The sequence below is a fragment of the Eubalaena glacialis genome, chromosome 3, assembly GCF_028564815.1.
Source record: "Eubalaena glacialis isolate mEubGla1 chromosome 3, mEubGla1.1.hap2.+ XY, whole genome shotgun sequence".
NCBI lineage: Eukaryota > Metazoa > Chordata > Mammalia > Artiodactyla > Balaenidae > Eubalaena > Eubalaena glacialis.
The window spans coordinates 92,615,465-92,720,627 of NC_083718.1; the positions used below are offsets into that span (position 1 = coordinate 92,615,465).

General features: G+C 43.3%; 1 protein-coding gene across 1 annotated transcript; it reads left to right on the top strand.

Moving 5' to 3' along the window:
* The first annotated feature begins 26,824 nt into the window (after positions 1-26,824).
* Positions 26,825-87,926, top strand: CASQ2 (calsequestrin 2). Its single transcript, XM_061186126.1, has 11 exons — positions 26,825-27,129; positions 48,017-48,101; positions 51,107-51,207; positions 52,677-52,788; positions 59,529-59,602; positions 65,752-65,882; positions 67,284-67,329; positions 73,634-73,688; positions 84,135-84,235; positions 86,657-86,731; positions 87,714-87,926. The coding sequence occupies exons 1-11, from the start codon at positions 26,896-26,898 to the stop codon at positions 87,924-87,926; spliced, it is 1,227 nt and encodes a 408-aa protein (XP_061042109.1). The 5' UTR covers positions 26,825-26,895.
* Positions 87,927-105,163: the final 17,237 nt, after the last annotated feature.

Below are 105,163 nucleotides of genomic sequence, written 5' to 3' on the forward strand. Positions count from 1 at the left end.
TGAGGCACGTGGCATCCTTTCAATTCTCCAGGAACTGGCAACCGTATCACAGCCTCTTTTATGAAGTGTCTTAACAGAAATCCTTTCCATATTTCTGAATGTTTGCCATCAGGTTTGCCCAACATCTTCAAGTCTGACTCTTTTAGTGTTGCTTCAGCTGCCCTGGGGTCAGGAAGACAGAGCTGAACAGCGGGACTTCATAGACGTAGTGGTTTAGGATGTGGGTTCTGAAGCCACATTGCTTGGGTTTAAATCCCAATTTTGCTATTTACCAGCTGTGTAATGTTGAAATTACTTAGCCTCTCTATGCCTCAGTTTCCTGCATATAAAGTGGGGATGATAATGACTTCTACCTCACAGTTTTGTTGTGAGGATTAGATGAGGTAATATACGTAAAGGTCTCAGAACAGTGCCTGGAACAGAGCAAGGGTTCATTAATGTTATTTATTTTTACCTACGCAAGTACTTACTATGTTCCAACACCAATTCTCTGACACCAACTTGGTGTCCTATAGTTCAATTCAATTCTGATACTAACTACCCAGAGTAAGCACAGACCCCACAAGTTAAGGACACTGAAGTTAGTGTCAGATCCCACAAGATAAGGGGCAAGGTTCCCAAGACTGCCCTTACTTCAGACGCCAGTTGCAAGTGGTTTTCTCAGGATACCTGCACTTCTGTCTGACTTGGCTACAAATTAGCGCGTTTCCATGACCATCCTTCAGGTTTGATAATTCACTAGAGTGACTAAAGGCTACAACTCAGGAACTGCCTAATAGAAGAGACACATAGGGCAAACTCTTGGGGAGAAAGGCACAGAGATTCCTTGCCTTCTCTGGTGTGTCACCCTCCCAGCACATCAATCTGTTCACCAACCAGGAAGCTCTCCTGATTGCTGGGTTTCATTATATGGGCATGACTGATTAAATCATTGGCCATGTGGATAAAGAAGATGTGGTATATACAATATATATACAATGGGATATTACTCAGCCATTAAAAAGAATGAAATAATGCCATTTGCAGCAACATGGATGGAATTAGAAATTATCATACTAAGCCAAGTAAGTCAGGAAGAGAAAGACGAACACCATATGATATCACTTATGTGTGGAATCTAAAATATGACACAACTGAACATATCTACAAACCAAAAACAGACTCACAGACATAGAGAACAGACTTTTCGTTGCCAAGGGAGGGGTTAGGGGAGGGAAGGACTGGGAGTTTGGGATTAGCAGATGCAAACTATTATATATAGGATAAACAACAAGGTCCTACTGTATAGCACAGGGAACTGTATTCAGTATCCTGTAATAAACCATAATGGAAAAGTCATATATATATATATATATAATGACTGAGTCACTTTGCTGTACAGCAGAAATTAAACACAACATGGTAAATCAACTATACTTCAATAAAATTAAAAAAAAAATCATTGGCCACATGACTGAACTCAATCTATAGCTCCCCTCCTCTTCCCAGAGATCAGGGGTGGGGTTGACAGTTCTAACCCTCTCATTATAATCACATGGTTGGTTTTTCTTACATGACCAGTCTCTGCCTTTAAACTATTTAAGGTCGCATCAAAAGTCACCTCATTAGCATAAACTCAGGTATGGTCAAAAGGGGCTCTTATGCTAATAAAATACATTACTATCACTCAGGAAATTCCAAGAAGTTTCGCAACTCTGTGCCAGGAACCAAAAATAAAGGCCAGCTGTATTCTTTATTATATTGTACTCAACAGATATTCTGAGCACTTATGTTAGGCCAGATACTATGCTAGGCATTGGGGAATAATCTATATATTCAATGGTTTTCATTAAACCACAAGCCCGGAAGACAGTGCCATATCCAGACCATTAATCAGGACCACTACCTTTGCTTCTCCATCATGACCACCACACAGAACCATATCTCAGGGGTTTTGAGAATCACAAACTTTCTGAGGTGCAGGGCACCTACTGGAACAACTCTACCCCTTTTAGATGAGGAAACCAAGAGTTAGTTGGCCAAAGATTATATTCACCAGTGACTGACTACGTCATGACTGCCAGTCTGGAGCTATTTCCATTCACCATGAGCCCATGGGATCGGACACATTGGTACCTGTGTCAAAGGTGGGAGGTAGATATTTACTGTCCTTTGGATTAAGGGCCTAGTCATCTTCCTCACTTACTATTATGGCCCTCCCAGTTGGCTTGGAAGATGAACAGAACATGCTAGGGAGAGCTGTTGGTGTGAGGAATAGCATGCTTTTTCTCCCTTCCCCTCCTCCTAAGTCAGTCAGCTCTCCTACCACCACCTTCCACCCCTGGAGGAAAGGTTCTAATACTTTGGCAAGTCCATTCCATTCAATATTTGGGGAAGGGGGTACCCACTAGGTACAAAGCATCCTGCTAGCTGCTGAGTATACAGAGCTGAGTAGGTCTTATATGACATCTACATACATAACTTGAATGCGAAAAAAAATGTGGGAAATGTGGTACAAAAGGCATAATATACTATCAAAATATAGAGGAACAAGATGAATTAAGGTGAAGAGTCCTAGTGTAACACTGCTTTTACAAGGTATTTACCCATCTGCTAATCTGAAGGCCAATGAGGAAGGATCGAGAAACTAAAATATGTTGAGTGCCTGCCATGATATACAAACACAGGTTGTTTTATTTACCTTCAACCTCTTAAATTAGAGGTTTTCAAACAATTTTGATTATGTAGATTCTATATCCAAAGACAAAGAAGAAACCACAAAGAGAGGGTAGGAGGGGAGCACTCGCAATATAATCAAATCCCATACCCTCTGGGGTGGGTGACCCACAAACTGGAGAATATTTATATCACAGAAGTTCTCCCACAGGAGAGTTCTGAGCCTCACATCAGACTACCCAGCCTGGCAGTTTGGCATCGGGAGGAGGATCTCCCAGGGCATTTGGCTTTGAAGGCCAGTGGGGCTTGATTGCAGGAGCCCCATAGGACTGGGGAAAATAGAGACTCCATTCTTGGATGGCACACACAAGTTGTCCTGCACTCCAAGACCCAGGACAAAAGTAACAAAAGGAGCCTGGGCCAGACCTACCTGCTGGTCTTGGAGGGTCTTCTGGGGAGGCAGGGGGCAGCTGTGGCTCTCTCTGGGGTCATAAATGCTGGTGGCATAAATATAGGGGAGTGTTCATGTACTTGAACTCTGGCTGGAGCAGACATCTTGCTTGGGTCCTTTGCACGGAGATCTGACCCCACCCAACAGCCAGTAGGGTCTAGTGCTGAGATGCCTCAGGTCAAACTACCAACAGGGTGGGAACACAGCCCCACCCATCAGTAGACAGGCTGTCTAAAGACTTCCCGAGCCTACAGCCACCTCTAGACATGCCCCTTGACATGGCCCTGCCCACCAGAGGGCCAAGACCCAGCCCCACCCACGAGTGGGCAGGCACCAGTCCCTCCCACCAAGAAGCCTGCACAAGCCTCTAGACCAGCCCCACTCACCAGGGGGCTGACACCAGAAGCAAGAAAACTACAGTCCTGCAGCCTGTAGAACTGAGTCTGCAAACATAGGTCAAACCTACCCTGGGTTAGCTTGTCCCTGGTCCGTGGGTGACAAGAGGGAAGCATACTGCTGGGACACATAGGACATCCCCTATAGAGGACCACTTCTCCAAGACCAAGAAATGAATGAAACTTCCACATACATAAAAATACAAATAAAAATTTAGACAAAAAGAGATGGCAGAGGAATATGTTCCAGATGAAGGAACAAGATAAAACCCCAGAAGAATAACTAGGTGATGTGGAGATAAGCAATCTACCTGAGAAAGAGTTCAGAGTAATGATTATAAAGATGATCCAAGAACTTGGGAAAAGTATGGGTACACAGAGTGAAAAGTTACAAGAAGTTTTTAATTTCGATTGTGTACCCTAATTTTTGAAACATTTTGATAATGTCATTCATATACATATTTAGTTATGGATAAAATGTGAACATGTACTGATATATTGTGCAAAATACATAAAATAGAGTAAGATAATAAAGATGATAAATTTGGAAGATTGTATTTTCCAAAAAAGGCATATCAACATGATCTACACTTTTTGCAACATGACATTGACACTCCTTGATTGAAGAGTGATGTCTATATTCCCTGCCCTGGGACCTGGGCAGAATTTCATGACCACCCAGCTAGACTAGGTCATAAGAGGAGATACTGCTTTGCTTGGCTCTTTTTCCTCGTGGGATGTGTGCCTTGGGGGCCCTGAGCCGATATATAAGAGTAGTTGGCCCACGTGGAAAGGAGCTGACAGTCAGCCCCACTTGGCCAGTTTGATTAATTAACTTCCTGACTTCAAATGATTCAGGTCCCAGCCTTAGAACTGACCCAGGTGACGCCATGTGGAGCAGAGAAAAGTTTTCCCTGCTGAGCTGTGCCCAAATTGTGAAACAGTAAGCAAAATCGGTATTGTTGTGCTAAGCCACAAAGTTTTGGGATGATTTGTTCTAGAAAATGAGAAAGATGAAGTGAAAAATATTTCTAAAATTATTTTACTTTATTAACGGTACAAAAACCTCTTAGAGTCTTTTCATGTTATAATTCATAATATTTTTAGTGAGAGCAATATAGTTGGATACACGTTGTTAAAAATCAAACAAGCAAACTTGGTTTAACATTTTACAATGCAGTGATTCAAAACGTGGTTCTATGCCCAGTTTATTTTCCCACTAGATTTTTTTAATTGAGATATAGTTGACATATAACAGTATATTAGTTTCAGGTGTACAACATAATAATTTGATATTTGTATATGTTGCAAAATGATCACCACAATAAGTCTAGTTAACATCCATCACCACACACAGTTACAATATTTTTTCTCTTGTGATGAGACATTTTAAGATCTATTCTCTTAGCAACTTTCAAGTATACAATACAGTATTATTAACTATAGTCACCATGCAGTACATCACATCCCCAGGACTGACTTATTCTATAACTGGAAGTTCATACCTTTTGACTTCCCTCTAGATTTTCATGGCAGACATGGCTGAAACGACACCTCACTTTTTGAACAGACAATATACACCATAATTGTACCCTGTGGTTAGTGTTACAAAGTTGCTCTTTCAAGAGTCTTGATAATTTCTAATTTGGGGGCTTTTTGTCAGAGCTAATTATGTTGTTTTTGTTTTTACCCCATAATGTGGCTGACAGAAAGTTCAAGAGTAGAGGAGTGACCTTGCCCTTCTCCTGTCTGCTTTGGTCTGCTGTTTCTATGCAGGAATCTCTGAATGCCACTCATTCATCTAGTGACGAAGAGTTTGGTTAAATCAGATACAGACTATAATCACTACTGTCGCAGTGATCCGCTCTGGTCCTCCCTGTTTACCACCTCCAGCGCCTCCTCGTCACCCTCAGGATAAATCTCCAAGCCCCAAACCTGGCAGACCACACCCTCCACTCCCGCACATGCACCTGGGTACCAGCCTTTCCAAATCACCTGCAGCCTCTGTTCAGTCTCTCACAATGAACGATTATGGAATGTATTGATACACGGGCATTTAAGTCAAATGGTCAGAAGACAGCAACTCTTTCAAACGTATATACATCTTGCCAATGATGGCAGAGAGAAGGGATCCAATTTACTTGTATGACTACCTTCTTACACAAAACAATGGCAAAAACCAACAAAACGTTCCTTAAAGGTGTCTGAAATTTTATGGTTGGGAGCTGGGGCAGGGGATCTCTTGTCATAACTACCATAGTATACTTGTCTCTTGTGACTTAGTAGGGACAGTATAATGATAGTCACCCAACAATTAGCCTTGATCAACTTTCCTTTAAATGCATGATATTTAACAGCTTTATTATCTTTTAAGTATGGTTTCTATTATCCCCCAGAGCAAGGCTTTTCATCTGATGCAGAACTTTGGTTTTCAGATAGAAAACCATGGCAAAACAGAATTCTGTTCACCCAAAATTTACATTTGTAGCCAAGCCTTTAAGAACTCATCTATTCTGTAAAGTAGGTATAATTATATTCCTCTTTTCCTTTAGGGATGGAGGAGGGAGATGGAGTAGGCAAATGCATTCCGCTCACCAGTTATTAATGTTGTGGATTACATTCTCTGTGGATTATAAGGGGTGTGTTTTTTATTCTGGGCCAACACTGACCGAGGTACTTAGGGAATAAAAACTCATTTTAAAATTAGCCCAAGTGAAAATAAATAATGAGGAAAGAAAATGCATTGTAAAAAAGAACAATATGATGCATGTGAAAGCCAGATAATACAGTTTTGATCAATCACCACTCTGGACTGTGTTTTCCCTGCTTTCCTTTCTATTTACATGAATAATTGAATGTTGACTACGTGATGAAAAGGAACACTTATGAGAAAATATTGCTACCAAGATGATCAAGATTTGTAAAACTTGTGCCTTACTAAACTTCAAGGCTCCCCTCTCAGGCAATTTCTCTTGTTTTCAGAATCTGTGCCTCCTTAGATTTTAGGTCTGATTTGCCTTTCACGCTGATGGACCTTCTAGGGGGTGAAGTAGCTCTCCACACCTCTGTGTGTCCTAGGGATCTCTAATAGCATTTCCTTACGAAGTTTCCTCAGACATTCACAATTCCCAGGAGATTCTAAAATGACATTTCTTAACACTCACATTTTCTTTTTAATTTCCACTTCCTTTCTCTTTTTCATCCTTTGGAAAATAGTTTGAAGATGTGGTCTCCTTTCTTTCTTAAATATATAGTGACCTAAACAGCCTTGGTGATCTCTGTGACTCTCTCCCTCCGTTTCTTATTTTCCTTGTCACAGGGGTGAAAGCATCAGAGTTCACTCAAGAGGAGAAGACAGACTTCACTTTACACAGTTTCAAAAGAATGATCAGGCTGTCTGTACATGATGGCAACAAGGCTATTGTGATGAATCATTTATTAAAACATAAGATTTGTTATACCGATAAAAGAAAATTAATTGTTTGATGGCAAATTCACTTTCCCCACTGTGGTTAAGAACATCCAATAGCTCAGGCCTGGAGTTAGTGGAGTAATATCCAGTAAGTCTTTCTGATGTATCAGAGCATCAGGAAACCTTGTAGAATAATCCCTTGAGGATGTCCCATTGGTATTCAAGGAGCCATCTCTAGGAGCCAGTCAACCTCAATGAACTGTTCTGGGGAAAGTTCTTAGACCTTCCGGAGAGATGCTTTCCAGGCTTCTGTTGACAAGCTATTGATCTGAAGGGCAGAGGGCAATCTGTTTTCCTGTCCACCACTGGAAATTCCAATATTTTCATAGACTCTCTTTAGGAAGAGTGGGAAGTGCCTTCTTTTACTCCTTTTGTGATCCTATTAATTACTAGGACCTTGAACTTGATGCAAAGTAAGTGAAAACTGTTCTTCTACAACTCCCTACACAGGTGGGTTACTCAGCAGATTTCACTACAGCAAATTGCTTTTATCTCCTTACATGTTTTCAGTTTTTAATCTAGACTTACAAATGCAGTCATTGGGAAAAAAAACAAACACTAGCCTTTGGGCCTAATGTATTTTTTTTTAATAATGATTTTTTTTTAATGGAACCTACATTGGCCTGACTTCCTTTTGTCTGAATAAAAGCTCTAGCACAGTATAAAAGGGTTGCATGTGCTGAAATGTTGCCCAAGGATATGTGTTATTATTCCTCCCCCCTTGACCAGCAGGGTCTCAGTTCTCTTTCCCTTTCAGCCTTTTGTTTGAACAGATGGGATTGGGGAAGCGAGGGAAAGAAAGCCATTCTGTTCTCATTAACTCTCCCCATACACAAACACAAACCTGGCCTTCTGGGACTCAGAAACGGGACAGCTCCCACTCCATCGCCATTGAGACCTGATGTAGTGTAATACAAAGAAAGCCAGGCCGAGGACCACATCACCATTTCAATGAGACAGCTCACCAGTGAAATCACATTTATATATGTTTTTATAAATACATTTGCAAAAATATGTGCCTATGTAATATACAACACAAGCAAATATTGCGTGTGCAGAATAAATCAATTTACTATGTATGCTATATAGAATATATTATTTTCATAAATCCCTTTATCATGTATAATGACATCTTAAGAATACAAATAACATTTGTGATGATAGATAAAGGTATTCTGTGAGCTATAAAATTCTTTTCCCTTTTGTCATATCTTCTATCTATACAATAGAGTTAAAATACATTGAGAATAGGGGGGTTCTTACTATTTCATGCTGTTTGTTCAGTTGTAATGTAAAAAATATTATTAAGGTTTCCAGTTTGAATGGTTTTGTTCATTAAAGCACTCCTGGCCAAGAAAAATGTCACAAAAAATTTAAAAATATGGTCCAAATATTGAAGGCTCTCCCTTTTAGTCCTTATAAAACATAAGACATATATATATATATATATATATATGTATATATATATATATATATATATATATACATTTTACACACATATATATATAGAGAGAGAGAGAGAGGGAAAGTGAAAGGTATTACAGAACTAGAGGTTGTTTCCCCCTTGGTGAGCAAATTCTGAGAAGTGCTATCTTTTGTTCTGGATGCTGGATGAGGAAGTGGTCTGGCCTATTTGTTAGATCATATTTGCTTTTAAGTCTCCGTCCATCCTCATTACTATGATGAGGGTACTGAGGCAAAGATAAACAGAGCCTGAAAAGATGTCTTCTCATGGCCAGATGCTACCACCTGAGCTTTTGACTCCATAAGCGCCACGTCTCGGGAGGGCAAAGAAAAAAGAACTCTGTCCAGGAACAGATGAATTCAAATTTCATAGCACATTCATACACTCAGAATGCAGTCCCAGAGCAGTGAGATGCTACTTTTATTCTTCTAGGACTTCTAAAAGCGTGGTATATGCAGAATAAAAACGCAATGGATAAAACTATGGAGACTGTAAAAGGATAAGTGGGTGCTGGGGCATTAGGGGGAAGGACAGATGAATAGGCAGAGAACAGAGGATTTTTAGGGCAGTGAAACTATTCTGTGTGATATAATAATGGTGGATACATGTCATTATACATTTGTCAAAACCCATAGAAGGTACACCACCAAGAGTGAACCCTAATGTAGACTATGGAGTTTGGGTGGTAATGATGTGTCAATGTAGGTTCATGGATTGTAAGAAATGTACCTCTCTGGTGGGGGATGTTGATGGGGGGGGGTTTTGGGGGGGCAGAGGATACATGGGAAATCTCTGGACCTTCCACTCTATTTTGATGTGAATGTCAAACTGCTCTAAAAAATAAAGTCTATTTTTAAAAGAATTTTAAAAGTCTATTTAAAAAAAATAGATCTTAAGCTGGGACAAAGTGAGAGAGTGGCATGGACATATATACACTACCAAATGTAAAATAGATAGCTAGTGGGAAGCAGCTGCATAGCACAGGGAGATCAGCTCAGTGCTTTGTGACCACCTAGAGGAGTGGGTTAGGGAAGGTGGGAGGGAGGGAGATGCAAGAGGGAAGAGATATGGGGACATATGTATATGTATAACTGATTCAATTTGTTATAAAGCAGAAACTGACACACCATTGTAAAGCAATTATACTCTAATAAAAATGTTAAAAAAAGAAAATAAATAAATAAAAGCCATCACTTAAAAAAAAAAAAGATCACTATGGCATCTCTCTAGGTGGGATCCCCAAACATGGGGGAATATTTGTGTCAAAAGACAAAAGCATTTCTAGGTGGTAAACAATCCTTTGTAGGTCTATCAAATACTTCCTTGGAGTTTGTTATAAACACAAATTTGTCAGTTTTCTTTTTTTTAATACTGGAAAAAACTGGAGCATAAAATGGTCCAAGCCTGAGTGAGAAACTGAGTGAAACTTTTACTCTTTATTAGCAATTGTTAGCTCATGAACACAGGATTGCAAAGAACCTGTTGAAAATAAAACATTTCATCAACTCTCTAGATCACATCAAAATATGCTGATATTTAATATCTTGTTAGGAAAAAAAGGACTCTGTTATATACCATAATTATTTCCTGATGTATAGGAAAAAAACACAGATTTGGACTTTAACTACAAAATTTGGGGATATCTTTCAACATTTTTATTTTCAAAATCAGTTTAAATTGACTAGGCTGAGGACAGAGGGAGATGACTATAAATTGGCCAAACAACTGCAGGAAAAAAAGGCCAGTGATAAAAGGCAGCCAATCCCAAGGGGGGTTGTCTAGCAGGGCGCTGCAGGGGTCAGCACTGGGTTTAGTCCTGTTTAATATTTTTATTACCAACCTGAAGGGGGAGGGGAGACTGCATAAAAATGAAATCTGCAGATGGCTACTCATTACAGAGGATTTGCAGACCCCAGGAAGAGCAGGGATGAAATTCAGAGGTTCATTTGGAAAGGTGGTTAGAAAAGGACAAAGAAGGCGGGAAAGCAGTAAAACGGTGAATCCGAGGGCAGGAACTCCAATGCAGTAGGTGAAAGGCATCTCAGGCTGCAAGAATTCTGAAAGCGTCCTGGCAACGGTCGTTAACACAAGCAACCCCTGCATGTCAGGGAACACATCCATCATTTTAGGAGTTTGGACTGGCAAGGCAAAGGTCTATGAGATTGTCTTTAGAACGTTGAATTTAATCATAAGAAGACAAAGGGAATTTAAGTTAGGATCTCTGCCTTCTTAATTGCAGGTGCTCCTGTTGAGGGGTGTTTTAAGGCATATGGATGATCAAAAAGATCAGTATGCAATCAAGTCGGTGCCATTCTTTGATGTGCACAGACAGCCCCTTGTCCTCAGAGCCTGTCACTCTGTGCAGCTTGGCTCCTTAGAGGCACAGTTAGCATAGCACAAAGTCTTTCTTAGGAAGAGCCCTACCCACCAGTCTGGCTCCCCTTTCCAATGGCCCACTCATAGTTTGAACGGCTGCCCCTGAAACTTCTGCAAGTATTTATTCGGCCTTCCTTATTCACTAAACAGAGAAGTCATCATTCACTGATACGACTTCCCTATTGCTGCGAACCCTCTGTGGCTCCCCACTGCCTGGAGAAAATTGGCATTCATTGGCCTAGGATTCTGACTATCTCCCAAATAGTGTATAGGTTACCACACAACCCCTGGAATCAGACCGATTGGCTTCAAATTGCATGATTCAGAAATGCCCATTGTCTTAGGCACTTTCAGCTACCAAATGGGGATGGTAGTAATATCTGCCTTCTGGTGTTGTTCTGAGGTTTAAGTGAGGTAAACGCACATCAAGTGCGTACATCGTGCCTGGCACGGCATACGTGCTCAGTGATGCCAGGCCCAAATTTCCATTTGACAATTATTCTCAATCCAGCCTTAATCCCATTTTATAAAAGGATCTTTTAAAAGTTATCTTCCTTGGATAAAGAAGATGTAGTACCTATATACAATGGAATATTATTCAGCCATTAAAAAGAACAAAATAATGCCATTTGCAGCTACATGGATGGACCTAGAGATTGTCATACTGAGTGAAGTAAGCCAGACAGAAAGAGAAATACCATATGATATCACTTATATGTGGAATCTAAAATACAACACAAATGAACATATCTACGAAACAAAAACAGACTCACAGATACAGAGAACACACTTGTGGTTGCCAAGGGGGAGGGAGGTGGGGGAGGGGAGGATTGGGAGTTTGGGATTGGCAGATGCAAACTATTATATATAAGATGGATAAACAACAAGGTCCTACTGTGTAGCACAGGGAACTATATTGAGTATCCTGTGATCAACCATAATGGAAAAGAATATGAAAAAGAATATATATATGTATAACTGAGTCACTTCGCTATACAATAGAAATTAAACACAACATTGTAAGTCAACTATACTTCAATAAAATTATAAAAAAATTAAAAGTTTTCTTCCTTGGTTTATCTAAATCAACTATACTTCAGTAAAATTATAAAAAAATTAAAAGTTATCTTCCTTGGTTTATCTATGACATATACTTTATCTATCAGAAATTGATAGATCCAGGAGAAATATTTGATCTATCATATAAAAGTGATATTTTCTTATAGAAGCTTGATGATCTGCTGCATGTTCCAGCAGGTGCTGACGTTGGTGACTGCCTTCCTCACAGTGGACTAGCTTATCATATAACATCATTCACCTCTGATCCCAGCCCTATTTTCCAGCCGTATTTTCACCCTTCTCCTTCCCCAGGCCTCTCCTAGTGTGTCTTCCAGGCACATCTGATTGCTGCCCTTTCTCCACTCACCATGGTCGGGTTACCTACCCATGCTGTTTCCCCACCTCACACACCTCGAGTTTTCATGCCTCTGTGTTACTCACAATGTTCTCTCTGTCCTTCCATCACTTCCTTATTTGGAAAAAAAATCTCAGTTACTCTTTAAGGCCCAATCAAGATGGCACATCTTCCATGAAGCCTTCCCAGATCTACTCTGTTCTGTCGTTCTCTGAGAAAAGGAATCTCTTCTCCTGGGCTCCCACGACTACAACTCCCCACACTGCATATCTGTCTGCATTTCCACTGTGAGAGATCCTGGGGTCACCTTCACTTCCTTGCACAGAAGTCCTCAATCATCGTTTGTGAGTGTGGTCAAGCTTGTTAAATTCACGAATGGGAGGCTGTTCTCACGAGAGTTCGTAAGACACACACACACACACACACACACACACCCTGCCCCCCGCACCGGAAGTCCAAGGATTGCATAGGAAAGGGCAGATCTGAGGTCTGCAGAGAGAGGATAGCCTGGTCTAACCCACTAGGACCTCCTGCTGGAGAGAGAAAGCCAGCACAAGCAGCTCTGAAATTAACTGTGGAACCAGGGAGCCCTTTGTCCCCTGGAACGGGGTCTGAGTTAGCCCCAGAGAGGTGTTGGAAGTGAGACTCCAAGATGCAATTTCACAGGTGGAGCTGCCTCCATCCTCCAGCGCGGCCGCGGCACGTCTGTCCTGGGACAGGCACACAGACTGTGTAATCAGGCTCAGCTGGTAATCAAGGAGCTGCCAAACAGACGCGAGACGAAGTTACCTCCCTGTCCCAGACAAAGTGGCCTTCTTGATGAGGGCTAAAACCAGCGATGGTGGAAAAACAAAGGAAAGAAAGCGGCAGCTGCTACCAAACACCTGGCCAGTGGACGGCTCCCAATCCATCCCTACTCGCCTGCAGACCCTCTAAAGCCGGGGCTGCTTAACGAGGATAAGGCGTTTCAGACCAAAGGTATTTGGTGCCAAAGTCATCATTAGACGAGGAAAACAATGTATGACCATGGTGACGACAAAAGGGCAGAACCAATTTCCTGTCAACAGCTATAACACTTGCCAATGTTGGCCAAGTAAACTCACTGGGACAATGTGCCTCAGTTTCCCTCTTTATTAACTGAGAGGCAGGTGCCCTCACTTCCATGCAGATGATGAGACCTTTTTGTGAGAGAAGATTCCATTTCTGTTCCTGCATGTGTGACCTTGAGGGACCGGAAGGGACCTTGTAATTACGGTCAGAACCATACGAGTTCACGAGCTGTGGGATTAAGAAGTGCGAGAGAGGGGCTTCCCTGGTGGCCCAGTGGTTGAGAATCTGCCTGCTAATGCAAGGGACACGGGTTCGAGCCCTGGTCTGGGAGGATCCCACATGCCGCGGAGCAACTGGCCCTGTGAGCCACAACTACTGAGCCTGCGTGTCTGGAGCCTGTGCTCCACAACAAGAGATGCCGCGACAGTGAGAGGCCCGCGCACTGCGATGAAGAGTGGCCCCCGCTTGCCGCATCTAGAGAAAGCCCGCGCACGGAAACGAAGACCCAACACAGCCATAAATAAATAAATAAATAAATAAATAAATAAATAAATAAATAAATAAATAAATAAATTAAAAAAAAAAAAAAAAAGTGCGAGAGAAAGGAAAATAAGTCCAGGAAATCAAATAATTACCTAGGAAAGGGTCACTTCTGAGGGTTGGGAGAGACAAGAGCTTGCTCTATTCAATTGATATTTACTAAGGCTCTGCATGCCAGGTACATGCTGGGCACGGAGCATGCAGTGGTGAAAAGAAAACAACCAGAAGCCTACCCTTGGCTTCATGAAGCTTACAGTCTGGGGGGCAAATAGACATTAAACAAATCAAATGTGAAACTGCACCTCTAAGTGCTCTGAAGAAGCAAAGAGCTATGGGAGTGGCTAGTGGGGGACTTGACTCATTGGTGAAGGCCACTGAGAAAGTGGCAACTGAGTTGAGAGCTGAAAGACAAGTGGCATTAACTCCCTGAGGGAGGGAAGGATGAGCATTCCTGCTGGAGCAGCATGGGTCAAAAAAGCTTCTTCAATTGCAGGTATTCACTGCATCAATTATTGTCTGGTTCACACATTTTATGCTGTAGGTCTACGGTATACAACCAAGGCTGTCTGCAAGGCAAGGCTGCTTTCCACTGAGAAGTGAGGTGATGAGGCAGGGGTTCTTCCTGAGTAGGATGGTAAACTTCCCCCTCTGCAGGGGGCGGAAGGCAGGTCCTGTGTTTCACTCAGTTGTCTAACAGGACCAAGGTCAAGATGTCCTGATACAGCTCTCGGGTAGCAGACAGTACGATGCGCAGGACTTGCTCTAAGGGAGGGATTTCGACAGGGCCTGTGACATTGGATCGTCCATATCAGTCAGCTTTTGTCACGATGCTGCTGAAAAACAAGTCAGTCCAGCACTCAGTGAGTCACCACACCCGAATATATGCTTGTGCTCATGGTCTGCAGTTTTTCTGCAGTTCGGCTGGTCTAGAATGGGCTGCCTGAGAGGCTCTGCTGTGGGTCAGCTAGGCAGGGCTCCTGGCTTCAGGAGGGGTTCAGGTCTATTCCATGTGTCATCCTAGGGTCCAGGCTGAAGAGGCAATGCTACCCAAGGCATGTTCTTCTCGTGGCTGATCACTGGATGCAAAAATCAGCCATGCGATCACATTTAAGGTCTCTGCTCATGTTGCATCTATTAACATTTCAGTGGTCAAAGAAAACAACATGGCCAAGGTCCATATCAATGGGACAGGATGTATATTCCATCCACAGTAAGAGGGTATAGGGAATGAATATTTTCTGAACAATAATCCAAATTATCACCCCATCCTTAAGGCCAGTGTTTGGTTATCTTAGGATTAGAAAACTTGTGCTCTGGAAACTCGCTATTTGTATTGTCTGCTATTATTTCCTTTTTGTTCTCCCTTAGTATTTAGTTAAATTCTTTTTGAAAATGTCAGATTGTCTCAGCTGTGCTGTGAAGAACCAAGGGAAACAATTTTGTCCACCCTCGAGCCTGAGTTTAAATGGAAACTGATGTCCCCTGTGGTGAAAATCCCAAGCGAGAGGTAAAACTCAGGGGAACTGTTTCTGACAATTCTTGTTCACAGCCCCTCCCCCCAGCCTTCTTCTCTGCTCACCCCTTGGAGGGTTCTATGGTTTGATTTTATAAGAAACCAGATCCTAGCAGTATGCATGACGTGTCGGACTCCAGCATGCTGGATACAGTGTGTTTCCATCCTGGACCAAGATGCTTCCAGTTGACTTGCCATCAGCAAGGCAAGCCTCCATAAGTATCACTAGTCATTCTGACCACCAAGGCAGGGCTCTATGCACCAGGTTTCAGGCATGTCTTCATGCCCAGCCAGGCAAGTGAAGTTTACCAGTGTTACTTGGACAGAAGAGTAGAGTATGCTCTGTGGTGGGCAGAATCCACCGGAGCCACATGGCTGGGTCCAATGGAAGGCTGTTATGAGAAGAAGGGGCAAAGAGGAAGGGACAAGAAAAAGAGCAGACGTCCACTGCACTTGACATTCACAGCTTTGCTCAGTCTGGGTCCCATGTATGTTCACAGCATTATTGCTCATGAAGGCTGCACACAACCTTCACTCCAGCCAGAATGCCCCTTGGAATAACCTAGCGAAGAGTAAGGAGTCTGAAATATATACCTATAGATCATCTAGCTCATTAGTTGTGTCACCTCAGGAAAGTCACTTAATTTCTCCGAGTTTAAGGAGTAAGCGATAATATTAACTGAATGTGTAGGAATTTGTCGGGGCAGCAAACAGGTGGAGCAGATCATTCGTGGCCAGGGGGCCCCTCTGTCAAGTTGTACAACCTCACCAGTTTGGAAGCTGGTTTTAGTTATGAGTCAGAGGGAGGATTAGCCGTCCTTCTGCCCTTGGAAGGAGTGGCAAAGGAATGCTTCTGGGAGTCACAAACCCAGACCACCCATTGCCAGATAGAGTAGCTATTCCTGGAACATTGCTGACATGATGGTCTAGAGGGGATCATCCCTGCTATAAAGCCCCCATGTCTCAGGGTGTCACTGATCTGCCCCTGCCCCACTTTGGTCATATGTCCATGCCTCATTAGGCCTGAGAACTCTGCCACAGGACACAATCCCACAAGAGCTTGAGTACCTCCACTCCATCAGGCTGGTCATGTGCTGAGGATGGACGATCAGGGTGTTTCAGGCAGTGGGTAGCTACCATCACAGGACTCAGCAAACAGGACAGGCAGAAAGAGTAATCAGAGGACCATATTAAAGGATAACCCCGGGAAGACTAAAAGAATCACGTAGGCTGTGATGACTCATCTTGGAACAGCTAAGAATAGAGTGTCCTTCCCAATCGAAACCTATCCTGTGGCCCATGAGGCAAAGAGACAGAGCTGTAACGAGCAACAAGCTCTACAGCCTGGGCTAGAGATGCAGGCAAAGCCAGTGCTCCTGCACAAACAAGGAGTGTGTCGCCTCCTCTTCAGGTCCTGTGCGCAGGGTTAAGATCACTGCTACTCAAGTCACAAAGACCAAAACGCTAGGGAGGGTCCGCAGAGGAGACTGTCAACCAGCCCATCGTGATCTCTGTGTCAGGTTCCACCTCAACACTAGCGGCATTTGGGGATCAGACAATTCCTTGCTGTGAGGAACTGTCTCGTGCATTGAAAGTTCAGTGCACCGCTGGCTTCTGGCTACTAGGTACCAGTAACACCCCGAACCCCTCCGCCAGAGTAGTGACAACTGAAAATGTTTCCTGGCATTGCCAAATGTCTCCCGGGTCTTCAAATCATCTTTGGCTGAGAATCACTGATCGGGCCGTCTGGACTTAAGCCTCAGAAGAACTGCTAGCGCTTGCAATAATATTTCCTGAGACAAGAGCTTGGTGTGAAATACAGGGACCTCTTATGTTGGTTTACGTATAGCTGTGAAGCCAACAGCCATTATTTGTATAAAAATTTGCCCCAAGCACTTCACAGAGGCTTACAGTGTAGTGGTTAATTATACATACTCTACAGCAAGAATCCCAGCTTCTCCGATCCCAGCTTCACCACGTATTGTTGGCTGACATTGGGCAAGGGACTTTCATCGCTTTGTGCCTCAGTTGCTTTATCCGTAAACTGTGGATAACCACAGGGACAACCTCACAGGGTATCTGAGACTATATATCTGCAGTTACGTGTAAAGTGCTCCCATAGCACTTGGCATGTGGTGAGCCCTAGAGATGACCTATGCTAGCACTTCTCAGCTGGGGGCTATGACACTCTTCGAAGTGTTCGTGATATGATGGCATTAAGACTGCTTTTTCAATTTTGTTCTTTTAAGTATCTAAAATACTAACTTAAAATCTTGCCACATAAAATAAAACTGCTTGGGAGCCTCCAATTAAGTATCAGTGTACATGCCCTGTAGTGGGGTCAGATAAGCCAGCTCCTGACAGGCACTCAGAGTATCCCTCAGCTGCCACTGTGGTTTTGGCTATTGCAGAGCTTTCAATAATCTTTATTCTTAGTCATCACCTTCAAATTTGTGTCTACAATGCACTATTGTAAAAAGACAAGAAATACAAGGGACATTGGTGCTGAAACACACGTTAAGAGGAAGCATATAAGTATTCATTAATTCTGTGAATGCATCTGGAGGTGATCTATATATATAATTCCCCAATAATTTATCTGACCCAAATCCTAATTTACATATCTAGACATATCCAAAATTTCTAAAGTTGGAATCCAAAAAATACTATCATAATTATAATGAATTGGGGTTTTTATTTATTAGGAATAGACTACTCATACCTATGCTGTATTATTTGTTCCAAAGTACTTATAAATAGCCTGCTGCACACCCAGGTGGACACTGTGATTGCTTCCCCACATTCCTCTGACACTGAGTGTTGTTTGGGTATCCCACCCCTTCCTGGCAGCCCAGGGCTTTGAGGGAAGCTGACCCTACCAGAGTCCCAGTGATTCACTGTAAGTGAACCCCCTGGACTCTAGTCTTCAGAGGTGGGCATGTGACCTACTTTTAGCTCAGGAGACTAACGAAGATGGTTGCTGGTGGTTTCTGGGAAAAATACCCACACTGTCTTCCTGGAAGGGGAAGAGAAAGCATGAAGCCCAAGAGTGGTTTGCAGTCATCTATCAACAACCAGGCACAGCCAATAATATGATGAGGATTTAAGACAAGAGAAGGCAGAGCAGAGAGATGAAACCAGAAAAGATCCTGATGACACTGTCAAGCAGATGAATCAAACCAACCCTACAGCCTTCCCTGCCTCCAGTAATACAAGCTAAGCCAGCTCGCATGGGCTTTTTGTTACTTGCATCCTAGCATAATCTCACTGCTACACCTTTAGCTTTTCTAATTCTTTAGAAATAAACTAAAAAAATTATAAAAATTAATTTGTCGAGATAAGTGCAATCTACAAGAATGACCCACGTCATTATCATAAAAGCAGTTGTTGTCTAGTTTTGCTTGTATAATCCATAGCTAAATTTCAATTTTCAAAGGTTTCTGCTTCTAGCCAATACTCTCCCATCTGAAACAACCAAAAAAAGAACCTAGGAAAACATTTGAAATAACAGTTTTTAAGACACTGCACATTAGCCAGCAAAAGAGCATGATCCCTGAGAGAGAGGAAACAAATGATTTAAGCCCTACAGCTGCCCCAGCATACTGCCTGGAGAGCGCCTCTAGGTAGTAGAACAGAAAGTGGTAACCAAGACAGAGTCCCTGTGTTGAGCAGGAGCTGAGGGTCTAGGGAGACCAAAGAGCTAAAGTTCACAGGTCATAGAACCAGAGTAGAGAGCTGCACAAGGGTATTCTCTGCTCATATAGAGCCATGAAGAGGGCCTGTTTCCACCAGCCGGACTGAAAAACCTCATAATTCATGGGACACTGGGTAGACTGCTCAGAAGAGTCTTGTCTCAGCAATGGAGAATAATTAGTCTTAGGCTAATTGCTGCTCTGGTCCTGCCCAAAAAAAAAAAAAAAAAAAAAAATCTTAAAATTAAGACCAGAATGAATTCAACTGTTTCCAAAAAATTAACTTCATCACAGAACAAAGTTTAAGAAGACTTATACGAAATTTAAAAATAAAGCACTTTATTTATAAATGAAGATTTATAAAAATTTTAAAAATCATTCACAAAGTCTGGCAGCCAATCAAATATTATCAAGCATTCAAAGAAGCAAGAAAATATGACCCATAATGATGAGAAGAATAATAATTGAAACTGACCCAGAATTGACACAGATGTTAGAATTAGCAGACAAGGATCTTAAGATAGTTATTATAATTATATTCCATGTTTTCAAAAATTTAATTCAAGGAAGATATAGAAAGACCTAATCAGACTTTTAGAGATGAAAACTGTAATGTCTGAGATGAAAAATACACTGGCTGGGATTAACAAAAGATTGTATGTTGAAGAAGAAAAACCTAGTGAACCTGAAAACTTAGCAATAGAAACTGTCCAAAATGAAACACAGAGAGGGAAAAAGAATTTTAGAAAATGAAAAGAGCATCAGTGAGCTGTGAGGCAACCCCAAATGACTCATTATATGTGTAGTTGGAGTTCTAAAGAGGGAGAGGAGACAGAAAAAACATTTGAAAAAATAATGGTCAAACATTTAACAAATTTAATGAAAACTATAAACCTGTAGTTCCAAGGAGCACAACAAAACCCAAGCACAAGAAACATGAAGAAAACCAAGCCACTAAACCAAGGCTAAAAATCAGATTGCTAAAAATCTACGAATAAAAAGAAAATCTTTTTTATTCAACCACAGGGAAAAAGAATATTTATATACAATGGAACAAAGATAAGGATGACAGCAATTGCTTGTAAGGAACAATGCAAGCAAGATGACAGCAGAACAACGACTTTAAGAAAAAAAAAAAAAATGTTAGCCTGGAACTTTTATCCAGTGAAAATATTTTTCAAAAACAAAAGCAAAATGAAAACATTTTAAGACAAACAAAAGCTACAAGAATCATCAATAGACCTGCACCACAAGCAATGTTAAATCAAGTCCTCTGGGTGGAAGGAAAATACCGGATGGCAATCTGGAGCTTCACAAGGCACTACAGACCAATATCTTTCATGAACAAAGGTACAAAAATTTTAAACAAAATTTTAGTAAATTTAATCCAAAATTTATGAAAAGGATAACATATCATGACCAAATGGGCTTTATCTTAGAAATCCAAAGTTGAATTACCTTTCAAAAGTCAATCAATCAATCAATCTGGTAATTCACCAAATCAACAAAGTAAAAAGAGAAACCATATGGTCATCTCAATAGATGTAGAAAGAGTATTTTCAACACCCATTCTCAAAAGTAAATTCAATACCCATTTCTGATCAAAATTCTCAGCCAACTAGGAAAGGAAGTGAGCTTTCCTCAACCTCATAAAGGGCATCCATAAAAAACCTACAGCCACTAATACTTAGTAGTGAAAGCCTGAATCCTTCTCTCCTAAGATCAGAGACAAGGCAAGGATGTCCACCCTTCCCACGACCATCAACAACGTGCAGGAGGTCCTAGTCAGTGCAGTAAGGCAAGCGAAAGAAACAAAAGGTGTCCTAATTTCAAATGAAGAAAGAAAATCTTCGATCTTTGTTTGCAGAGGACATAACTACCTATGTAGAAAATCCAGTGGAATCTCCAAACATCTTCTAGAATAAGTGCATTTAGCAAGTTTACAGGATACAAGATCAACATATAACAATCAGTTGTATCTCTATACACTATTAACAAACAAATGGAAATCAAAAATTTAAAAACCTGTCATTTTAATACCATCAAAAATATGAAATAGTATCAGGTAAATCTGACAAAAGATATTGTGAGACCTGGATACTGAAAACTACAAAAAACTGCCAGAAGAAATCAAAAAAGACATAAATCTATGGAGAGATATACCTTTTGATGTTTGAGAAAGCTCAGTATTGTAAAGATGTCAATTCTCCCCAAATTGGTTTACATATTAAACACGATTAAAATCTCAACAGGCTTTTTTTTTTTTAACTTGATGACCTGATTCTGAAGTTCACATGGAAATGTGAGGACCTGGACATCTTGGGGAGTGGATCGAGGGGGCAGTATTCTGCCCGTCACAATCTCCATTTGGACACTTTGACGTAACCTCTATATCCAGGTGATTTTTGGTTTTGGTTTTGGTTTTGGTTTTCTGTTCTTTTACTGCTTTCCCTGAGAAGTCTATATTTCCTTCTAGTTCCAGGACAAATAAACCTTAAGCTTTCCTTTTATCTGCTCTCATGTACATTTTTTTCTGAACTAAATTTCTCATTTTCTTTCTTTCTTCTCTTTTTTCCAATTGTTTCTCTTTTCTCTCTTGTTAAAAAAAAAAAAAGCTGGTTTCTTTTTATTTTCTTGTCCTTTAAATTTTCTCTAAGTTTTTCTATTTTTCTTTTTCCCTGAAGGAGACAGAGAAGGGTCCCCCTCCTTATGCAGAATAGCCTGGGGTCATGACAAGCCAGACAGAAGAGGGTCCAAATCCAGTCTCTGCTACTTATCAGCTGTATTAATTTGGTAGAGTACTTGATCTTGAATTCCAGTCTCCTCATCTGTGAAATGGAAGGAATAATACTTAGCTTGATAGAATTTTAAATGAGATGGTGTATAAAATGTAATGAGCCCAATGACCGGCTCACAGCAAGCACTGAAAACATTAGTTCCCTTCTTGCTTTTCCTCTTATACACACAGAAAGCACAGGAGGTGACTCAGTACAGGGCCAAACCCCAGAACATGTCCACAAATGAGCAGTCTCACATTATGGGCAGCCATCTGTTGTTCTGAAGCAATTTCTGGCTTGTCCAAGTGACTTCATGAGCCCCCTGTGAGAGGCATCTAGCTGTGGTTGCAAGTGGTAGAGAAAACAGAAACAAAGCACAAAGTCCACCTTCTGGGTTCAAACCCCAGCTCTGCTATTACTAGCCACGTGACCCTGTGCAAGTTAGTTAACCTCTCTGTACCTCGGCTTACCCATCTGGGAATACTAAAACTATCAACCTCCTGGGTTTTTAAGAAGAATAAGTTAAATTTTGCAAAGTACTTCACATTTATTTAACAAATATTTAATGAGAACTACTATTGGCAAGGCCGGTTTCAAGGAATACTTTGAACAGATGCTGTCCCGGCTCCTATAAGGCTCAGTCTAGCTGGGGAAAAAAGAATCCCCAATGGGAGGGATGATCCCAAGGAGAAGTATGGTTGGTACCTAAGGGGAGTGAATGTCAGCTCCGGGTCTACCCTGAGGGCCTCCCTGAGGAAGTGCCATTCGTTAAGATCTGGACGGTTATACAACCTAGCTCTTTTTAAACCTAGCATTGATCTTTCTCTGCTCGGTTTTATTTAGGAGTTTTCTGGTGCTGGGGACCAGGGAAGGCTCCTGGAGCTGCCTGATATTCAGAGTCAAGAGGAAAAGGAAGGCCTTGGGGTTGCTGACAGGACTGTTCTGATTTGACCAGAGGAAGCCTCGAGCACCCGGCTGTAGACACAGGCATTTCTGGGACTTTCTCTTCCAGGCCAGCATGCTGACTCCCCTGGCCCGTGGCCCAGCGGAATGGGAGGAATGGGCTCAAAGAAAGAAAGATGCCATACTCCGCTTTGTCCACTGGGTGGAGTATTTTAGCCAAAGAAGGGGCTTTTGGAGGCAGTGAAGTCCTAGACCTCTGCCTTGGAGGAGAGGCAAGCTTGGACTTGTGAAAGTCACGCCCATCAAACCCTCTTCCGCAGGTAACAGTCAACGAACTTCCTCAAACCTGTGGTCTGTGCCAGGGCCTATCCTAGGAAAGAAAATATTTTATGGGCAGAACAAATTCTAGAAGTTTAGAGCCAGAAAGCGGCCAGGGGAGACCAGTGAGTCTGACCCTCTTTTCCACAAATTAGAAATGTGAGGGCCGAGAGGTGAGGAGACTCACCAAGGTCACACAGCTGGGTTGAGCTGTGTCAGACCAGCCCAGGATCCAGGTGTCCTGACTTCCGGGTCACAGCTCTCTCTGAGCTGCCTCCGAGTCGTTCAGATAGGTTCCCTACCCTGTGGACCCACCCATGTAGGTGTGAGTCCATATGTCTTATTAACAGACAGAAAAGTCTGAGAGAGAAAACTGATGCTTTCATCGGAGGAAGGAGGAGGTGGATGCAACGCCCCCTAGTGGTGGAATCCCCGTAGGTCTCAGCGCGGAGGCACCTGCCTCTTCTCCCTGGAAGAAGCTTGCTGTCTGCCTCACCCCCGCCCTCCCTGCTGCTCCTAGGTTCCCTCCTTGAAGATGCTTTCCTTCACCCCCGGTCCAAAAAGGTCACCTCCCACCCACTGTCGCAGGCTCTCCCTTGTCCTTCTCAACTGCTCTTTAGAGCACGTGCCTCTATCTGAAGTCCTATTTTACACGGGTGCACACACATATACCCTTTAAGTACACTGATTATTTATTGCTCATCTCCCCTCCCGGATGTAAACTCAGTGAGTTCAGATGGATAATGTGTCCAACCCCAGTACCCAGTAGAGTGTCTGGTACATAGAAGGTGCCCCATAAAAATTTATTTAATTAACAAATAAATGAAAGATCATGGCTTCAAATCCTGATTCATCTGTAAAACGAGTTCTGTGAAGATCCAGTTAAATAATATATGCAAAACGGTCCTGCCACCTGTCAAGGGTAAACAAATGAAAGGGGGAGGTTAGAATACGGGATTCTAGGGAGTGGCCACTTGGAGTGAGGGACTGGAAATTGTTAGCAAAAACAAGGGGCCTATGTCATATATCGTGACAATAGTTAACATACGTTTATATTGATTTGTTTCCTCTGTTTTATCCTTTCTTGTTTAAAAGCAAAGACAAAAAATACCTGCTAATGGCCCATAAAGACACACGTACAATTCAGCACAGTCACATAAACTAGGCATGTGTAGGTGACACCCTGACCTGGGTAGCTGCTAAAACTGGAATGCAAAACTGATTTGCTAGATGTCAACTTGACTCAGACATGTCAGAAGCATCCCTTGTTTACAAAATAAATACATTAAGGTTGGTGAGCAAGAAGGCAAAGGAAAAACAAAAACAATAAAAAGCAGTCAGAAAAAAATGGCTGGGACATAAAAAGTCGATCAGGCAAACCTAACCTTACCAAGAGGGGGACACGCATGTCAGCCCCCGTGTCTAGGTGTGGGTGGACGGTGGGAAACCTGATCACCACAACACGTGTGAGTGGCCATGCCGTCCTCAGGGCTGGGCTTTGCGGCCCCAAATTGAGCCAGGATTTAGGGACAGGAACTTTCCACACTGGAGCTTTTTCTCTGTTAATACACAGTTGGTCATAAGCCACACTTGAGGGCTAAACTGAATTTTTAAAAATTATCCCTTTACCCTGGTACTTTTCATCAGTTGCAAGTCAGTGGGGAATTCAAAGACTCTGACTTTAAACATCTCTCAGTTTTTTGGTAACATTAAAAAAAAGCATATATTAAGAGAAGTGGAGCAAATTCTAAATAAAGATAAGCCAATGAGATTGAGACAACTGGGAACAGTTTTGGGAAGCTGACCTTGAAAAGACAAGACATACATTGTTTCACTCAAAAATCATTTTCCCCTTACATTTTCTAAAGAAAGCAGAGATCTCGCACGCTTGCAAGTGACCTGAAAAGCTAACCACATCCTAGAATGGCTGTTCTTGGCTCTATCTTTAAGAGCCTAGAGAATTCACCATCAGAAAGAACTGAATGCTGTCATGGGTTTCAGCGAGGGGTTCCCCAAGGTCCTGGCTTCCTGGACATGAACCTGTCCTGAAGACAACTCCCGTCAGCCTGACTGTCAGCTTCAGGACCTCTGGCTGCAGTAGAGGGGCTTGCTTTCACTCATGTAGGCCACTGAACTTCTTTTTTCCTTCTGTTCCCTGCAAAGTTTGTATGGGACAGAGTCCTTGCTATTTCCAAAGCTGATTTTCCAACCAGAAGAAGAAAAAAATTTGGCCTAAATCATGAGAGCCATTAGACTACTCTAAAGAGTGGAAAGACATGGGTGGACTGTTGTTTGACCAGAAAAGATGGAGCCACTTAAGAAAAGAGGTGTCTGTGGGGGAATTGCCCCATCAGAGTGAAAGCACCCAGGAACACCAGGCTCCAAGGCAGAGTTGAACCCTCACTCAAGCAGTTGGTAATGCGATCTCTGACAAGGTGCTGAGCTCCCTGAAGCTCAGTTAGCGCCCCTGTGCAATAAGCCCTAATCACGTCTGCCCCAGTTGCCTGCTGGATTCAAGAAGGCAGAGAGAAAAGGGTTCACAAGCCATTACTATTAGAAACTGAGAAGTAATTATTATAATAACCTACGTTCCACCATCTCCAGGAAGAATGAAGTAACTATAATAGCTGCCGTGTTTGGGTAACTGCTTTGTACCATGCCTTTCCATCTCTGTGTTCCAAGCCTTACAATATAGTCGTAATTATCCTGATTTTACATGGTGGGCGTGGCAGGGGGAGAGATTGAGAATCAGAGAGGGTGAGTGACCCTCCAAAGTCTATTCAGCCATTAAGAGGCAGAGCATGGATTTGAACTCGGATCTGTCCGGCTCCTGGACTCTCTACAGCAGCCTGTCTCTAATGAAGAGGAAAAGGGCAAAAATGATACATTGGGGGTTAATGTTAAAAAAGAAAGATGACGGGGATGATAGCGAAAAGCCTAAGGGGGCTTCTGAGGAAGACTGTTGAACTTTTATTTTATATAATGTTATAACGGGGCAGGATCTCCTGGTGTCAGCAGCGTTCAGCTGTGAACAGGGACAGAAGGAGAGGAGCTGTGACCCCGGGTGGGCTGGGCTCCTGGAGCGCTTTCCGTGGAGAAAGGGTGACCCTACATCCCTCGCCCAGTGACCGGCAGAGCCACGGGGACACGGCGCAATGGGCAGCCAGGGAAAGGCAGGTGCAGAACGTCAAGTCCACCTGGGGGTCCGGCTGGTCCCCAGGTCAGCAGTGAGTAGGTAGGGGATGAGCAGCCTGCCAGGAAGGGACAGACTGAAATAGTTCCCGGGGGTAATAGACCGATTCAATAGTGTCTGAGTGGCCCTGTGCACATCCTGAGTGGCATCCAAGCGCCACGTCTCTCTCCTCTCCTTTTCTCCTCCTCCCTCTGAGTGAATTTCTCTCCTCTGACCTTCCCGCCCTCCTTATTTCATGTGCACACGTTCCCCCGTCTCCCTCCCACCTCCTCCTCCACCGGCCTGACAAACTGTATCAGCGAATCCCTCAACAGTGCCATATCTAACTTTTTAATTCATTGCATGATTTATTTTTAGCCTGAAACAACTGCATCCTAAAAATGGAGTTCCTGATGAGACAGGGGCTGGGCAGAGCTATGCGAGGTATCTGGGGCTGGGCCGCCTAGCCTGGCTCTGGTTCTACACACGCATGGGTGTGAGCCTCTGCACGCTTCGTCCCAAGCCCACGATTACAGTTAGCAGCCGGAGGAGGTGAAGAAGGGGTTCTCGGGCCCAGGAAGGGCCAAGGAGAGAGACGAGCTCAGCCTCTCTGCTCCCCACTGCTCCCAGCAAGTCCTCTAAGGCACCAGCCTCTTTCCTACACACAGTATTTCTGGGAAAGAAAAACAAAACTTCGCCCAGATGAAGAGAACCCACCTGTTTGTGGTGGCGGTCTACCTGCTGTCCTCCTGCAGGGCAGAGGAGGGGCTGAACTTCCCCACCTATGACGGCAAGGACCGTGTGGTCAGTCTAACCGAGAAGAACTTCAAGCAGGTTTTGAAGAAATACGACTTGCTCTGCCTCTACTACCATGAGCCCGTGTCTTCAGATAAAGTCGTGCAGAAACAGTTCCAACTGAAAGAAATCGTGCTGGAGGTGAGTGGGGGGCCCCCAGACCACGTGGTCCAAGGGAGCGGGAGCTGGCCAGTGGTCGGCATGTGAGGACCTGAGGGCGCTGAGAATATATCCTGAAGTCTTGCCCCATTTCAGTCTCAGGCAAATCTCAAGATATTCTTGTTGCAAAGCTGGGATGTGTGAAAAACAGGGGTGGGTCCAGACTCTTAAGACGGGACAATTGAATGTGCTGCATGGTGCATAATAGTCTGTAAAGATGTAAAGTCTGTCATCTGATGGTCCTCTTGATTTCTCAAGGGCAATAGTTCCAGCTACTCTTTTTCTCAGAGAATGTTAAAGCTATTGGTAAAAAGCCTGACTGAAATGAAATTCAGGGTTATTTGCAGGTTTCATTCGGCGTGCTAATTTCCTACTCTTTGTTCTGTTAAGTCTCCCCATGATCCTGATGAAGCAGGAGTCATTTGACCTTGCCTGTCCTCGTGGGTCAGACGGGGAATATCACTGAGCGATGAGCCTCTCTTGTGACTTGGTTTTAGTCAACATCGCACAGTGTAGATGTGGGAAGATTTTAGCTGCGCGTTCATTAATGGGAATATTTCTTTTTCTTAGAAAGTTCTTGGTGTGAGTTCAGGGAAGATGCTGAAGTCAGTTCTTATTTCATCTGCATTACATGGCCTGTCCGTAAACCTGCCGCTGGGACCCATTCTCTAATCCTGTGTGAGTGCCCCAGGAACTCCTCCCACAGTTCCTCCTGGACAGTTTCAGATCGCTTACACTCAGGAACACCTGTGAGTGCCAAGAATTCTAATAGGCACCAAGATCCCTTATCAGTCCCCAGGTCCGGCTCAGCCCAGGCACAAATCTGTGAAAAGGACTACTGGAGAACTATAGCAGTTTATTAATCGGCACAGCGAGAAAGCTCAGCTCAATCAGATGTCTTTTTTTCTTTCTTTTTTTCCAGTGTTATTGAGACATAACTGACATTCTTTGTAATCAAAGACTCTGATGAACAGAATTACCATGTAAAACCCATGTGGATTTTAATTCTCAAAAAAAAAAATTGGCTGTAATAAAATCCAGGAAAACCACCCCAAACACATCAAAATATCTTTGATAATTAAAAAAGTATTGCAGAATCCTGTGTCTCCCGACCATCATACACATATCTATTTTCAGAGGATTTATATATGGCAGTGTGGTCATTACAGAGAGCTCTGGTAGACAAAAAACCTCTGTGGGTTACAAGTGAGGAAAAAGCTGGGACCGTTATTAGGTCTTTGTACTATATATACGGAAAAATTACAGGCTGGGAAAAACCAGGACATACAGCACAGCTGCTGCCCAGCCCGTGAGATCCTCACTCACATGATTATCTCCATCTCAAACTGCCCTACTCAATTATAGAGACATATTTATGAAAAGTTAATTGAAGGCATAAGGATTCTACCATATATGCTCATCACTGGCCACTTAGCCTAGAACTCAGAAAGAATGCCAGTGCAAGCAATGACCCCATTTCTGATTTCCTGTTATATTAACACACACGCACACACACACACACACTCAAACACAAGAATCTGTCTCCCCCAAAGATGAATTCTGTACTCCCAAGGAAAATCCTGAGAAGAAGCTTTGCCCTGGACTCACCATCCTTCCAGCCACCTTTGATCCAAGAGTGCCCGGCAGAGACTGACAAGGGAGAAGTTCAGCACAGGAGGTAGTCTGATGCCCCACAGACTCCTAAATCGCTGAGGGAAAGAGATCACAGAACTTGGAGTCAGGAGTTCCTGATTTATATTCTGGCTTTGCCTCTACTGGACACATGACATAGGGCAGGTTACTTAATTTCTCTGAGCCTCATTTTCTTATCTATAAATCTGAAAAAAAAATAACTATCATACAGGCTTATGAGATGATTAAATAATAATAATCAACATTTATTGAATGCTTCCTGTGTGCAGGGATTGTATGTGGTAGCTGGTTTGATCTTTACAGTACTTCTCTGATGTAGATACAGTTACTATCCCCCTTTGACAGATGGGGAAACTGAGGCACAGAGAGGCTAAGTTGCCCAAGATCACTCTACTCGTGCAGGTGAAGGCAGTTTTAGCCCCTATACTGCGTTACTGCTGGAATCAAATGAGACAATGTACAAGGAGTTGGTGGATACCCTGTTCAGTATTATTTCAAGAGTCTTCCTTAAATAGAGTACTCAGCCTGTGGGACTGGGCCTGGGCCTGATGATACCAGCTGTATCACCAACAGGGCTGAGAGGCACAGAGCCCCAGAGGCACTGCTTATGCAAATGTCCAAACCCTGGGGGAGGTAGGGCTCCCTCCGTGTGGGTCGGGGAGGGGAGGGGTGGGTCTTTGTTGAGATACCTGTCAGGTGCAGGCTGTTCCTCAGCATCCAGGACAAAACTGGTTCCAGGAATCCCATGACTGATAAGAGAGGGTAGATGTGAACCTCTAAATTTTCTTTGTGGTCAGAAAAGCCTATTTTGTCCTCTTAATTCCCTGGACTCCAAACCTACACTAAGGAAAATATCCTGCCCATCCCAGAGCTGTGTCTGTTTGGGATAGAAGGAGGGGAGGAGACAGTGAAATCTCAGCCCTGGGTAGACAGCACAGGAAGGGGCGGGCTCCTTCCCTCCCAATAGTTTGGGAAGGCGGCTTTCTTTCTTCTTTTTTTTTTTTTTTTTGGATTTTTGAATTTTATTTTATTTATTTTTTATACAGCTGGTTCTTATTAGTTATCTATTTTATACATATTAGTGTATATATGTCAATCCCAATCTCCCAATTCATCCCACCACCACCCCCCCGGGGAAGGTGGCTGTCCATGTTTTTTATCATAACTCACTGTGACCTAATGTGTACAGACACATACACAGGTGAAACAAAAGTTTCATAGGACAACCCATTATTATTTGGGGAATACTTGGATTTAAAATACTTTTGTCTTCTATTTTATTGTTCTTTTCTATTCTTCTATTGTATTTCATTAAAAAAAAATACTAATCCCAACCTATTAAATTGATTTCCCTCTCTGGTGATGAGTTGCCATCCTCAGGTTGAAAACCCTGGGGAATTTCTAAGGGTTAGAAGGTTAGGAATTAGAAGTTCATAACTCGTCACATAAGGGCCATCCCATTCTGATAAAAAAATCCAAAGGTACTATGGTCAATGTTTTGTCTGCTGCTGTAAGGACTGACGTTGAAACACCCAGAAACAGCCCCATCCACAGGGTAAGGAGGTCACTGCCTGACTTGGGGCCTTGAAATGCAGATCATTTAGTCATACATCTGTCACTTACACTAGGTTGGGCCTTGGGGTGCACGCTGTGGATACCGGGAACGTGAGGCACTCAGGTGGCTCATAGCCTGATGTGGAAATTACAGTGCAATACAAATGAAAAGCCACAGTGCAACGGGGTCACTGTAATAGTAGGGCAACATAAGGTCCTCTGGGAGCGCAGAGGAAAGAGGAAGCACCCCGCCCTCTGGGAGAGCTGTGGAAGGCATGACAAGGAAGAATTGATTTGTGAAAATGAGTAGAATTTACCAGACAAATAAGCGAGGGTCGGGGAGGGAACCGCTAGATCTAAGGTTCTGATAGCTCCCAAATCTTTTTCCTAAAATTAGTTTTTTCCTAAAATTTGGCCACGAGGGCCTCATTCCTTTAGGTAAAATTTTTATCCCTACTTAGTCAAGCCTCTCTGGGAGAAGCCGTCTTTTAAGACATTGCTATTCATTTACACTTCCATCTGATCAAGTTTGAGTTTTGTGTTGAGAGCAGGGTTTGATAAGGGGAAGAGGAGAAAGGGAAGAATATGAGGCCATTAAAAGCTTAGGCAGAAAAAGGGCAAATCAAATGGCACCGGGAGGCATCACACTCAAACTTTGCTTTGCATTTGGTTGGGGTCGAATTCTGGGGGACCCCAGTGTTGGTGCATTGTACGTAGCTATATACAGATGTTCTGTAAATGCTTGTTGAATGAATGAGTGAAGTGCTAGAGCTCAAAAGAACCTTGAGAATCATCTAGATTTTTCTGAACCTCTCATGGCATACATGCAGCCTTGCAGTGTTGTGACTTACACAGCTGGTAACCCTGATTCTTGGTTGGGCATTTCATCCACAAAGTAACAACACACTCGTGTAAGAATATGTTAGACTATGTGGAAAAGACAAAGCAGGCAATAAGAACTGCCACCCAGAACTAAACATGGTTAATGTTCTGATAGAGTTCTTTCCAGTATTTTTTTCTATGCATAAAATCACATTTTCCAATTAGGTTTATACCATTTTTATAGTTTTGTTTCCTGCTTATTTCGTTTCAGTATGTTGTGAGTGTTCCTATGTCACTAAATAGCTTTAAATTCTTGACAAACAATGTTAATGCTGGCATAGTATTCCATTGTATGATCATACATATTTTTAAGATAATTTCTGTTTTTTTTCCTTTTAATTTTTAAAAAAATTTTTATTGGAGTATAGTTGATTTACAATGTTGTGTTAGTTTCAGGTGTACAGCATAGTGAATCAGTTATACATATACATATATTCACTTTTTTTTAGATTCTTTTCCCATATAGGCCATTACAGAATTTCTCTCTTTTTGGATGCTGACACAATTTTCAGGGTTTTAAAAACCTTTGTCTATTTATATTTTTATTGTTGTTTTAACGGACATTCTTTGATTTCTAGCTAGGTTGAATTTTTCATAAAATTATTTGCCATTTACATTTTTTCTTATTTTTCTATGCCTTTTCCCCATTTTTTCTATTGAGGTGTCAACTCAGATTATAAAGGAAGTTGCAATTTTGTATACTATTTCCTTCAGCTTTGGCCAAGTCAGCAAATGTAGTCATACCACAATGGCTGAATCCTGTTAGTACTGCAGGACTCAGAGACACAAGAGGAGGATATGGGCACTGAATTTGATTCTTCCATGCTCCTTTGTTGCCTGCTTCCACCTTCGCCTTGAAACTGCAGTGCAAGTGCTATGCCTATCATGTTCTATAAATATTGCCAGAGAAAGTCCTCCCACATTCGACATCACTGACCTCTCTCAGGTTGAAATGCTTGAGAGGTGGTGTGCTCTAACATGGGCTTCCAAATCAGATAGACCTGGGTTTAATTCCCAAGGAAGTCTGTCTGTGTTCAGGTTCCTTACTTGTGATGTGAGATGCTGGAGATGGTGTGATGATTCAGTGAGGCAGGATGGCAAGAGCTCAGCTTCTGGCACACAGAAGGTACTGGACAAATGCTGACTCCTTTCAGCCCACACCCCCTTTCAGTCGGGATTTTAGATACAGCCCAGCCTAACCCATCACTTTAGAGACTGAGGACCCCGGGCCACTTTTAGAGAGCTCAGGACTGGTGATGCGATGCCATGTTGCTTATTCATAGCCAGCCACGCCCAGAAAGGTGGAGTGACTTTCCCTGATCACAGACCCTCTCCCTCTGATCGCCAAGGCTTACGGAGCCTGTGTCTGATAGATTCAACAACATTATCAGCGTCAGTTCTTAAATTGGGCCCCTTCCGCATTTTCAGTCACACTGCAGCCTCCTTCCATTTAAGAAGTTCTTCCATTTCCTTCAGGTTCCTTCTAACTCACTCTTTCTCTCCTTGGAGACATATGTTGGAGTTCTCCCCCTAGATTGGAAGCGTCCTGAGGGCAACTGAATTCAAAGCAAACTTGGTAAGGGGGGAAGTTGAAAAAAAAAAAAAAACACAGATGGAATCAAGTTCCTATGGACAAGAACAAAAAAACTGCTTGTGAGCCAAAAACACAACTGAATGAATGACCTGGTCATGTGACAGAGGATGCCTTGATGTCAGAAGGAACCCCAGCAGTATGGTGTCCACATTGTGAGTTCCTGAGCTTGCTGGAAACGGTGTCATGTTCCTGCCAAATGCCTAGGTCAGGTGTGGGGAACCATTTACTTCTTCCTCTTCCCCTCCTACCTTCACACAGATCTTATCCCCCAGTCCAAGGCCCATTTCCTTTCCTCTACGCCACTCCACCTCTAGGAAACCAGCATTCCAACCTGAAAAAGAAGGAAGGAAAAGGTGAAAACTTTTCCTAGTGAGCTTCATGCTTACGTAGAAATGATTTCATGGCCACTTAAACATCTCTAGAGGGAAAGGAGAAAGGAGGCCTCAGTGTTGGAATCGCTGGACACTCTGATCACATTCATCTCTAGAGCTGAAGCTGTGCACTGTGTATGTATGTCCTATGGGAGCAGCTAAACACACCAACCTGTAACCAATATACATTTACAGGATTAGGAAAAACTACAGGGGATTTTTCTCAGGCAAGTTAGTGAGGGTTTCAGAACATGAAAATACGTACTGTGAATCCTTGAATAGAAATATTCATTCGTCAAATATCTGTTGCTCTTAGTGGGACTCTCAGGAATCATAGCATGAATGAATGAAGAGTCACTGAATAGATGGTGAACAAGCAATGCTTTCCACACTGTGAACAGTAAATATCACTTCATTTGTTTAGGGTGACTGGTCCCTGGGGCTGGCAGGCAACCTGGGGTCCTGGCACAGAAATAGCCACATCACCCCGGTAGTTGCCCGCCAGGTTGACCAGCTGCACCTGTTGTTTCTCGGGAGGTCCGAGGCTGCTTCCCCTCTGCATCCCCTCTGATGCTTCCCCAGAGGATCCCCTCTGCAGGGCCTCCTGCTCTTCCTGCTTAAGGAGGTCCCACTTAGCTCACCACAAAAAAGACACTGCCATCCCCACACATGACCTGCCCAGGGGCTCTCTCCCAAGCCCTCTTGGATATCAAATGGCAAGATCACTACCTAAAAATTATTGGAAATGGCCTGTCCACCAGCAGGGAGCGTTATTGTTATGACTGATTGTCCAGGACTGGTAAGCAGGTTATTTCCCAATACTTTTTAGACAGTGATTCCAGAACAGATCATCCATTAGTCCCTACAGGGGAGGAGGAGGCTGGTTCCATCATCTATGGCAGAACCAAGAACCTGAATCCCGTGCAATGCAGGCTTCTGGGTTCTGCTAAGTGTCCTAATGCCGCTGCTCTCAGTCTGCCAAGGCCCACAACAGACTGAGCTCCCTTCTCTATTCAGGTCTCAGTTTCCTAATCAATCTATGTATCAGTGAGAAATCTTTGGTGGGGTGACTTCAGCCTCTTTAGGCTCTGCCATATGCCTAGTGTCGTCGACATGACTTTTGTGCACAGCCATCCTCGTGTATCCAACTTCAGATGACGTTGCAGTGCTTGGGCAAAACAGACAGCTGCGGGTCAGAGCAACTGAATTTCTCTTTCATTTACTATTTGATCCTGGGCAAGTCACAAATATGCATCGCATTTTACTCATCTAAAAAGTCAACTGTGTGCTTTCTACCTCAGTGAATTAAGAGAATTCAATGAAAGCAGGTGAATAAAAATTTCTCATAAGATTATAAAAAGCTGTACAAGTGTCAGGTATTATTACTTTGTTACGTTGTTTACTATTTAGGAACTGTGTAGACTGCTGAGTGCCTGAAATACAGCTGGTGCTTATCAAATGCTAATTCCCTTCACCTGTCACTTGAAATGCAGCCCCTGTTCTTGGCCAGTTGCAGTAGTTCTCAACCTTGGCTGCACGTGGGACTCACCTATGGAGTTTTAAAAAAACACATATGCCTGGGTCTTTCCCGACCCCCCCGTCCCAAGCACTGATTTAACTGGTCATAGGGGAAGGGATGATATCCAGGTGCTACAGTTTTTAAAAGCTCCCTGGGTGATTCTAATGTGCAGCCAAGTTTGTGGACCACTTGAGGCTTGATGCTCAAAATGTGGACGGCAGACCACACCAGCGGCAATTGTGTAACCAGGGTGTTTGTTACATTTAAACAGGATCCACAGGTGATTCATAGGCATGTTAAAGTTTGCAAAGCACTATACTGGTCTGTTGGGTTGGAGAAATTTTCCAGATGACCATAATCATGTTGCACCTGCTTGACCTTTGGTCTGTTGACTCTCCTGAATGACAATGGACCTGTCAGCATTCCTCTGATTTGGAGAACTGCTGAGATGTGAAGTTGGTCTGGGGGCTGCAGGGATTCAGGTCTGCTCTAGGGACTCTGCCAGGTCTCCCAGTCTTCTCCCACGGTCCCCTCACTCACACAGTCAGTGATTAATTCTTTGGACCTCCTAAGAAAGGGAAGATCTGGGCCCATGGGAAGCCTCCCCCTCCTTGAGAGGTTTCCAGTGGAATTACAGGGGTTCCTAAGGCCAGATCAGAAGGTGCCTTAAGAATCTTAGGTCAGGGTCCAGGATTTACCTTCAGAAAGGGAGGAAAAGCGTCTATTTGGTTGCCATGGCACACTTCCCTTTTCTCCAAAAGAGATGACAAATCTGAGAACCCTGGGGGTATACGAATATGGGATACTAACATATTAGCATGTTTAACACAAAAGTATGGGAAAGCTTCTCAGAGAAAACTGGTGAGTGTTCTATAACGTGGAACTAAGTCTTGTGAACACCCAAAGAGAAATATTCATTCTTTCATTTATTTGTCAAATACTCATGCACTGCTTACTTAGAAAATGCAGATGACATGGTCCCTGGTTAACTAAGGAGTTGGTCTTCTTTTGTTGATGATGAGAACTCACTTCCTTTAGGTCTATGCTTAAGTGTCATCTCATGAAAGAAGTTATCTTGACCACCTATATAAATCACACTCTCCAAGCACCCCCCTTATCCCTTCAACCTTACTTTATTCTTCTCCATAGCACTCAGCTGACATAGTGCATATTGTTCTACACTGCTGTAGAGTGTGAAACCCACAGAGGCAAGGACTTTGCTCTCTTCATTGCTGTACTCCAGCACCTAGATCAGTGTCTGATTCACAGTGGGCTCTCAGCGGTGTTTGCTGAATGAATGTTAAATGAACAGAAGGGGATGGAGGAGCAGGGAAATGGCACTTATTATGAACTTACCATAAAACATGTCCAATATGGGTGCTTTGCATATGTCATTCTGTTGAACTCTTACAACGTATTCTCTCATTATGTACAAAGAAATGATTCCATAGAGTTGAGTAGAAATTGCCCAAAGTCACAAAGCAATAAAATGGCACAGCATGAAGCAGGATTTGAACCCACATCTACTTGTTTCCAAACATCATGTTCCTTCCACTACACCAAGGAACTGGGATTGCTGAATTGGATCGCTTCCTGTTTGTAAGCGGTGCCAACTTACAAAAGGACAAGTGTCTCTAGTTTGAATTCTGGATTTTCACCCACACTTAAGCAGTGTTTAATTTCACAACTGGACTATGTGTTGAACTGAAGTGACTGGTGTGAGTAGAGGGACTAATGTTTAGCACCACCTACTTGGTTTTTAATAAATGTTGGGTGGGTGGGTAGGAGGATGGATGGAGAGAAAAGAAAAAAACGTGGAATTATAGATACATTGCCTATATTGGAAATATATTTCTCCTTGATATCTTTTAAAAATTAAATCCGTTTTTAAAAAAGAATTGAGTGGAAATGTGAAAAATTAAATGGAGTCTGTCAGATTCAGGGAACTGTTTGTCATCCCTGCTTAATCCTGCTGAAATATGGGTAAAACAGATTTTTTTTTTTAACCATGGGACTCTCAGTCCAAAATACATACACAGTATGGGCAGAAACCTCTGGGCTCTCTAAGGCTGATGCTGCCTTCAAACCTATTTAGCACTGGCAAATGTCCCAGTGGTTACATTTCCAAACCTCAAGAGAGGAAGGCAAAATGAAATTTTTGGAGGCAAGTGAATCCACAGATGGGATGATGTGGGGACACTGGGCAGAGAATAGCAACACACACAGGATTCAGGTATTTCTTCCAACTGTTCACTGCCCAAAGATGGGATTCTCCAAACTTGCACCTGCTGCACTCGGAAAACTCAGATGAGGTCAGGCTTATTTTGGTTTGGCTTTGAGACTAAATCCTCACGTAGAGCCAGTGCTCTCAGAAGATGAATGCCCAGGCTCTCTCTTAAGTTGCACTTCTCCTTAGAGCCCACGTGCCAATGAACTGTTTGATGCATGTTTGCTCTGCACGTCTCAGTAATAAAACTAGAGCCTGGGGTGAGATGGCGAAAAGACAAGAAGTGCTATGGTAAGAGTGTGGATTGAGTTGATTACAGTTAAATTTTTTCTTCCATACAAAGGATTAATACGGCAATAGAGATTTTACAAAATGGCAAATACAGTGTTGATTCAGAAGTTTTTAGACCATTAGAACCTTCTTTTCTCACTCCTCCCACCCACAAAAGCCCTCGATAATATTCAAGCCCAGATAGGATATCTAGTCATCGTATCCTTGAGGCAGACCTCCTCCCAAAGTTATAAATTTCTAAATGGAGATATGAGAGACCACAAAAGTCACTGTGATAAAAGTATTATAGGGATAATTGTAGTGTAAAGCAGTAAAATAGAAACAAACAAAATCTGTTTCAGAATCACAAGATTTTTCTTTAAAAGCAGCAGCCCTATTCACTTGCAGTTTGAGTTTCGCTGGTTGGTGTGGAGTATTTTTGCATAATTATCAGCTCAGCCTTAGCATCTAAAATGACTTGTTCCAAAGAGTCTGAAAAAGGATATATATACATAATATATATATGTTATATATATATATATTATATATCATATACCTGTATAACTGAATCACTTTGCTGTACACCTGAAACTAATACAACACTGTAAATCAATTCTACTTCAATTTTAAAAAATAAAAATAGGATGTATTGCAAAAGAAAAAAAAAATGACTTGTTCCATCAAAAAAGCCAGTCCCCACAAAGTACTGCATCTGTACAATGAAGCCTCTGAGGTTCCCTCTTCTGTAGACTGAATGTGGTTTGATCCCGATAAGCCATTTCTGTTTGGAAAGACATGCAGGAACACGGCCAGAGCACCATCTTGCCGTGCGATGGGCTGGGCAGGCCAGAGCCACTTCTCAGTGCCCAGAGAGCCTGTTCCAGGAGCGCCCCGCCTGCTGCCCGGTGCCCCAAGCCAGGCAGAGCTCTCCTCACCATCTGCCGTATGCTGGGCAGGGAGACGGGCCGGCAAATACCCCTTCACATGCTCACCTGCCTCTACCTTACACTGCCCTGGCTCAGCACCCCAAGCCGTTCCTTAGCCTGGTCACACACACCCAGCTACTCTGTGAAGGAACTGAGAGCATTTCCTGAACCCAAAGGAAAGAGTGAATACAACCCATAAACAGCAGCCTGCACCATGGCCCGGCAATGCAAGAAGCACACACTTAGGAGGGAGACCCCGTGGGTCTGAGTCCTTACACTGTCCAGACAGTGGGCAGGTCACTGAGTTGCTCAAGGCTGAGCCCCTTCCTTTGTAAACTAGACACCACCAACCCCTTGTCCCAGGGTTCCTCTGAAGAGAAAAGAGGGGTGTGTGTAAAGTGAACGGCCCATGTCTGGTGCTCAGGAAAGGACTATTCTCGAATTTACTGTGTACGTGAAAGTACACTGAAAACTAACTCTCAGGTTAGTTATACGTGGCATTTGTTGTCATTAGCAGATGTTATCAAAATAAACACTAGTCAGACATTTCGTAAAGTTCAGCCAAGCAGCAGCAGGTTTCTCTTCTGTTTTTTAATGTGCGCTATGGGGGAGATGCAGCGAAGGGGCCCGTCTGCCATCATTTTACGTTTAGAGGGGCTCTCCCAGCTGCAGCCTCCATCCTTCTCTCTGATTTTCTTTTTCTTTTTTTTTGAGGAAGTGCACCAACCTATGGAAAGTCTCGTTAGAAAAGGGACAGTCTCTCTCTGGCTGCAGGAACGCGGTGGATAATGTGTGGGACTCTTCCCAGGAAGGGGGTTACCAAGGGGTGTCGGCACTTGGGCTACCAGACTGCATTTTCACAGGCTCTTGGGAACAGAGCTCTGCTGAGAAAAAATTGGAAAAGGGCATGGCCTCACCCCCATGTCAGTCGAATCCATTTTTCCCCCAAAATCCCTTTGCAATAATATTTTTAGTATGAAAAACAGAAAACAAAAAAAACCCCTGGACTCCAGGAACAGCCTCCCTCAGTCAGTCATTTCGGACATTACAAAATGCTCCCCAGGGAGATTGTGTTTATATGTCAGAGACAGTTGTAAGGCGGTGGTTCTCAGTGTGTGGACCCAGGACCCGCAGCATGAGCATCTCCTGAGACCTTGTCAGACATGCACACTCGTAGGTCCCATCCCAGTCCCGCCTAATTAGGAGTCCTGGGTTGGACCCAGCAATCTGGGTTTTTACAAGGCTTCCCTCCAGGTAATGCTGACGCGGGCTCAGATTCAAGAACCACCGGCTTGGGTAATGAGGTTGCCCTATAGTGAATTTATAGGGAACAAACATTCATAAGCACTTGCATACCTGTTACTCCTGCAAGAATTAGATCTCGTATTTTCAGATTAGAAAATTGAAATCGGAGAAGTTGTGACCTGCCCAGAGTCTCATACCTGATAAGTGGCAGAGCCAGGATTCGGGCCCAGGTCCCTCTGAGACCCAGATGAAGGGAATGTAATGTAATGGATGAAAGCTTGGGCCCTGGAGCCAGAGTGTCAGGGTTGGAATCCCAGCTGTGTCACTTAAACGCTGTGTGGCTCTGGGCAAGTTGGTTAACCTCTCTGTGCCTCTATTTCCTCATCTCAAACTTCTACTTCATGTGGGTTTTGTGAAGATTCGATAAGATAATTCATGTAAGGTGTTGGAGCAGTATCTGGCATATAGCAAGCACTCAGTAGATGCTATTTTTATTATTGTTGTTATACCTCTTCTCAATGTGGTGGAGTGGAAAGAACACATAGCAATGACCTTTGGGTCTTTTCCTTGGCCTTGACCAAGGTGATAGCCCAAAAGTGTCAATAAAAACAATCAACAGCCTCCCTTTCCCTCAAGGCTCTTTTAGAAGCCCCCCCAGTCCAGCCCCAAGAGGCCCCAATGTTCACTTGAATCTCATAAAATAGCTGTTCCATTCCCTTGCCTGCCTCTTGCATGGACAAATCATGTGCCAACCCCCCCAGCTATACATAGCCCGGGCCTCATCTGAGGGCGGTGGAAAGTGACAGATTACCGGAGATAAACGTCAGCTCTCCGGTTTCAGGGGAGGACACGAACAGTAGTTGAATTGCTTGACGTGTGGCCAGATGGTATCAGGGACAGTGGGTGAAAAGAGCCGTTTGGCTCTTGGCTTACATGGAAAGAGCAGGGTTGCAGCCAGGGTATTTTTAATGACTGGCCTGAGGGACATTCACTTGGAGCAAAGATCTGTGACATTTTCCCCCAAATTTCTCAGCCCTTGATTTTTTTTCAGATTCTTGACCCTGCAGAAAGTAACCCCCCTCAGCTCCCTTTAATAAGTAAACACTCCCTTGTCTCTGCTACCGCACGCCTCCCCAGCTTCCTCTGACCATGAAGCAAATCAGTCTTTCTCCTCCAGGAAGACCATTCTTGGGAAGTGGTACAAATGTATCTTTCTTCCTGTCCGTCCCTGGTTTAGGGCTGAGATGTCCCACAAAGGGACTGGACTTGGAGGGACACAGATAGACAGAGAGGGCATCTTGCATGCCCTGTCCTCTGAGGCCAAAGGGAACGTGTCCCCTGGCGCTGCTGTGTTAGTATCCCCTTCCCTTCGTGGCAAACTTTTTGACCAAGTGATCCACACCTGCTCTAATGTGTCCTTGCCACCCACGCATCGGCCACACTCTCACTGCTTTGGCTTCTGTCCCAGCTCCTCGCTAAAGGTCACCCATGTCTTACCATCCTGAAAGGAGAGACCTCACAGTGGTCCCATCTCTGTGACTCCCCGTAACATTTGATCTGACCACCTGCTCGTTCTCAAGCTTCTCATGACTTTGGAGTCACGAGACTGTGTTCCTTGGCCCCTACTTCTCCCACAGACCTCTCAGCCTCCACACAGCCTCCTTTTCTCACCTCCTACAAGGCGGCCAGTCCTGGATCCTGTGGTTTTCTTGTACACTCTCCTCACTCCTTCACCCCTCACTTGCACAGTGCCTTCAGGACCTCTCTCCCAAGCTCCAGGTTGGCACCTCCAGCTCTTGGCTGGATTTCCGTGGCCATGAACTCATTGCATCTAAATCCAAGCTGAGAAGCTGGCTTGTGGTTCTGGCATGCCCTCCTGACATCTCTGTTTGCCCTTCACCCTGTTCCCTGGCTGGAGACCCTGGAATCATCTTGCCTCCTCTTCTCCTTGGTTCCCCCCAGCTTCTCCAAGGTCATGAAATAGTTACCAGGTCTGAATGATTCTCAACCTCCAACATTACCTCACAAGTTACTTCATGTGCTGCCTTAGCTGGAGACCAGTCTTCTCCCACTCAGTCTCCCAACTGGTCACCTTCGCTTCTACTCTCCTTTCTATCTGTCTGGTGTACGCCCTTAGATCAACCCTCCCCGAACTCAAATTAGCCATATTGTTCTTCTACTCAAACATCTCCCAAATCGGAACTGCTAGTCCTAATATTCCAAGTCCTACGCGCTCTTTTTCTAACATGCCTTAAACACACTACACCTTTCAGCTCCCCTGAGAAGCCCTCTGCTCAAGGACAGAAGCCTCTTCTCTTACACTCACACTGTGCATTTGCCCCTCCAAACCTTCACCTATTTATGCCGCTTTTTCTTCCTTGGATGTCTTTCCTGCTCTGCCTATCCAGACACTCCTCCTCTTTCAAGGTCTAGCTGGTCTCCCCTCTTTCTTCCATTCATTTATTTAATAAACTAATATTTTTTGAGCTCTCCTCTGCTCAGGTACTGTACTGGGTGCTGGAGTTAGTATATGGAGAAAAGCAAACAAGGACATGGAGCTTACAGGCTCGCACGTGGACAGTTGATAGACAAATGATCGTATAAGTGAACGTGTACTTACAAACTGAGAAAGGGCTGTGAAGGCAAAGCACAGGGCACTATGGACAAGTGTAGAAAGGGCACCCAATTCAGACTGGGAGTCAGGAAATGCCTTTTGAGCAACTGACATTTATGTGCAGGCTTCAAGGAGAAATAGGAGTTGGCAAAGAGTGGAGGGAAAGACCTTTTAGAAAGAGGGAAGGGCATGCACAGAAGCAGAGCATGTAGAGTGTCTTTGTGTGAATACAACCAGGCATCCCTGTGGGCAGCTGCGGCCCATGTCTTGGCCTAGGACATGGGAGCTGAACGAGGTGATCCTGTGCAAAGACCTCCCGATTCAGGAAAGAACTTGCTGTTTTGAGGAGCCGAAGACGAGTGTGTTAAGTAAGAGGCAGAGTGGCCCCAAATGAGGCTGGAGAGGCAGGCAGGCCAAACCATGCAGGGTCTCGTTGGCTATGTTAGGGCTTTTGGATTTCATCTTGAGTGCATGGAAATTAAATCTATACTCCTTATCATAGCTTATGAAGCTCTGTATGATTTGACCTCCCTGCCCACGAGCTCTCTTGCTCTGTCTCCATAGCCCTTATTTTCTGTCCTAGTCCTTTAACACTTATCAGCTAATTTTTCATTAGCTTCCTCCCTAATGAAATCACAAGGTCCTTGACTCTGGAATGTGTCTTACACTTTTGTTTAGTATGGAACCTTGATTACAGTAGGCCCTCAATTAATAATTATTGTTCTTTTTCCATCCCAATACGTTAGGCTTTGGTATTTCTGAATTAGTACAAGGTTCAGAACCCTATCCAGCTGTCATAATAGTAAGAAGAAAATATAACATTTATTAAGCACTTACTGCATGCCAAAAACTGTCAAGAACTTTACACATTATCTCATTTAATCTTCTTCAAAACAGCCTTATGAAATAATAGATATTGGTATTGTCCATATTTTACAGCAGAGTGACAGCACTTATGACCAAGTCAGGAATCCAGGTCTCTGATGCCAAGCTGTGTACTCTTAACCACTAGGATATACTCTTCCTGGGTCATTTATTCATTTAAAGCTGAGATCTATTTCTACCACATCATTACAGAGGTAACAATGGTACAATAAATACCTATACAATGCAAAATTTAAAAAGAGAAAGGACAGGGGGCTTCCCTGGTGGCGCAGTGGTTAAGAATCTGCCTGCCAATGCAGGGGACCCGGGTTCGAGCCCTGGTCCGGGAAGATCTCACATGCTGAGGAGCAACTAAGCCCGTGCGCCACAACTACTGAGCCTGCGCTCTAGAGCCCGTGAGCCACAACTATTGAAGCCTGCATGCCTAGAGACTGTGCTCCACAACGAGAGAAGCCACCACAATGAGAAGCCCGCGAGCCGCAGCAAAGAGTAGTCCCTGCTCGCCGCAACTAGAGAAAGCCCACGCACAGCAACGAAGACCCAATGCAGCCAAAAAATAATAAATAAATAAAATAAATAAATTTATTTAAAAAAAGAGAAAGGACATACTACGAATATCCACATTTTACTACTGAGTTATGCATATTATTTAATATAACATTTTTTATATAAAGTTATTTTTGTACTCAAAAGAATCAGCAATGGTCAAAGCAAATCCTAATGTTCTTGGAAAGAATGAGCACTGCACCAACGCCCAGCGGCTGCATGTACCAACTGATGAGACAACTCCATTCTCTAGGATGGACAAGAGGCAAGACCATCCGAGAAGTAACCAGCCAACCAACCAACCAACCAAACAGACAAAACCAGCAGGGGAAAGAACTGGAGTCCAATCTGAATAGAGTATTCCAGTTTTCTGGGAATTTAGGAAACATATTGACTCTACCTTTTCTCCTCCTCATGGTTGTAAATTTTAATCACTGTAATTGGTGACAATTTCCTCTTCGCCCTTTGGCTCAAAAGTCTCTTAAACTTTTGAAGTACTTGGCCCAGTCCATTCATTCATCCAAAGTATGCTGAGTGTCTCTAAGGAACTATATGAGATACAAAAGAAGCACAAAATGGGCTTTTTCTCCTTAGGGAGGAAAGATGCACAATACAGAACCCTAATGATTGCAAAATAAGTGCCAGAGTGCTGTGTCCCTTTAATGGGCTATTGGAATTCACAAAAAGGAGGCTGGAGTCAAAGATGAGTCTGGAGCTGGGCTTTGCAGCCAAGGCCAGGCTGGCAGCAACCGGAGAGAGCCCAGTGGGATTGTGGTGCAAGAGAATGGAGAATGGAAACTATGAGCTGGAAATCTAGGACCAGAGCAAAAGTGCAGATGAAGCCAAGTGGGAGAGGCAGACAGTGTCTGGCCAGCCCCATCAGCCCAGCAGGGGTTCTTGGTCCTGGAGAGAATGATCATGTTAGGAGTCAGCCCAGAAGTTCCCAGTCTTTCGCCACAGCCCTTCTCCCCCATCCATCTCACTGCTCTCTCTTGGGTGGCTGCCAGCCCTGGCCACCCTTGGCCTAGGCCCAAGAAGGGTGCTTGCTAGGGCTGATGGAAGTGATGACAGAGCTCAAGTGGGCAAGCTTTGGGCCTAATCGCGGTGGGAGGCGAGAGTGACAGGACACTGCAGGGATTGTGTGTAAGGGTACCAAGGAGAAGGTGGGCAGGTCTCAGCTAGCACAGGTTCCTGGCCCATCTGTGACTGCCAGCTCTGTCTATCCGTCCGTGCCTAGGACAATAATTGGCTGTGCTTAAACAGAAAAGCAGAAAAACAGAACTGAGTTTGCCTGAGCTAGCACCTTCCACTCATATATCTTCAAATGTCACATATAAATATCAATAAGATAATGAGAAGGGCATGCTTTACAAGCCGAGGAAAGGCACACATTGGCATCTACCTAAGAAACCAATAAAATGTGGTGATGTATGTCTAGGAGAGGTCAGAGTTAAATTCTCTGTTTAATTCTCATAATTAATCTCTAATATTCTTACTATTATTAATATTTCTCTCCTACACTTAAGATGAAGTGGCCAACAGGGCTAAGCATGGCCCATGGGTCACAGTTGGAAAATATTATGTCACAGCATTTTTGGATGAACTGACAAGCATTTATAGCAGTGTTTTCCAGAGTGTGGTACAGGATCTGCTGCGTCAGAATCATGGGGCTTGGTAGTGTGGTTTGTGAAAATGTAGATACTTGAGCTCCACCCCAGCTCTATTCTCTACTTTCCGGTGCTGAAGCCCAGGAAGCCCCATTTTAACCAGTGTTCCAGGGGATTCTTATGCACACAGAAGTTTAAGAACCACTGTTAGAGGCTCATGCTTTAGGAGTTGGGAAACTTACTAATATCACAAAGCCATCAGGTCTCATCATTATTAATTTTTAATGATAGAAAGGGAACATTTAAGTTAATGTTTTGATAGCACTAAATAGGACAGAGTGGCTTACACTGAAAACCAGAAAACTCATTCAAAAATAACCTTGTCTAATAAATTGAATGCAATAGACTAAAGCCAAGTGACTTTGCAGAAAGACAGACCTGTTTAAGCATTACAGGGACGCTCAGGATGAGTCATAATATAAACACTGATGATATCTTTCATCCTAAGCCTTTCCTAGTCTCAGCCAAAATCTAAGAAAGAAGAGAAAACCGCTTGAAGAAAGAGGACAGGGAGCATATGAGAAGGTCAAGGAGGGAAGAATGAAGAGGCAAAGAAAACCCTCAGAGAAGTTACAGCAGGAGATGGCCCTTTCAACAAATGGTGCTGGAATAGTTGGACATCCATTGGTTAAAAGCACACACACACACAACCCTCAAAGTAGATCATGGACTTAAATGTAAAATTAAAACTCTAAAACTTTTAGGGAGTTCCCTGGCAGGCTAGTGGTTAGGACTCGGCACTTTCACTGCCGTGGCCCAGGTTCAATCCCTGGTCAGGGAACTAAGATCCTGAAAGCCACAGGAAACAAAACAAAACAAACAAACAAACAAAAAAACAACTCTAAAACTTTTAGGAAAAAATTAGAAAAAAATTTCAGGATACGGGATTAGGCAAAGAGTTCTTAGACTTAACACCAAAAGCACAATCCATAAATGGAAAACCTGATAAATATGACTTCATCAAAATTAAAAACTTTTGTTCTGTGAGACCCTATTAGGAGGATGAAAAGATAAGCTACAGAGTCGGAGAAAATATTTGTAAACCGCATATCCAACAAAGGACTAATATTTAAAGAGCTGTCAAAACTCAACTATCAAAAAATAATCTATTTGGAAAATAGACAAGAGACGTGAACAGGTATTTCATGGAAGAGAGCATACTGATGGCAAATAAGTTCATCATCATTAGCCATTAGGGAAATGCATTAAAACTGTAATGAGATATCACCACACATCTATTAGAACGGCTAAAATAAAAATTAGTGACAACACCAAATGTTGGTAAGGATGCAGAAAAACTGGATCTCTCATCACTACATTGCTGTTGGGAATGTAAAGTGGTACAGCCACTCAGGAAAACAATCAGCACTTTCTTTAAAAACTATGCAATTATGATACAACCCAGCAATTTCACTCCTGAGTATTTATCGTAAAGAAATTAATACTAACCTTCACACAAAAACCTGTACATGAATGTTTATAGCAGCTTTATTCATAATAGCCAAAAACTTGAAACAGCCCAGATGTCCTCCAATGGGTGAATAATTGAAGAAACTGTGGTACCTCTGTACCATGGAAATACTGCTCAGTAATACAAAAGAATGATCTATTAATATACACAAGAATCTGGATGAATCTCCAGAGAAATATGATGAGTAAAAAAAGACAAACCCAAAAGGTTACATATTATATGATTCAACTTATATAACATTCTTGAAATGAAAAGAAATGGGGAACAGATTAGGGGTTGCCAAAGGTGAGGGAAGAGATGAAGGTGTGGTTGCCAAGGGTTAGGGAAGGGATGAAGGGGGAAGCAAGTGGATGTGACTATAAAAGGACAACATGAGGGATCCTCTTGGTTATGGAAATGTTCTGTATCTTTACTATATAAATGCCAATATCCAGTTTCTATATTGCATTATAGTTTTCCAAGATGTTACTTTGGGGCAAACTGGGTAAAATGTATGAGGGATCTCTCCGTATTATTTCTTACAACTGCATGTTAATCTACAATTATTTTTTTTAAATTGTAAATAAAGAAATGTAATATTAGTATTACATGATCTTTTTGGTAGCTTCTCCAGTCTATTCTATTTTAAGCTTCCATTCAGCCAGATGGCAGGAATTAGATCTCAGGCAACTGAGGGTCTCCCTACTTCCTTATATCTAAGTTTCAGGGAGCTTAACACGATGCCAGTCTTGTGCTTGGTGTCATCATCTAGGCTGGTGTCCACCCAGAGTAGTTGACAGCCGTCTGTCCACCTGACACTGTTGCATCCTCTTCACCTTCGGGGCTATACTTCCACCCAGGTACTCTAATAGTTCTTCCTCTCAACTGGAAGCAGGAAAACTTCAGAGGCTGCCTCAGGTCTTTCTACCAGATACACTCAATGGGCATTCTTACTCCTCAAGCCCACGGGGTGGAGGGACTTGAGGACTATCCTGGGTACTGGGGTCACAGGTCTCCTTTGTCCTAAGGTCCCTCAGCCTATCTGGCATCTCTTGTGACCCCACCGAACCCAAGGTTCATTTGGTAGCTGCGATGGGCTCCAGGCCCCATGTTAGGTATCTGTGGGTATCTAGTACTCTTTGCTTCCTTTCTGATCCTGCTCTTTCCCAATTCAAATTTTATCTACCCTGAGGGCAGAGAAGGGTGTGCGACAAGGTCTTCCAAATCTTATATCTTAGATCTGGTCCTCACACTTTTCTCTCCTTCGTTCTCAGAATTCTACTGAATCATCCTTCCCCTGAGGGCATAAGCATAGAATCCCTACGTTGCTGCTTGAACTGGTCACAGAGTAACAGGAAGTATGGAGGAAAATCCTCTTGTCAACATATCAAAATAGTATCCCGTGGTATTTTCTACAGTCTTTCTGATCTTGATTCACTTACTCTCCTACTTGTCTCTCCCTTCAGCTTGTGGCCCAAGTCCTGGAACATAAAGATATTGGCTTTGTGATGGTGGATGCCAAGAAAGAAGCCAAGCTTGCCAAGAAACTGGGTAAGTGGGATTTTCTTTGAGATATATCATGAAGAAGCAAATGTGTCTTGCAAAAGAAAAAGTACAGTCATTTTTTCTTGCATGATAACTAGACTATTTTTAAATAAATTTAAAATGATACTGCATACCTTAGTCTTGGCTTGGGGAAGAGTCTCACAAAAGTAAATACAGGCCTGAATTCAATAATTTCACATTAGTCATCTAATATATCTTTGTATCAGTACAAGGAAGAGGGTTTCTTCCTGGAGAAATGGACATTAAAGATTCAAACCTTTATTTCCAGCTTCTAGAGCATGTTAAAAGGCTAGCTTCTCGATGGCGGGTGGGAAGTATAAATTAAGAATTTGGAAGTAACATATACACACTACTATACATAAAATAGATAAACAGCAAGGACCTACTGTATAGCACAGGGAACTATACTCAATGTTCTGTAATAACCTATATGCAAAAAGAATCTAAAAAAAACAAATATATATGTATGTATAACTGAATCACTTTGCTGTACATATGAAACTAACACAACATTGTAACTCAAATATACGTCAATTAAAAAAGAAAAAGGCTAACCTCTCTATCTCACTGACATGGTGATCTCTTTGAGGAAGATCAAATCTCTTTTTCCATCACCTATTATTTCCTGACCTCTTGGCTGAAGCAGCCAACAAAGAATGTCATTAATAGTAGTGACTCTAGGGTCCCAGTGGTTTCTAAATTTAAGTCCAAAGCCCAGCTGGGCATTGTCACCAAGGATGAAAGGGAGGATTTAGATGAGGTATGGTTAAGCAAGCGACTGCACAGCGCAAGTTGTAATCTCTTGTGTCAATATGTCATGGTTAAGTGCGAGTGTGCTTTAAGATTCTTACACCTCTAATCCCAAGGAGAGAGAATATAGGTTACTCCGCTGGGTTGCAAACACCCCCAGACATGTATTGCCCATTTCACTTTTTCTGCATGACCAGTGAAGGATGGCTATTAAAAGAGAGCAGGAGGTTATAAAACAGGACCTTTGAAGAAAGGTTAATTGGATTTGGAGTAGTAAGCACAGGATAAAAAAGATTAGTGGTGGTTCAGTAAATACCTTCAGGCACACGAAAGTGCATTTATCTTAGAGAATTTCAAACAACTGTTTTCTATTTTATTTTCAAGAACAGCTTTTTTAAAGAAGGATTTAAATTGTAAGAGGCAATATTTAGGTTAGATACAAGGAAGAACTCATGACTATAAAAAGATAATGAATTATTAAGAATGCCTGGGGTATCTCTTTCCCTGGAGACAAATTAAGAAGTTTTTTTTCCCTTGAGCAGGGGAGCAAAGCATGTTCAACTCTTTCCCTAGTCAAAAGCAAGTTGATGAGTTCTGTCCAGCGCCTCTTGATACCCTAGTCTTCTCCCTTCCCACTGTTTTAATGAGAAGTTGAATTTGGGAGAATTTCCAGTAAATTTAGTTAGAGGAAAACGCTGGTGTTCCAGAAATCTAAAAATTTAGGGAGGACAAGCTGGGTAAATATTCATAAGAAGGGACTGATGGATATCCTCCCCATGGAGGATGTGATGAGGGTTTAAATGTCTAAATGAACCTTTAAATGTCTAAATGAACCTCTAAATGAAATGGGGCGGGTTCTTTCTGACTATTCGATCCTCGGAGTTTACAGAACAGTTGTATTTTGTGAACCTGCTCCTTGATCTCCATCCCCATTTCCATGTGCCTGAGTTTGGTCTCTGGACTGGTGCAACAACCTCCTAACTGGTTTCACTCAGAGAAAAATCTAACAGCAGGACACTGGCTGAGGTTCCCCATGGCACCCTTCGTGATCAGTCACTGCCTGCTTCAGGGATACCTGGCCCATTGCTCCTTTAGATTTACAAACGGTGCTCCATGGTGTGCCAGGGGTTCTTCAGAAGTGCCCTGGGACACGGTGGGCAGTGGGCCAGCCTCCCTTTCCTAGAGGTTCTGCAGAAGAGTTCATCTGGAGAAGGCATCCTTCAGCTAATCCGAGAGTTTGAAAACAATTAATCTAGGGAATTAAGCATGCCATGCAGTTGGATTTAAGGCCAGCCTCAGCTATTTAGCATTCCTGGGGGGAAATGCAGTTCTCCAGCAAGCATTTGTGAAAGTACACAGCATTACGCTGAGGGTGATGGAGGGTAGGAAAGAAGATGCAGAACCTGCCCTTGCAGCATTATCAGCAGACTTGGAAAAGATGTGCAGAATTCAGCTACAATAGAAAAGCAAGCTGTTCATTCTGGCCGCAAACATTTATGGGGAGCCCAGTGTATCCAGACTCCATTCAAGGCACTGGGATCCCAAGAGGACAGCAGCCCTACCCTTATAGAGGGCTCGCTGTTATAGTGAATACCTCTAAATGGAGCTGAGAGCAGATCCATAATGGCAAGAGAGATTGGAGTGGCCTTTTCTGGAAAAATGGGTCGTAAGCTGAGACCTAAAGGAGTTGACCGAGATGGGCAAGGGGTGGTGGTGGTGAAGGTCACTCTAGGCCCAAGGAGAACATCTGTGCAGAGAATCATGCGCTGTGATTTTTCCTTCATGTCCCCTTTCACAGCAGCTCTTGGGCAAAAAGCCAAGGGAGTTGCATAGGGATGAGGAGTGCAGTTCTCAAGGGAGTATGGGTCCACCCAAGGGAGGATGTAAAGGCTAGGGCTGGCACTAGGTTGTGGAAGGGCTTGAATGTCAGGCTAAAAAGCCAGGTAGGCAGTGGGCATGAAAACTTTTTGATAAGGAGAATGGGGTCAGCAATACTTTTGGAAAATTAAAGCAGTGGTGGAGTGGAGATTAGATTTTCGGTTCTTGACTATTTCATTTTGAGTTTCCACCCTGGGAGCCCTTCAGAGGTGTGGCTGCAAGGGAACTGATCCTAGGGTCCATGCTAGTTCCACTGAGCCTGACCCCATGTCACCCAGGGACCCTGAGCCAGACCGTGGCCAATAGGATGGCTCTTCCTACATCGGGATGACTTTATTTGGGGAACTCTTTGTTTTTTTTAGGTTTTGATGAAGAAGGAAGTCTGTATGTTCTTAAGGGTGATCGCACAATTGAGTTTGATGGCGAGTTTGCAGCTGATGTCTTGGTGGAGTTTCTCTTGGACGTAAGCATTTATGCACAGTGGCCCTGCATGGCACTGTTTGGGTTCAAATACAGGGGGAAGTAAAACCCCAAAGTAAGAACAGAGAAGGTGGATAATCTGACCTGGTCTAAGAAAGACTTCTCAAGCTTCACGAAAAACTAAAGCGTGCCTGTATCACGGCAATATCTACGTCTACTGGGAAGCTGGCCCTTCAATCACCTCAGAAACTGTTTTATTAGTGACCAGAGGGTCACAAATCGGGACTGTGTAGTAGTAAGATGTTAATTCTCTTAGCAATTATACACAAACATCCCCAGAATCCCCTTGGCTTTGTTCCAGGGCTTCTGAAGAAAAGTGTAGGAGAGAGAGTTGGATAGTCCCTGGAAGATGGGGTAGGGAGAGGGGTAACAGTCTGTTGAGTGACCCCTCAGGCAGGATAGAAAGAGGCAGGGCTAATGAGCCACCCAATATCACACTCCCTCTCAGCCGTGGAGGTCCAACACCCTGGGGCCCACGTGCTCAGGCAAACAGAGAAACAAACATTGTAAAAATATTTTTCCATAGATAAACTCACACTTGCAGTAACAGCTGTGAAGTCAAGTTCTTTTGAACACAGGTGCCTGTGCAGATAAAGAACATCCATACTGGTGATTCCTTATCTACCAGCTAGAATACAGCGGCCTATTGCCTTTTCCCCACTGCCTCAGAAACCCAGAGAGAGGGTCGGAAGTAAGTTGAAGGTTACTTCCTACAAAAGAGTGCGCATAGGCTCTGCTTGGTCCTCTCGCTAACCCATACCTATAAGCCCTCAAAAAAACTGAGGGAGGCAACAGGACAACTGTGGGTCCAATGGCCCTGCTCTGGCTCTATCAACCAGGAGGGGGCTTTTAGATGCTAGTACCTTAAAAAATAAGCAGCGTCATTGACCTACACAAATGGAAGACCAGGGTGAGGGCAGATTTTAGGCTTGATCAATCAGGGCTGTAGCTCCATTTTTCTCTGTAAATCACAGATAATGCTCTTTCAGTGTGTTGGCTTTGTCCTCAGGCTGACTGTTCTCAAGTTGGTTATAAGATAGCCAGAAGCAGGAGCTGATATACCACATTTCCTCATTCATATCCACTGAGAGGGGGGAAATATCCGGCCTCCCATTGCTCTCTTAAAAGGAAAGTAGAACTTTCCCCAGGCCTTCAGGCTTATCTACCCTGGAGAGTCATTGGCCAGAATTGGGTCACATGCCATTCCTCAATCAATAACCGGCAAGAGAAATGGAGTTGCCCCCAGACTGATCAGCCTACCCCTTGAGGTAAGGTCAGTTCCTCTAAGAAAAGAACTGTGCTCACGGGGGAAGGTGGGGTGGATGCTGAGGCACCAGGACCTAGTCCACAGCTTCCCTCCAAAGCACGCTATACATGTTCCTGATTTTCCCTCTCGGGAGGGAAAAGTTCTCTTATTTGAACATCTTTTGTGTCATGTGTGTGGCATTCCAGCTCATTGAAGACCCAGTGGAGATCATCAACAGCAAACTGGAAGTCCAAGCCTTTGAGCGCATTGAGGACCGTATCAAACTCATCGGCTTTTTCAAGAGTGAGGACTCAGAATGTAAGTTGTCTGTCAGCCCCAGCCTGTCACTCTAAAGGCTCTTTTCCCAATAAGGTGTGTTAGATTATCCAGAAAGAAGATGAGCCATTAGCACATCATGTGCTGGGTAGAATAGAGGGAGAATCTTCCTTGCACCCTATGGAATGGGACAAATGAGCAGAAATTATGCAAAACAGGCAGGGGAGCTGAAAGAACATTAAGGTTGGGCCTTGTTCGCTGACCTTGAAGGGGGCCGAGTATTTGACAGAAGAGAGAAAAGCCCTTCCTCCACCTTTTCCACCTGCCCACCAACCCGTGGGATTCTCTCCCCAGATGGGGCAGAGAGTGGGCTGTCTCTCTGACATCGGCAGCTCCTGTGGTCAGCAGTTGGAGAGCTTCTCAGTTACTTGGACAGCATTAGAGGAAAATCTGGGTAGGGATGGGCTTGGGAGCTACAGCACAATGTGGAAGACTGCTGGCCAACCCCCCTGACCACCAAGGCTGCCTGCAACGGCACAGCCACGCCCTTTGGTACACTCCCTTTGAAAGCTTTGTGGCCAGCTTTGGGGTGGGCAGAGGAACATATCAGACATCACCACAACCCACACAGGGGTGATCGGCGTAGCGAGTGGGAGTCAGGAAGAGTCAGGAAGAGAAGGAACCAGGAAAGCCAACTACTTGAGGACTTTTTTTAAACTGCTTTGGCCACAAGGGCCCTATATGAATTAAGGCTTTTTCTGGTGTCTGAGCCTTGGAGAGAGGGACAGTGTTACAAGGAGCGGGCATAACTATGAAAGAGAATCTGGTAGCATTCGTACGTGTGGGAGGTGCAAATAAGGGCCGCTCGTGACTATTTCTGGAAACTCCAAAATATTTTGAAATTATTTGTTAAGCCGTTTCTGTACCCCATCGGCCAACTGGCATCCTTAGTCATCTCATCAACAACCCACCTATTTTCTCTCTCCCATGACCCAACTGTCTTCTCATTTGCTACATAAAAGCCTCTATTCACCCTCCTTAAGGGTGTGTTTGCAGGAAGGAGCCTAGCCAGGGAGTTTCAACCAAGTTCTTTAGGTGACTTTATTTCAATTTTCACATTCCTATATAGATGCTGACTACTCTGGGGTGCTTCTCCTGACCCCTTCCACTTTCTCCCCTTCATTTCACTTCCTTCTATGTCCCTTAATCCTTTTCTGCCTTCCCCGACCCCCTCAATTGTTTCTATCCATTTCCATCCTTCTGTTTCTCTCTCTTCCTCCATTAAGCTCAGGATAGCATATAGGGAGGGAGACGAGGCCAAGATTGGGATAAGAAGCACATCTTCCAGGGAATTCCCTGGTGGTTCAGTGATTAGAACTCTGCACTCTCACTGCCGAGGACCAGGATTCGATCCCTGGTGGGGGAACTAAGATCCCACAGGTCGCACGGTGTGGCAAAAAACAAAACAAAACAAAACACACCTTCCAGTTTCTACCTTCCCCCACCCTAAATGAATAACAATAATAGCTCCATTTAACTAACATATATCCTATGCCAGGGCCCATGCAAGGAGCTTTCTGTAGACGCCTTAGTTTCATTCTCACAACTAGCCTGTAAGGCAGTTACCATTATTATCAGCATTTTAATGATGAGGAAATGAAGGAACAGAAAGGTTGAGTGAACTCACCCAGTATCACACAGCTAGCAAATAAATGGTAGAGCCAAGATTTACACCCTAGACATCTGACTTTAATGCTCATACACTGAACCACTGGGCTGCACTTTCAAGACTTCACAGCCTTGTTGGGTCATGGCACACATGAAATGAGACCATGTTTGTAAGGCACATAGTGGTAAACTGGAAGAGATTTACTTGGGCTTAGCAAAAAAAAAAAAAAATTACCTTCTTAATATAATAATATACAAAATAATAGGAAAGATATCAAATATTACATTGTATAAAACTACCAAGTAAAATATTTTTAGATTTTGAATGAAAATCTTGTGCTTGTTTCTAAGAATATAGGTTTTGATATTAGGTTTTATGCTTGAAATAGCAACATACAGTTCCTGATCAAGGTTTTAAATGATCTCTTTGAATTCTGGATAGTCACCCTTGACCAGAGACTTTGCTGGCACATGTGGATGGTGGCAAATGACAGGACAACATTCACCGCTTTTTCTTTGATTGATGAACCATCTTTTCTTGCCATTGAACAGAATTTAAATAATCTAATCTCTAAATTGTCCTTCCGGAATGTGAGCATTCTTTCCATCTAACAGCTATTACTTTCCTTTTCAATGACAAATGTAGTGTTAATATTTCTTATGATCATTTGAATAGATTTCAAATCCAACTGAGCTCTTTCATATTATATATTTCAAAATAATAATGAAGCATTTCTTTAGGAATATGCAATTATCGCTCTACTGGTCTTACACCTTTTTCTTAAGATTTAAATAATAAAATTACTAGTGAGCCATTTTAACTGCCTTTTTAAGGTTAAATTTTTACTTTTAAATTGATAAACTTTGTCAGTACACTGTGTATTTCACACAGTCCTTGCAATTTTCAGTTAACTTCATTCAGGATCTCAGCAAGGTCTGGCATGTTTTGAAGCCAATAATTTATCCTTCGAAGAGTTTTTAACATAATTCAGTTTTTTCAATTCATAGCTTAGCTCATAAACTCTTAGTAAAATTCCCCTGGGACAGTTAGACTGCTTTTGTGTGAAACAGCAGAGACAGGTCTTCTGAACCCATTTCTTCACCTAGAGCTAAGAAGAGAAGGGGCTATCAAGATTTGGATGTTATCGGGGTCACTTTTTTAGTAACAATCTTATATGTGGAATTCAGACCAATAGGTAAAGTTTATATAACAAAGAATTTCTGTGAATAAATACTGCTTGAATCTCAAGATTTTCAGAATGAACTTGACAACACAGTCTTTACACCTTCCTGTCATTACAGCCTCACCGTCAGTTCTGAAGCCAAAGGCCTACAGTCCTCTTTAATGAGTCAATTAATTATATTATGTCCAATTATTATTTTTGAAAGAAATATTTTTTAGTTTACAAAGACAAACAATAATACATTATGAAAACTCCATCTAGAATTAGATTGGCTAATTGTTAATATTTATAGGCATTAGAAAAAAGAAAGAAGGAAGGTAGGAAGAAAGGATGGTAGGAAGGAAGGGATAAATTGAATAATTCAGAAAATTAAGAAAATCAATTTTGTCCTCTTTAGGAATACCTAATACCAGATTTTGTTGATAATACTGATTACGATGATTACTAACCTAATAAACAGATAGCAATCATGCATTCCATTGGTGTTAGTAGAAAAATATGAACATTACAGTAAATTAAATCAAAAGAAAAAAACTAAATATTTTAGAGTCTCACAAACCAAAAAACTTCACTGATGATAAATAAACTTGGACTAAAGTAACAATCACACCGAGAAGATCCAGTGGGGAAGACAGGGGAGCAGCCTCTCTCTAGCTGTGACGCTCGCTAGTCTTTTAGGCACAAAATAATTGTTATTGAAACAGAACATTTATAGAGGGAGCCATTGTTTTCAAATATAATATTAACTACCGTAAAATCTGAATGGCTGTAGAAAACATCTAGAAAGATTTATCACCAAAAAAATTTATGTCTATCAAGCTCCTTGTAACATACCCGTGGCCATCACACACTGGCTGAAAGCATCAGGATGTTCTACTAGGCATCCCCGTCTCTCTGTCTGTTTCTTCTTGCCTTTCAAAAGAGGCCAAGGTCAGTGAGTGGGGAAGCTAGGAGTGGATAAGGCACCCAGGGAAGCAGTTGTTGAGAGTCCTATATTTCTACTGTAGTTTGAGGGTGATTGGTCAAGAAAGTTTAATGGCACAGAAGGCATTGGCTTTGCAAATGGTCCCAAGCTTTTCTATAGAGCAAGAACAATGGAGAGACAGTGGAGAAACTGGAAGGATTTAAAACATAAGTAGACTGGAATAGTCTTTTAGCAGAAAAGGATGCCTAAGAGATTTGGTACCAGATTAGAAAGGACCTGGAAGAACTGGGAGGCTACATCTTCCAGGGAGGTTGGGCATGAAAGTCCATCTCCAGCTTGAGCATGTAGCTATGGATGCTAGCATTGAGCACGTGTGACAAGAACTTCCTAGGGGAACTCAGCTGATGGTTAAGAATGCCAAACTGGGGGAAATGTGGAGCTAAAGGGTCAATACCCAGTATAGAAAACCCGGAGGGATGGGCAAGAAAGGTGAGAAAATGCTAAGACACGTCTGCAATCAGCTGGAGGTTGAAGGCTGGATATTCAGGAGCCCATTCCAGAGGGGAAAGAGGAAATATCGTATAATATCACTTATATGTAGAATCTAGAAAAATGATACAGATGAACTTATTTGCAAAGCAGAAATAGAGCCACAGACGTAGAGAACGGACGTATGGATACCAGGAGGGAAGTGGGGTGGTGGGATGAACTGGGAGATTGATACTGACATATATACACTACTATGTATAAAATAGATAATTGACGAGAACCTACTGTATGGCACAGGGCACTCTATTCAATGTTCTGTAGTGACCTAAATGGGAAGGAAATCCAAAAAAGAGGGGATATATGTATATGTATAGCTGATTCACTTCGCTGTACAGCAGAAACTAACACAACATTGTAAAGCAACTATACTCCAATAAAAATTAATCAAAACAAAACAAAACAAAAACAAAATCAAACTAACAAACAAACAAAAACAGGACACGAGGGCAGGAAAAATCTAGGGAATCACATGAGATCAAATAGAGCAGAAGACTAGACAGGGTTTCCTGGAAGACAGCTGTTGTTTGGGCAAGGCTAAAGGCTCAACCACAGTTTGAAGCACCAACTTGGCGAATTACCTTTCTCTACCCTTCTTCATCTTAAAAGGGATGTAGATTGGCTCCTCAAGTGAAGAAGAGAGATCTCTGGACACAGATCAGGGCCATTCTTTCTATGAGGATAGGGGTTCATGGAGGCGGGGAGAGGTTCACCTGGAACAGGGGGTCTGGGAAGAGGGGACAGAGGATTCTGATGGAGCCCACTGCTGCCTTAGAGAGACGTAAATAACTTAGGTACGGCTATAACCACTCCACTTTCTATACTCTCCCACTTTCTCTCTGTTCATTCTCCAAATCTCTCACCCACCTTCTTCCCCTCCACCTAATCCTCTATCCCAACTCTCAGGTTTTATGATATATTTTCTGACGACCCAACTACTTTTGTGAGGAATGAGTTTGTGTAAATGTGTATCAGTTTGTACAGCTGTTCTTGTAAATTTTTCAACCCCTGTCTCGCCTGTGCTTATCATGCTTTCCTCTATTCTAGCAGCTATGACTTGCATTGTGGTTCTTTAAGGGCCCATATCCCTCCTTGGCTGTGAGCCTTTGAGATCAGTGTCCTTGTCTTACTCGTCTTGGTGTCCCCTGAGTCAGCATGATTCTTGAAATGTTTTTCATTGAATATTAGAAAATTCTGCCTGCTCCTGGGATTCTAGCTAAAGCTTATGCCTCTGATGATTAAGGGATATGAAATTCCATGAAATGGAAAGAAAGGTATTCTTGTTAAGAATGAATCGTAGGATCATTGACTCTCAGGATTATAGACTTTATGCAGAACAACCACCAACACCATCACCATTACCATCACCCTCACATATCAGACAGGAATACGAATGTCTTTACCAAACAATAACTGTCTAGGTGTAGTGAGGCACAGCATGGCCACACTCATGTGGTCTCATGCTTATCTTGACCAGTTTAGATTCAAGTTTGGGGCCAGAATCAAGCAAGGGCTTGGTTAATTTTTTTTTTTTTTTTTTTTTTTTGTCTGCATCGGATCTTAGTTGCGGCATGCAGGATCTTTGTTGTGGCACTTGGGCTCTTCGTTGTGGTGCACAGGCTTCTCTCTAGCTGTGGCGTGTGGGTTTTCTCTTCTCTAGTTGTGGCATGCAGGCTCCAGGGCGCATGGGCTCTGTAGTTGCGGTGTGTGGGTTCCAGAGTGCGTGGGATCTGTAGTTTGGGGCATGAGGCCTCTAGCTGAGGTGTGCAAGCTCAGTAGTTGTGGCGAGTGAGCTTAGTTGCCCTGCGTCATGTGGGATCTTAGTCCCCTGACCAGGGATTGAACCCATGTCCCCTACATTGCGAGGCGGAGTCTTTACCACTGGACCACCAGGGATGTCCCTGGGCTTGGTTAATTTTAAGTCATCTCTCAGGAGATCAGAATGAAAAAAGAAAACAAAAATAGGGAAAGAAAAACTAGGAGTTACCCAAAGAAGTACTCCTGTTAAGAAGTTTAAAATTCTTCTGTGATGTCATTTTTGATTGAGGTGCTTTGCATACTAAGTGGGTTTTCTTCTTACTCAGTGCTCACTTATACAGCAGTACTCTTTAGAGGGCACACGTAACTAGCAGTGAGCTTGAGTGAAAAAATTTCTTTTGGTTTTTCTCTCCTTCGTCCTCTCTTGGTTTCCTCTGTTTTCTCCTTTCTGTCACCAATTGCCTAAAACATATAAAAGTGTGATAAAGAGTTCCTCTTTGGGGTGATAGAATGCCAGTCAGTCCAAATTCCTTGGGGTTTAAAATAGTATCAAATAATTATCTATCTAAATAATGGCTACCAAATAACTATCCAATCAGAATTAATTGGTTTCCCACTTTCTCTACATTATTTAAAAAGAGAAATTTCTGATGCAGTGTGTATCTTGAAAATGTCTCTCCCTTTTATCTTCTTCCTCTTAGATTACAAGGCTTTTGAAGAGGCAGCTGAACATTTCCAGCCGTACATCAAATTTTTTGCTACTTTCGACAAAGGGGTAAGTACCTATGAAACCCCACTTTAACCCCTTTAAAGATTGAACTTCCCACCACTTTTCTTTTGGTCACATTAACCATCCTCTATCCATTAACACTTTCTCCAGAAGTGTTAGAAATATGGCAGTAAATATGGCAGTGAATAAGAGATGAGTATGAAGATGATTAATTCAGAAGCTATATAAGGGTATTTCTGAAAGCATCCAATAAAGAGAGATGAACCACTCTTTATCACCTTTAACACTAAGAATGGGAAGTGTGTGAGCCCAGAGTGTGCCGGGACACTGGTCACTGCTTCCTTTTTGTTTAGGGCCATCCTCTGCCTTCCTGGGGTTGCATACTTCCCCCTCTACTGGGTTAGGATGGGGGATGGAGTGGGGAGGAGCACTGACCATCTGAAGCCCTGGTGCTTCAGAAAGTTACTTTCATCCTCAGGAGAAGCTATTGATGTACTTGTCTATAATTCAATGGATCTATATTTTCTGGATGTGGCAAGTTCTTTTTTAAGCCAAAGAACAGCAGAGATAGAGGGATCTTGAATCAATGGGTAATTTATTTGGGGTCTACTAAGGTTGGAGTACTCCACTCTGGCTCCAGTTACTACTAAAATGGCTACTTATTGAGTATTTTCTGTGTGTTGGGCACAATTTGATATATTGCATCTATACTATTTCTAATCCTTTAAACAACTCCAAAACAACTCTGAAAAGTAAAATACCCTGTTTCCCAGATGAGAAAAAAGATTTAGGAAGGTTAAGTAGTATCCAAGGTCTCCAGCGAATTAGTAGTAGTGCTGAGATCACAGTTTAGGACAATCTTTACCTAAAACTCATGCCCTTTCTTCTGTACCACACCATTAAGTAGAGGACTCTGTATCTGCCCTTGAGATTCAGGGTGCACACCCACACACCCACATTCATACTCACATCTACACAACACACACAGAACACACATACACAACACCCATATAACCACACACAATACACACACTCACACAACATACAAGTGTAACACATACCTCCTCACACAATCACACTCACACCCACACATATATAACACTCCCAATACACATACATTCAAACTTACATCCACACCCTCCTACACATACGTACCCCAACTAAAGCCCTAAATCACAACATTTACTAGAACAAATAAATCTAGGACAAACTAAGTCCTGATCAAATTCAAATGGTAAAAGTTGAAAGTAAAAAAGGTAAAAGTTACTCCTACTGAAGAGTAAGGCATTGATGAACAGTTCTCATGGGCCTTGATACTATGAGGAGTTCAAGTTTTCTGTGAAAAACAAGAGGAAGCCTGCAGATGCTGGAGCAGGAAAGGAGTATGATGAAAAGAGATTGCATTAAATATATAGACATAACCACTTCTATGGATCTGACCCCAGTCTACAAGCCTATAATCCAGAAGAGAGCTCTATAATCTAAGTAATCTAATCTAAACTTGAAGAAAGTTTACCCTAATTGTTTGGATTCGAGTTGGGAGAGAGCTTGAACAAGAATATCAAAGGGAATAATAACTATCATTTATTAAGTACTTTTTATGTGTCAGGCTTTGTGCTAAGAGCTTTACATAGGTTTTCTCATTTAATCCTCTCAACACCCCTGTATAAGAGGGATTGGGATTCTCAGTCTACAGAAGCTGAAACCAAGGCACCAAGAGATGAAGTGATTTGTGATTTGCTCAGGGTCACATAGTGAGTAGGTCAGCCTGACTTCAAAGTCAACTGCTCTGTACTACTGCACTCCAGAGAAAGAAACACTACATGTCAAATGATTAGCTGCCGCCTGGCACATAGTAAGCATTCAGTAAATGTTAGCCAGTACTATCGTTAAGAAGAGGCAGTCATCTAAGCCCAGGAGGATGGAGGTTGGGAGGGGATATTAGTAGAGAAGGGGAGGTCCAGAGGAGCCTAAAGTAAATTCATCGCTGGCGTTTGGTTATGATGGGCCAGGAGTGAATAAGGTGGCTCCTGGGTAAGAACTCATCTGAGGAAAGAGAGAGTCAGGCAGGCAAGTCAGACCAAGCAAGAAAGCCTCAGTTCTTAGAAGGGCGGTCCAATGCTGAGTTCAGGGTAGTGTCTGTTTTTAGATGTGCCTCCCAGCCCAACCATATGGCTTCATATCTGTGGCCCATGAAGAAGGTGAGGTCAGGCTATAATTAAAAACTCAGAAGGCTCTTCACTAAAAACTCTGTAAGACACTGAGTCATAAGTGCCCTTGTTCATATAGCCTTGTGGGATTTTATAACATTTATAAAGAGAAAGATGCACTCTCTACCTCTACACAGAACACAGAAGGAAGATCTGTTTCACTGAGCGGACCGGATCATGCCATTTGGGACTTGAGAACTTGCACTCATCAGTTGCGGAGTGGGGGAAATGGTGGGGTCCAGAAGGCATGGCTGCCCCCAGTCCAAGCCTCAGTGGTGTCCAGCAGGGGGTGCTAGAGCAGAAGAGGTGGGTGGAAGGACCTGGTTGTGAGACACATCCTAGGGAATCCCAGAGGGACCTGGGGAAGGGGAGGTGCTTTATAGACGTGTGAAGTCAGGAGAGGCAAGGGCCCGGGAAGCCCTAATACAGTCCCAAAGATGAAAAACTAACTGGCAGAGGTTGAGATGACTAGAGGACCTGGCCACTGTCGAGATGAAGGAGAGAAAGACGAGAGAAGACACACAAATAACTTAAGATCACAAGTCTCTGCTTCAAGACAGCAAAGATTGTAAAGCTACTGAAAACATTAGGAAATCTAGGAAGAAGAATCTATATATAGGAACATAAGATGGGGTGATGAGCTCTAATCTCTACAAGCTGGGAAGACATTCAACTGGAAGGATCTTTCATTTATTGATTCATTCACTCACTTAGCAAGCGTTTATTGAGTGCCTGTTATGTGCCAGACACTCTTCCAGATGCCAGGGACATAACATTGAGCAAAACAGATTCCTATCCTTGTAGAATTTAGAGTTTAGTATATGGGAGTGGTGGGGAAGGTCTGGGAAAGGAAAAGATGGAAAGACAGAAAGTAAGTAAACAAACCAATAAATATATTATATTAAATGTATTATCTGAGTTGGAGAACTGTAAAGAGGATGAGATATCAGGGCCGCTGATGTAGATTTGGGAGTTTAGTAGTTTCCAACCAATGTCCATATTGGTATGCCCCAAGGAGCTTTTAAAAGCAAGGATTCTTGAGTCACATCTTGGAAATTTGGATTTTTCTAGCATTGCGACCAGGCCGAGAAATATGCATTTTTCTAAAAGCTCCCTGAGAGATTTTACCTGGCACACAGGTTTGGGGCCAGCACTGATCTATGGATCTTGATCCTACATCAAGCCACACAAGGGCCTAACCTCCCTGAAGCAAACAGAGCAAGAGTCAGAGGGCTAAGGATGGTGTCCACTCTATGGCACCTCACAGCCTGAAAAATGTCAGTTCTAATCATCTCATGCTATCTCCCACTGGCCTGTTCTTTTCTCGGAGTGAACAGTGAGAAGCAAAATCATTTTTTGAACCATATTGGGCCAAAAGAAGCTGTGATTCTCTAAACAAAGTTGATGGGCAAGACAGATGTTGAGAAGACCTACATTCATTGAGTTGGTTTCATCTGCAACAACCAAAATGGCTTGCTAACTTGTAGAAAAACATCTGTTATCAAAATTCATACACATGCAAATGTCAAAAAAATTGTACTTTGTAACTTTCTTGTCTTTGGCATATTCCATTCCAAGTATTTTTTTTTAAAGTACAAAAGAATTCATTATATGGACCGCTTGAGTTTTTAATAGTAAAATCCATTCTTACCATCCATGAAACAGGTCTCCTCCCAGAACAGAAACTTGGATATAGTAGACCCCACTAAATATTTATTGAAGGAATGAAAGAATCAATGCCTTAATCAATCAAATCTCCTTCAGTCTTTACCATCCAAGATACAATTAAAAGGATGGAAGAAGGGAATTCTCTGAGATTCAAAATGAGGAAATTCTATGGTAGTGATGGGGATACAGTGAACAGGTCTCTGGAAAATTTTGCTCAGGGTTCCAAAGACTTAAACTTATGAACATCATAATCCAATTTTACATTCATGGTCTTAACACTACAGACCCTAACATAGACACACATATACACATGCATACTCACATGCATAGGTGCGTCTCCACTGCTTACCTCAATGGAGGGTCTGATGAGCTCCTTTTCACCTTCAGGAAGCCTTCGTTCTAGCAGACTGTGCTAGGGATGAACTGATGAGAGCATGTTACAAGAGGAAGAAGGAAACCTCTCACTATGACATGCGCAGTGTCAAGGCAATACTTAAAGGGACATAAATTCCTTACTGTACAGTGTCAAGGAGAAGGTAATTTTCAGGTGAAAGGAAAGTTGGAACGGAGGCAAATTGTTAGTTGAGAACACTCTGCTTGACAAATTGCGTACTCAAATTGTGCCTCAGGTTCGTCATTTGTAAAATAAGTATAATAATAGTTCTTATCTCATACAGTCAAAGTGGGGATTCATAAAGTAATCAACTGAAAACACTTTGCAGCAGTGCCTGGCACATAGTAAGCCCTCCATATGTTTGCTATTATTAGTTTTTGCTCATCTGCTCACTTCCTACTTCATATAAGCAGAGTTTCCTGGTTCCTAAAATATGTAGTAAGTGAACTCAGAAAACCAGAATCCAATGTCATTTTCAAGCCCATTCTATGATGGGCCCAGCTTTGTGAAGAACTGTGTGTAAACCCAAACAGTGGTTGTAGAGTTGCTCTTTCCTCCCTTCCTCCAACCACACTCCTCACCCCCACCCCACTGAAGAGGGAAAAAAGTAAGAAAAAAACCCCACACCTTCTTGTCCTTTAAAACAGAATCAACATGACCATTAAATCTCTTTGACTGCGGCTCTTAACACAACTTGTTTTCGTTAGCTCTGAGTAGGATGTTGGTATTTCTTTCCCTTAAGTCCTTAAGAAATGTCTTTTGGAATATAGTGACCTGGAATGAATAGCTATTGACGACAAAAGCCATAGGGATACCAGTGTGTGCTCAGAATGGACCTCCTTGTGTAATAGCTTATGTAACACCTAGTTCCTCCCCGTCCCCAATTAGTCACGGCTGCCCTGGGCCTCTGCACTGTTGGTTACCACCACAGGGTGTCAGGTCTTAGGCAATTCCTCTTTACCTTCAGGGGAACCACTGTTCATCCCTGTGCTTTCTTGGACCACAGCTTTGAACTAGAAAAGAATGGCATTTGGTTTTCTACAGAGCGTTGCACATTCCAGGCCTCTCAAATCATTTCACAAAAGGAGATGAGAGTTCAGCAGCTCTGCAGGCGAACACAGCAAGCGTTCTGCCCTGACCAGACCGCGTGGCCACGTTAATGGAGAGCGCAGATGGCTCCCAGGCTATGGGCTGGCTCCCCATGCTTTTTATTTGGTACAGGGTGAGCAACTCATCCCAGCTTGCTGGGTACTATCCCAGTGTTACCACTGAAAGTCTGAATCCTGGGAAACCCCTCCACCCTGGACAAACCAGGATGGTGGGTCACCTGCTGACAGGTAACTAACCAGGCAGTTCCCAGAGCCTGAGAAACCATAAAACAAGCCCAGGACTGAGAGACAACCCTTGGGCCAATGCTTCAACCAAAATAGCAATTAGGGTTTATGAGCTGATCGAGGACAGATTACTGGGTTGGCCTCTGATTCTGAGTACCTGTATGCTTTAAATGGTTTCTGTCAATTGCCTGTTCTATCAAAACTGATTCAATGAAATCCATACATCCCAGGACACTGACCATGATCTGTGGACATTTGCTTCCTCCTCCAGCCCCTGGCAAATACAGTAGAGTGACGGTGATGGTGGAATTAAATTTCCCACCTTTCATTCTGACTGCTCTCTGGCCCTGATTGGATCTCATTTGCCAGAGAAGTTTTTTTCTATCTGTCCTTTGATCACAAAAGGAGATTGGTCCAGCCAGGTGGACCAATGAGTTAGGTGATGAGTTCCTATCATTTCAATGTTTAAGTTGAAACCATGCATACACTTTCATGTCTTTTGCAGAGAACACACACACTTGTAGCTGGACAACCCATTGCTGCTCTAGACTAGTGTTCAAGGAAACTATTGTCTTACTTCTGTTACAGGTTGCAAAGAAATTGTCCTTGAAGATGAATGAGGTTGACTTCTATGAGCCATTTATGGACGAGCCCATTGCCATCCCTGACAAACCCTACACAGAAGAGGAGCTTGTGGAGTTTGTGAAGGAGCATCAAAGGTGTCCCAGATGGCATGCAGGGGTGGGGGCAGGGGGGATCCAGGGCCTGGGAGATGGAGAAAAGCCTTTCAGTCCTACCATTTCAGACCCCCAAGGGCAACAACCTGGAGTTAGTAACCCAGCAGAACTGAACTCAGTGGTGTGGCTTTGTTGGTCATTGATCAGTGGCAAGGATGTTGCTATATTTTCTGAATATGGGTCTACACTTGCAAACAAGGTTAGATCACCTCCCTGCAGTGAGGAAATCACCTCATACAGTAGGATGTAAGTAAATTCTACAATGATAATGATAGTGATTTAGTGGCAGCCTCCTAAAGTACTATGCTGGGTGCTTTTGGAAACTATTTTACCTACTCTTCAACATTATGGGGTAATTGTTATCATCCTAATTTTACAGATCAAGGAATTGGGCCCAGGGTAGTTTTGTAACTTAGTCAAGGATGAACATTTTATGCATAGAACTTCTGGGAGAGGAATAGTTGATACCACCAGCTCTAGCATGGATCAATAAGCTTTTTCTACAGAGGGCCAGATAATAAATATTTCAGGCTCTATGGGCCGGATGGTCTCTGCTGCAAATATTCAATTCCACCATTATAGTGTACAAACAGTCACAGGCCATATGTAAACAAATGGGTGTGGCTGTGTCCCAAAAGAAGTTTATTTATAAAAACAGGAGCCATTGGCTGGATTTGACCCACCAGCTGTAGTTTGCTGACCCCAGCTCTTAAGGGAGGGACAATACTGGAACATGGAATATGGTGGTGGTTCACCCTCTCACCCACCCACCCTCCCCTCCACATGCTCACATAGGTTCATTGAACCTGGAGCATCATGATTCCATCACCCAGTCAGCTTGGTCCCTACAGGGATGCAGCACTTGGAGGAACAAGTATCAACATTTCTAACAGTATCTGTCAACATTCAAAAAGAAATGAAACCATGAGCAAAAGATAGATCCAACCTGCTCCTCCGAACATCCCTAAAGGGCTTTTGATGGATGACCCTGGTGATAAAACAACTGTAGTTCTGGGTTGTTTTCTCTCCTGGGTTTCCTCATTCTGGGCCTGCTCTGGGTTCTCAGGAGTGGCAGCTGTATGTGAGGAGGGAAATGGCTTCTTGGCCTGGGAGTGAGCTGACTCCGTGCCCTCTGACCCATTATTTGTAATAGACTTTATAATCCTTGGATCAAATGGGCCCATGAAAAGGCTGAGAGCTTTAGGCCCAGCTCTGTGTGTGACACAACAGGGTCAATCTGCTCTGTCTCCTTAGGGGAGAAAACAGGTATGTAGACACTCTTGAAAATGGACCAACATCTCATTCTACATTTCACTGTGCTGAGACTTTGGTGTCAGCCGAGGTAATCCCTACTCATGAAAGCTCATCTTTTTTTTTTTTCAGACCCACTCTACGTCGCTTGCGCCCAGAAGATATGTTTGAAACATGGGTAAGAAAGTGGCAAACTCTTTCTGCTTTGTAGAGATGGGTACATTCCCCAGGAGGAATACCCCTTTGAGTTCCAAAACTCAAACCAAGTCTTATTTGCCTGGAGTGGATGTCTGGATGGTGGAGAATTTGAAATGTGGACAATATCACACTGAGTTACAACCCAGTTCTTCTGGGCTGGCCAGTAGGCAAAATTACTCTATCTCTGAGTTCATTTCCTAGAGTTTCTACTGGCTTTCATTCACTGGCCACCAGAGACCCAAGGTCACATGGTAGAAGGAGCTCAGACCATGAGTTACATACAGACTTGAGCTCAAGCCCACAATCTGCCACCTAGTAGCTTTGCATCCTAGATCAAGTCACGTGGTCTTTCTGAGCTTTAATTTCTGTATCTAAAATCAGGCTTTTTGTAAGGATGAAAGGTGTGAAGAACCCAGACATAGCGGGTACTCCATTAATGCATGGTAGCTGTTTTTGTAAATAGCAACTCAAGGCACCGGAAAACGCTGAGTCAGACTGTCCCCTAGGTCTGTATCACAGACAAGATGTAAGGTGGGTCAAATAGCATTAGAAAGAGGGCCTTGGAGATACACTCCCCCCCCCCCACCCCCCAGCTTTATACAAAATTCTGTAAACAGTAACAACCAAAGTCTATGGAGCATTTTTCAAAGCATTTCATGCATCCTTTTACTTGGATCTCTCAACAGTTCTAGAAAGTGACATAGAACAAGTATTATTTTAGCTTCCTGGGGAAACTGACAATCATACAGATTAAATTAATTACTCACGGATACATAACTAATAAGCATTAGATCTTGGGACTTAAATTTAGACCACCTGGAGCCAAATCTCATTTCTCCAGTATACCTCCTAGAGTGGGCCATGTCCCCATAAGGCAACATTCTGGCGGGGAGGGGGCAGAAAGGGATTAACATGGAAGCATATATTTACTCTGTAATTCAGAGTCTAAAGTGACAGATGAACAGAACCGTGGAGTAACTTGACACTTTCTGTTTTACTGGCACGTAACTTCTTTGGATGTCTGAAGGTAGAACAAACATTTCACACCGAAGGCAAATGATCTGGTCCAGAGGAGTGGACTATTGAGGAACAACACAGCACAATAGAAATATCTTTTCCTAACATTTAAACCTTTCAAAAACTTAACCTTTAGGAGGTCTCATTATTAGATTTAAAAATAACAAAAAGCATATAACAGTGCTTTGAAAATAATATTCCTTTTTAAAATATTTTCACTTAAAACAATTTCAGACTTATAAAAAATAGTGCAAAGAATTCCATGATCTCTTTACCCAGATTCCCCAAATGTTAACATTTTACTCCTTTTGCTTTATCACACACTCTCTTGCTAGATATACAGATTTTTTCCTGAACTGTCTGAGAGTAAGTAGCAGACCCAATTCCCCTTTGCTCCTATATACTTCAGAAGTTGTCTAAAAACAAGAACTTTCTCTTACATAATCATAGTATGCTTATCAAAATCAGGAAATTAATACTAATACAATTCCATGTTTAAATTGACCAGTTGTCACTAATATCCTTTATAGCAAGAGAAAACATTTGTTTTTTCCTGGCCCAGGATCCAATCCTGGATCACAGGCTTATGTTTGGTTGTTATGTTTCTTCAGTTGCCTTTAATGTGGAAGAGGTTGTTGGGTTTTGTCTTTCATGACACAAGGTACCATTTTAAATCAAGAGTGATTATTACTGTTCTGTTCTGCTATGACTTTATCTTTACTTCTTCTTCTTATTTTGTTCATTCTTAAGAGATAAGTCTCTAGGCTCCTGGAAGGGAGACACTGCAAAATTGTAGAACCCTTCTCTCAGGCCTTTCCTCACTGACACAGCAGTATCACACCCAAAACCTCCACACCATAGCGGGAGATGTCCTGTCCCCTCCTTCTGACCACAGACACCCCTAATCCTCCACACTGCCCTGAAGAAATGCTCTCTCTCCCATATCGGAGGTAGATGTTCAGAAAGAAAGTTCACTGCCTGGCTTCACTGGAACCCATTCTCTGCTTTCTTTTCACTTAGTAAGTTACAGCTTTTGCTATACTATAAGATAACAGTGATGGCTCACATTATTATATATTCAATTGTTTTCTAGTTGGGAAAGGGCTGTGTATTGAAGTTAACCAGGTAGAGAAAAGGGCAACCAGACTGGTTGACTCCTTTCCAACACCCCATCATGGAATACCCACATGATTCCCCGGAAGCCCTAGCCAGACCTAGTCAGCCCCTCATCCAAGTCTCCAACTAGGGAGGGAGGGCAAGACAGGCCATCCAGGGTGATCTTCACATCCTGAAAAAGGAGGAGCAGAAATCAGTCTGTCAGAAGGCTCTTTGGGGAACCCCTCTGCCTATCCCCACCCCATCCACATGTGCCCACATCCAAAGCAGCATCTTCATGGGCTACTTGGCCATAGCAACTTAAACGCCACATGTTGGGGAAAGTGACCAGCTCATGAACTTAAAAGTCTTTATCTTCAATACCCACGTCCTTAGACACTGCAAGATATTTAAATAAAATAGTAAAACTAGGTAGAGCTAAAGCAACTATTGACCTTCTTCTCTCCCAAACTCTACAGGTTTTTAAAGCAGCAAATCATAGAAAACACATAACTTATTATTCCTAAAAACATTATGCCTAGTAATATTTGCTGTGTGAAAATCAGACAGCTATTTATTTATTTATTTAGAATATTCAAAGAATGTCAAGGTAGAGCAGGGCGGTCCAGACCCAATGCTGACCTGTCCTTCCTCTTTGAGACTCCACCTTCCCATCAGCTCTCCATCCTAGCAAGTGGTCAGCCAGAGTCCTTAGCAAAAGCCCACAGAAATGGGAGTCAGCAGTTCTTTCTAAAAGAATCTTCCCTTGGTTGCAATAGGAAAGTAGTTACCAGAGGGGGCAGAGATCTCCTCCAGATGAGCCCCTACACCACTTCACTGCCCCTTAGTTAGGGAGTCTGACAGCTTTAACTGCTTCTTTTTTTCCTTTGCATCTCTTCATTCAACATGAGAGCAAACATTCAACCAAGACTGGAAAGAAACAGAGTTAAATATGAACAATGGTAATTTATCTGATTGGTGGGTAATTGATGTTTCATTTCTCCTTGGTATCTCTAATATTTGCTAATTTTCTTCAAGCGGTATGTAAGATTTTTATCACTATATTCTTTTTTTTTTAAAGTCAATAAACATTAAGAAGAACCTATTACATTGTGCTAAGTACGGAGGTTATAAAAATAAGCCTTGCTGTCCTGTCCTTAGGAATTCAAGGTTGAGTAGATGAAACAGTCCTAATAATACAACACCAGCCCAGTATGCTTGTTGCTATGACAAAGGGACATACAAAGTGCTAGGGAATCTAGAGTGAGGTATTCACCAAAGTAACTCCCAAACTTCCACTTCTTTGGGGGATCTGGTGCTCAGACACTTTGCATAAAAGCCCCTTCTTGGCCTCTTTCAACTTAAGTAAGAGCCACTGACCAGAGTTTGCAACATCTTCTGCAAAGCCTGTGGAGAGACAATAGATTTACGGAGCCCATTCTACTGTTGTTTGTAATGTCAGGGAGGAAAATCTTTCCTCTACCCTCTTAGGTTCATTTCTTAGGGCCTACAAATTAAACTGACAAAAGACAGATTGGCAAGAGAAAAAAAAAAAAAAACAGATTTAATTAGCTATTTATGCATGCGTGTTCACAAAGAAACGTGATTCAAGGAGGGGCTTATATACCATCTTAATGGGGAATGGGGTGGGGTAGGGGCAGAGGAGCACTTCTGGGAGAACGAAATGACTTTTTGGAAAGATAAATGGGCCCTTAGGAGAAGAGATGGCAGATATGATAGTTTTGTGATAATGTCTCTCTGAGAAAAGAAAATTAGAGTGATGACAAGTTCTTTGGGGAGGCTCTACTTTTAGGCAGATAAAAGATTTCAGGAATTCAAATGCCTTCAGCCAAAATAGTTTTTATGCCACAGTGGCTTATTCTGGACCCCTTCAGTGAGATAGAGCATGGGCTTTGGGGCCAGACAGAACTGGCTTGAATCCCAGTTATGTCACGTACCATCTCATGCCTTTAGGTAAGTCACTTAATTCTTGAAGCATTGACTAGGAATAAGACTTTGATTTGAGATTTAGAAACAATGTATTTACAAAGTACTGATACATAGGGTGGCAAATATTATTGTCTCCATTTTTCATCATCATTATTATTTTAAGCCATAATGCCTTCCCTCAGAGAGCTTGCCATCTGGTTGAGAAGAGATTTGTGCAATTAAAAAGGTTATTTCCAAGGCAAGGTGATGACTAAATGGGTGATCTAGGCAGCAAAGGCTGTGGGGTTCAGAGAAAGCCCCTGGGGTGTTCTCAGGCCCGTGGATGGTCAGCTCGGCTCTTCCTCCCCCCATGCACATTGGATTCTCATTCAGTAACCCTGACTTACCGGCTTGTACATGGATTCTTGCTCTGTGAGTTTATTACTGAAAACACCTGGCAATGAGCAGCGCCTGCCTCTTTGCAGGTGTTCAATTCAGGTTTGTGGGCTGAATCTTTGAGACCCACAAAGAGAGAGGCTCTTTCTTTGGGTTACGTATGGCTCTCCGTCCAGGGACCACCTCAGGCCTGGGGAGTGACAGCCGTATCATAAGCAGCCTCTTAGCAAACGAATATGGATTCTTAATTCTAAAACCAATTTCCAAATGCATTCTAGAAGGGCACACAGAAATGTACAGAATTAACACTGCTTACTTCCAACTGATGGCAGGAGACAGAGACACGGGGCAGCCTAATGAGAACTGATCAGGATATTCTGTCTGGCGATAATAGCAAATGTAAAATAGTGAAACCTCAGACTCCCCTCCTGGTTGCTGTCAGATTTGTGTAATAAACCTGCACTCATGCACGCGCGCGCGCACACACACACGTGTTATCTGTAAAATTCAATTCCCCAGAGAGTCTGACCATGGCAGTGCCTACTCTCTTGCTTTTAATAATAATATTTTCCATTTAATCTCTCTTAGACTATTTGGAGGTTCTTGTCCATTCCAAACTCAAAGGGGAAAAAATTAGCATTTAGATAGGATTGCACCAGCATTAAAATCAATTGAAATGGAAACGGAGATCATGGGAGGGTTGAGATGCCTGGAGTTTCTTTTTTTTCCCTAGGATGATTCTGATACGACACATTCAGGGCGCCCAGTGAATCCCTCTGCTGGTGTCAGTGATAATCATATTCACCTGGATTTCTCCCCGGTGCCTTGTTCTCACACAACTTCCTCTCCAGGTCTTCTGAGGATCACATTTCCCAAAGAGGGGACCCTCCAAGCTCCCGCTTCCCCTTCTACAGGAATAATCAATGCAGAGGAGACACAAGGCACATATATATGGTCCTTTCTGCCCAGGACATAGAAACATGGAATGCCACTTGCTTGCCCATGGATTTGAAATACTCTCTCTAGACTCTTTACCTCGTCTCAGCCTTCACATCCACACACACTTTTACTGTCACACCCTCAACCTTCCCTAACTCCAAATTCCAGACTCTCCCTGTAGCCTCCCACTTTCATGACATGTTTTAGAGGCCTATCCTGCTTTGGCAAGCTTGGGTTCCAGAGCAGAAAGGACCCCAAGGAAACAACCTGGAGGTCACAGTCAGCAAGGCGTCCCCTACTGACCACACAGGTTCTGCTTCTTCAATAAGAGATGTCTTAACAGAGAAGCACTACACTTGCATATGATCCTCGTGTGACCAAAACAGACCCACATCCTAATTTACCGCATAGAGTCCTGTCTGCTGCCTGTTTGGGGACAGTTTCAGGATCTGTCAGCAGCATTCGGAAGTTTCCATAATCTGGTATATCGCTGATTATATTTGCTGGCGGTGAATTCTTGAGAACACAGACGGACACGCGCACTCACTGAGTTGTGTCCAGAATGCTTGTTGCCCTCAGAGCTCCTGATGAGCCAGACTCACATTCTTCCTCATTTTGCCTTTTACTGCTGTTCTCCTGGACCCACCAGACCACCGGGGTGAGGCCCCTTTAGTGCTAATGTCTGTGTGCAGTTGGTGTTTTCCTGTCTTGCAAACCCACTGATCAAACTCCACACATTCCTCATCAGGGGCTCATCAGTATTCCTGTCCTGAATGCATGCCCTGCTCGGCTCTTCTGTGCCCCTGCGTCCACCCCCCTCCACCACCTCCCATTTCCATTCCAGCCTCTGAGTCTGTCCTTGGTATCTCTCCACCCAGGAGAGTAACTTTGATTCTTTTCTCCCATAGGAAGATGATTTGAACGGGATCCACATTGTGGCCTTTGCAGAGAGGAGTGATCCAGGTAGGAAGCCCCCTGTCTGCTCCTGTGCACCTTAAGCCTGACTGACCTCTCACCTTTGTCAGCCCTCAGCCTCTCTTCTGTCACTTCCGGTTTTCGCAACCGCAAGGTATCGGGCGCCCCCTGGTGGTCGCCTGTTAGTGACGACTCCACTTTCAAATGTGCACGCAGCTAACAGAACGTTGAACCTCATTCTGCCTACCTGCCCAACTAGGAAGAAACACCAAGTACTGAGGTTGAGGATATTAAAACGTCCTAGCTTTAAGGATGTGTGTGTGTGTAAACGTCTGTTCACATTTAAAGTTCATTTACCAATGTTGTGACCTAGCCTATGTGAATCACAATCCTACCTTAAAATAACAATCATGTACCCTTTGGTCTGAAAAATACTGTCTGTGCTTAGGAAACTTCATAGAAAATATTCCCCCAAATAATGAGGACTGGGCAAAACGAGCAGCTTATTTCTAAAGTACAAAATGACCCTATAAATGGATGTGTAATTTTGTTTTATTTTGGAACTTTTTCCTGCTTTCACTCTTTTTAACACCAGTGGAAAGTGAAGTGCAGGAAAAATTAATGTTGCAGGTGGTAAAATGCCGGGTCCCTTCAGCAGTGCTCTGTGAATAAAGGGTCCCCAAAGGGAGGTGTAAGTGGTGATTCTGAAGTGTGTTTTGGAAGACCTGGGACAATCCAGAATGCAATCAGAGAAGGCAGGGAACTTCCTTTAGGATGGCTAAGCAGTCAGGCTTTGGACTATGAGATTCCTGGTCACGGGTTCCCACCTGATAGTGCCACAAAGCCACCTGGGGCTGACTGAAACAGGACCTTCAGACACCTGTCAGTTCACGGGGCTCTGAGGCAACAGCTGATGCACCGTGGGGTTTGGGAACCACTGTTCCAGGTAAGATACAATTGTGTGGTATTTTCATAGGCCCTCAGCCTCTTATACATTCATAGGGACAGATGAGGAAACAAAGGGTCAGAGAAGTTCAACAAACTGCCCAAGAGGGCACAATGAGCTAGAGGGAGGCCATGAAGGAGGGACAGATTGTCTCATTCATCAATATATACCTGGTTCTTGCCTATGCCTTGACACATAGTAGGTGCTCAATAAATGCCTGTGGGCAGATGATTAGATAGGAAGATGACTGACTGAGACTGAGCCCAATTCTTCACTGTCTGACCAGTAGTTTTTTGGGTTTTGTTTTGTTTTGCTTTGTTTTTTGGTAACACACTATCAGCCTCCATAGTTTCTTACAGACTGAAACCCAAATGTTTTATCATGCGATTTTTTAAATTGAGATATAATCCACATACCATAAGATTCACCTTTTCAAAGTGTGCAATTCAGCGGTTTCAGTATTTTCAGAAAATTGTGCAAACATCACCACTCTCTAATTCCAGAACATTTTCATCACCTCAGAAAAATCCCATATCCATTAGCAGCCATTCCTATTCCCTTCTCCCCTACCCCCTGGCAACCACTTAATGTACTTTCTGTCTCTATGGATTTGACTGTTCTGGATATTTCATATAAATGGAACCATGTAATATGAGGCCTTTTGTGCTTGGCATCTTTCACTCAGCATAATGTTTTCAGTATTCATCTGTATGTAGTATGTATCAGTAATTCATTCCTTTTTAGGGCCAAATAATATTCCATTGTATGAAAAACAAATTTATGCTGCAAATTATCTGAAAGCTTCCTTCCCCCTTTTTTCATTAATTTTTTTGAATGTTCATTGATGTCCCAGTTTTCCTATCATTGACTTGCAGATTTGGAAAAACTCTTCAAGAAAATCTAGTCTGCATCCAAAAAAAAAAAATACCAGTATGCTTCCAGCTTTTTTCCACAGATTCTGGCCACCCCTCAGCCCCTGGAGAAGAAAATAGCAAAGGAAGCCAGTTGCCCAAGGTTTACAAGCTATAATCAAACAGAATGGGATCCCTGGTGGTGTGTGAACAGAGATGAGATCGCCATGAGCAGCAGCCTGCTGGCCAGACTCCAGGGTGCTTCCTCCCCCACCCGCACCCCCCCTCCCCTCCCCCTCCCAGGATTGTGGGGAGGCCTGTCTGGCTTTCTGGAACAATGGAACAAAGAGGCCTCCGAGAGGTTGCAGGAACCTGTTTGACCGAGATTGCTGCTGTAATGAATCAAGCTTCTGAAACTACTTCCACCTCCTCCCTGCACAAACACCCCTGGGCCCGAAGCTGTGTCTTGCCCCAAAGGAGCCCAAGCTGGGGCTTGTTACTGGGAAGCTGGAAGAAATACGCTGGGGGTGGGGGGAGGGGGAGGAGCTCACAGCATCTTTCCTCGGGGTGGGGTGGGGGGGCGGCTGGCCTGCTCAGGGCTGGGAAAGGGAAAGGCTTTGCCGTGAAAGTCCCTGACTCTGCGACTAATCAGTCATTACTCTCAGGTCACTGATGTGTAACCGGGCCAGAGGGGCCTGGCTGCAGGACTAGGAATTTCATTCCTACCCAGACAGTACTTCCTCATATACCTTGCTTTTGCTAACAAGCTACATGTGGCCCACTGCGCCAACCAAACCCCTCGCCAAAGCAAACGGGTCATACATCCAGGAAAATAATACAGCTCTCCTTAAAGAGCTAACAGTCTGGAGGAACTGTGCTGTGAGCTTTATGGAGGTGGTCCTATTTGGCCCCTAAAGCCACCCTGTGATTTATACATAATAATTATCATCCCAGTGTCAGATAAGAAAAGTGATTCCTAAGGGTTAAATGACTTGCCCAAATCACTCGATGTATCCAAGCCAAGATTCAAATTCTATCAGGCTTTCTTGACCTCTGAATTCACTATGATTCTGAGGAAGAAGGTGATGATGATGGTGACTTACTGTATGCTTAGGTGACATAGCAACCCCATGTGGGAGGTGCTACTTTTATTCCCACTTTACAACTGATGAAGCTGAGGCCCAGAGCAGCTGACTTGCTGGGAAGCAGTGGAGCTGGGATTAAGCTGAGCGCTGTCTGGCTCCCCAGCCACACCCTGAACCACAAGGCCCTGCCTTGTGTCTGCCGGCCCTTCGGCGTTACTACCCCTGAGGACGTCTGAGTGACCATTTAGCCTGCCCTCCTTCCTCTCTGCTGTCCTTTACCACCCCCTGCACCTCCAACATTTGAAAGACCCAGAGAAGTTCAACGACGCGCTTGAGATCACACGGTTAGAGGCACAGCGGCACAGTGTGGTCCATCTGACCACACTACCGTCTCCAGGACTCCCCAGCCAGCTGCAGGCTCTGGGCATGCGCAAAGCTGCTGCAAGGAATGGGGGCGGAGGGAGCCGAGAGAGCACGAGAAACAAGAGGGAGTGAGGAGAGCTAGCGGAGCCATCTGGAAGCTTGAGCGCCCAATCAGTGAAGAAAAGTCAAACTTCCTCCCCACGGATGTTTCCAAATTTGGAATCTACGATTTTTCAGCAGCAGCAGCAATAACAAAGGTCTGAGTGACCCGGGTCTCCCAAGGACTCTCACAGCGGTTCTGACATTCCCAGCCGAGAGCTTGTGTTCAGGGATTGCAGACAATGTCTGCTCTCTGGCCCTGAGCGTAATCGCCAGGTCTCTTTTGCGGTGAGCTCTCATCCCCGTTTGCCCCCGCAGGCGGGCCTGGCTGGGAAGGACATTTCCGGCTCTCTGGTCTTGCCCGGTGCCCTGTGGTGCGGCCCGGCTTCCTCTTCCACAGCCTCCTCTCAGCTCCTGCGCTCAGAATGCCGCCGGAGCTACTGTTTGACAGGTTTGAAAATGAATGAGTCTCCCCGGCCGCCCCCAGATGTGTCTGCGTCAGGCTGACATCTTCTTTAGAACAGTCGATGAACGGTTCACAAAGTGGCGTTTCTACATGAGCGCATGCTGGATGGATATCCTCCAAGTGTACTGGCAATATTAGCGCTAACAAGCTGGAAATGCGCGAACCGGCTGCCGTCTGCGCCTGGGGAACACAGCCAGTGAGGGGCCCCGAGTCAAAGTCTCCAAGCCCTTGTTCCAACCGAGTTTCAACGGCCTCGGGTTCTTGGAAAATGTTTTTGACACCTGTTGCCTCAAATAGGCAACTGCTTAACTGAGCTTCCCAATTTAAATTTGATTTGTCAAATTTAAAATTTGGTTCTTGCTAAATGCTAAACGTAGTTCCCAGCCCTTAAATATCAGCACATTTAATCTTCACAGCAGCCCTATTGTATGCAGTAGGTACTGTCACTATCGTCTTCCCCGATATGCAGATAGGGAAACAAAGGCATGGAGAAGTTAAGTAGCATCCCCAGGTCACGTGACTAATCAGTGGTAGAACTGGGATTCCAGCCCAGGCGGTCCAGCCCCAAGCCCAGGCTCTATAACTACCACCTATGCTCCTCTGTATTGCAACGCTGTACCGCTGGACTTTTCCACCAATGCTGGGCCCCGAGAGCTAGGAGACAGAGCAGAGAAGGAGGGCTGTAGTAAGGAGTGTCAGGGTGTTCTGATGTCGCAGGTGCCATCTCGGGACCGTGGGGCCCACACAATGTCCCCCTGTTCTAAGCGGATGTCTAACTCTAACAGGTGACTGGGTGACTCGCCTTGTCTGCGAGGTGCTCTCAACCTTGTCCTCCCTAGGCTCCCAAAGGACCCAGCTTCAGATGCCATGCCGCAGCTTTCTGAGACTTCCACACTTACTGAGTGGGCCTTTCTGCGAGGGGACCTCTCAGGTGACTGCCCTCCACACCTTTGTGTCCCAGCACCTGGCCCTGGGTCTAATACATGTGGGCACTCAGAACATACCTGCCCGATGAAAAAATGAATCCCTCCCATTAACACTTGAAATGAATTAAATGTTGATGGAGTGGGAAAGAAAGACAGAAAATCTTTGCAGTTTCTTCTGCAAATGCCACACATGATAACAGTGTTATCATTATTATCAATGAGCCCCCAAGGTAATAAGGGAGCTGTTTTCTCCATCTTCAGACGATGAGATGGAAGCCCCAGAGAGGTTAAGTGACCTGTGCAGGGTCTTCAAACTCCAGACACAACCTCCAAGCTGCGTGATGCCTGCTTATCTGTGTCGTCTGCTATAGAAGCAATAGCCACAGGATCGGGCCAAACTGCCCGGCTTCCCAAGCCTAGGCCTGTCTCCAGGGGCGAGACCCCGAGTCCCATAACTGCACATGGTGTGGCGGCAGGGAGGGTCTTTCAGTGCCTTTATAGAATGAGCACCGCCAGTCCCCGAGGTTGGGTCCAGAGGATGGTGTGAGAGTTGGGTGGGCAGCACGCTGAGGGCCTGGGCCTGTTACTTCGGGGCCACTGCTTGGTCTGAGACACACGTGTCTCTGCCAGACAGGGCTTGGCTCCTGACACGGCTGCGACTGGCCTGGAACTGGTCCCCCAGGGCTTGTGCAGCCTCATTCCCACCAGGCTCTCTCTGCCTGGGAAGGAGGAGAGCATAATCACCGGCTTCCCCTCCCACAGGATGTGATTCCCAGAGGTCTCTAGCTCGCCGTGGGAAACCTGGCCCATCCTGAGCCCTCGGCCCCGGGTCGTGGGATCTCAAGGTCCAGGCCCGTGTGGCAGGGACAGAGTCACAGCTTTCACAGCACCGGGCCCCTCTTCTTTAGTTAGGGCCATCTCTGAGATTCCAGGCGCACTCAGGGAAATCGCTGAGACAGCCAACCAAACAGGCTGTAGCTGGGAAGTGTGTGGCTTAGTGGCAGGTTAGAAGGAGGGGAAGAGACCCTGACTACTCCGGGGGAGGGCAGGGGCCGGCCACCAGTCCCCCGCTCCATCCGAGTGTCTCCCCATGCCCCTGCCCTCGCTTCCCTCACATTGAAGCTTTCACACTGGGCACTGGGATCTCAAGCACAAACTTGAACAAGAAGATGCAGCAGTTTTGGTAGGCATGTGGAGACCACAGATGGATTGTGGAAACGGCTCTCGACCTGCAGACCAAAGACCTGAGTTAGAATCCTGGCTCTGCCACTTGCTGGCGTGTGATGCTGGGCAAGTCAGGTACTCTCCCTGTGTCTCAACTTCATCCTCTTTAAAAATGGAGATTAAAAACATCTTCCTAACCTCCATCAGGACTAGATGTGAAGATTAAATACAAAAGGACTCAGTAGCCAGTAGCCAGTAAATGCTCAAGAAATACTCATAAAATCAAAGTTGGGCTGCATGATCGCAGACTTCCTGCATGTAAAGAACAATGTCCTGTGTGCATAAAGGAAGAAGTTGGGAGACGAACTTCTTGAGAAAAAAGGAGATTTCAGCTGGATGCAAGAAAACGACTCTTGTCTGTCTAGGTTATTGACTCTGTAGTGGACCTTTAGGGAGGTCCGAGGGGCTCAGCCCTGGAAACATTCAAGAGAGAAGACAGACAAATGTTCTGGGTGGGGCTATACACCTGCCTGAATCTGTGGGATGTTTGGGAGTCCCTTCTGGCTTTGAAAATGGCTGCTTCTCTAACTAATGACCGCAGAGAATTGTCCTCTAGTTTCAATGGTGAAATAACTGCTAGCCTACAAATTTCTAAATAATATTTCCTCTTTTTTCTTAACCTACCTCTGAAAAAAATTATGGGCTATTCCTTTTGAGAGCTACATGGCCACAATCTTAAAAGACCTCTTAGCTGGGTATATCACTGATAAAGGAAACAGTCATTAATTTCAAACTCATTCATTCATTCATATAATTGCAACTGTGAACTGTCTTCTGCTTCACATGGAATTACAAAAGTGAAATGTGGCTTCCTACACCTGCCTTCCTGGGCAAAAAGGGAGGGTCCACAGTGGATGTGCCCCTTTTCCAGCTCAGCTGTTTTACAGAGAAATAGTTGCTGTCCCTGAGAGGAAACTGAACTTCTAACTTAAAATGTTAGCGACTGAATCCATGGGAGGCCAGTGTGACTGCCTTAATTCCGCTTTCCCAGATGAATGAGAATCCATTCCAACAGGTCTATATTCAAGGCTGGGGAATAATGGGGGAAAAGGTATGGGGCTTGTGAGCCTTGGATCAGGAATATCCAAATTAGCTTAATGACTTTAAAACAAAGTAATTAAACCGTGCTTTAACCATGTACTGAGGCGAGGTTCTCATAGTCATACCGGCTGGTACAGCCACCCCTGCAGACCTCAGTCACTGAGTCAGCAACAGGGGCCAGAAGGAATCGCTCCATGACACACCACGTCCTGGTGTAACTGCCTAGGAGTATGTCTTCTCTGACACACGGGGCCGAGACTGTGTCTAACCGCCCCCTTGTGCCCAGATCATTGCACTTAAGACATATGCATTGAATGAACAGATGGGTGGCCAGGTTCCTTGTATTCAAGCAGAAGAATGTCAGAGCATTTCAGAAGAATAATGGCTAAACCTTACTATGTGCCAGGCACCATCTAAGTGCCACAGAGACACTAACACATTTAACTAACAGTCATTCTATGAAATAGGTACTATTATTATCATCCCCATTTTACAGTTGAGAAACCAAGACATTAAATAACTTGCCCTAAGTCACACTCTAAATGGCAGACCCAGGATTTGGACTGTTTGCCCCAAGTGTCCGTGTATTTAAACATCATGCTGGGCTCCCTCCCTAAAGAACAGGTTCTGTTCTGTTCTTGGAAATATTCAGGGATGCAGAAGGATTATGCCCATTATAAAATCCATCATCCTGAACACCAAAAAGCTGCCCTTGACTCCGGAAGAAACTTCCCCAGCTTTAATGTCAACTCAATTATTAATTTATTCTGGGCATGTTTTTTGAGCTTTCCTTGCTCCTCCATAGACACAAAGAACATCCTTCTCACAAAAACTTTTTGTATTCTTAAAAACAGGCATTAAGCCACCATTTTGACTTCTCTTGTTTATGTAAAGACTCCAATCCACTTGATTTTTCTTGCAGGACCCAGTTTTTGTTCCTTCAATCTTTCTCTTTTTATCTCCAAACCTGCTCTAAAACATAGAAACGATCCCTGTATGTACATTCTTATTCATAAATCCCGTTATGTGGGTTTTTCCATCAGAAAACCACAGCGCCATCTTATGTGTTCGGCTTCCGTTCAGATCTTCTCCCTCTACAGCACTGTACCTAGACAGTTTCTGCCTTCCCTTTACGTGAGTTAGTCTTTTGCACTTCAAGTTTACTTTCTACCTGAATTCGGGTCTGTGTGGCTGAATTTCATCCTCTTTGTGAATTTCTGATTTGTCACATGTGATTCTCCTCTTCCAGAGTACTGGCAACATCACCTTATTTATTGCCATCCATCTCTTCCCGGCTGCTGAAAGTAGTCACTGAAGCTGTTGAGGAGAAATCCCCTGTTGCAGTCTGCGTATAATGATACTTAAATCCACAGATAACCCAGGTGGCACCATAGTCCCTGTCCTGTGACACGGTGACACACCCAGAGAAGGAAGATCCATAGTGTCCAAGTAGCAGCAGCCAGTGGCACTCTGGAGGGACTTGACTTTCTCGGTCACACATCAGGCGGCAAGAGGAATATCCCTACCTCCACCCCAACCCCTACAGTAATAGATAATGAGCGCTAAAACACAAGGCCCCATCCATCTCAAGTGTTTGTCATACAATCTAATTTGTCATATAGTTCAGAGCATAGATGGAAAAATCACCTAGGCCACCCGGATCTCTGCTGGAGAGGGCTGCAGGCCATAACGACCCTCTTCTCTACTAGCAGGGTGGCTCTGTCTTCCAGGTAACGAGGCCTGAGGGGGCCTAGTCTGAATCTTTAGTGTGATTTAGCTACAGTTAAAGAGACTACACCCACTCAAAGCAGAGCTCCTAAGAAGAGTGTGTATTTTGCCTAGAATATGTTAAATATGAGGAAGTGCAGAGAAAAACCTTTCCCAAGAGGCCCCACGTAGCCAAACAGAGGCTAGGGTGCCTGGAGAGAGGAGAGGTGTGTTCAACAGAGGCCACAGAGAGAGGCTTAGAACGTCTGGGGCCCCCATCTAAAGAAGGAAACTTTTACAAAAAAGAGCAGTTGCCGTACTGAATTTCTAAGTAGTGGGTGAGTTAGTTGCTTATATAGAAGGTAAATTTCAGGCCACAAATTCATCTATGCAAGAGATACAACTTTATTTTCTAAACCTAAATTTTACCACTGGATGGTGGAAACTGGGTCTGACAGTAAATGGTCCCCCCTCCCCCACCCACCGTCCCTAGGGATCCGGTGTCTTGCTGGTTCTCAGGTATGATGGGTGAAGTGTGCATCTGGTCAGAGTTACCGTCATCACCTATCCATGCTGGCATCTGCAGAGAAGTCCGTCATTCTGTCTGGACTCTAGCTTTATGCCAAGGTCACCACTGGTCCCCTTCATCCCAACCCCTGGACTTCTTCAGATCTGCCCCCTCCACTAGCCTTGACCGTGTTCCTCAAAACCACAGAGAACTCGGTGGGGGCCCCCTTACGGTCTTCTCTGCCCTAGTGCTCCTGCACCAGAGGGTTCGCCAAGAGAATCTGAGGTCTTTCCATTTTCATGAGTTTTAAAACAAAGCATGAATCCCCTATACTCTGGGACTCCCTGAAACTGTGGAGTTTCTGTACATGGACACATGGGCTTGCTTTCGTGCACACACATGTACACACACACACATACACACAGGCACAGAGATTATTCTCAGGGACTTGCCAGAATCTAAACTCTTTGTTTCTAGCTGGGAGTGGGGCAGGGATGCTGAGGGTTTAGGCTATCCTTTCTCTTACTAAACATTCTTCCAAAATTTTTGTTTATGATATAAAGTTTATCTTTCTCACTTCTTCAAGATTTAGGCTTTCTGTGCTCTTGAAGCTATGAGTTTGTCTTTTGAGGCTTGTCTCTGCTTTTCTTATGAATCATCCCTCCCCTGGGGGGGCAATGAATGCTTCGAATTGAATAAAGGGATGGCAGGGCATGCAGGGAAATGGTGACGAGGGGAGGGAACCCTATTTACTATCTCAAAGCTTTGAAACCAACTGCCAATCAGAAGCCCACTTAGTGTGAAGGTTATAGGAACTCCAGGTTGTAGAAAACTAAGGATCCAGGCTAAACGTTGTTGCTCCATAGAGCGAATGCTATGGGGAACTCTCAGGGATAGTATCAATAAATTATCAGTTTTAAGAGATGGCACAGAGCACTGAGGACCAGACAGGAGTTTCTCTGTTCTGGGGTTGCACTTTCTGACACAAGGCTGGTCAATTTTCATATGCAATTTAGCAAATGGAACTTAGCTTTCAGTTACAACCAGACACTTCCCTGTGAAACTTTCAATTTCTTTATTCAAAATATTTATTGTTCCCTTTGAATAAGCTGCTTTGTGGCTGGAGTTCCCATCTGACTCATTTTATAGAATAATCCTAGAATTGAGGGTATGCATCAAATGGCCTAAGAAACGCCTGTGGAAAAACGGCATCCTGCTCTCCACATGAGAAGCCATATATGCACAGGGCTTACTCAACCTTCTTGAATCCTGCTTCAGATGGCTATGAGTTCCTGGAGATCCTGAAGCAGGTTGCTCGGGACAACACGGACAACCCTGGCCTGAGCATCGTATGGATCGACCCAGATGACTTTCCTCTGGTGAGTGGCTCAGACTGGGGCCCCGTCCTTGGCCACCTTCACAGCCTCATGTTTGCGTTTAGTGTGAGACCTGGATGCACGAAGGAGGATGTGAAATAGGAGGGGCACTTGCAGAAGCTCAGTGGCTGTCCCCACCCACTGTGGGAGATCTTAGCCCCTGGGGCAACATTGAACTTAGGGCCTGGTGCCTACACCGACATGGTTAGACTTATTGTTCTCACTCCCTGGAGGCCAGAAGTCCTTCTGCAGGGCCCACTCAAGGGTGTTGGGTGAAATTCTTCTGCCAGCAGCTCCATAGCTGCCCTTCACCCCATCACCACCCCTTGCTATAACCTCTTTCATTTTCTGGGTGGGGACCATCGCTCTGAGGCAACCTGAGTTACTAAGTAATACATGTTCAGAGATGAACATTTTGCGTAGAGTTAAGAACAACCTCTGCTGGAAATTCCCTGGCAGTTCAGTGGTTAGGACTCTGCACTTCCTCTGCAGGGTGCACGGGTTCAATCCCTGGTGGGGGAACTAAGACCCTGCAAGCCTCGCGGCCAAGAAAAAAAAAAAAAAACCCTCAGGGAGGGCAGAGACCCTGCCTGTCTTGTTCAGCGTGTTCTCCCAGGTCCTTAAAGCCCAAACTCTTGCTGGGTCAGTGATCAATGGCCAGAAAGCCTTGATTATGCTTTGTTTTAAAGAGAATAAAGAGAATTTGTACAATACATGAGCCCAGTGGTAATGATAATGAGGGTAGCTAATATACTATCTGCCTAGAACTATGGTAAATTCCATGCATCATCTCATCCAGTCCTCTCAACAACCCTGTGAAGTACAGACTATTATAATCCCTATCTTACAGGTGAAGAGAATGACAGCTGGAGAGGTTAAAGCTGTAAGTGGTAGATATACTCTTCCAGCCTAGGTCTGTGTGATGCCAAAGCTTGGTCTGTTAGTCAGTAGACTTTAGGTTGAGCTAACTGCTGATACTCAGTACAAGTTTAGTTATTATTAGGATATAAATGATAACTCTATCTTCTTCCAGGAATTATCATTTGTGGCATAGGTCACAACTGATCAAACTTTGATTAAATAGACAAAAATGAGGGGTTTTATTGATCTCAAGGGTCCTGGAACCCAATCCTACATAGAGAATGAGTGAATCAAAGGCAGAGCATTCCATGTCACCTGAGGCCAATTTCATAATTCTGGGTAAGCGTAACAAAGTCATGGCCTTATAAGACCCTATATATTATAGCTGTTTGTTTAGCTGCTGCCTGGTTGTATTTCTCGTTTACCTGAACTATTTGGTTATGCAAGCTTGCAGATGGTCTACGTTTCTCCTGACCTGTTCTATATGTTTGCCTTGCTTTTGCAAATGAGAAATCTTCAGACTATTCTGATTTCCAAGTTCCTGACTATCCCCAGTCCCCATGAGACCATATATTTGTCTGGGAGACTTTTTTTTCTTTTTTTCTTTTTTTTGGCTGCGTTGGGTCTTAGTTGCAGCACGCAGGATCTACATTGAGGCATGCAGGATCTTTTCCTTGCGGCGTGCGGGCTTCTCTCCAGTTGCGGCACTTGGGCTTCTCTCTAGCGGGCTTCTCTCTAGTTGTGGCATGCAGGTTTTTCTCTCTCTAGTTGTGGCGCATGGGCGCCAGAGCACGTGGGCTCTGCAGTTTTGCGGCACGCGGGCTGTCTCGTTGAGGCGTGAGAGCTCAGTAGTTGTGGCACGAGGGCCCAGTTGCCCTGCAGCATGTGGGGTCTTAGTTCCCCGACCAGGGATTGAACCTGCACCCCCTGCATTGGAAGGCGGATTCTTCACCACTGGACCCCCAGGGAAGTCCCATGTTTGGGAGACTTCCTACCACTGAATATCTCCATTTTCTTAGCCCCATGGCCCCTTACTTTTTTAGTCCTGCCCCAGTCAGAGATTAGTCCACATGGAACCCAAGTCTGGCTGAATGAAGAAGCCCTCTTCTTACTCACGTGCCCACTTACAGCGCACCACTGCTTTCCCGGGCATCTCACGAGCAGAGTGGTGCAAGGTAAGGGATTTTTAAGTGAGACATTGAAAGAGAGGTGGAGGGAAATGGCTCTTTCACCACACATAAACTGTAAAAGAGCCACAAGGAACTTGGGAATCAGCTTTGGACTATCTCTGTAATATTCTTCCTTACAGCTGTAGAAGCTTTTATATTACATTCTTTCATAGTTTGTGTTATGACATCTTTTTATTTTTTTCATGTTTATTTAAAGTGCTGAACGCTGGGGCCAAGTCTTCAATTTCCTCAGTGCCCGCAGCTGTTTTGGAGACCTTTAACCAATGGTGACCTAATCACTGTGATGGGATGGCAGGTGGGTCCAGCCACAAAAAGTGGCTTTAACAGGGAATGCCTTCTGCCTGCTGTCTAATTTTATTTTTTGTTGCTACAGCTTGTTGCCTATTGGGAAAAGACTTTCAAGATTGACCTATTCAAGCCACAGATTGGAGTGGTGAATGTTACAGATGTGAGTATACCTCATGAAAGTTTGCTCGAAAGTTTTTTCTGCCATGCAGCCCAGACTATGAGATCACGTATAGGAGTCTGGCCCCATGTGAAACGAGCAGGACCCTTGGCCTTGCCAAAGCTCAGGAGACTTGCCAGTGTGGCCCAATCCTAGTCTGAGCCAGTCCCAGCCTATTGTTCCATGGTTCTCTTCCATGGGCACATTTCCTTGCTTATGGAGCCAGCCCAACCTGGTTCACCGACTATTTAGAACTTTCCACACAAGTAAACTCTCCTGTATTTTCTTCCAAAGCCCAACAACAAGGTCTCTTTATGCAAGGGAACCCACACCGGAAGTTGTTATTGCTCAATGGGTGATGGGGCAGCTGTGGCCCAGAAGCCCATGGAGGCAATCACCATTGTGTGTGTGTGTGTGTGTGTACGTGTGTGTGTATTCATGAATATATGGATATATATGATATATAGGATCTATATGAAACTTCTGGTAGGACAGCCATGAAACTACCACCAATGGGACTAGGGATGGGGTCAGGGCAGCCAGAAATACTTTTGCTTTTCACCTTGTATCCTACTGTTCTGTTTTAAAATGTTTTAACTTAAGCAGAATTTTAAATTATTATTATTTATTCTTATTATTAATTTAAAAAGTAGTTTACAAAATAAAGAAACGTAGAATTTCCCAGGTGACTGAACATCTACCAACAGGGTAAAAGGACATTGCTAACTGGCTATATATACATACAATAGAAAAAAAAAAAAAATATATATATATGCAATGGAATACACCTTTCCTTTTATGTTGCACAAACAGGATACTACACACACCATTCTGCAACCAATCATTTGCATTTAACAGTGTGCACATATTCCTGATAAGTGTAAGTGACCTGGAGCCCACTCAGCACAGCTGCTTGGAACCCCCTGGCCTTGCTGATCCTTCGTGCACTCACTCACTCACTCACTCATTCTGTCTCTGGCCGCAGGCTGACAGTGTCTGGATGGAGATTCCAGATGGTGATGACTTGCCCACAGCTGAGGAGCTGGAAGACTGGATTGAGGATGTGCTTTCTGGGAAGATAAACACTGAGGATGATGATAACGAAGATGAAGAGGATGAAGAGGATGACGACGACGATGATGACAATGACAATTCTGATGAAGAGGATAATGATGACAGTGATGACGATGATGACTAGCCCCCAACTCCAGATGATTTTCATGAAAACAAAACCACAGCTACCCACCACCATGCAGACAGCACAAGGTAGCAGCAAGCAGCCCTGGCCCACATCCAGCCAGCTCCTTTCCCTTTTCCAACATCTCTTTTCCCACTTCCTTCTCATCAGGAGATGTGCAACTCAGCAAATGCCTTTCTAAATCCAGCAATCCCACTCAGTAAGGACAATGGGGAATTTTTCTCATGTCGACTGTCTTGATTGTCATGAAAAAGCTCTCGTTCTTTGCCAGATCATCAGTGGCCATGGCAGTGCCCGAATCTGGCAGTCTGGGGAGAGCAATCCCCTAACACCTTGACTCAGATTTACTTGTTGTCTTTGACTATGGCAGTAACAGAATTCACAGCTTGCTAACTCACAAGCATGGTGTGACCTTATAACCAGAGCCCAGGGAAGACACACAATCCATTTAGCCCCCATGCCTATAATATCAGTTAGGCTCCCTCCTAAAGCCAAGAGGATCCCTCTTAGGGAAGGCTCAGGCTTGGAAACAAGTTTATAAATCAGCTTCTCTTGGTTCTATTAAACTTATTTTAAGTGTAGGTCAGACCATTATGAACTCAGATCCGAACCTTTGCATGGCTATTGAGAGGTAGGTCTTGAAAAACATGCGTACTGATGCCACCATCATTTCTAGTATATTAGGATACTGGGATGGGAGGTTGATGTGCTCTCTGAACTTCCCTCTAGGTGACCGTCTCGCATAGACACACAGGGGTTTGTTTTAATTCTTTCTGATGGCTTGAGGTCTCTGATTGGGTCAGCTGGCATCCTAGCCTGAGCCGGGATCCTGATACCCCCTCTCTGTTGCTCCTAGTCAGCCTTCCCATTCAGAGTCAAAGTTGGTTTATCCAGAGGGCAATTAACTCTCCATCTACCAACGCTCCCACAGTTGAACAGAACAATAATCATTAGAGTTCATAATGATACCCTGAGGTACTGAAAAAACCCCTAAGTGCCTTCCGAACTATCTAAAGGTCACATTGTGCTCGGTAGTTTTAGTGTTAAGTGTGCATTATAATGTTCTAATTTATTTTCTCAATCTTTTAACACATGTATAAGACACTGCAAATTCTTTGAAAATAGGGCAATCCTTTATGGAATAGTAGCTAACTGACTCTGCCATTAAAGTTATATTTTGAAAAGACTGAGACTATCTTGAACATCCTCTCCTGATTTTTTGTTTCTGCTCGTTTTCTCTGGGCTCCTGTTCTTCCTCTCTATTCCTTCTTCGTTTTCCTTTCTGGCCCCTCTTCCTCTGCCTGCCCTTTAAATGTTAGTCTTCCACAGTATCACTCAGCTCTAACATTCTTCCAAGACAGTTTATCATCCATGCCCATCAGCTAGTAATTTCCAAGTCTGGGTCTCTAACCTTGACGTCTCTCCTTAGTTTTAGACTCACTCATTCAACTACTTCTGGACATCTTGGTTTGGATGTTGCACAAGTGCTTCAGACAACATCACAGAAGCCAGACTTGTTACCTTCTCCCTTAAACTTCTCCTTCTCCTCTTCTTGGAACCCCAGTTCAAATGATTAGTATCACCATCTGTCCAATTGCCTGGGTGGTCTGAAGGGGTCCCCTTCCCATCTGCTCCCATGGCATTTTGTGCATACCCCAAATCCTGGCACTCATCATTTAAATTGTAGCACATATTTGTATGTCTGTCCTTTCACTAAAACATAGGCTCCTTGGAGACAAGGAATTTATTTACTGTTGTATCCCCAACACCTAGCGCTTTGCTCAGCATGAAGTAGATACTCATTTATTGAACTGATGGGTGAATAATTGTTTGATCAGCACTTTGGATCACAGTGCTTCCAAGGCCTCCTTATTTTTATCCCTTCGCCTCACAAAACAAGGCAGACACTTCCCAAGCTGGGCTACGTTGCCATCCAGACAGGCCCAAATATGTTCTTGGGGAGGTGAGTTTTCAAAGTGATCTTTGAAGCTAACCTTTCAAATAGCCAAGGAATGTGCTCTGTCATGAAAGTGGTCTATTTCCCAGCCCAGGAAAATTCCCTGGTTCTTACAGGCCTGAGTAATATGCATTAAGTTTACATCATGCTATGCTGCTCCTGTGCTAGAAGCACTGAGGATTAAACTAGTACTATCTGTAAGTAGTAGTGCTGTTTAGTTATTGGTCTAAAACTTTTTCAGCTGATATTTATTGAATGTTTGGTATGTGTCCAGAGCACTATGCTATATGCTTCACATGTAGTATCTCGTTTAATCCTTACGAAGATCTTATGAGATGAATTTTGTTATTTTCCCCACTTTACAGATGAGGAAACTGAATGAGGCACAGAGGCCTCGAGTAATTTTCCCAGGGTCACACAAATACTTTAAAGGAGTGTAAATGTAACCCCATTTTTACACTTAAATCAAGGATTTAAACTATATTTAATTCCTTAAATTAAGCAATCAAAGGATTCCATTTCCTTTCTTCAGATGGTGTCCCAAGATGGACTCAAGTGAATTTCTCATAATCCTTTTTACTGCTTAAGCCAAGATGCCCTTTCCCCTTTCATTCTGGAGGCAAGTAATCAATTATACAGTACTAGAAATGTAGGCTAATTAGAACTGTGAGATCTGGCCATCCTGCTAGAAAACAAAATAAAACAAAAAATCATTGTGTTATCAAGAATGCACAATCATTTAAATATATTTCTTTAGAATATCATCTCATAGTTGAAATGAGCTTGTCTTTTCTGTAACAAGGTTGTATACTGTCCAGGCCCTAGTTTGTATTGCCCAGAAAGCCCTTTCTGTTAATGATGTCACCAGTCATAGGTCATTATCGAATAGCTTTTGATCAATAATCCCTGCTACATCCAGACACACACATCCCTTGAGTGGGTCCTATGGCCTGTCTTCGAACTTCCCACTCTCCCCAGGGCTCCTCAACCCTGCTCAGTGAGCGTCAGAATCATGTCTGAGCTTATTTTAGAAAACACAGACTCCTGTCACCAGCCCAGACTTACTGATATACCGTCTCCAGAGTTGGGGCCTGACCCTCTCCATTTTAACAAGAGTCACTGGGGATGGATGCAAGTCAGCACTGACCACTGCTCTTCCCACACCCCCCAGTCATCTCATCCAGCCTACGGCTTCCAACTCTATCTGTCTCTAGCCAGGCCTCTCCTGAGTTCCAAGCCCCTTGCTCCAGCCATCTCCCCTGGACAGCATCACCGGGATGTCCCATAGGCACCTTAGACCAACACAGCTTTGGGGCTTTAAGGGGAGGGGGTGCCCTTAAAAAGTATTGATAGCTCTCTTTTCCTGACTGAGATCTGAACCACCTGAGAAATTAGCTCCAAAAGTCAGCAGTCCAAAATATCACCCTGATTACAGAGAAGCAGTAATTTGGAGACTAGAGATTAGGAGAATGGGCTTCCCAGTTTCCAGCCTTCAAGTGCAGGTCATCCAGGTGTGCAGAGAGGACCAGTGCTCTCAGCGCTCAAGGATGGAGAGGCAGGAGAAAAGGAGTGGACCCCTCACACTAACTGCACCCTAAGAACTTCACTCTAAGAAACATGGACAAATGGCTACTGCCCATTAACCAGGTAATTTACTCCATCTCAGGACGGGAACAAGGACTGGACAAAAGGCCAGCAATGTTTTGGGGAACGTCCTTCACAGAGGCAGAGGAGTGGGGAAGAGGCATCCCCCTCTGACAATGTCCCAGTCAGAAACCTTAGAGCCATTTTGTTGTCTCCCACTTCCGCATCCAATAGGGAGCAAGTCCTGTCCTCTTCTCTTCACTTGCTCTTACTGTGTAATTGAGGCTTTACAATCTCTCAGCTGGGTGACCATAAGTTTCTGACTGTACTTCCATCTCCAGCCCTGCACACTGCAATCAAACGATCTTTTGAAAATGAAAAACTGATCATGTCACACACGTGCTTAAAATTCTTCAGTGGTTCTCTATCCCCAATAGGTGCTTAAAATTTGTTGTTGTTTTTAAAGATTATGAGGCCAAAGACCAAGTAATGAATGGCAAGTTTTCTGACGGCCAAACGTGGAGTCTAGACTGTGGGGCATGAGGTTGGGGAGGAACAATGAGGTAGGGCTTGTGAAACTAAAAGTCCTTGAAGAGTCTCTCCTCCGCAAGAGGAAAGCAAAGTCTGAGTAGTGTTGACGCTGGGGCTATCTGGGCTCAGGGATGAGAAGAGCACTGGCCTAGCTGGGATGATCCATGCTGTAAATGTGGAGTGTCATCTTGGAATGATGGCGTCCAAATGCCTCATCTGGATTATAGCACCCAGTTGTTACTTAAGCAGAAGTGGGGTCAGTACCACTGCCAACGAGCTAAGGGGTCAGGACCAGCTTTGTTCTGGGGTAAAAACTGATTTCCTTTACAGGACACCGGCGGTCTATGTGAAGTGTCTCTCGTCTACCTTCCATCCTCAATGTCTCATGACACCTGCCAACCATCTGCCCCTTTGCCCCTCTACTCTTAGAACCTGAAGTTGGCCGAAGCTGCCTGGCTGTTTAACACTGCCAAGCCTTGGCTCATGCTGTTCCATCTACTGGAAAGCCTGTCCTTCCCCATCTGTGCCTGCCTGGCAAACTCCCATAGAGATACACTCCGTGACACTTCTAGTCATGCCCCAGGCAAATCGACCACCTCCTCTGCTGAGGCCTCACTGCACCCCGTGGAGGCCTCTTACAGAACCTGCAATGTATTGTACTTTTAAGTGTGTGTCTCCCCACCCCAACCCCCCTGCCATTAGTCTGAAAGCAACCTTAGGGAAAAGACTTTGGCTGATTCTGTTCTATCCTCAGTGCCTAAACCCGGATTGGGACTTAATTTTTTTTTTTTTATACAGCAGGTTCTTATTAGTTATTCATTCTATACACATCAGTGTATACATGTCAATCCCAAACTCCCAGTTCATCCCACCCCCACCCCCACCCCCTGCCGCTTTCCCCCCTTGGCGTCCATACATTTGTTCTCTACAACTGTGTCTCAATTTCTGCCCCGCAAACCGGTTCATCTGTACCATTTTTCTAGGTTCCATATATATGCGTTAATATGCGATATTTGTTTTTCTCTTTCTGACTTACTTCACTCTGTATGACAGTCTCTAGATTCATCCACGTCTCTACAAATGACCCAGTTTCATTCCTTTTTATGGCTAAGTAATATTCCATTGTATATATGTACCACATCTTCTTTATTCATTTGTCTGTCAATGGGCGTTTAGGTTGCTTCTGTGACCTGGCTATTGTAAATAGTGCTGCAATGAACATTGGGGTGCATGTGTCTTTTTGAATTATGGTTTTCTCTGGGTATATGCCCAGCAGTGGGATTGCTGGGTCATATGGTAATTCTATTTTTAGTTTTTTAAGGAACCTCCATACTGTTCTCCATAGTGGCTGTATCAATTTACATTCCCACCAACAGTGCAAGAGGGTTCTCTTTTCTTCACACCCTCTCCAGCATTTGTTGTTTGTAGATTTTCTGATGATGCCCATTCTAACTGGTGTGAGGTGATACCTCATTGAAGTTTTGATTTGCATTTCTCTAATAATTAGTGATGTTGAGCAGCTTTTCATGTGCTTCTTGGCCATCTGTATGTCCTCTTTGGAGAAATGTCTATTTAGGTCTTCGGCTCATTTTTGGATTGGGTTGTTTGTTTTTTTAATAATGAGCTGCATGAGCTGTTTCTATATTTTGGAGATTAATCCTTTGTCTGTTGATTCATTTGCAAATATCTTCCCCCATTCTGAGGGTTGTCTTTTCGTCTTGTTTGTAGTTTCCTTTGTTTTACAGAAGCTTTTAAGTTTCATTAGGTGCCATTTGTTTATTTTTGTTTTTATTTCCATTACTCTAGGAGGTGGATCAAAAAAGATCTTGCTGTGATTTATGTCAAAGAGTGTTCTTCCTATGTTTTCCTCTATGAGTTTTATAGTGTCCGGTCTTACGTTTAGGTCTCTAATCCATTTTGAGTTTATTTTTGTGTATGGTGTTAGGGAGTGTTCTAATTTCATTCTTTTACATGTAGCTGTCCAGTTTTCCCAGCACCACTTATTGAAGAGACTGTCTTTTCTCTGTTGTATATCCTTGCCTTCTTTGTCATAGATTAGTTGACCATAGGTGCGTGGGTTTATCTCTGGGCTTTCTATCCTATTCCATTGATCTATGTTTCTGTTTCTGTGCCAGTACCATATTGTCTTGATTACTGTAGCTTTGTAGTATAGTCTGAAGTCAGGGAGTCTGATTCCTCCAGCTCCATTTTTTTCCCTCAAGACTGCTTTGGCTATTCGGGGTCTTTTGTTGTCTCCGTACAAATTTTAAGATTTTTTGTTCTAGTTCTGTAAAAAATGCCATTGGTAATTTAATAGGGATTGCATTGAATCTGTAGATTGCTTTGGGTAGTATAGTCATTTTCACAATATTGATTCTTCCAATCCAAGAACATGGTATATCTCTCCATCTGTTGGTATCATCTTTAATTTCTTTCAACAGTGTCTTATAGTTTTCTGCATACAGGTCTTTTGTCTCCCTAGGTAGGTTTATTTCTAGGTATTTTATTCTTTTTCTTGCAATGGTAAATGGGAGTGTTTCCTTAATTTCTCTTTCAGATTTTTCATCATTAGTGTTTAGGAATGCAAGAGATTTCTGTGCATTAATTTTCTATCCTGCAACTTTACCAAATTCATTGATTAGCTCTAGTAGTTTTCTGGTGGCATCTTTAGGATTCTCTATGTATAATATCATGTCATCTGAAAACAGTGACAGTTTTACTTCTTCTTTTCCAATTTGTATTCCTTTTATTTCTTTTTCTTCTCTGATTGCCGTGGCTAGGACTTCCAAAACTATGTTGAATAATAGTGGAGAGAGTGGACATCTTTGTCTTGTTCCTGACTTAAGGAAATGCTTTCAGTTTTTCATCATTGAGAATGATGTTTGCTGTGGGTTTGTTGTATATGGCCTTTATTATGTTGAGGTAGGTTCCCTCTATGCCCACTTTCTGGAGAGTTTTTATCATAAATAGCTGTTGAATTTTGTCAAAAGCTTTTTCTGCATCTATTGAGATGATCATATGATGTTTATTCTTCAATTTGTTAATATGGTGTATCACATTGATTGATTTGCGTATATTGAAGAATCCTTGCATCACTGGGATAAATCCCACTTGATCATGGTGTATGATCCTTTTAATGTGTTGTTGGACTCTGTTTCCTGGTATTTTGTTGAGGATTTTTGCATCTATATTCATCAGTTATATTGGTCTGTAATTTTCTTTTTTTGTAGTATCTTTGTCTGCTTTTGCTATCAGGGTGATGATGGCCTCATAGAATGAGTTTGGGAGTGTTCCTCCTCTGCAATTTTTTGGAAGAGTTTGAGAAGGATGGGTGCTAGCTCTTCTCTAAATTTTGATAGAATTCACCTTTGAAGCCATCTGGTCCTGGACTTCTGTTTGTTGGAAGATTTTTAATCACAGTTTCAATTTCATTACTTGTGATTGGTCTGTTCATATTTTCTATTTCTTCCTGGTTCAGTCTTGGAAGGTTATACCTTTCTAAGAATTTGTCCATTTCTTCCAGGTTGTCCATTTTGTTGGCATAGAGTTGCTTGTGGTAGTCTCTTGGGATGCTTTGTATTTCTGCAGTGTCCGTTGTAACTTCTCCTTTTTCATTTCTAATTTTATTGATTTGAGTCCTCTCCCTCTTTTTATTGATGAGTCTGGCTAATGGTTTATCAATTTTGTTTATCTTCTCAAAGAATCAGCTTTTAGTTTTATTGATCTTTGCTATTGTTTTCTTTGTTTCTATTTCATTTATTTCTGCTCTGATCTTTATGATTTCTTTCATTCTGCTAACTTTGGGTTTGTTTGTTTTTCTTACTCTAGTCCCTTTAGGTGTAAGGTTAGATTGTTTATTTGAGATTTTTCTTGTTTCTTGAGGTAGGCTTGTATAGCTATAAACTTCCCTCTTAGAACTGCTTTTGCTGCATCCCATAGGTTTTGGACCATCGTGTTTTCATTGTAATTTGTCTCTAGGTATTTTTTGATTTCCTCTTTGATTTCTTCAGCGATCTCTTGGTTATTTAGTAACGTATTGTTTAGCCTCCATGTGTTTGTGTTTTCTACATTTTTTTCCCTGTAATTCATTTCTAATCTCATAGCGTTGTGGTCAGAAAACATGCTTGATATGATTTTAATTTTCTTAAATTTACTGAGGCTTGATTTGTGACCCAAGAAGTGATCTATCTGGAGAATGTTCCATGCGCACTTGAGAAGAAAGTGTAATCTGCTGTTTTTGGAAGGAATGTCCTATAAATATCAGTTAAATCAATCTGGTCTATTGTGTCATTTAAAGATTCTGTTTCCTTATTTATTTTCATTTTGGATGATCTGTCCATTGGTGTAAGTGAGGTGTTAAAGTCCCCCACTATTATTGTGTTACTGCCCATTTCCTCTTTTCTAGCTGTTAGCAGTTGCCTTATGTATTGAGGTGCTCCTATGTTGGGTGCATATATATTTATAATTGTTAGATCTTCTTCTTAGATTGATCCACTGATCATTGTGTAGTGTCCTTCCTTGTCTCTTGTAACAGTCTTTATTTTAAAGTCTATTTTATCTGATATGAGTATAGCTACTCCAGCTTTCTTTTGATTTCCTTTTGCACGGAATATCTTTTTCCATCCCCTCACTTTCAGTCTGAATGTGTCCCTAGGTCTGAAGTGGGTCTCTTGTAGACAGCATATATATGGGTCTTGTTTCTGTATCCATTCAGCAAGCCTGTGTCTTTTGGTTGGAGCATTTAATCCTTTCATGTTTAAGGTAATTATCGATATGTATGTTCCTATGACCATTTTCTTAATTGTTATGGGTTTGTTTTTGTAGGTCCTTTTCTTCTCTTGTGTTTCCCACTTAGAGAAGTTCCTTTAGCATTTGTTGTAGAGCTGGTTTGGTGGTGCTGAATTCTCTTAGCTTTTACTTGTATGTAAAGCTTTTGATTTCTCCATTAAATCTGAATAAGATCTGTGCCAGGTAGAGTAATCTTTGTTGTAGGTTCTTCCCTTTCATCACTTTAAGTATTTCATGCCACTCCCTTCTGGCTTGTAGAGTTTCTGCTGAGAAATCAGCTGTTAACCTTATGGGAGTTCCCTTGTATGTTATTTGTCATTTTTCCCTTGCTGCTTTCAATAATTTTTCTTTGTCTTTAATTTTTGCCAATTTGATTACTATGTGTCTCGGAGTGTTTCTCCTTGGGTTTATCCTGTATGGGACTTTCTGCACTTCCTGGACTTGGGTGGCTATTTCCTTTCCCATGTTAGGGAAGTTTTCGACTATAATCTCTTCAAATATTTTCTCTGGTCCTTTCTCTCTCTCTTCTCCTTCTGGGACCCCTATAATGCGAATGTTGTTGTGTTTAATGTTTTCCCAGAGGTCTCCTAGGCTGTGTTCATTTCTTTTCATTCTTTTTTCTTTATTCTGTTCCGCAGCAGTGAATCCCACCATTCTGTCTTCCAGGTCACTTATCCGTTCTTCTGCCTCAGTTATTCTGCTATTGATTCCTTCTAGTGTAGTTTTCATTTCAGTTATTGTGTTGTTCATCTCTGTTTGTTTGTTCTTTAATTCTTCTAGATCTTTGTTAAACATTTCTTGCATCTTCTATATCTTTGCCTCCATTCTTTTTCTGAGGTCTTGGATCATCTTCACTATCATTATTCTGAATTCTTTTTCTGGAAGGTTGCCTCTCTCCACTTCATTTAGTTGTTTTTCTGGGGTTTTATCTTGTTCCTTCATCTGGTACATAGTCCTCTGCCTTTTCATTTTGTCTGTCTCTCTGTGAATGTGGTTTTCATTTCACAGGCTGCAGGATTGTAGTTCTTCTTGCTTCTGCTGTCTGCCCTCTGGTGGATGAGGTTATCTAAGAGGCTTGTGCAAGTTTCCTGATGGGAGGGACTGATGGTGGGTAGAGCTGGCTGTTGCTTTGGTGGGCAGAGCTCAGTAAAACTTTAATCCATTTGTCTGCTGATGGGTGGGGCTGGGTTTCCTCCCTGTTGGTTGTTTGCCCTGAGGCGACCCAGCACTGGAGGCTACCTGGCTCTTTGGTGAGGCTAATGGCGTACTCTGGGAGGGCTCACGCCAAGGAGTACTTCCCAGAACTTCTGCTGCCAGTGTCCTTGTCCCCACGGTGAGCCACAGCCACACCCTGCCTCTGCAGGAGACCCCCCCAACACTAGCAGGTAGGTCTGGTTCAGTCTCCTATGGGGTCACTGCTCCTTCCCTTGGATCCCAATGCACACACTACTTTGTGTGTGCCCTCCAAGAGTGGAGTCTCTGTTTTCCCCAGTCCTGTTGAAGTCCTGCATACAAATCCCACTAGTCTTCAAAGTGTGATTCTCTAGGAATTCCTCCTCCCATTGCCGGACCTCCAGATTGGGAAGACTGACGTGGGGCTCAGAACCTTCACTCCAGTGGGTGGACTTCTGTGGTATAAGTGTTCTCCAGTTTGTGAGTCACCCACCCAGCAGTTATGGGATTTGATTTTATTGTGATTGCACCCCTCCTACCATCTCATTGTGGCTTCTCCTTTGTCTTTGGATATGGGGTATCATTTTGGTGAGTTCCAGTGTCTTCCTTTCAATGATTGTTCAGCAGTTAGTTGTGATTCTGGTGTTCTTGCAAGAGAGAGTGAGAGCACGTCCTTCTACTCCGCCATCTTGAACCAATCTCAGTGATCTCGGTACTTAATCTTGTTTGACTAAATATTCTCTAAGCCCCAATGCAAAGCTAATTTAACAACTATTAGCACCATTAAGAATGTGCTATTGATTCTCGAAAGTCTATCTTATCCCAAGAAGTTTTTGGCAACACGGTGTCATCTGTTCAGATTTGCTAAGGTTAGCCAATTGCTGAAGAAATAGGAAGACTATCTCCTCGGCTCAGTAAGAAGGTTTCCAATGGGGGATGTTCTCTTTCCTCAGGTTAGCAAAGTCCCCCAGCAATATAGCTATCATGATGGGAAGCAAAGCAGCATGGGGATGATAGCAGAGGTCCCAGGCCCCATTCTCTGGGCATGGAATGACCACAGCCACCTAAGTGTCCATGCATTTATTTTAATGCACCTGCAGACCCAAATGGTTGCAAGGTGAATTAAGGACCTTTTTCAAATTAATGTGGTATTTCATCAATCAGAACTCTTTGGAGCAGTGATGACTAGAATTCTTAATGATCACCCTAGTCACAGATGATTAGGTTACACCCAGTAGTTTTAGCATTGAGTGTGCTGCCATGTTCTCATTCATTCATTCACTCATTCCAATATTCAGTCAATGGACCCATAAAGCTGGTTACCACATGTGGATCACAGAAGGCAAAACTGAGTGGGTAAGATGGGAGAGCTGAGCAAGGAGCTAGAAAAGGAAAAATGTTTAAAGCCCCCGTGTCAGTTCTACAAATGCATCATCATTTTGTCTGAGACATTATGAATTCTCAGAACCGCAGAAACACGTTCAGATGTAAATATAGAGAACACATCCAGAAGGCAAATACAGTTTTGATTTTCCACGTCAGCATTAGCCTGTGTAACTAGAAGATGCTGCATGACACCAATAGGGAATTACGAAGTCTCTCTTGTGCAGGGATACTGCCCATTCCCACACTACTACTGGTGGGTCTTGTCTCTGGCACTGGGCAAGCAGGCAGTGGCTGTAGCTGATGCCATCCTGATATCCCTCACTCCACTTCCATAATCTTATAGTTTATCATCTGACATTCTCAAAACTCTTCCAAAATTCTATATCTGTATTATGGGTAATGAATGAAAAAGAGAAGTCTTTGGTTTATGTTTGCATACACTTTTAATCTTTTCTCTAGTAGGTTTTGCTTGTGCAGGTGTAAATTGTGCCCATCTTGGCCCAGAGAAACAGAGTTTATCAGTAATCTATACAACGAATATCATCAAGTCAATTACTTTCTCTGATCTTTATCCATGCAACAGGTAAGAATCTGACTGTGTGCTACCAGCATTCAGTAAGGATAGCTGAGAGTAGCAGAAGGCAAGCTCCAATATTTCTTTGTCAAATAATCAAGTTCCCTTTAAATAGACCTATCGAAAATAAGCCAATAATTTAAACTGAATTAGCAAGCCATTTGCAAAAACAATCCAACATTCACCCTCCTCATAGTTCCAGGGTCTGACATTTTCCTCCCTCCTTACTTGACTCAAAGATCTTTTTTCACTTGCTGATTTACTCAAAAGGTCTGTTTCACCTCCAAGTTTTAGAGCCTAAGAATTTAATTTTCAGTAATCTATTCATTTAAAACATTCTCTTGACCATAAAATGATTGCAACCTGTAGTTTTTCTTACAATGGCAATTCCACTTTCCCATTCAGTCTATCATTACAATTATCTTGGTTTTCAGAGAAACTTGACAGGTTATATTTAAGAGGGTATCAAAATTATTTCAAGAGTGAAAATGTTCCTTAAAAAGTAGAAAACACTTATGATTACCAAAGGGGAAGGGGGGAGGGATAAATTAGGAGTTTGGGATTAACATATACACACTACTATATATGAAATATATAGATAGCCAACAAGGACCTACTGTATAGCACAGGGCTCTATACTCAGTATTTTGTAATAACCTATAAGGGAAAATAACCTGAAAAAAAATATGTATAACTGAATCACTTTGCTGTATACCTGAAACTAACACAACATTGTACATCAACTATAGCTCAATAAAAAAATAAATAAAATAAAAAGTAAAACTTTTTAGATTAAAGTAATCACATGAAAAAAAAGTAACAAAATGTAACTTGGGATTTCAGTTTATTTTCTGAGTTTTACAGTATAAAAAATGTAACATGTAAAATGTTTTACAATTAATTGGAATGGGGGACCCAAAAGAGAACAAAATAACTTGGATGCCAGGTACACTATGCCCCTCATAGACTCTAACATTGTTACTGATGTTACAATGAAAAGAGGCTTCACTGCATACATCTTATGAATATACGTAAATGTACTTGGGCAGATGGTTGCTGGTAGTGTAATTCATTCATTCACATGTTTGCAATGTCTCAATAGAGCCCACCACCCAGTTTATGCAGGAAGTCACACTCAGACTTTGTCATACATATCTAGTGATTGTGCATTTTGCTAACCAGCAAAACTTCACCTTCTGGTTACAAAGTGCAGTATTAACTAATAAGGGAGAATGCAAAAGACCCCTGGCCACATCTTTGCACAAACAGTTATGGCCCCATCAGATAGAGACAGATGGTTTTGTCACTGAAGTTGCTGGGTTGATACTGGATTCTAAATCCAGAAATGTAAAGTTCTTTCAACACAAAAGCGATGGTCAAATAAACTTCCCTTGAGTAAGACCTGGCCCCAGCCTCTCTGGTCTTCTCCCAAGCATCTTTGTTGAGGAAGTGGTCATCACAACACGAGTTAATTCACCACCCCAGTGAGCCAGTATCCACCACTGCCCTCATCCTGGCTGGTGTCCTGCACTCTATGCAATAGTTGTCATACAACTGCTTGGAAATCAAATTTTGTTAAACATGTCACAATTTAGGAGTCCCAGAGGACTTTGCTATTTAGTTAAAGCCTACTGTGAATCCATTATAGAAATAAGGACTTATCAGCAAAGTTTGGATTTTTTTTTTAGAATGATGATCAACACTAAGTGAATATTCCATTATTTCTATAACTGAGGGGTGCTGGCAAATGGAAAGCGACTGCCACCTCTCTCCACCTGGCCCCTGGAATGGTGATGGTGTATAACTGTTTAAATTCCCTACAACATGAATTGAACTAGACTTGACACCTGCAGATCAGATGCCCGGGTCCTACTACTAATTCCCTGAGCAAGAGTCTCTGGTCCTCAGACATGAAGCTTTCCCAAGGTGAGGGCTTTTGGGGGTTTAAAAACTCCTAAAGGATGACCTCCTTCAGAATGAAAGCTCATGTGCACAAGGGAAAGCTCAGATAAATACAAGCAAATACAAAACCAGACACTGCACATTCAAATATTTTTATCCAAGTATTATTTCAGTGCCAAAAGAAGTGCCAAAGACACTCAAGATAAAAGCCTGGGAATTGGTCACATTTGCCCCCAAGGCTTAAGAGTGTTTTTATCCCACTAAAACAAGGACAAAACACTGATGTTTTCAAGCTGAGAGACATATCGATTGTAGATTCCTGGCGCCATATTGGGAGTAACATTTCACTGTGCTGCTTCAGGTGTCAGAAATCTGTTGTTGTGTTGGGGACACTCGAAAACAACCCACTGAAGAGATTTATGTTACAGGTGAAACAAAACAAATTGGGTTATCTAAGTAGAAATGGGACAGGCCTGGTAAAAGGGACACAGAGTACTAAAATCTAATTTTATTCAGTAGTTATACATTCCCTATTTACCCTCTGAAAATGTGTCCTACTCGTTCCTAATAAGCAGCAATGCTGAGAGGTGTGTCATCTTTCCTTTCCTATCCTCTACTGAAAGCAAACAGCAGGAGAGAAGGTAGTTTATGCACAACTAAACCAAAACCTCAAGACATTGGAATAGAGAAAAAGTGTGCCCAGAGTCCTGTTTTATGTCTGGTGATTAAAACCCTAGAGGGCAAATGTGGGGAAAACAGTGGGATGCAAAGTGCTTGCTGAGAACGTGAAGTCAAGGATGGAGGCCAGGGGCTCCAGTCCCAAACCTCCCTAGGCTGGGCTGCAGGCTGTCCCTCTCCCACCCCAACCAGTGGAAGCTGTTGGGGCATAATGTTGACAGAGCACCAGGAAGAGGCCTCCTCAGGTCAGAAGGAGGCCAGGTCAGCCCCTGCACACCTCCCCAAGGTGCACACCTGCCCAAGCCAGCAGGGTGGGAGTGGAGGGGGAGAGGGGCAGAAGCAAAGGGTGGCTGCCAGAGCAATAGCACCTGAGTCCTACAGCAGGTGCAGCGCTAGCAGGGCTGGTTTTCCTAAGGGAAGGAGGATTCTCAAATTCTTTCCATCAAAATTCCTGAGAAATCTGCCAGCGCGGCGGAGCAGCTTTCCCTGGAGCCACAGCTCTGGTGCAAACCCGAGGTCAAAGAACAGATGTGATTCCACCTCCAACAAACCCCCAATCCCAGGTTTTGATTCAAGGTTAAGTATCCTCAGGTCTCTCCTCCACATCCAGAAAATGCCAAATTATTTAGGTAACACTTCAAGGTACAGTGACTGAGGGATTGGAATCAAACATTAGATTTGAAATTTCATTTATTAGCCATGAGATTTTAAGCAAGTTCCTCCCTCTCTGATCATCCCTTTTCTTACCTGTAAAATTCAGATAACGCCTACCTTAAAGGAATTCACATTCTAAGACAACGCCTAACATACAATACCTGATACATACATCTTATTACCCTTCTCTTCCTTCTTTGACCAAAATATATTTTGTCAAAAATGTGACCCCAAATCTAATTTTCTGGGCATCCACTTGGTTAAAGCTCAATATGGAGATTTCAATGTAGTGTCTAAGGTACCTTATTCACTACTGCACTGAATACCATTCAAAAACTGTGCTATGGGCTTAAGAATAACTCATATTTTATTTATAATGGATTATGACCACAAGGTTACATAGCAGTAAATTCACAGTAGTGATTTATTTTTTGTAAAACAAGACTCACAAAGCACAAACACTACCCAGAAATACTTACATCACTTTACAATTGCAGGGTCTCTGCTGGACTATTTGAATATTATGGCACCATTTCTGTGCTTTTAGTAATCAATCTTTTTTTTTAAATGAAGCTCAATTTTTTAAGTTATATTGAGAAATCTATGGTAAGGCTTCCGGGGTAGTGAAGTTGGAGCAGTCATTATCATGGAGCTTGACCTTTCTTTCTTTGTTTCTTGCTGTTTTCAGGTCATAAAGTCCTGAGGCAAGAAAGTCTAATGGACTTGCCTACAGGACAGCAGGCTCTCCAGAAGCCACTGCTGTGCTAAAGCCATTTACTCCTGGGGAGAAGCCAGTGTAACCTAGGGGAAGGAGTAAAGGAGGGGAGGGAGAAGTAACTGGCTTTAGAGTAACCTCCCAGAAGATGGGTGCTGTTAGGGTATCTCTCAAACACAGGGCATATGTAGAAACACATGGACTTTCACACGCTCATCTATATAAACACATCCACAAGTTATTTGCTGAGATACACACCCATCTGCTACAGATAACACAGATGTTCAGATGGCTAACATAAACATGCCGTCCACCTGGTAATTACACTCAGAGAAATGCTCACATATATAGAAACACACACCCACAAACAAATACGCGTCCCAGTGTTGGGAGCCTTCCATAGCAGGGTTCACATAGACGAGAGTAAACCAAGGACTTGATTTTGCTGATTTCACCGAGCGGCTGCTACACTCACTCTCCTGGGAGAAAGTAAGGAGGGGCAGGGTCATCAGTTCCTGTCAGCCCAACAGGCTCGTGGCTTCCCACAGGGCTACAGCCTTATCTATATACATGCACACCAAAGCGACCAGGAGACACAAGAGAGCACTCGACTACCACCAACTATGGTGAAGACAGCGGAGTACCTCATGCCCACCCAACACACACCCAAACGGCCACAGTCTCCCCACTGCAAAGGAGGTCCGAGCTCTGGCAATGAGCTGCAACACAACACACACACACACACATACTACGGCCACTTTCCTCTATCCATTGGCTGTACAGAATTTGTCCTGTGCGTAGACATTGGACAGAGAGGGAGGAAGGGAGATGATGACAGCTGGGCAAAAAATGGTCAAGCATCTTCTCTAGGGCTTACTTTAAAAAGTTTCGCAAAACTATTACACGTTTTGACTTAACTGATAATGCAAAGGATGGATCAATCACAAAACCTTAAAATCCCTTCCAGCTCTAAGAATGCAGACTTCAATGTTTAGTTCATGGACGATTAAAAATTGTCATTATCTTCAAAAGTACACACTTAAGAACAGAAACTATCTACTGGTTCAAACATCACCAGGGAAGAGAACGGCCTCAGACATATACTCCTCATTAAGATTTTCTACTCCTTACTGTTTAACGTTCACATTTTAATAACAGGTTGAAAGTTATAGAAAATCTATAAACATTTCAGGCAAACAAAATCTTGTATCCTCTAATGTGAACTTATCTTCTAATTCTACTAGCCCAGGGCACAGTTTACCCCTTTTCAAAAGAAGAGCTTATTGACTGCAAGA

What these genes read in the sequence shown, in the direction of transcription:
- CASQ2 (XM_061186126.1), top strand. Translation starts at nt 26,896, where the DNA reads ATGAAGAGAACCCACCTGTTTGTGGTGGCGGTCTACCTGCTGTCCTCC. An exon ending in TGAAAGAAATCGTGCTGGAG is followed by an intron (nt 27,130 to 48,016) that starts GTGAGTGGGGGG and finishes CTCTCCCTTCAG; the next exon opens with CTTGTGGCCCAAGTCCTGGA. An exon ending in TTTGTGAAGGAGCATCAAAG is followed by an intron (nt 65,883 to 67,283) that starts GTGTCCCAGATG and finishes TTTTTTTTTCAG; the next exon opens with ACCCACTCTACGTCGCTTGC.